The sequence below is a fragment of the Candoia aspera genome, chromosome 3 (assembly GCF_035149785.1).
Source record: "Candoia aspera isolate rCanAsp1 chromosome 3, rCanAsp1.hap2, whole genome shotgun sequence".
Lineage (NCBI taxonomy): Eukaryota > Metazoa > Chordata > Lepidosauria > Squamata > Boidae > Candoia > Candoia aspera.
The window spans coordinates 2,826,739-2,950,312 of record NC_086155.1 but is presented as its reverse complement, the minus strand read 5'-3'; the positions used below and the strand labels follow the sequence as shown (position 1 = coordinate 2,950,312).

At 49.0% G+C, this 123,574-nt stretch overlaps 6 protein-coding genes across 8 annotated transcripts; 1 reads left to right on the top strand and 5 right to left on the bottom strand.

Annotated features, from left to right (window-relative positions):
- Nucleotides 1-3,295: 3,295 nt before the first annotated feature.
- Nucleotides 3,296-23,909, bottom strand: NSFL1C (NSFL1 cofactor). The gene is made up of 9 exons (XM_063296820.1): nt 23,777-23,909; nt 17,772-17,869; nt 14,389-14,463; nt 12,535-12,700; nt 11,341-11,436; nt 8,643-8,752; nt 8,310-8,447; nt 4,868-5,032; nt 3,296-3,845 (listed from the first exon to the last, which is right to left on the bottom strand). Exons 1-9 carry the CDS (start codon nt 23,876-23,878, stop codon nt 3,683-3,685), a joined length of 1,113 nt encoding a protein of 370 aa, XP_063152890.1. The 5' UTR covers nt 23,879-23,909; the 3' UTR covers nt 3,296-3,682.
- An 863-nt stretch (nt 23,910-24,772) lies between these two features.
- TBC1D20 (TBC1 domain family member 20) lies at nt 24,773-44,315 on the top strand. Its single transcript, XM_063296819.1, has 8 exons — nt 24,773-24,915; nt 30,511-30,696; nt 31,454-31,534; nt 34,855-35,041; nt 36,088-36,189; nt 37,869-38,010; nt 39,102-39,286; nt 41,333-44,315. Exons 1-8 carry the CDS (start codon nt 24,870-24,872, stop codon nt 41,589-41,591), a joined length of 1,188 nt encoding a protein of 395 aa, XP_063152889.1. The 5' UTR covers nt 24,773-24,869; the 3' UTR covers nt 41,592-44,315.
- Nucleotides 44,316-45,555: 1,240 nt separating this feature from the next.
- Nucleotides 45,556-71,653, bottom strand: RBCK1 (RANBP2-type and C3HC4-type zinc finger containing 1). 3 transcript variants are annotated; one of them, XM_063296840.1, is made up of 13 exons: nt 64,026-64,159; nt 63,706-63,751; nt 62,101-62,245; nt 60,191-60,284; nt 57,204-57,402; nt 54,302-54,444; nt 53,779-53,952; nt 52,632-52,792; nt 51,920-52,031; nt 50,154-50,333; nt 49,360-49,458; nt 47,960-48,103; nt 45,556-47,121 (listed from the first exon to the last, which is right to left on the bottom strand). In XM_063296840.1, exons 1-13 carry the CDS (start codon nt 64,134-64,136, stop codon nt 47,041-47,043), a joined length of 1,689 nt encoding a protein of 562 aa, XP_063152910.1. In that variant the 5' UTR covers nt 64,137-64,159; the 3' UTR covers nt 45,556-47,040. The 3 variants fall into 3 exon arrangements, with proteins under 3 accessions (XP_063152910.1, XP_063152911.1, XP_063152909.1); XM_063296841.1 differs by lacking the exons at nt 45,556-47,121; nt 47,960-48,103 and adding exons at nt 64,381-64,419; nt 71,586-71,653 and having other exon boundaries at nt 48,545-49,458; nt 64,026-64,059; XM_063296839.1 differs by lacking the exons at nt 45,556-47,121; nt 47,960-48,103 and having other exon boundaries at nt 48,545-49,458; nt 64,026-64,166.
- A 3,421-nt stretch (nt 71,654-75,074) lies between these two features.
- Nucleotides 75,075-85,107, bottom strand: TRIB3 (tribbles pseudokinase 3). Its single transcript, XM_063296844.1, has 4 exons — nt 85,084-85,107; nt 80,818-81,105; nt 77,567-77,859; nt 75,075-76,329 (listed from the first exon to the last, which is right to left on the bottom strand). Exons 2-4 carry the CDS (start codon nt 81,103-81,105, stop codon nt 75,843-75,845), a joined length of 1,068 nt encoding a protein of 355 aa, XP_063152914.1. The 5' UTR covers nt 85,084-85,107; the 3' UTR covers nt 75,075-75,842.
- An 8,196-nt stretch (nt 85,108-93,303) lies between these two features.
- NRSN2 (neurensin 2) lies at nt 93,304-97,638 on the bottom strand. Its single transcript, XM_063296864.1, has 2 exons — nt 97,450-97,638; nt 93,304-93,880 (listed from the first exon to the last, which is right to left on the bottom strand). Exons 1-2 carry the CDS (start codon nt 97,636-97,638, stop codon nt 93,485-93,487), a joined length of 585 nt encoding a protein of 194 aa, XP_063152934.1. The 3' UTR covers nt 93,304-93,484.
- Nucleotides 97,639-116,518: 18,880 nt separating this feature from the next.
- On the bottom strand, nt 116,519-117,873 carry SOX12 (SRY-box transcription factor 12). The gene has a single exon (XM_063300024.1). The coding sequence runs from the start codon at nt 117,721-117,723 to the stop codon at nt 116,770-116,772; it is 954 nt and encodes a 317-aa protein (XP_063156094.1). The 5' UTR covers nt 117,724-117,873; the 3' UTR covers nt 116,519-116,769.
- Nucleotides 117,874-123,574: the final 5,701 nt, after the last annotated feature.

Here is a 123,574-nt window from a genome sequence, read left to right as displayed (position 1 = left end):
GAGTTCATTTGCTAAGCCTGGTCATACAGAAGATGAAGCGTTATGTGCAGGCCACTGGCGTTCTCAGAGAAGTCTAGCCACGTCCCCTGCGGGCACCTTGCCATGGCTGTCTGCAGGAGAAGGCATGGCAAGCAACACCACCTGCACTGTTTGCAAATAACACCACTTGCAAGTTATTATTTCTGAGCACAGAGAGGTTGAGCCTCTTGTACCCCCCTTGTCCAGGTTATTTTGTTGGCAACAATGCAAACGGTTTGGCCTACAGCCCTGCAATTTCCTGCTAGTGTCCTACCGAAGTACCAAACCAGTGTTTTTCAACCTTGGCGACTTTCAGGATGGGTGGACTTCAACTCCCAAAATTCCACAGCCAGCCAACACTGGTCTAGGCTCACTTAAACATCTCAGTGACCTCGGTGGCAGTAAGTGCCCTAAATACCACCCTTCCCTAAGCAACCCATCCAGAAAACACCCTTTCATGCTAGAGACCTGGTCAATCACCGAAATGATCCAGAGAAGTCCTGCGGCGTGAGCCACAATTGGCAAGAGTCCCCTTGGTGGGTTATTTGAGGACTGGTCTTCGTGGTGTGTCTCCTACACTGCTACAATACACTAATATTTCTTTTAGGTCTCTCTTCACCTTTAAAGTCCTGAACGAGCTGGCTACTGTTATTTTATTTTATTATTACATTTGTATGCCGCCTGACTCTCAACAACTCTGGATAGATACAGGTGATCCTCATTTAATGACCACTCGTTCAGCAACCATTTGAACTTACAACAGCGCCAAACGAGTGGGACTTACCACCAGTCCTTGTAATTACAGCCGTTGCTGCATCCTCACAGTCAAGCGATTGCAACCTTCTTTGCTGGCTTCCTACAAGCAAAGTCAGTGGGGCAGCCGGCAGGAGGTCACAAATGGTGACCATGTGAGGTCCTCACTTAATGACCTGTGATTCGCTTAACAACGGCAACTGGAAGTGCCGGGATTTCCATCGCTAAGCGGCGCGGTCCTGCGACGTCGCACTTTACAACTGTAAAGTGGAACATTACTTAAGATCTGGCTGTCCTTGGGCCAATAGGGTTAGGGCTGCCTGCAGAGAATCATCAGACCAGTGTTTCTCAATCTCAACAACTTTAAGATGTGTGGACTTCAACTCCTAGAATTCCCCAGCCAGAATTCCAGCATGGCTGGCTGGGGGAATTCTGGGAGTTGAAGTCCACACATCTTAAAAGTTGTTGAGGTTGAGAAACACTGCATTAGACAATTATACTCCTTGGTTTTATCTGCTGCTTTGGGCTATCTATAAACTTTCTGGAATCTAGGGAAATAAGCGAGCTGCAAAAGTGTATAATAAAATATATTCCCAAATTATTGTTTAAGGCTTTTTATTATAAACCACTTCAAGATGCCATTAATTAAACGGACCATTTTGGGAAATGGGTGTCTTGGAATCCCAATTCATGTCATTTGTGTCAAATTAAGCAATTTGCTAATGGAAATAAATGCCACTGCTTGCAGTAAAACTTTGATTTAATGAACACCAGTCCATTTATTAATTTGCCAATCTGTATGGTCATCCAACTCCTAAATTGCAGCCGTGGGTGGCTAATATAGGAATAAAACAGGGGAAAAAAATCCCACCAATAAAAAGGACAGAGAGCATAACACAACTGAGGCTGACCCAATCGTTTTCCCAACCATTACGAAGTGGGCTCATCCAGCACTCAAAAAAATTGGCCCATTATACTGAAAGTACACTAAATGGAGGTCAATTAAACTGGGGGTTTATTGCAATTAGTAAGAATAACTTAGACCATGAAGTGACAGGACAGACTGTAAGACCCAAGTTGCAGGTGGAAGAAATTATGGTTTTGAAGATTCCTCTATACTGGTGTTTCTCAACCTCGGCCGCTTCAAGCTGTGTGGACTTCAACTCCCAGAATTCTGGGAGTTGAAGTCCACACAGCTTGAAGCGGCCGAGGTTGAGAAACACCGCTCTATACAATTCGATTGGGACAATATAGAAAATGGGTTAATACATTGAATTAATATGCCCCTCAAGGGGGGGAAAAAACCCTAAATCAAGTCAGAACGTGCCAGCCAATCCATTTCTACTTGAATTATTCCTACCTACTGCAACAGTGTTAAAAAAAATAAACCCTCTAGAAAGGCATACAATCTATTTTCTCCGGCACTACCGTAACTCACACGAACCCAAATCTGAAAGGGCAGAGAGGTTCACCACCCAAATTTCCCCCTCCCTCTGCCAAGACCTGCTCAGGTGGCCCTCAAAGGAGAGGCCATGCAGCACTACGTCAGAAAGGGGCAGACACTGTTGTCCTAAGGTCATTTTGGATTTTTAATGCACGCACACTTATCACAATAATTTACAGAATTCACCGTCAACGGGCGGTGTGGACTCAATTAGCTGAGAAAAAAAAAGAACACCCTTTTCTGAACCATCCAGTGAGGGGCGGAAACAACCTGGCTGGATTGGACGTTCCTAGTTTGAAAGCGAGATACGCTGCCCATTGAGCAACACCCATTTCCTCCCCAGCACCCACACGACCCACAGAAGAGGAGCTGCGGGGAGACCAGGCCGAGGGGGAAAGGCCGCACACGCTCCCAGAAGAAGGCGTTTTCACATATGCTTTCTGCCAAGCAAGGAAAACATTTCTTCGAGAAGGGCTTTGCAAGGGCATTCAGTGAAAGCAGAGGAGGACTGACCAAGACCAGGTTGGGCAACTGCATCCAATTCTCAAAACAGGCAGATTCCAGTTAGATCATGGTTTCTCAACCTAGGCAACTTTAAGACGTGTGGACTCCAACTCCCAGAATTCCCCAGCCAGCAGTGGGGAATTCTGAGAGCTGGAGTCCACACGTCTTAAAGTTGCCTAGGTTGAGAAACAATGAGTTAGACAGACAGCCCACCCCTGTCCCCCCTCCATGAACTTCCTAAAGCCCCATCAAAGAAGAACCTGCTCTTGGCCATAATGTCTTGCCTTGCCATGCCAGACCTTTCACTTGCCCTAAAGGACAAAGGCCTGCTCCTAACTGCGGGAATTCTAATTCGGATTCCTCTGCATGTTGCGTGGACCCACAAAAATACAACCATGGAGCCCTGCAGGGCATCATAGATGCCCCAAAGCTTTGCCCGTTGCTGGGGCAAAGAAGATGGAAAGGAGAGGCCATGGAGGAGGGTGGAACAGATGCCAGGCTCTTGGAGAGGGGGAAAAGGGGACCATCCCAACATTCCCCCGACAGGATTTGGTTGGCAATGGAAAAGAGAGGCCCTAATTTGGGGTTCACTTTATTTAATCCACTGAAGAGAAGGAAGAATGCTGGGGCCCCTCCGGAAGAGGACCTACAGGAGACTCCAGCACCTTCGCCCTCCCCTTTCCGAGGGCCACACAGCCTCTTGCTCCGTCAGTTATTTGGCAGGGCTCCGGCAGGCACAACAGGGAACACAAAAGTCTCTGTTTGGTTTTGTTTCTTTCTTAAAGTCCATGGATCAGCGCAAAAAAATAAAAGAAATTAAAAAAAAACCCAAATATGGGAAACGCAACCCAAAAGGCCAATCCAGGAGCCTGAAACTAGCGCTGCGACCCGGCGGCGACATCGCATGGTGGGGCGGTGAACCACAAAGAGGGCGATACGAGGCGGGCCTGCGGGCAGGTCCCCTTATACGAACCGCTGGACGATGACGGCGTTCAGGAGGTTGGCTTCCTTGAGAGTCTGGTCCTCGTCCGAGAGCTCTTTGTTCGGAAAGGTGGTCATGAGGACAAAGCCAGTGGCGGCCATGGCCGGCCGGGCGTCCACGATGAAGAGCCGGATGTCGCGGATCCTGCCCGGAGGAAAGGGGACAGGGGTCGTGCTCATTGTCTTCTTTTAACAATGTTTATCTGTTAAACCAAGGTTTCTCAACCCTGGCAACTTTAAGATGTGTGGACTTCAACTCCCAGAATCCCCACACTGGCTGGGGAATTCTGGGAGTTGAAGTCCACACATCTTAAAGTTGCCAAGGTTGAGAATCCCTGTATTTCACTAAGCTATAATCCTTAATGGCTGCATTGGCTCTCAAAGAAACCCTAACCCTACTGTATTTAGCCTAGCACAAGGGGAGCGCCTAGCTTCTGACCACATTCACCTACCACGCTAGGCCTCGTTTGTGGGACACGCCAACGTGCTCAGCCCACTGTAAACAGGTGACTGTCCAGCGCAAACCAGCCTGGTCGGAATTAATTTAAGCACGTGAAATTGTATTTATTTATGGCCAGTGACCAGTGAAGCAGCCGCAACCATTAAACCAACGCACAAAAGCAGGCCCGGATACTTTTGCTCAACGAGAGCCATAAGGCCACCATACAGACCTGCCCCTTAAAATTTAAAAGGAGAAAAAGTAAACCATGCCATACAGATAAGATAAGATAAGATAGGACTTCCTTTTCCTACTAATTGCCCACCAGCTGTGGTCTTGGCCAAAAATTCCAGTTTAGGAAACAGGTAAGGGCGATGCATATGTTTGCTGAATGTTGATATGCTTAACAAGAGGCAACAGCAATACACACACACACACACAAAACAGTATCGCTCACTTCATTAAAACTGGACAAATATAGCCAAACTTATGCTCTGCACAAGACGACACTGACATTCCCTGGTTACGAACTGTTACGGACGTACAGCAGCATGCACTGGGGAAAAAACAACTTCAATTATTTCCTGTAACTCTGCTATCTCTGTAAAGATGGAAAGAACCCGGGCACCTCTGGAAGTCTGTACCCAGCAGCACCAGTTGCATGCTTTGGCCGGCCCGACCATTCCCACTTTGCCCTCCCCGCACCCCACGTTCCACTTCCCCCCTACCTGTGACTGTGGTTGAATTTCTGTACAAGCCGCCCACCATCCGCAAGCCGGATCTGGATGTTGGTGGTGGGCTCTGCCTCATCGATGGTGACCAAGGATCTGGCTTTGGCTTCGTTTTCTGCCTGCTGAGAGGGTGAGCTGGTGCCCATCACTTGGGGGGCAGTGCTGGGGGAAAGCAGAAAAAACTTGTTGTAAGTCTACCTTGCTGAATACTTTGGAGTCCATTACAGAAAATATAGATTGAAAACTGCAAAGCTCTCTAGCTGAGCTATGATGCCACAGCACAGCCACAGCTGAATTAAAGCACCTACGACCGACTGTGAGGAAAACTATTTCTCTTCTCATATTGATCATACACCATACTTTTCAACCTGTAAAATTAATCACTGCAATTTTATTGGGAGGATAGGTGCGGGTGGCCAGAATCAGCAAGCTTGAGCTAACCTAAACCAGCAGTACATCGAGGACAGCCAATTTGTTAGCATTTTGCAAAAAAGAATTCTCTTCTCCTGCCCACCCATTTCACCGGGGCAATGGACAGGAGAAGTGACTCCAAGTGACCCTAATTGTTGGTTGGAACCTAAAAATAAGGCTTGGCACACAGGTACCTGCAGAACCACCTTCACCCAGCTGAGTCAGTCCATCCAAGGTGTTCTTCCCAGGAAAAGCTTCTGATTGTACCCCACTTTTGTGAGGTTAAGAGAAATGAAGAAAGGAGGCATCATTTGTCAGTCAGCACTCCAGCCTTAGGTTAGAGCAGTGTTTCTCAACCTCAGCAACTAAGCTGGGTGGACTTCAACTCCCAGAATTCCCCAGCCAGCCAACTTCAATTCTGGGAGTTGAAGTCCACCCAGCTTAAAGTTGCTGAGGTTGAGAAATATTGTGGTAGAGCCTCCCCTTGAAATTAAGATTCACACCAAAATCAGATTCAGTTGCCACCCCTTAACCAAACCCCCATTTTTTAATGAGACGCGGTCCACTCCCTACTCATAGATCAGAACAACTATCACCAACAGAATGGCAAAGTTGCTATCTGCAGCAATTTTCAGATGAAGACAAAAAATCTCCTAACCTTGGAGTGGCATTTTGTGTTTCAATTTTATCCTATTTCCACTCTGTCTTATGTTTTATATTCTTTTGCTGTATTTTATTCAGTGACTTCCTTATGCTGGTTTTAAGTCTAAATTGTTTACGTTTTTTATGATTATTATACTGTCACTGTTGATGATTATCTGACCAAATGATTATTTGGTCACTGTTTTTGAATTCCTTTTATTTTTACTTTGCTGGTCAGTGATCATGCATAATAAAATTTGAATTTGACTCATATTATCCCACGTAACATTCTGGAAGTTGCTTATGACAAGACTCTTCCAAAAGGTATTTGGCTGTTGCCAATTTTTATAATTTCGATTTAACTGTCCTTCATTTTGGCCTTGAGTTTTGCTTGTGTTCTATCATCATAATCAGTCTTACTTCTTTACAATACAAATTTTAATTGGCTGCACATTGTTATAGAATAGCTGTAAATCACGAGTCTTTTCAACTTGGTTATATACACATAAAATAAATTTAAAAAATATGTTTTACAATGCAGCACAGAAGTGCCACTGAAAGCATATGGTCAGTTGACGCCACACTGAGGGGCCTGAAAACTAATCCGCACCGTTATCATTCAGCTATGTGGTTGTAAGCAAAGTAGGTTCAGGCACCACTTCATTTACTGGCTGTGCACACCATACCACAGGTAGACCTTTTACTTGACTGGGAAAGCAACAGTGAGTCTCCCCAAAGATACTGCCTTTCGAGTATTCCCATATTTGACAGGTAGTCCTCGACTTACGACCACAATTGGGACCAAAATTTCCACTGTGAGTCATTGCAGTCGTAAGTTGAATCACCATGTGACTGGACCCGATTTTACAACCATTTTTACAGCAGTCATTAAGCGAATCCAGCTTCCCCTATGGGCGATTTTTGCTGGAAAACAGCAAAAAAGTTGCCAAACACAATTATGTTACTGCGGAATGCTGCAACCAGTCGTAAATGTGAGTCAGTTGCCAAGCGCCCAAATTGCAATCATGTGACCAAGGGTGTGTATGATCCTTTGCAATGCTCAGAAGTCCTTTACAGGCCATAAAGCACCCATTTCGAGGGTGTCATAACTTCGGACCATCATTAAACGAACGGTCGTAAGTCGAGGACTACCTGTATAAAATTGAGAATAATCCTCAAGGGAGGAAGAGCAGGAGCAAGTGCGGGGGGTGTCTGCCCAACCAGTTCCAGAAAATCCTTCTCTAACCATCATCTCAGTAACGCACCTGAACATGGGATGAAACCTAAGACCTTATTTGTGCAGGGAAAATGTAACTAGTTCAGGTAGAATGATGGGTGCTGATTTTATTTGGAATTCTGTATGTGTGACTATCACCTTGTTTTTTTTCATATCCCCCATTCCCAATAAACTCCTTTTCTGCCTATAAATTTGGCTTCCCTGGTTGGAAAGGAGAATTTCTCACTAAATCCTTCTCCACCTGCAAGACCACAGGGTTGTCCGAGCCCCTTCTGCTTCAGGATGGGTATGACATTGTCTTCATGTTGTTGCTTCCTGGATTTAGGGAGGAACATCCAAAGAACCTTCTTTCCTATTTCCCAAGGACTGAACTGAAGGGAGAAGTCCCATTCAGAAGGGCTAAGAACTCCCTGCTGGACAGACCAGGTGTCAGTAGGTTCAGCCTGACTGGCCTCAGCCTATCGTAATTATTACACCAAGGAGCTCTTCAAAGATGGGGGTCAGCCAGGGAGGTTAAAATAACCCCCCGACCACTTGTAAGTGGGACAAAAAAAATATTATTATTAAATATTTAAAATAATGTTTGAATTATTACATACAATATAATTCATCATTAATAATTTAAATAACTTAATATGATACTAAACATAATAATATTGTTTAAAACGTTATATGCTGCCCAACTCCCAGTGACTCTGTGTGGTTTACAAATTGTTAAAGGCCTTTAAAAACAAGAAATACTATGGCAGAGAAAACAAACCCAGGTGGGAACAAGGAAAAGGAAGAAAGGGGCACCAACTGTCCTCGCCAAAGGCCTGGGTGAAGAGCTGGGTCTTCAGGGCCCTTCGAAACACCAGGAGGGAGGGGGCTGTTCAAATTTGGTGGGGGGCTCATTCCAGAGGGCAGAGAAGGTGCACTTCTGAGTCCTGCTCCGATGGGAGGAGATGGGTGGGGATAAATTAGATAAATAAATAAATTAAATATTTCCCTCCATCTTCCTATTTCTCTAGAATTTTTTTTAACAGACTCAAATGACACCCTCCTTAGATGTCACTGGTGGATCTTGGGATCCTCCTTCCTGCAGCAATGGAGGGGGGGAGGAAACGCCCTTGGGAGGGGGACAGATTCACAGGCATCCTGTCTACTTACCTGCCCAGCTTCTGCCCTTCTCCGGTGAAAGCCCTGAAGGCACCCCTGGGCTTCACGAATTCCTCATCGCGATGGTCCTCCAGATCCAAATTCACCTGCCCACCACGGGCCAAGCGACGGAGCTCGGCGGGGACTTCTCTGCAAGAAAGGAAAGGAAGGAATGCCGCTTGGGGGGGAAGCCCACTAACCACCCTTCCCCAGTGCAGGAAGAATCAGCCTGATTCACAAAAGATGCCATTACTAGGACACACAGACTCCCAGGAAGGCCAGGCCTGAGCAGCCGGTGTGGCCTGAGGCCAGCCGTTGCTCCGATTCCCCGTGCACCAGTATTACCCCCGACGGATGGACTCCAGGAATTGAGAATTGGATGGATCTTGATAGCTCCTCAGCTCTCCGCTGTCTAGGCTGAATCCGCTTTTCCACAGCTTTAAGACTATGTGGACCTACAAAAAACAGAATTAAGTCTACAGTGAGCAGAACCTCTCTGCCCGAACGGTACCATTGGCCAATTCGCAAGGCAGTCCCTAACGCTGCAGAGACCCTTAAGTCTTTTGGCCGGATATTCTTGACTAGCTGGCAGCGAAAGAAAGGCATTTAAAGCAAAGTATTTTGCTTCCTACAGCCTGGGTTACTTTCACTGTTTGGGATGTGCGCTAGGCCAGGGTTCCTCAACCTTGGCAACTCCAAGCTGTGCGGACTTCAACTCCCAGAATTCCCCAGCCAGCTGCTGGCTGAGGAATTCTGGGAGTTGAAGTCCGCACAGCTTGGAGTTGCCAAGGTTGAGGAACTCTGCACTAGGCCTAACGCAAAGACTTTTTAATTCATAAACACTTTCGGTTATTGCAAAAAGCATGTAGACATTGCCCTGGCAAAAACCAGGAAAAATGAAAAGAAAATCACCGTAAGAAGGAAACCTAAAGCCATTAAGTTCTTTGTCAATAGCTACTCAAGTGTGAAACAGACAGATCTTGCTGAGATGGATAAAACTAACTTCGAAGCAAATATCTGCAGCTCAGGGTTGAACTGTGGAGTCCCTGGTGCTCTCTGAGCCTTGTTGTTTTCTTCTTGCAGACGTTTCACGATGTCTCATGAAATGTCTGCAAGAAAACAACAAGGCTCAGAGAGCACCAGGGACTCCAAAACTAACTTCTTCTTTGATTAGAGCAAAGACACTCTTTACTGCATTTATTGGTGACGGGAAACCTCTTGCGGACTTTTTGCATAAAAATGGAAAAAAAAAAACTCACGATTTATGGTTTTGATGATTAGGCAGGATAGATTATAGAAAGAAGGACATTATGATGTAACTTTAGAGAGAGAGAGGTTAAAATATAATTATTCTTATAACTGCTGTGAAGAATATTGGAAGCCGCTTCATGTCTTTTTTCTTTCTTTTCTATTTTTCTTAACTTTTTTTTCTTTTCTTGTGTAATGTTTGCCTATTCTAAAACACCATCAGACTCATGAGCAGGATCACAAAGATATCTGATTTATTAAAGAACAGCATGCAGGATCACAGAGAAAGCTGAGAATGATAAAAGCACGCCACATGCAAACTAAAAACCCTCGGTGCAAATGAGATCCCTCCCCCTGTAGAATCTTCCCAAGTTCACAGTCCCAGGTGCTCCTAACGGCTTCTGATGGTCTGCGGGAAAAGGCCTTGAACAGAGAACATAACCCAAACACATTCCATTGTACTGATTTCACACACAGAGCTTGGTACAAGGTCTCCCAGCAGCTCCCTCCCAAACAGAAACGCACGTCAGCGCCACGGCATGGGAAACGTTACGATGTATAAACTATGTTGAACCAGGGAACATGGCACTTTTTCTTCTCTTTGCTTTCTTTTTCTCTTCTCTTCTTTACATTAGTTTTTAATCTTTTTTAAAAGTCTTAATAAAAATTATATATAAAAATATAGCTACTCACAAGTAAGGAACACACACAAGCCGACCCTTAGACCAGTGTTTCTCAACCTTGGCAACTTTAAGATGGGTGGACTTCAACTCCCAGAATCCCCCAGCCAGCATCTTAAAGTCACCAAGGTTGAGAAACACTTAGACAGTCCTAGCTCACAATTTTGGCTAACTCACTTAAATGTTCACCCACAGACATCTTGTGTTTGGCACCTGGGTAGCCGTTTGCAAGGCTCCCTTCAACATCCTCATCCCACTTTGTACAGACATGGCTCTAACACCAAGCCAAGCTCCCCTTCCTTCCCTCTTTTTTCTAACTCACCTGTCTGATAACGGTGATTGCCTGCTGGAAAGGCTTGCCCCCATGTCTGGGCATCAAGAACCACAGAAGCCCCAGCCAAAGAGGGAGGGACCGTCTTTCCAGACCTCCCAGCTCCCCCAGTGCTGGATAGATTTCAGGGGAGCCCGTGAACTTGGGTGGGACAAAATTTACAGCTTTATTTTCACTAACCTGTAACTGAAATTTAGCCTTTCATTCAATAAAATGTCTGTAGGCAACAAAGAAATTTATGAGCCTATGAGTCTCAAAGATGTTTGATAACTTTAATAAATCTCAGTATCTTGTTATTCTACCCTAAAAAAGGATATAATATACCCTACACAGCATTCTGATAGCTCTCCTAAAAAGGGTATTGTTATTGACTTAATAGATTAACAAAGGGGTACATATATATTTGTTACTTTTTAATACTTTGGTAGCTGTATTTGAGTATAATTGGTTTCCTTTGTAATGCAGTCTATATCTACGTATTTTATTTCATGCATTTAAATACAGTTTTCCGAGAAGGAGTCCACCAGGCTCTCGCAGCAGTCCAGAGCACAGAAAGATTAAGACCGCTTGGCCCAACTGCAGCCTTCTGGTACCCAGCCAGGCCATGGCCCTTCCCAGTCCAAAAACTCTCCCCAGGCCTGGACAGAGGCTGAACTTTTCCTAGCCAGGCCTTGCCCTGGAGGCACCACAAACTCCACAGACTGCCACCAGGTTCTAAGCTTGGGAGCCTCAGACCTAGAACCTGCTAGCGCCATGGATTCAGTTCAGGGCCAGAAATACTCACGTCCTGCGCAGCAGCGTTCTGCCTCATCTCCCCCGCAACGTAAGCAGACTCCTCCTCGGGTGCTGTTCCCAAGCGGTACCCGCCTCCCGCAAAGGGCTGCCAGAGAGAAAAGAACAGGAACCTTGGAACGACCAAGCAGCTGCCAAGCGGATCGGGTGGCCTCGCCTGGTTCTTCTCCATGAAGCCAGGACGCTGTTTAAAGTTATATTGTCCTTCCTTTAAAGTTACTCCGCTGTCTCAGAAAGCTTTTTATACGGGGCAAGGCAATGTTCTTCCAGATACTCTGGCCTCCAGCATTTAGCAACAAGAATGCCAAAATACCTGAGATTTTATTAATTTTTATTTTATTTATTAATCAAATTTATCACCACCCATCTCCCAAAAGGGAGATGTAAAAAAAGATTTTGTAAACCTTTTCTAGAAGTAGCTTGTTTTGCCTTTTCGGTCCTAACAGCATCCACAGGAAACAGATTATAGAAGATTAAGTACATTAGCTACAGGTAGTCATCGCTTAATGACAATTGGAATTTTAGTTGCTAAGCGAAGCAGTCATTAAGCAAATCTGACCCAATTTTATGACCGTTTTGTGTTGGTCATTAAGCAAATCACTGCAGGTGTTAAGCGAGCCATGTGGTCATTAAGCAAATCACACAGTTCCCCACTGATTTTGTTTGCCAGAAGCCAGACAGGAAGGTTGAAAATGGTGATTATGTGGCCACGGGACACTGCGATGGTCATAAATGCAAACCGGTTGCCAAGTGCCCAAATCATGGTCATGTGACCACAGGACACTGCAATGGTTATAGGTGTGAGGACCAGTCGTAAGTTGGTTTTTTCAGCACTGTTGTAAGTCTGAACCATCACTAAATGAATGGTTGTTAAGCGAGGACTACCTGTAGTGACCAATGCTTCACATTCTCGTAACTCTGGAGACGACACAATTCATCTTGGCACCTTGTCACACCATTTACCTAAAGCTCCTGATCGTTATTTCAACGTTTTACTCCCTTCCTGGCTTGCTTTATTATGCTCCACACTGTTCCTGCTTCTGTGTCTTCTCAGCCAGGCCACCCCTCTGTGCCAAGCCCAGCCCCGCTCAAGGCAGTCCTGGGGACCACCTGAAAGCAGATCGGCCCTCCATCCAAGCCCCCTCAAGAGCACAGATCAGACCTCTACCGACGCTCTCGGGCTCACCTTTGGCCTGCTGCCTTCCCCGGGGCTCTTAGCTGCTCGTTCGACAGCCACCGCTCCGTGCTCTTTGGCCCCCCGGAACAAATCCTCCACCAGCTCGTTTGGACTCTTCTTCCTCGGGGGACCAACAATCTGCTGCCCGCTTCGTTCTGACCCACCAGCATAAAATCTAAACAAAAGCGAACAGGGCTTGATGCTCCCATGAGCCTGCAGGAAAAGTCTGCATCAGAGGCCCTTTTTCAGAAGCAGAGCGCAATTTTCTGCAGCGCAGACCGAACTGCTAACCCAACTACGAGAAGGTCTCATGCGAAGCAAGTTCGCCCCCGTCAGTTTTGTCCTGTAACGCGCCCCTCCCCAACTATGGATTTGGGGGTGGGCACAGGAGCCGACTAAACGAGTACCCTACAACACGTTTCCACCTGACCTTCAGCAATGCTATTTGCCAGTATTTAAAGGAGTTGGGCGTATTGTTTTGACAAAGCGATTGAGGAGGATGTGCATCCAACATGACCCAAGTTTTTGGGAGCGTTTCTGGTTATAATTTCCCAGCCAGTTTATCTTCTTTTTCACTTTTTTTTTTATTATGCTCGTGATTTTTAATGGTGAGTTTAGATTATATGGCTTAATGTTGTATTCCCTTTCCTCTTTTAATGTGTTTGATATAATAACATGTTTTCCTTAAAAACATAGCCAACAGTGGAAAATTTAGAGGGTTATAATCTGAATGAATCTGGAGGCCACGCATCTGCTTGGAGAAAGCAGCCTTAAAACAAGCAGGCTTGTTGATTCTGCAGTGAGGTTACCCTGAATATTATGAGCTAGTTCTGAGTTCACGAATGCACACGTTTTATTTGTGTGTTAATTAACAAAATTGCTGCATGTACTTGATTTTGGACATACCCTAATATTCTATTTGACGCAGCGCATCTGTTCTGAAAGGTCTTTGGTGACGATTATAATGGCTCACTCCCATTCTCTTTCCCTGTTTTACTGTGAAATGTCGTAAGCGGTAATATTCCCAATATTTAATGCTCTCTTGCATGCAGGGGCTGTCATTCTATGAAACGGAGTACAGCCCTGTTTTTCAACTTGGCAACTTTAAGATGTGTCGACTTCAACTCCCAGAATTCCCCGGCCAGAATCCCAGCATGCTGGCTAGGGAGTTCTAGGAGTTGAAGTCCACACATCTTAAAGTTGCCAAGGTTGAAAAACACTGAAGTACAGAAAAAATTATTCTCAGCATCCTTAAGTGACACAGTTCAAAGGACTTTCCTTTCGCTTAGAACCAAAGAATCGAAGTTATATCCATGGCTGCCAACCCAAGATTTCACAAGAGCAAAGAAAAAAACACATCTGCTGTGACTCTGGACTTCACATTTAATTTCCTGAGAATTGCCATGCTCTTTCTCTGACTTTTGAAAAGTTTCGGGATGTATGAAGAATTATGCAAATACAGAGGACAGAACAAGGCAATGCATTAAAAAAAAAAAAGAACCATTTCAAAAACAGCCAGTCCAGACAGGCTGCAGAACCGATTCCTTTCTTGGTGCAGAATTCTCATTTATCTGTTAGCACCAGGCAAGTCATACAGCAGTGATACAATCCTGCCGACCCTAAAGAAAGCAGGACCGTTTGCTATGCAAATTCTGAATGCGCTGCAAACAATTGCAGGAAAGGTTGCAGCCCAGCAGAGCAACGCTTCAACAACTGACCAGCCAGAGGAAATCTGCTCTCCAATAACATTTTTATCACCCGGGAACATTTCCAGAGACAGGCTTCCCCATGCAGACCTTTGCAAATTCCTCATTCCCCCACCCTAAGGAAGGAGGAAGATCAGACATCTGACCAGCCACTAACCTTTGTCCTTCCTCCTCCTCCTCCTCCTCTTCCTGAGCATGAACAAGATCACGGAATGACGTCACCCTGTGGTCACTGGAGAAACAAAAGAAAGTATCAAATGAGATTGCGGCCTCCTCCAGTGTGGTTCCTCTCCTCCAAGGCTTTAATGGTCTGACCCTGAGCCGCTGTGCAGGATGAAAACAAAAAACGGTCACAGCACAATGCCTAAGTTGTACAAGTAGTGCTTAACAACCACAATTAGCACCAGAATTTCAGTTGCTAAGTGAAGCAGTCATTATGCATCATTATGCGAATCCAACCTGATTTTATGACCTTCTTTGCAGCAGTTGTTAAGCGAATAACCATGGGCATTAAGTGAATCACATGGTCATTAAGCGAATCAAGTGGTTCCCCGTTCATTTTCCTTGCCAGAAGCTGGCCAGGAAGGTTGAAAATGGCGATCACGTGACCACATGACACTGCAACGGTTATAAATGTGAACCAGTTGCCAAGTTCCCAAAGCGTGATCATGTGACTGGGGGAATGCTGCAACAGTCGTGAGGACCCATTGTAAATCAGGTTTTTCAGCACCGTCGTAAGTCCGAACTGTCACTAAACAAATGGTTGTTAAGCGAGGACTACCTGTAGCTGTAATTCAGGAAGTGTAGTTGCAACAGCAATCAAAGGGTTCTGAGATAGCATCACATGCAAAATGGGCTGCCAGTTGGGATCCAGTTCCAATTTAAGGTGCTGATTTTCACCTGTAAATCTTCTCATGGCACCCAGATTCCTGCAGCACCACCTTCTGCAGCCAGCTCTGGCCCGATCAGTCAGATCAGTGTTTTTCAACCTTGGCAACTTTAAGATGTGTGGGCTTCAACTCCCAGAATTCCCCAGCCAGCCACATCCACACATCTTAAAGTTGCCAAGTTTGAAAAACACTGATCTACTTGGGTAGAACCTGCTACAAATCCCAAATTTCTAGAAGGGTCCAGGGATTGAAACAAGATGTTGTTTCTTGGTGGTAGCACCAGCGTTGTGGAAGATCCTCTTTCTAGAGACCAGGCAGGGCTCCTCTTGGCTATTTTTCAAAAGCTTCCTAAAACCAAACTGTTTCGAAGAGCCTTCCCTCGGTTGGGTGTTGCCATCAGTATTTTATTTTTCTATGGCACTAATACTGTCTTTATCTGAATACTGTTTGTACTGCGCTGGTATCTGACTGTTGGGTTTTTACTTGTGTACCATGGATGTTTTAATTGTATCATTCTTTTTAAGCCACCAAGACTTTTTGACTGTACCGGGTTCAAAAAATGTTTAAAGGAACACCTTGGCTGTCTTTCCTCTTTGCCCTGATGCGGCTGAGCATGAGTTCACACAGAGCACAATAGTGAGATCCCTGTAACTGGAGATTAGGAGCTTGAAGCCGAGACCTGCCGCATGCGGACAATGTGCTGGGCTAAGCTGCGGCATACCTCATCTCCTATGGTGTCCAGAAAACCCCTGGCAAAACAGACTTGCAAGAAGAATTAAACCGTATAATGTGCTACTGATTCCTGTGCTTTAATACAAAAGCCACTGTCTTAATTAGTTTTTAAAGCTTGTACTCAGGACCAACTCTGTACAGGTATAAAAATGACATACAGGAAATCCTCACTTAAAGACTGTATGTTTAGCAACATACAGTTAGCAACAGTTCGGCAAAGGTGCTGGAAAAAACTTACGACTGGTCCTTGCACTTAAGACCGTCACAGCATCCCTGTGCTCACGTGATCACGATTTAGGCACTTGGCAACCGGTTTGCATTTATGACCATTGCAGCATCCCATGATCACGTGATCGCCATTTTTGACCTTCCCAGCCGGCTTCCAGCAAGCAAAATTAAGGGGGAACTGTGGAGTCCTTGGTGCTCCCTGAGCCTGGTTGTTTTCTTGCAGGCGTTTCATTGCCAGGCTAGGCAACATCTTCAGTGCGAAGAGGGAGTGGGCCTTGCTCTCAGTTTATATACTGTGGCTTGCCCTGCTTGTGTTGGTAGGGGTGTTGTTCTCTCCTTGGGAGTTCCTTGATTGGGCTGTTGTTTGCTGCTGGGTTGATTGCCTGAGTTAATTGTTCCTTGATTAGGTTATTGTGTACTGTTTGATTTCTTGTCTGGTCTTAATCTTTGTTAATCTTTGCATATCTGGGTGTTGATTGCTGGCAATCGAGTGTCCTGATCTTCTGGCTTTTCTCTTGTCTCTTCTGAATGGTATGTAGACGTTGTTTACCTCTATGTGTCTGTTGATGGCTGCTTGGTCTGAGTGCCAGGCTTCCAGGAATTCTCTGGCGTTTTTGGATTTGGCTTGGTTTCGGATGCTCACCGTTTCCCAGTTGAAACTAAGGCTGAGTCTGTCCACGTGTTGTGAGATTAAGGAGTTTGCATCATGTCTTCTGATTGCCAGTTGGTGTTCGTGGATGCGCTCTGCTAGTCTTCTGCCTGTCTGTCAGACATAGTGGCTGTCACAGTCTTTGCATTGTATGCTGTAAGTAACTCCTGTTTTTTCTTCTTGGGCTATTGGGTCTTTTGGGTTGCTTAATACGTTTTGAAGAGTTTTAGCTGGTCTATGTGCTACGGTGATGCCATGTGGTTGTAACAGTCTGTTGGTGGTTCCTGAGATGTTTCTGATGTGTGGCAGTGTTATCCTTTTCATGGTTTCCATCGGTTGGGTTGTAGTGGGTTGGGTGGTGAGGCCCTTTTTGATAAAGTTGAGCAGGTGTTCATTTTGCTGGAAGATGCTGTGCAGATGTTCTTTTTCTTTTTTCCACGGCATATAAACTGAGAGCAAGGCCCACTCCCTCTTCGCACTGAAGAGGCTGCCTAGTCTGGCAATGAAACGTCTGCAAGAAGAAAAGAAGGCTCAGAGAGCACCGAGGACTCCACAGTTCAACCCTGAGCTACAAATATTTGCTTCGATTGGCAAGGGGGAACTGCGTGATTCACTTAATGTTTGCTGCAAAAAAGGTCATAAAATGGGGTCAGATTCGCTTAATGACCACTTCACTTAGCAACCAAAATTCCAGTCCCAATTGTGATCATTAAGTGAGGACTACCTGTAAAAGCATGTTCCATACACCAGTGTTTCTCAATCTCAGCAACTTAAAGGTGTGTGGACTTCAACTCCCAGAATTCCCCAGGCAGTGTGTCGAAGTCCACACACCTTAAAGTTGCTGAGATTGAGAAACACTGTTCTATACCATCACATCCTCACCGAGCATCATTTCCCCAGAAGCCCATCATTTGGGAAATCCCACTCTTTGAATCCGAGAGATTCCTAGCAGACCCTTCTCTGCTCTCAAAGACACAATTTCAACATTTTCCAGCAGAGAAGGAAGCCTTGGTAGGCTAGTGTCTCTGGTCGTTAAGTCACCTGGGTGTGGTGCCTCTGGTAACAGAGCTAGAAGTTGGTTGTGGGAGTGTGATGATGTCTTCGTCACCGCCATCTTCATAGAAACTGGCCAGGGCAATCTGAAAAGAGGAACAGCATCACACTTTAAGAAATGACATCTTCCTACAGCACCTTCCAGGAGAGGGATCCAACCTTCTATTATCCATGTCAACTTCAGGACAGGGTGGAACAGTCCAGGAAAGTCCCTTTGAAAAATACTGGCCGGATAAAGCTTTGGTGGTGGTTGTGCCTGGGTTGTGGCCTAAATAAACTTGCTACCTCAAGACGAAACACTGGGGGATACCAAGGATGAGAACAGCATTAAGAACGCTGCCACCCATGGGGTGAGGATGCCTGTGCATGATGCGTCATTACATCGTGAAGCCAAATCTGCAAATTAGATACTGGTATCAGACACTGGGGAGCCTCCTGTGGCAGAGAGCGGTAGGCAGCAGTATTGCAACCGAAACTCTCCCCGTGACCTGAGTTCGATCCCAGCCAAAGCTGGATTCTCGGGTAGCCGGCTCAGGTCAGCTCAGCCTTCCATCCTTCCGAGGTCGGTAAAACGAGCGCCCAGCTTGCTGGGGAAGGTGACGGCCGGGGAAGGCAATGGCAAGCCACCCCGCTCTATAGTCTGCCAAGGAAACGTCACGAAAGCGGCATCCCCCCAAAGGGTCAGACGTGATTCGGTGCTTGCACAGGGGACCCTTCACGTCACCACATCAGACACCGGACACAAGTGTACAGTGTTGGGGTATACACCGTGACATTGCTGAGCAGGTGTCATCCCTCTGACACAATCTCCTCTTGCTGTGGAGGCTTGTGCTAAAAAAGCTTCCAGCTGATTGGCCCAATGCTGATGTCACACCTCAATAATGTGTCCTTAGCAAAACCTGGACTCCATAGCAAAAGAATCTGCATTCCTCAAAAAGTCTCAGCACCCCAGAGAGTTGACGGAATATACCCACAGCGTTCGGCAGCCTTCCCCAACCTGTTTCCCAATGTGCTTGCCTAAAATTCTCCATCTGGCAATCCTTCAGGCTGTGAAGTGAACCCACGCAAGCACCAACTTATCTATATTTGTGAAAATGTTTGAACTACGTATTGGTCGATAGCTGCCCCTGAGTAAACCGAAGAGGTTGTGCCCTGCAAACTAAACAGCTAAACACACAAAAACAAATCCAAAGGGACTTAAAAAGAAAAGGAACGTTTGCAACTCTTGGCTGAGGTAAACAGAGTACTGCTGCAGAGCAATGGCACTACTGGCAAAGGAAAGAGGGAAAAAATGAATTTTCCATACTTTAGTAAAGAAAGAGGCCTTGAGCGACTGTCAGAAAAGGAATGCGTGCACAAGGAGCCAAGAAGGGGCAGGAAAATTAGCAGAAGGGCTTAACCACAAGATTAATGGTGGATTAACAGGGGGAGAAAAAAATAAACACGTATAACCAACTGGCTGTGCAAATGACTTGCTTCTGAGGAAAAATGATGCAGTAAGTTTCACTGGGAGATGGACATAGCAAGCCATGTTGAAAATTGAGGTAAGACATTTAGGTCACAAGGATTATTCTCTATTTCCTTAGGAGTAGAAAGAACTAAGGTTGAATTGCCCCCACTCTGAAGGGAATGCACACAGAACCGCAGTCACAACTGGCTTTTGCACCCAACTGGTGGCTATTCATTCTTACACACACACAAAAATTGGCTATTTTCTAATATATGTTCTACTGTCCTGCATTGGAGTGGGGTGGGGGGAGAGCTGAATTCAGCGATAAAGCAATTTTTCTCCAGGCAAACAGGCCTCTCTTCTTTCTCAAACCAAATGGGGAGAGAGGTTTTTTTTTTTAAGAGGTTCTGTGGAATGAAAAGGTCACAAGCTAAAAAGAGGTACTGAATCTCTCACTTTGGAAAGATACAAAACAAGTGCTTTAAATGGTGTCTAGATTCTATTTTTGGCAGAACCACCCTCCTCGCCCTACAATATTAATGACTGAACGTGGCATACAGCCATATTTGGACCAGGAAAACAGCGGCTCTGCCATCAAAATCACCGGATGCGTTCATGCAAGATGCTTAACCAGGTCGGTAAAAGATCTAGTGCCTGCATTCACACAATGGGCTAGGCTTGAAGAGTTACACTTCTGGATTTGTGTGTTATGTGAAACCAGGCTGGATGGTTTGATTATGGTTTAGGGCAGTGTTTCTCAACCTTGGCAACTTGAAGATGGGTGGACTTCAACTCCCAGAATTCCCCAGCCAGCCATGCTGGCTGGAGAATTCTGGGAGTTGAAGTCCACCCATCTTCAAGTTGCCAAGGTTGAGAAACACTGGTTTAGGGTCTCTGTTGGCATAACCTGTAGTTAACTGAACCACATTTACTAGCCCAATTTTCTGGCTTCATACAACGCACTGAAACATCTAACCTTGTAAACTGGATCCTCCTAACATACCGAGACACAGTTTAGCAAACTACATTTTAGCCTCACATGTTGCACAAACCAGCCGGCATGTGTGAAACTAGAAAACTGGGTTAACTGAGTAAACAATGAAGCACTCTATAAGAATTGCTGTCTTGAATTCTGCCGAAGAAAGGCGACCTCCAATGTTATTTAAGCAATATTCTCCTTGTGTTCCTAAAATACACCTTTTATCTCAAGTGTGCGTCAGGACAGTGCATTCGCATCCTAGCTGATGAGAAGCACAGAGCAAGATGTTGGTTTGAAAGGTAGTTTCTATCTTACAGATCCCACCTTCCATCGAAGAGTATAAGCATACTTGGGGCAAAAGCAAATTTCGATCGCAGTTGTGACACAGTGTAAACCAAGTGCCCAAAGTGACCGGTCCTACTCTTACGGTTAGCAGGGAATGCTGCCCATGGCTGGTTGGACAGTCTATACCCAGGTTTTTCAAACTGTGTTCCACGGAAGCCGAGAGATCTCTGAGTTCCATGAGAAACTAAGGGCAAAAAATGCTTAGAGGTTCACTTGAGCACAGCCAGGGGCATCCACAGAAATTATTCTATGGGAAGGGCTTGTTCTCCTATGAGAAAACTCCATGGCTGCCCTCTTGCAGGTTAGGGATTCTGGGAATTTTAACTAACAGATTCCACAGCCTGAAAAAGTTTGAAAATTCTAAAAAGCACTCTGTGGAAGCCTCAGTTACCCACAATGGGCAGCATAAGGCATAATCTCTGAACCGTGGCACAGGGAAGATCGACACTGGGGACGTAAGAGGAGTAAATAGCAAACAGCGTGAATTAACGAATGGAATGAAAGAAGGAAAAATACATACCTGTAAGTCTCTGAAACTAAGAGAAAGGGGGATGATATAATAGAGCTAAATGATGGCCTAACCTTTTGATCAGAGTTTATGAATGCATGCAAGAAAGGTGCAGATTTAATTATGAATGAAAGGGTAATTAGTGGTTATGTGGGGGTCTCGTAAGTCAGAGATTTTCAAACTTTTTCAGACAAGAGCCCAAAAAAAATTCCCCAGACCCTCCTGATCAAGAGGTAAAGCTCTAACATTAGAAAAATGCCTGCATTCGACAGAACTCTTTTTCTTTTTCTTCTTCTTTTTTCTTAGTCTCCCACTGAACCCCATCAAGCTTTTGCGGAAGCTCCAGGCTCCCCAGACAGAGACTGAAAATGGGTGCTGAGTGAATGCAAACTGAATAAAAGAGTGAATAGGAAAGGAGGCATTGGGGTGGCTTGGTCACATACAGAGGATGAATGAAGGTCGAACTGCAGAGCAAATACATGGAGGAAGAAACACAGTGAAAGTGAGGGAGAGGAAGAGGAAGTTGTGGTTGGAGAGAACTGACAACATGCTCCAAAAGCAAGAGGTGAGAAGTTTAAAGAGTATAAAAAGCCGTGTACAAAGAACTGTAGGTATGTGGTGGAAGGAAGGATGGTTTGCCAGGGTAAAAAGTGTAGGAAAGTATAGTGAATGCTATCAGTCCAACCCAGCCTGTCTCAACCTTTTGACCCTGGACGAACCCTTGAAATATTTCTCAGGCCTCGGGGAACCCCTGCCCATTCAGGCTCAGATATAGCCCAGAAGCTACAAAATGATTACATTCGTTTCATGGGTAGCCCTGTATAGACGCATTAACGGTGCTCTTAATAAAGAATGAAACTGACCTCTTTCGTGTGAAGTTGCCCGAATTTGAAATAATTTTTTAAATAAATCGTGATCTCCCAGGGAACCCCTAGGGACCTCTCGCGGAACCTGAGGGTGCCACGGAGCCCTGGTTGAGAAACCCTGGTGTAAACTAAATTTAGCCATATTCGTTTTTTTTTAATCACATGCCCTTCTTTTTCTTACTATTTCTTGCCCTTTCTGTGCTTTGCATGATGTTCCTTATCTTGAAAGGGTTAGTGTGATGGGGATGTATTTATGTGTAGACCTACAATTTGGAAATAAGCACATGGAACTCTCAGTTCTCCCCAGCTCTTTTGAGGTTTATGCCCACACTGGGAGACATCTGTGTTTTTAAGGCCTGTTTCGACCATTGCAATGAGGTTCTTTCGGTATTGGCTTAGCAGCTTGCGTGACACCCAACCTACATTTTGCTCTTAGACTGGGTGCACACAATACACTTAGCCTGGTTACCAAATAAATCTTTTGTTTTGGATTCTCACAGTACACTGAACCATAAAGTAACTAAACAGCCTAGATTTACAGCACATGAAGCCACAAAAAAAGCTAACTGAGAGTAAATTAACCAAGATTAGTCTGGTGTTCAATTACAGCTAATGGACCTGATTAAGCAGGTTGTGCAACCCCTTGCCTTCAAGCATTGCAAAAGAGCAGAGGTTCTGTCAGGGATAGGTCCCTGATCGGCCTCAAAAGATTACAGTTTTGCTGGAAGGAACATCAGACACATATACATTCAGATATTTTTCCACAAGGCTATACTGTTCTAGAGGCTGGATCCCTAGCTATCGTCTTAGTACGTATGTTGGAAATGTGGAACCAAACATAGCATTTTTCAGAATATTTTAACGGCGTGCCAGCAGCTGGCCTGGAAGACTCCCTCACTCTGGGCAGGGGCATAACTGGAACAATCTCCAACTCCCTGGGAGCAGAACCACAGAAACCAAACCAGTTCTTCCTGAAATGCATGTTGCCAAACTGCAACTAGCTGCAACTGATGCCAAGATGATCCTCCAAGGGTTGCATCCGGCCCCAGCCAATGCCAGATTCCCTCTGATTCAAAGGTGGAGAAGCAAGCCTTTTTCAACTGTCAAACCTACTATGAAGATTTGCTTGTTTCTCAGGCATCTGCCGGGCGCAATAGTTTTTAACGCAGTTGGATCGGCTGTTTTGGGGCAGCACGACGAATCATTTTTAAGAAGCCCTGGAACCCGACCTGCGATTTTAAAGATGAGGCGACCCCCACGCCGCAAAAAACGGGAGGGGAGCAACCACGGCCCTTCCTCACCTCCCTCAGCCTTTTGCAAACCAAGCCCCCAAACAAGGCTGCCTTTGCGGGGGGAGGGGGGGAGGAAGAGGCCTTCCCAGTCACCTAAACTGTACTGCATATCCCATCCTCCACGACTGGCTGTGCTCAGACAGGGAAGGAGAGGGAGCGCGTCCACCTCTTCCCCTCCCCTGCAAAAACCTACCATCTTGTCCATCCCCTCGCCCGCCTGCCAGCAGAGGGCCCTGCAGGGAGGGGAGCGCCCTTCCCAGCGAAGCTCCCCCCCGCCTTCAATGCAGAATAGGGGGGGGCTTTGTCCAAGAGGGATGGGGGGGGGGAGTGGCACGGGCAGGACCCCTCCCGAGGCCCCCATTGGGAGGAGGGGGTGATGGGGTCGAGAAGGGAGGGGCATCTGGCTAGAAAAGGGGCCTCCCAGTGGGAAGGGTCCCGCCAGCCCCCTCCCAGCTCGGGAAGGGAAGAGAAAGGCGGGACCCCGACCTCCCCCCACTCCCCAGGGAAGGTGCGGAGACTCAAGGGACGCTTCTCCCCCTCCCGCCGAGGCTACCTGCAGGTCCCCGCCCGCCGACTCCAGGAAGAAGCGCGCCCGCTCCTCCTCGGCCCCGGTCACGTCCACGAACTCCCTCAACGCCTCCTCCCGGTCAGCCATCTTGCCCGGTGCAACCGCCAAAGCGCTCCGCCCTCGCCGCTCCAGCCGCCAAGCGCCGTTCGCCGCTTCCGCCCGCCCGTGAGCCACTTCCGCCCCCCGCGCCCTTCCTTGTGGCGCACCCAAGCCCCTCCGGGTCGAAACAAAAGCCCTGCATGGAGCTACCGGCCGGGGGGCTAAAGTGGAGGGTGGGGGATGGGGGAGGTAGATATGTCCGTACTCAGACTGGGCCGCCTTAATCTCTGCTGTCTTTTCTGGGAAGCCAAGGTGTTTTATTCCCTGCAGGTCTGGAAGGTGGCATCTTGCGAAGGACTGAGCTAGATATAAACTGTGCACCCACGGCTAAAAGAAGCATCATTTTTGGAATGAAGCGAGCATTTCTGTTCACGCCACCCACTAAATCACGAATGAAGGGGCTGGCTGGGTCAGCATGTTGTGCAATCACAATCACAGCCTAGATGTGCCCAGGACAATCCTCTCTTGCTGCATTCTCACATTCTGCTTTATGCGGCTTGCTTGGTTTGGATTTAGCAATTTGTGTTTAGTTTGTGCATGGTTTGTATCAGTTTATTCTTGATGGATGGATGGATTGACGATGTGCCATCAGGTTATTGTCAACTCTTAGCGAACCACATGGACAGATTTCCTCCAGAAGGTTCTCTCCCCGCCTGGTCCTTCAGATCTTCCACATGGCTATCTCTATGTTTTGCTTTCCATCCCTCAAGCTCGCCCTGCGCACCACTCTATCCTTTTCTGTCTTTCTAGGGAAGTCCCCTCTCCACCTCCTTCTTTAACCGGAAGAGCTGGGAGGGCCGGCGCATGCGCCCCAGGGGGGTGCGATCGGCTGTTTACTCCTCCGCAGCGTGTGCCGCAGGCGGTTGGTGGCGGCGGCGGTGACGCAAGTGGAAGGCGGGACCAAGTGGGTGGAAGGGGGAAAAGGAAGACGCGGAGTCCGGCAGGCCGTCGGGATGGTCCTCTGCGGTGGCCGGAGACCATGGCCCAGCCGAGGCCGCCACGGCTGCACGACAGCGGGGGGCGAGGTACGTAGGCCGCGCCTGGGGCCGGAGCGGGGCCGCCGCCGCTCGACGGTCTCGAGGGAGGGCGAGGCCTCCGCTGAGGTAACTTGATGCTGTGGCGGACAGAAAGGGGGCGTGGCCCCGGAGGCCCCGCCCCGCTTCCTCTTGACGGAGCTGCAGGAGCCAATCGCAAGAGGCGGCTCCGCGGAGAGGCGGGCAATGAGGGATTCCTTTGCCCCTCCTTTTCCCAAGACTCAGAGGCCGCCCCGGGGCGGGCGGGCAGGCAGGCAGAAGTTCAACCGGGCAAGCCTTTCGGCCGTTAAAACTTCTGCTTCCCGCGGGGCGTTGTTAGCAGAGGCTTCTCTCACGCTCCTTGTCGTTGGGCGGGGGAAGGAGACCCCGTTGGGGCCCCCGCGGCCCACCCGCCCGGATCCGAGCCCAGGACGTGGGAGGAAGGCGCCTCCCTCCCTCCCTCCGGTCCTTCGCACAGCGATGCAGCGGCCTCTGTGCAGCGCGGCGCGGGAGGTGCAACCGCGGCCTGCGGGCCTGGGGTGAAGAAACCGCAGGAGGCCTTCGGGAGCAGGGGCAGGCTGGACCGGGGGGCCTGGCCTGGGCTCGCCAGTGAGCCAGTCCTTCTGGGCGGAGGCAGCCCGCTTAGCCGTCTCCTGTCTGGTTGTGTGCGACCCGTGGGGCTAAAATACGGCCAGTTGCAAACCCAGTTCGGCCCATATATCGTATCTGACCCAGAGTATTCTCCTTAGAAAGAGGATAAAACCCATATTATATTATTATTATTATCATCAGCATCATCATCATCATCATCCCAATCGAAGCGAATATTTGTAGCTCAGGGCTGAACCGTGGAGTCCTGGGTGCCCTCTGAGCCTGGTGGTTTCCTTGCAGACGTTGCGTTGCCAGGCTAGGCAGCCTCTTCAGGGAGAAAGATGTTTCACACCGAAGACGTTGCCTAGCCTGGCAGTGAAACGTCTGCAAGGAAACCACCAGGCTCAGAGAGCACCCAGGACTCCACAGTATTATTATCCCACCCAGAGTCGCTCTCTGAGTGAGATGGGCGGGGAATAAATTTGATATATAAATACGTATATCAAACCATTATTTATGGTTGATCACACATTCAGCCAGATGTTTCGACTGGATCTGACATTCTTGCCTACCTCTCGTGTCCTTCCCAAGGATTATTAGTATTAGTATTAGTATATGGGTAATCTACAATTAGATTCACAGTCAAAGACTGGTGAAAACTTAATAATTCAAGTGCTGACCAAGGACCAAAGAATTAGTAGTAGTAGTATTTATCCCGCCTTTTCAATAGATATATATAACTCAAGGTGGGAACTATACTGCAGATACTGCTATTTCCCCTAATTTCTTATTCAATCTTTTACATATGTGACAAGTTATTTTTGCTGGCCCCGGTGTACTTCTGGGAAAGGAATAGAATCCACAGCTGTCCACCAAGGGAATGTGGGGGAGAGAAAGAGCATTGCCTCCTGCAAATGCCAGGAACAGGAGCGGGGGGGGGGGGGCTTCTGTTCTGCTCTACAGACCCTCCGGCAATTTAGCGGTAAAGGAAGGTGGGGAGACCAACACCGAATTCTGTAAATCGGTTCACGCTTCCTTGATAGAAGCTGAAATCAGCATACTGTCAAGAGGTTCGCATTTCGGCACGTTTTTTGCTCTGGTTGCATTTTTAGATGTTCAGCCTTTGTTTAAAACAGAGTATTGTTGTAAATTTCCAGGACTGGATGTCTGTGTGTGTGTGCTTAATGGCCATTTCAGTCACTGTAATTCTCAGAGAAAGAGCTGATGCTCGTAAGGCACTGGTTCCTTTGATGCTAAGGAAATATCCATATCCCCACTTCTTAGCAGAACAACTGGCCAGAGTTTTGTGGTGGCAGTGAGCTGTCAAGCTGACATAATAAGTGCAAAGGACCCTTGACCGTTCCAGGGTTCTGCCTCTTTCCTTCTCCTGGGGAAATACAAGGATCTGATGCTTCTCTTGGCTTCTGACCGTCCATGAACATTACCTTCATTTCATATTCTCATTCTTACCTCAATTGAGAAGAGACTGCAAACAGTAAGCGAGATGGGCGGTGTGTAAATTGGATTCAATAAATAATAAATAAGTGGTCATGCTCTTTGAGAACGGTGAGCAGCCGTTGAAGCGGGCGTACAGAGGGGGCCAGAAGGATCGTGGCCGTGATCATGCAATCAAAGCCACCCCCCTTTTTATTTTACATAGGTTGTGTGCATGATGGACCTTCAGAGGGGCTGGGGCTTCAATTAGACAGTTGCAGCTGCCATCTTGGGATTGTTGACCCCCCATCCCCAGCTGCCCTGCCCTGAAGAACGGTTGCCTATCAACTCCTGGTCAAGCTGAGAGCTGGCATCAAAAGCCTTAAGCAAGTGGGAATGAGGCCTGCTTCCTAGGCTGTTTTTCTTCTGTTTCAAGGGAACTATCTTCTAATAGGTCTTTTAGGCACGGGATAGAGGCTGATATTTTTCACCCACATCTGCCTTGAGTGAACGTTGGACCCTCCCCAACCTCTCCTTCCTTTTAAAATACATAAATTTCATGTTGACTGTTTTTAACTAGCCATCATTGTATTTGTTTCTATCTCACTTTGTCTTTTATTTTAACTAGATGTAGAGCCGGTGGGGCGTTGCAGTGCTGTGATGGGATACAGATGTTGTTCTGGGGTTTTGTGGGTTTCATTATTCTGATTTTAGGAAGGTCGTTGGGAGCCACCTAGGATTATCCTGTATAAGATAGGTGGCCATATAAGTTTCATAAATAAATACACACACTGCTTGGAGGTGTTTCCACAAACAAATGTGGGGCAGAAACATGTTCAGTAAATAAGGACCTACCTGACAACATCCCATAAGTGACCTTGGGGACAGCATCTTCCCTTTGATGCCAGAAACCAAAATAACTTGCCTCCCATTAGGAGGGCCCCAGAGAAGAACAGGCAGCGAGGACTGGCTGGTTCGACTGTGACTCTGCTGTGGCTGCTCCTTTCTCGGGGCTGATGAAGCTGCCGGTTCACTGCGTTGCTCTGCTAGCCAGGCAAATAAATCTGTAATTCTCTGGCCGAGATTTGAGAAGCCCAGAGCAAAGAATCAATTCAGAGAGTTGACAGAAGCGCCTGTTCCAGTTTGGTGGGCGTGCAGGAGAAAGAAGAGGGACGTGTCTGAACGCGGGTGTCAGAAAGAGAGAAGACGGATGGCCGGCTCCATTTCTGGCGCCAGGCCTGCTCTTTGTTCCGGCAATCCTGCGATCGTTGCTTCCAGCAAATGGTGGCTATTGACCTTAGGAGAGGCTTGCCAAGCCCTGTTACAAGATTGCTGAAGTCACGCCTGCAAAGCATTTTGAGCATCAGGACAAGAAACAGCCCCTGTTTTAGCATAATTTATTTGGGGCTCCGTTGGAATTGGTGGAGCAATTAGTGAAAGGCAGAACCTTTGAGTGAGAAATAAAAATGGAAGGTGCTTTAAGCAACCGTATGGGGCTGTCGTTGTTAGGAGATGGAGCTGAAGTTGTTCAGAGTTGTTCCAGAAAGCAGGATAAAAACAATGGGTTTAAATTACCAGGAAGTAATAATACTGAAGAAGAGCCGTTGAACTCCCTCCCTCCCTCCCTCCCTCCCATTTCCTTCCTTCCTTCCTTCCTTCCTTCCTTCCTTCCTTCCTTCCGTCCGTCCGTCCGTCCTTGGAAGAGTTTAAGTCTGTGTGTCTCAACCTTGGCCACTTTAAGACATGTGGACTTCAACTCCCAGAATTCCCCAGCCAGCACTGGTTTAAGCAGGGGCTGGATATCTACCTGTCAGGAATACAGTGATTCCTGTGCTGGGCCGAGGGTGGGTTAGTCTGGTCTCTGACTGTAATAAAGTTTGCTTTGGTTTGGCCAGATGATCCCTGAGGTTCCTTCCAACTCTTTCTGTATTTGTAACTTTTTTTTTTTTTAATTTGGCACTTGACACAATTAAAGAGAAAATCATTTATAAAGAAAAAGGAAGGTCTACTGCATGTGGTTCATAAAACTTTATAACTTCATATAACCGCCCAGAGTTGCTGGAAGTTGGGCAGCCTATAAATTTAATACATAAATAAATAAATCTGGTTCTGGGCATCACAGATTTTCAGCACTCCAGGTTTTCGATTCCCTTCCCCCCCCCCGCCGCCCCCTTTTGGATTCTTTAGATTCTTTTTTTTTTAAGTCTTTCGAGCATGTTTTTGCTGGCTGCATTGACAGCTGCATTGCCACAGCATGTTAAATCCTAACTGTGACTAAAGGTTTACTTTTTAAGTGATTTTGTATGTGGTGTGAACACAGAAAACGAGTTAATGCAGTGATCGGGATAAACGTATTATGCGAAAATGCAATCTTTGATGTGTATCTCCTCTTGTGTCCTGCTGTTTTTCTTGGGCATGCTACTTCTGATGTCATCCAATGTTGCCATGTAGCAGCTAGGGAAGACTGCACTCATCTTCCTGTTCTTTCAATTAGGGATGGCAGAAATGGACTACAGGGTTCAAGTTAGAAATCTCAATGATGGGATTTTCCTACAAAGAAAATTTCAGCACGGTGCTATAGAGTCATAAGCACATGGGTGAAGCTTAGCTAAAAAGAATTCCCCTGCTTTAGGCACCCTCCAAATTGCAAAGCAATTTTTAGAGTAACTACAGTCAGTGAAACAGCTGTTAACAGTTTCAGTATTCATCCTTTTACTATTTGTATTTGACCATTTTTCTGTTTGTTTGGCCTTCTTATTCTGACATGTATTTGTGTTGAGTATCCTGATATGTTTCAGTATTCTATTCTTTAGAACTTGTGAAATTCACACTGCCTTGCCACACTCAGCTGGACAGGCTGGACAGTTACATATTCCAGTTTTTAAGATGCTTTTGTAAATATCAAGGATTCAGATCATTTAGGTTAGTAGGTGTTCTAACAAATCCGAGCTAAATGACATTAATTTCGCTAGATTAAACCCTTCCAATCAGACTGTTTGAATACGAACTCTAAAACTGGACATTAGGGATGCAAGTAGGACAAAAGGGATGTTATGAAAGAGGCTTGAAATGCAAACAGCTTGTGCTGCTTTGTTCTGGACTCATTGAGGCTAACGAGTTATTTTTTCCAGTTGTTTCTTCCTTGTCCTGGTGATGATGAAGCATGTAAAATAAATAGGTGGTGGTTACCAACTTTTTCCGGGCTTTGATCAAGGGTGTAGCTGCAGTCATTGTTTAAATGCAAAATGTCTAGGAGCACTGGATGCTTTTCCCCACTCAGTAAGTATTGCTTTGCTGCTCTATATTGTTAAAAATAAATCTCTTTAAAAAAAAAAAAAAGTGGGTGCTGCTTTTCTAAAAATGCATTCCCCTGAAGTGGGAATATTTATTTTGCCAGTTGCCTTTATGGTTATGAGCAAGGATGTGATTGCATTCTGAAAACCCATGCTAGCTGGCTAGGCTGATGTCTGTTGGACTTCCTTCTGGCCCCCAGTGGGCCTTGATGCTGAGTTGAGGCCAGCGCCGGTTGTTGGGAGAAAGGGCACATGACTGGCTCACACTTGGGTTGTATGTCTCTTTCAGATTCTGACGCAAAGCAGAAGAGAAAAGTAGCCGAGATCTACCAAGTGCTAAACCATGAGCCTGTTGACATTGCTCCCCTCCGGCGCATGGCTATCAGCGAAGGGGGTCTCCTCATGGATGAGATCCGCTGCAGAGTATGGCCCAGACTGCTCAATGTGAACACCGATGACCTGCTGCCTCCACCAGGTGACGGCCCCCGGCACTTGCCACCTGCCGAGCCTTGGAGCGTAGGGGTGGGGCGTGAGCCCACCTACACCAAGAACGTCCCAGCAGATCTCTCTTCCGTTGACTTTGCTTCTGAAAAACTCAGGGCTGTTTTTTTTTACTTGGCCCTCCTGACATGTTTATGCTGTGAAAAGCAAATCCAGAAATCACTAGGATTTTAAAGAATTTAAAAAATCTGGAGTCCTTTAAGAGTTTTCATAGCTTTAGGCTGTGCAGATGGCAATGACTTCAGCAGTGTCTCTCAACCTTGGCCACTTCCAGATGCGTGGACTTCAACTCCCAGAATTCTGGGAGTTGAAGCCCATGCATCTGGAAGTGGCCAGGGTTGAGAGACACTGGACTGCAGAGTCCAAGTGTGTATGATGGATGGCATAAGTCATGATGCGTTTCCTTCAGTGAAGAGGAAGCTGCTTTGCAGAGATCGTAAGGAAAAGCAATTTTAGTCTCTGGTGACAAAAAATCAGGAGTCCGGCAGCACTTTTTCCAACTAACCAATTGTATTAAAAAGCAGAGGTTTTTGTGAGCTGCAGCGTAGGCCTTTTAATGAAACTGGTCAGTTGGAAAACCAGCCTCCTCATGATTTTCTGCGTTGCAGAGCTGTCGGACGACAAAGTGTGCCTGGCTAGAAATCTTTACCGTTTAATCGCATATTTTCTTGGCTTCCGAGCCTTTCTTTGTAACTATAATTAACTGTGGCGTCCTTTGCTGTCCCTCCTAGAGGAAGAACTTCGGGAGAAGAGCAAAGATTATCAGCAAGTATTGTTGGATGTGAGGCGATCCCTCCGACGTTTCCCTCCAGGTATTGTGAATCATTGGTCCTCTTTGTGGCCACGAAGCTCCTGCGCGTCCTGCAAAATTACTCGGGTTGCAACAGGCTCATTTGCTACAGCTTCCTCCAGAGAAGCCTGAGGACTGCAATTCTGCACCAGTCTGCTGCTTGCTTCATAGCTCTGCTGACTCCCTGTGTAGAGCCATCATTCCCAAAGTTCCTTGCTAGAAATCCAGGACAGGACAGGACACTTTATTGGCCAAGTATGATCAGACAGGCAAGGAATTTGACTTCGGTGCAAGAGCGCTCAATATATTTGCGTAACATCAAAAATAAACAATAGTAAAGTAATAATGTTATTTACTAAAACTATACAATCAAGAAAGAAAGAAAAATTGAAGGGAATAACACTGCGGCTATTAACTAACGCACACTCGTATTCAAAGGGAGAATTAAGGGACAGCACACTGCATCTGTTGTCTAACATATGTTCACATTTAACAGCATTACCGGTCACATCTTAGCAGTCATGTCATGAGAGTTGAAGGTTCTCATACTACAGGATCCTTCCCCAGCTTAACCTGGCGCTTGCGATATGGTGGCTATAGCAACACCCCAGTGGCCCAGAACAAGTCAGTCTTTAGAGAGGCCTTCCCCTGGTTTATCTGTCTTGTGTTTCCTCTCAGCCCATGGGGCATTGCTTCAGCAGTGCTGTACAGTATGGGTTGCTTGTAGCTACAGATTGCGACACACTGTGCTGCTCTTAAACCACAAGGTCTTATCATGCCATTACTTTGCTGACTCACACCCCGAGTAAGTCAGGCTTAAACTGCACTAAGATCTTTGGAACACCCCCTATAGGAAAAGGACCGGTTTCTTGCACTTGTTCCTCGCTGAACCGGGAACAGATCTGGCAGCCCAGGACATCTGGAGCTGAAACATTAGGAGCCTGTTTATAAAGTGTAATCGTGGACTATAATTCTTCCTGCTAGTAAAAATGTCTCCTGTTTGGATATGCAACAAATCACCTGAATACATCAACATACAAAGTGTTCATCTGCTCAGTCTGCCCTCACTCAGCAATGGGTGCAGCGTCACATTTCCCTGTCCTGCTGTTCTCAGAGCCCTTTGCAACCTGAGATGCTAGAGCAGTGTTTCTCAACCTCGGCAACTTTAAGATGGGTGGACTTCAACTCCCAGAATCCTGGGAGTTGAAGTCCACCCATCTTAATTGCCGAGGTTGAGAAACACTGTTAGAGCCAGGTATCTATCTATCTATCTATCTATCTATCTATCTATCTATCTATCTATCTATCTATCTGATTTCTTTATTTTATATTTATTTATTTATTTTTCAGATTTCTATTACTGTCCATCTCCCCCCAAAGAGAGGGACTCTGAGCGGTTTACAATAAAATTATCCCTTTAAAATCTCAACATATAAAATTACGAAGTCGGCATCCAAAATGCTAAAACGATAAAGAAATAGAAAATCCAAGTGGGAAAAAATTACATCCGGTAGGGAGAACTCTGCGCCACCAGCCACCCACAGGAAGAGCTGTTCTGTATCTGTAACCTTCTGCCTTTGCCGTTCCTTTTTCCATCTGGGCACCGGAGCCGCGTGGATGCTTCGTGAGGCCAAGGCTGCCTTTTGATTGGAAAAGAAATAAATTACATGGGCAGTGTGATCACAGGATGTCCGCTATCAGGCAGGGATGCTGGAAAACTCGCGATGGCTGACCAGACTATGTTGCAGCAGAATCAAGGACAAGAAGCCACGCTTTTAACATCAACAACACCACTATGGATTTCCCCACAAGAAGCTTTTGTAAGGCGAGAAACAATAGGTAACCGTAAGTGGCTAAAATATTGGGATTTAATAAAATTTGAAGGGACCAAATTTACAATGAAAACAAGAGAAGAACTGGAAAATGAAGGATATTCATGTCAATGGTTTACATATATTCAATTAAAAGAACAATTTAAAATAGATGCCAAAAGTTACAAATTTACAAAAAAAACTATCTTGGTGGGATGAACAAATCTATGCTAGTAATGATCACATGATCTCTAAAATATATAAAATGTTATTACAAATGAGAATACTAAATGTACAAATTAAGCAACGTATGAACAAATGGGAGAAAAATTTTGGATATAATATTGAATACGATGTTTGGGAAAGAATGTGGACTAAGGGATTAAAATTTACATTAAATTATAACTTAAAAGAAAATTTTTATAAAATGATGTACATGTGGTATATCACTCCTGAAAAATTATCGAAAATGTTTCGAAATACGTCAAAAGTTTGTTGGAAATGTAAAAAAAGAAATTGGAACTTTATACCATATGTGGTGGACCTGTAAAAAAGCGAAAAAAATTTGGTCATCTATACATAATATAATTTGTAAAATGTTGGCAGTTAACTGATAAATTACCGGAACTCTACTTATTGGGCTTTATGAACAAAGATTTGGAAAAAAAAACTATGGAAAACTTCTACTGTATTTGATTACTTCGGCCCGAATTATCTATGCTGCAAAGTGGAAAGAAGAATTAATCCCATCTGTGGAAGAATGGATATTTAAATCCCTAAACTTGGCACAAATGGCAAAACTAACGGACCAATTAAACGATAAAAATATGGAAGATTTTCAAAAGGACTGGACACCCTTTTTTAAATATGTGGAATGGACTCAAAAAGTTAATATGAATATATAGTATGTAAATAGCAAACTACTTTAATTGTTTAATCTCTTATTAGAATTAATGAAGGCAATTTAGAGAATTAAGGAAAAAAAATAACATGCTAGGATACTAAGCTGTACCATCTAGAAAGTTGGAAACCCTAATCTTTCTATTTATTTATTTTTCATTTTATCCCCCATTTATTTATTTATTTATTTATTTTTCTTTTCTTCTCTCTTCTTTTTTTCTTCTCTCTTCTCTTTTTTGTATTGTAAGATATTATTGTTTGTATGTGATTTTATGTTTATTTAAATACATTAATAAAGTTAACAGATAATAAATGTGAAGCTAAAAAAAAACAGCAGCAGCAGCCACGCTTTAAGCATACAGCGCCTTACTTTGCCTTCACAGTTCAGTCTTGCAGGTGTTGTGCACTGTGTTTTAAAGAAGATAACTGGAATGATGGCACCGTAAACCCAGGATTCTCCTGTTAATTTTACCTGCAGCTCTGTGGCACGAGCCCAGAAAGATAGCGGTAGATGCTCGGTCCTAGCGTGGCCGTTCCTATGTGGGGATGGGCTTTGGATCGGTGGGTGTCTCGGCTTCCTCCTCCTCGCCTTGCCCCTCCGTTGTCACTCATTCTCTTTCCCTCTCTCTAGACATGCCGGATGAGCAGAGGGAGGGGCTGCAGGAAGAGCTGATCGACTGCATCCTGCAAGTTCTGCAGCGCAACACCCAGCTGCATTATTACCAGGGCTACCACGACATCGTGGTCACGTTTCTTCTCGTTGTGGGGGAGAGATTGGCCGCCACCCTGGTGGAAAAGCTTTCAACCCATCACCTCAGGTACCCTTTTATCTGTCAGAATGTCTGTAGCTCGGTTTGCGGGTCTAGAAGTAGCCCCTGGCTTTCTGGTCAGCGTGAACATGTTATAGAACCCATAAGGCACTTCTGAGCATCGCAAAACATTGCACACACACCCCCGCAGTCACATGATCGCATTTTGGGCACTTGGCAACCGGCTCACATTTACGACTGGTTGCAGCATCCCGCAGTCACATGATTTCATTTTGCGACTTTTTTGCTGTTTTCTGGCAAAAAACGCCCGTTGGGGAAGCTGGATTCGTTTAACAACCATAGTGATTTTCTTAACAACCCATGTTTTGCTTAACGACCATGGTGATTCACTTAATGGCTGCCATAAAAATGGTTATAATGTTGGGTCTGGTCATGTGGTGACTCGACTTATGACCGTAACAACTTACAGTGGAAATTCCTGTCCCAATTGTAATCCTAACCCTAACCCAATTGGTCGTAAATTGAGGACTACCTGTAATGCAGTACAGGTATTATACAAAATTACTCTGGTTTTAAGCAACACACAACCGTGAAGAATAATATTAGTCCGTCTTTCCAATTAAAAGGCAGAGAGTAAACACATTACTGTACTCTTCATCCTGCATTTAAAGTCCAGAATAGCAGAATTTTTCCACCCTGACGCAACAGTCCCTTTTGCTACACCTCATGTATAACGCATCCAAACTTCTTCCTAAATCTTTACATAGCATATTTTTGGTGTCTAGTTCCAACACCATGTTCACCTCTTTAACCCTTAACTTCTCTTCCCAAAACCAAATGAACAAACTTCTGAACTTTGAATCAAAACAGGACAACTGTAGGACGCACTCAATGCCCGCCCCCCAGGATGTCACGCTAATAGCAAAAGGCCTTTCCTAAACATCCTTTGAGGAGTACAATAAGCCTCAGTGTGTTCTTGAAGGGCCCTTTGTGTCACTTGCACTCTGTCCTTCGTGTTGTTCCTTCTCGGGGCGGGGTGTGGCTGGCTTCACCATTGTTGCATTGTAACTTGGCTAATCCTGTGTTGGTTGCAGGGATTTTATGGACCCAACAATGGATAACACTAAGCACATCCTAAATTACCTGATGCCCATTATAGACCAAGTGAATCCAGATCTCCACGATTTCATGCAGAGGTACACTAAGTCCGGGGACTTCCTTTTCTTTCAAGTATCCAGCGGACCTGAGGCCCCGGAAAGCCCCTTGTCGCTGTAACCAGAACTGTGGTGGTGGCTCCCTTGCTGCTTCTCCTCGGAGGCTTCTGGTAGCAGAAGCAGAACTTGGTGAAAGCTGTGAATCTCTAGTGACTTCCAGACCTCCCCTGCTAATACGACCTGCTGGGTTCTGGTTCAACCTGGGCCGCCTTCGCAGAAGATGCCATGCACTCTTGTTCCTAAATTGCTCTTCAGATCAGGAACTCCTGTGTAATATTTAAGTCAGTTATCCTGTAAGCACATTAGAGGCTGCATGCCTTCAGTGGACAGAATAGTAAAAAATACTCCATTCTTTTCCCGTCCAATTTCAGTGTCTGCTGTTCCCAAGCATGGATGTTTTTGTTTAGTCCCGCTCCAAACGTATCATGCTGAGATGTGATTTGTAGTAACCATATTTTGTAAATTAAGTCAAAGTCACTGGATTCACAGATTCTGCAGAGCTCTCTGACCCGTTGCCTGAACCACAGTGGTTGGTTCACACTGTACACAAAGCCTGAGCAAACCACGTGTCACTTAACACAGAACGCAACTCCAGAAAATGAAAAATAGCCCTGCAGAATAACTTTTTCCACCAGGCTGATCAAAGCTACGCCAAAATACTTGTGGATTTGTTTACTCCTCCACTCCTGCTGCTTTGTAAAATGCCCTGAAAGGCAATTTAAAAAAAAAAAAATCATTTGTGTCCTTGGGAGCATTTTAACATGCCTATTTGAGCACAAATATACCCATCGTATACCATCAGTACCATAAACTTCACAATTCAGTGACATTTCTAATGAATTTTAAACCTCCCTATCATGAGAGTAGAAGAAAAACATTAACCCTTGGTTGAAAACACAGGTTTTAAAAATGCCTGTTGGGAAAGGGGAACGTTAGTTGCACCTAAAAGGCACGGTGACCTTCCAAAGAGAGGACCTTCTAGGATGTCAAGGCCCGTTTTGCAGAATGCATGCTACTTACGCACCAAAAGGTTTCACAGCGTGAGGACAGACTGGAACGGAGAACATGGGTCACCAAAGAACAGTGCAGTCTGTTTGTGGGAACTGCTGTCACTTGATAGAGCCCTTTCTGGGCCAGACACTTCATGGCCACCAGCGAGACTTCCTCTCTCAAGCATCAGTCGCTGGGATGGTGCCTGGGAACTTTTTCTGAAGCCAGGAATGTGGGGTTTGGTCTCTGAAGGGAGCTGATGCAGCTTGGCTGGCACGGCCGCCCCTCCCTGAGGCAGGGCTGGGATGTCAGCAGAGAGCCAGGCTGGATCGTTGGTCGTGGGGGTGGGGTGCTAATCAATTGGGGAGCTTTTGCTGCTTCTGAACATGTGTTTTTTTATAAGGAGGCATTTGATTTCTATTAGTGGCAATGTTCTGAACTGAGCAAGAAGTTCCTGTGACTCCTTATGAAGCCCTCCCCTCAAGAATTTAACCCCAAAATTCTTGGGGGGTGCCTTCTTTTTTGGGCTCCACTGGTGTTTCCCCTTACAGAAGAAGGATTTACCCTTGTTGCAGCTGTGTCTGTGCTCTGACGAAAGGAAAAAGAGCCAGATCTGTTTCCTGGGTGGCAGGCTTTTTGCATGGAACTTTTTCCCCCCTTTTCTTGCACAGGGCCGAAGTGGGAACCATCTTCGCCCTCAGCTGGCTGATCACTTGGTTTGGACACGTCTTGTCTGACTTCAGGCACGTGGTGCGGTTATACGACTTCTTCCTAGCCTGTCACCCGCTGATGCCCATCTACTTTGCAGCAGTGGTAGGTGTCAGCAGGGAAAACGAATTGGGCCAGGCATTGATTTTAGGAGGAGGAGGAGGAGGAGGAGGAGGAGAGCCATTCTGAATAGGACCAAAGTTTTATTGCTGTCTAGTCCTGTGATCCCAGAGGGGCCAACCAGGGGCCTTTCAGAAACCCAAAAGGAGGACATGAAGCATAACCGCATCTGACTCACGCTTTTCATCAGGGAACATCCCCTTCCTTTCCCCCATCTTTCTTCCCTCCTTTTCCTTCCCCTTCCCCTTCCCTCCTTCCATTTTCTTCCTCCCTCCCTCCCTCCCTCCCTCCCTCCCTTTTAAGACATGCCAGTTAGAACTACCTTGGAGTGGCAGACAATTTTCCCTGTCAGTCATGGCAAAAACATACAGGAGAAAATAGTATCATCATGTCAGATAATCAATGAAATCACCTATATAAGACCCAAAAACAATCAACCGCTCCAGGGGAACCACATCATTCAGACCCAGGGCCTGTTTGAGTAGTCAGGTCATATACAGTCGTCATGACTATACAGTCTTCATAACCTTATTTTCCACAAATTTGGCCTGTGCATTTTAAAGCCACCCCGGGTGATGAGAAGTGCTCCGGCTTATAGCAGCATATTGTACATGGGGGCACATAGTGGTTTCTTTTATCTCTTCTGAATCTTTCAACATTCAGCTTTAATTGATGGTATTCGGATGTTATTTCTGCCCAGCTGCTTCTTCCACACCCTAAACTTCAACACTCCCATCAGGTCCCTCCCCCTTTATACTTGCCCTTCCTTCTGGGCAAAAAAGCCCCTGCCTTGCACATCTGCTTCTCCTGAACTTCACTGAAGTTTTCTTAATGCCTTCTCCCCCATTCAGAGAAGAGGGATGCTGACATAAAAAGCTGATACGCCTCGTCCAGACACGATTCTGCCCCATCAAAAAGGGCAACGTAAGACACGTCCATTCCTCCTAAGACAAGGGAAGAGCCCTTGTGGGCTTGCAGAAGTCTCTGGACTCCTTGTCGTCATAAACCAGGGAGGGGGAAATGTTGGCACTGCCAGTTGGCCAAACTGAGTTCCTGGGTGCTGCTTCTCTTGGCAGATTGTGCTCCACCGGGCACCAGAAGTTCTGGCCTGCGACTGTGACATGGCTTCGGTCCACCATCTCTTATCCCAGATCCCCCAGGATCTTCCTTATGAGACGCTCATCAGCCGGGCTGGAGACCTCTTTGTTCAGTTTCCACCATCGAAGCTTGCCCAGGAAGCTGCTCAGCAGCAAGCTGAGAGGTGAGGAAAGGCCCCCTTCACGTGCGTTCCTTCCTTGGAGTTTTTGCCAGGCAGGGTCCAGCCACCATCCCTGAAGGAGCACCGAGAGGGCCCTTAGCGGCATCCAGTCCATGTATTTGCTACTTGCCCTTGGGGAGTATGGGGGGGGTTGGCATTCAGAACCCCCCAGCCTCCTCCTTCCCTCCTTCCCACTAAAAGCCCTGTGAGAGAGGTTGAGATGGGAGGGAGGAAGCTGTTCCCAGGGCTGAGGGTGGACCCAAACCAAGGCCTCCTTGGAACAGTAAACATATTTTAAAAAGTCATTATTAAAAAAAAATTAAATCACCTACATAAGAGCCAAAAACAATCAACTGCTCCAGGGGAAACCACATCATTCAGACCCAGGGCCTGTTTGAGTAGTCAGGTCATATACAGTCATCATGACTATATAGTCTTCATAACTTATTTTCCACGAATTTGGAATAAGAGAAAAAAGGTTAACCACAATAATGGAGCCACCTCAAGGGCTCATCAGCCCCCTGGGACCCTAGGTCTGATGACCCAGCCAGGTCTTGAGGGACTTCCAGAAGATCCACAGGGATGGAGCTATCCTTACTTCAGGGGGAAGAATGTTCCACAGGCGGGCACCACAGCAGAGAAGGCCCGCCTCCTGGGACCCGCCAAATGTAGTTCCCTGACAGACGGGACCCACCGCACACCTCTTCAGCCGGATCTGCTGGGATGGGCCGATATAATCGGGGAGAGGCGGTCCCTCAGATAACCCGGCCCCATGCCATGAAGGGCTTTAAAGGGTTAGGAGAAAGGTTGGGACGCTTTCTAAATTTCTGCACAATGAAGCGATTAGGAGAGCCAATGGAATGCAGCGATTAAGGTGTTTTCACTGGGACTGGGAAGACCCAAAATCAAGTGGTCACTCAGTCATGGAGCTCCCTGGGTGACCGAGCCAGTCATTCTCAGCCCATGATCAATGACATGGCCTGCCCTGTATACCAGCTTCCCCCTGGACAGAAAAAGCGCGCGTCCGTGTAATCACCATCAGTTGAGCTCAGCTCGAAGAATTCTTCATCCCCAGTTGGGTGGCCACATCCAGCTGGCATGATCTGAGCTCAGCAGTAAAGCATGTTCAGGCCCAATTAGGACTTGGATGGGAGGCCACCAAGGAATTTCAGGGCTGTAGGCCAATCTGGGAAGCTGAAAAAACATCCCGGAAAAAGGTAGCTCCATGCTGCTTTGAGGAACCCACGTGGACATTCCAGATCACCTGGAGCTGAGCTTGATCAAGAGGAGCTTTTTTGTTACTTCCTTCGCAACAACAAGCGTGTCCGGGAGCCATCTGCGTCTCCTTGCCATCGTCTGTGGTGGTCTAACCCTACTGAGGCGTCCCCGAAGGAAAATTAACATTGTGAAAGGGCCCAGTCTGGTAAAATGACTAAGTATCCGTTTCTGGAAGATAAAGCAAGAATCTGGACGCCTTCATGGGGGCATCTTATCCCCAGTATTAGATGGGGGAATTCCCTTGTCTTTCCTCCTCAGACTACAGGTAGTCCTTGCTTAACGACCATTCGTTTAACGATGGTTCGGAGATACGACAGGGCTAAAGAAAGTTACTTACGACCTGTCCTCGAAGTTACAACCACCACATCACCCCCGTGGTCACATGATTGCAATTTGGGCACTTGGCAACCATCTTGCATTTGTGACTGGTTGCAGCATCCTGTAGTCACGATTGCGATTTGCGACCTTCCCAGCCAGTTTCCAACAAGCCAAATCAATAGGGAACCATTGGTTTGCTTAACAACCACATGATTCACTTGACACCCACGGTAAAAGTGGTCATAAAATCAGGTCTGGTCATGTGGTACCTCGCTTAACGACTGCATCGCTTAGTGATCGGGATTGCAGTCGTTAAACGAGGACTACCTATACTCCTTATTATACAACAGAAGTCCATCGAGAAGTCCCCTCTTTTTCTTACCACAGGAAAGATCATCCCCTCTGAGGGTTTCCGGCGACATTCCTCACCTCCTTTCTCTTCTTCCCATTCAGGACGGCGGCCTCCACCTTCAAAGACTTCGAGCTGGCTTCCGCCCAGCAGCGGCCCGACACCGTCCTCCGGCAGCGCTTTCGAGAGCGACTCCGGGCCGAGGAGAGCGCCAAATCGCTCTTGGTGACCAAACCAAGGACCAACCGCTTTGTCAAGCTGGCAGTGATGGGGCTGACGGTGGCCCTGGGGGCAGCAGCTCTGGCTGTGGTAAAGAGCGCCCTCGAATGGGCACCCAAATTCGAACTGCAGATATTTCCCTAGTGCGGAGGGAAGGAAGGCCGGCCCTCCCTCCGTCATCTCCTGCTAGACGGTCCCCAGCGGGCAGCCATCTCTGCAGAAGGCAAGCTGGGTTTTCAGGCCACAACCTGTTCTCTTCCACGAGCGACCTTTGGAACGGGGGGGGAAAGTGCCTTGGGCTGCTGCAGGCTGGAGGGTCCCAATTTTGCTGGCGTTTCTGGCCAGCTGACCCCAGTTGCCACCTGGAGCATTTTGTACTCCACAAAGACCCCTTCTGTCCTCCGGCTTCCGCCTGATGCAAGAGAAGGAAGACATGGTGCGCACGTTCAGGGAAAGCAGTGTGGCGTTCCTGCAGTTTTAATAGAACGAGAGACACGGCCTAGATGAGCGTTGGGGATCTCAGTACCCTCTCCAAGCGATTCGGTTGTCTGTCTTACCAAAGTGGAAGAAGGCAGCTGGTTTCTGGGCAGCTGCGACAGCAGAACTAGGTTCCCACCGGCTCTCCTTTTGACGTCTGCTGTGTGAGCCAGAAAGGGAGCAGCAGGAAAGTGGGTCTTGTCATAGCGTGGAATGGATCTTCTTGGGACTTTCAAAAATGACCTGTTCCTATCAAAGCTGAAAATCCGTCACGATCACCTGAATCTAAGTGGGATATGCAGAAACTTTCCCTGACCGAAAATGGAGCTTCTCTTTGCCTGCATGAAGGATTCTCACAAAGATGGTTCACTTGATCCTGTGCGCTGTCGGTGATTCCTCACTCCCCCCTCTACTTCCTCTAGAAAGGCCTCACAAGTGTCCTTACCCAACCTTTGCTACTTTTGGCAAACAAGTTCTTGGCCATCTTCAAAGCCACCAGCCAAGACAAGCATCCCAAGGAGTAAGAGCCACCCTACCCCCCTCGATGCCCAAGCCTAGGATTGCCCGCCTTGCCAGGTTGGCACCAGCGAGGAATGCACTGAACAAAGAGGACGGCTGGACAGCTGGGCATTGAGGTTTACAGCAAGCTAGTCCTGCCGTGTTCTGCAGGCCGGAGGGTGAGCCCAAGCTGTCCTTCAGGAGCAGCAGCTTCCAGACGCCGTCGGATTCCACCCCATAGAAAGACCTACAGCTCAGCTTCGTGTGTGTTTCTTTACAACCGTTGCCCTGAATTCTGCTGTGTGCCGAGACTGGGTATACTGGGAGACAGGCAAGCAGGGCACCCACAGCAAGTTATCTTCCCCACGTGCTTGCTGGCCTTCTCTTCTGGACAAGCTCGGGACTGATGCTAGAAGGACCGTGCCTTCTCCAAGGGGTGGATTGTGCTTGTGGCTCTGAACACCACCTTAGCTAAGAAGCTGGCTGGACTTGAGCCTCTTCTTTGCCGCTGCAGTTGAAGTGCGGCCGTTCAGCTGCGTCTACGCAGATCTGCCATCTGTCTCCCGACTTCTTTGATGATGCATTTTGGACTCGACCATACCTCTGAAGCTGGAGGAGACCACTGGCATTCCTTCCCCAACAATTGGAGTCTCAGTACAGCGTCGCATCATGAGAAGGAACTGGGCACGGGGTGGTGCCATCAGAGCAGCAGCGGCAGAAAGGGATGGGGCAAGTCACGCCATGCTCCAAGGAGGCCTCTCAGAGAAGGGGGCATGTGAAGATGGCTGGGGAGTCCCTGAGCTCGTGTTCAGGAAACGCACTTTACAAAAACTAGCCCAAAAAGAAGTGCGAGGCCATGGCAGAGAATGGCCTTCTTAGGGAGAAATACCAAGGCAGGAAATGCTCCCTCGCATCCTTTGCGGTGTTCGACGGATTTCTGGTTTGTTAAAGCAGGGGCATCTCCTCCTCCTCCTGCATCTGTTATATTAACCAAGCAAAACTCCACAGTTTAGCCCTAACATTTGCTGTAACTGTTCTGTGTGTTGCCATTACAGTAACTACAGGAAACGAAACACGCAGCAATTGGAAAGAGAGATTCCGTTTGTGTTTCGTAAGAACTGCCTCAGGAATTCAGCTTTCGTCAGCAGAATCTAACAACGCTGGGTTTGGAGGAGGTTTTGTTAAGGCTTGAGTAATTTCCTCTCCCTTCTCCCTATCCACACCCGGAGTCCTACCCACAGAAAACTGGCGCATCAAGGTGCCCTTGGCAGGAGGGTCCTCTTTCTTCATAGGAACCGTTTGGCCTTTGCACTGCGGTTTAGAAAGTAGCTTTGCCCTTGGATTTTGCTGGCTGTTCACCCTTTTATTGGAACAGAGGAAAGGACAGTGACGTGCATCTGCTGAGGATCTGGCCGCCCTCCAGGGGTGAATTAACTGGGACACCGTTGCCAGGGTGAAGCTGGGAAGAGGGGCCTTGGAGGCTCCTCCACCTGTAGGGGCCCCTCTTCCCTTGCTGCTTCTCAGGCAGGGGGGTGACTCTCCCAGGAGCGTGGGGTCCTGGCCTGCCTGGTTACTGGTTTCTGAGGAAGCAGCCTGGCAGCAGTTGCGACCCTAGAAATCCACAGCTTGGCCCACGGCCGTTGCGTGCTCACCGCTCGAGCATCTTGCCCACCTGCTGCATACTTAACTTCACCCCATTGTGGGCAGGCAGGTAGCAAAGCCCAGAGGTTGAGTTAGCAGAGAAGAATGGAAATACCAACAGCCCTCCCATCGCGCATGGGAATTCCTGGACAGCGTAGCTATTTTGTATACTTTATGTACGTATGTAACATGCAGATTTGTACAGGGCTTGTAATTGTGTAAAATAAATAAATGCGGTATTAACTTATTAAAGCACAGGTGGGCCGTGGGCTGTTTTTCAGGACAACGCCACAGCATTTCCCTTGGGCTCATGAGATAACTACAGATAGTCTTCACTTAACAACCATTCGTTTAGTGGTGGTTCAAACTTAACGACAGTGCTGAAAAACCGACTTGCGACCGGCCCTCGCACTTCCGACCGCCACAGCATTTCCCCCCATCACGTGATCGTGATTTGGGCACTTGGGGAGCAGTTCACATTTACAGCCATCACAGCGTCCTGTGGCCACCTGGTTGCCATTTTTGACCTTCCCAGCCAGCTTCCAGCAAGCAAAATCAATGGGGAACTGCAGGATTCACTTAACAAGCACGTGGTTCACTTAATGGCTGTGGTGATTCACTTAATGGCCACCACAAAAAAGGTCATAAAATCAGATCAGATTCACTTAATGACCGCTTTGCTTAGCAACCAAAATTCCGGTCCCAGTTGTGGCCATTAAGCGAGGACTACCTGTAAGGCCAGCCAAGTGCTCCCAGGAAATCTTACTGCAGCAGGTTCTCTGGGCTCTGATCTCAAAATAAGCGATTAATTGGAAAGAGTCAAAAGCCCCTGCAAAAAACCAGAATGGAATCTGGAATGTTTTACGGATCTCTTGCCACCAAGGGACCCCTGTTGCATCAGTCATTGGTCCGCCTTCTGCTTTTAAGTTCCATATTTAAGTTGCATCAAACTTTCAGCAGCCAGCCTGGAACTTCATTCTCAACATGGAAGGAGGGGTCAAAAAAAGCAGGATGGTGGCTGCAATGGAAGCCCTGCCCTTCCTTTTTTTTTTTTTTACACCCAACGTGCACAAAAAGGGGGAAGGGCTTCAGTCGCACTGTTGTGATCGCCATCTGGACTTTTTGACACTCCACCACCACCACGCACACTCCGTGCAAGTAGAGTAAGGTCACATTTCTAACAGAGGGCATAAACTCTGTGCTTTGAACGGTTGGTCTGTATTCAGAAATCTCTTAAATGTAATGTTTTCAGGTAAGCCCCATTCACTCATTGGTTATGGGACTCATAAGTTGGCTTTTAATGTGGCTATAGCCATGGGGCAGGGTGGGTGGGTTACACAATGCCCTGAATTAATCCAAGAGGACTGCTGTTCACACAACACACCAAGCTGCAGAAATCTAACCAAGGTTTGCATAAATGCCATCGCTTAATCTTTCTGTGAATTCTGAAATATACCATCGAGGTTCCCTTTGCCGTTTACCTCCTGCAGAGTTGAAAATGCAAGTGATTTATCTTTTAATCGTTTTCAGAGGCAAACTTAACACTGGTTTTTTCGCAAAAGCACAAATACTGTACAGAATCAAACATGGCAGCATCAAAGTGTTGGATCAAAGGAGTCACATAATCACAGCGGTAATGAATTTCTACCCTAATGTTGAGGTTCTTCTGGTACCCTAGCTGCTTAGTAATCTTATTGGAGGCAAACAGAAAGGAAAGTGAGCTGCTGTTACGGGCAGCTAAAATGGCTTCTGCATAAATTTAATTTCACCTTCATGGACAGATAATTTGGGACACGTTTATCTTCCTTCCCAAATCAGAAATACCTGTCTTTCAAATAACGTTATCAATGTGCACACCTAAAAATACATTAAGTAGCATTAAGTCCAGTCTTCCCCGAGGGACATTGTGTGACCTATCTTCCTTGCACCTAACCTCTCTCATTTTCCGGGTATGTTGTCTAGGACACATATCCTAAATATAACATTCCAAATCTCTCTAGATTATCTCTGGTTCTCCAGGCTTCCCAGAAGTATTTGAAAAACTGTTGGCATCTCTTGGCATCCTCCCCATCGTTTTAACATCTCTTGGTACCATTTCAAGTAAATTCACATAATGGTACATTAAAAAAAAAGGCCTTTTTAGCAATTTCACAACAGTAATTCCCAGCCCTCCTTACGCTATTAGTTGCGGTCCTATCTCATCAGAAATCATGTTGAGGATCCCTTCTGCAGACTTCTCACTTTCTCTGGAAAGACTCTGCTATCCCTAAAATTCAATTTCAGAAACTAGATTTGGGTGACCGGAGAGGTGACCACAGACCCACAGAGCTCCATCTGACACTGACCCTGTCTCAAATAATTTCTATGTTGTGGCTGGGCGTCCTAAAGCAGCAGCAGCAGCTTCTTGGCCTATAAATATCCTTACGGTAAAGCGAGTAAACACGGAATGTACGCCAAGCCAGCATATTCGGTCATACAGCCGCAGCCCACAACTCTGTGGTTTTAATGCAGTGAGTGACAAGCATCCGTGGCTTCAGTGAGGCCACGCAGATCCGACCCTGAAACCTCGACAGACGCGCAACATAATGCTGTTTGTGCAGAAGGGCAAGAGAAGAAAACGGTGGCCACTCCGTACGAAAAAGGGAAGCAGAACATCTAGACCGAAACGAACCAACAAGCAAAGGCTCTGGGCGCAACCGATACAGGAGGGGGTGAAGAATATGCCCCGCTCGCCCAACCCAGAGGTAGAAGAGCGCCTTCCACTTGGCCCCATCACCTCATCAGTGGCGCAGGAGAGTCCTCTGAGATTGACCAGGCGGGAGCCAAGGGCCCCGATTCCAACAGTTCCTGGTCACGCTGCAGAAGACGTGCCCAATGGTCCAGAATTCACCTTGGCCGCCCTTCAGGCCCCCGTCCTCCCACGCACACGGACGGGTTCCCTGGAAAGTCCAACGTTCAGGATGGTTGGGCCTTTGGCTCAATGGCAGTTCTGACAATTCGGATGGCAGGGGATCCCATTTACCTTGCAACGGCAGCCCCCGCTGATGTCCCCCGAGCCCTGAGGTGAAAGAAGAACAGAGCGTGAAAGGGGGGCGCAGGATCGGCAAGTACAAGTCCCCCCCCCCAAAGAGGGAGTGTGTTTGTCACATGTCTGAATTCAGTGCCATCTTATGTTTGTTCTGGGGGTAAAAGATGTAGGTCACCCATGGGGCACATTTGGCACCTTGCTGTCTTCAGTGAAGAGTGTGTATGGGGGGGGGGAGTCTGGGAACCCCTGTTTATAACCAGACGGTCCCCTCAGGGACCCAAAGCCTTTACCGATCAACCACAGCATCACACAGTCCGTCCCAATCTCCCTTTCGGCCATCTGTGATGCAGGAATGTGTATAAAAGTGTTGGGGCTTCAATCACACAGTTGTGGCCACCATCTTGACCTTTTTGACTCCTCCCACCCACCCCCTTTACCTAGTGGGATGTCCTGAGTTGTCCCAAGGCCAACTGCCTTCAGTAGACATCACAGATGGGGAAACGGGCAGTAAATTACAGTAATTCAGGACTATCATATTGGGGTTGCCAAACTCCAGACAACCAGCAGGAGGCAGCAGTGCTGTTCTTTGCTATCTTGTGGACTTCACAGCCCAGATCCTGTAGAGCAGTGTTTCTCAACCTTGACAACTTTACGATGGGTGGACTTCAACTCCCAGAATGCCGTCTGGGGAATCCTGGGAGTTGAAGTCCACCCATCTTAAAGTTGTTGAGATTGAGAAACGCCGACCTGGTCCAACCCTCTGTGATATGTAGGAATATGGTGGGTCACGCGTAATATTATTCCAAGGGGCACAGTTGGGAAGACTGTGCCCTGCGCACCCTCGTTTCTACCCGCCGTCAACACATACCCCTGGTCCCCAGCGTGGGCCTTTGGTCACCCAGCAAATCTCCGTGTGGCAGACAGTGCAACGGATCCAGTCGCAGCCATCCTTCTTCTGGACGATGATTCTGCAGGTGGGGCAGTACATGGCCTCCCCATCGCTCACCAGCCTCTGAAAAGGGAGCAGAGCTGTCCAAACACCTACAGCTTGTGCCAGCCTCTTCCTAGTGGAACCGGTGGGGTGCGAGTGTGAGGAAAGGGGCCCAGCCTATAGCCAACCTATGCATGGAATCAAAAGGCACGATGCAGGTTTTGCTAGGAGTTAGCAAAAAAAAAAGGTGGTATGCCCAAATTCCCCCAAATTCCCTTTCTCAGAAATAAAAACATAAGGAGTTTGTCAGGGAACCAGGGTTTCAGATACTTGACCAGTGGCATATTTCTGTCTCCTGGTCACGTGACCATAAACAGCCACAGAAAATGTGAATGCGGTTGACTAATATAAGACCGTTACCAAAATTGTTCTTACGTAAAATCCTACGTGCTTGGCATCAGAAGCACAAAAGGCCTCGTTCCGTTGCACCATAAGATGTGTGTTATGGAGGGCAACCATCTGCAACGGGCTGACTCACATCACCAAGTTCCTATTTCATTTAAGTTATCCCTCCGCATTCTGACAGCCACCAAAGAACTGGGGTAGCAAGTATTTCCTGCCAGCATCATATAGCTTGAGGAAGGGGTAAGTGAATTCAAAATTGTGTTCTGACACTTCCTTTCCCCTGGAAATTGCTCGGGCTGCCTGATGAGGTCATCCCATATTTTTCTCACAGCTGGGCCCCACTAACAGGGTAAAACGTAAACTTGGTTAACTAGTATTCCAGGTCCCTTGTTTGTGGACATGCTACGCCCAAACAGATCAGCTGTAGAACGGCTTAATGCGATGGCCTGGTTGACACATAGCTAACACAGAGCGGGGTTCCCAAAACACTTTGAACGACAAATGACCCGACTTGTTTTAATCAGGTCTACCATGTTTCACAAGTCCAGATGATCCATCTGGCAACGGGATTGGGCTGCCCCAATGTCACCCAAAGGGCTTTCAGGACTGAACAGAGATTGAAAAGCAACTCTTCGCAAGCCAGGAGCTCACTTAGTACTCCAGCTACATCAACCAGACGTTCTCCAGTTGAGTAAGACACAAAGCCCATTGACGTGGGTGGTCCGATACTGTATATCTAGAGCACTCTGAAGGGGGGACATGCAAGTCCATAAGGATCTGGGGAGCTGCAAGTCAACTGGGATAAATATCTGAAATGGCTCTTGGTGACACTTGGTGGGTGAATCACACAAGACTGCTGACACTTGATGGGCTGCATCCTGGAGGGAAGGGCGGTTTCTGCAAGCTGTTCCCTGCAACCCTGCCTTTCTCACCAGCAACGCCTCAGTGGTCTGTTGTACAGTGAGGTCATTCTGCGCCCGTATTCGGAGATCATCCTGGTATTCCTTGCAGTTCATGTTTTCGTGAATAGCCTGTGGGCAAAACATAGTTGGATCCTGGTCCATCATGAAGCCAAAGTCAGCTTGTGTTGACCTTCCCTTAGGAGAGCCCTGCCAGTAATCCAGCCCGTAGGGGACAGATTCCAGACATTAATAGTGGGCAGGAAAGAGAGGAATCCTGTGTCCCCATGCCAAGAAGGGCACAGCTGAGACCTTTCCACCAAGAATTAATCTACATGGAAGGACAAGTTTTCCACCCGTAAAAAGAAAGGAATCAATGCTGGGAATCCCAGCACGAGGCCAACAGGAACTGGTGTGCCTCCGCCATTTTCCTTGTGGCCCCTCCAGGCTCATTTCAATTTTTTTTTACAAAGCAAACTGGGAAACTGATACATTCCAAAGCCTCACTGGGTATGCAACCAAGACATCAGCCCTAAACTCAGGGACAGGGCTGAAAAAGTTGAAATGGCGGCTGCAACAATGTGATCTAAACCCCGCCCCTTTTTATAGGGGTCGCACTGCAACACATGTAAAAGGAGAGGAGCCTCAATCACGCGGTTGCAGACACCCCCTTGACTTTTTTGTTCTCCCCCCCTGGGTGCCCCGTCGAAGCCAATCTGGAACAGGCAGGGAGAGATTTGCCATCTGCAAACAGAAGGGATGGATGGACCTGTCCTCCTGCAGCATCTCTTGCCCAATGTCCTCTCCAGAGGTGGGACTTTGCTCACCTGACACAGCAGGCAGTTCCGTTTGAGGCACACCGGGCAGGAGAATTCATTCACATCGTCTTCGTAGAAGCACCAACCCCGACAGTCCGTGGTTTTGCAGTGGTAACTGAACCGGCTGCGATTCTCAGCAATGGAGATGCCCAAATCCAGAAAGCGCTGATATTCAGCCTCCGTTAGAAGCTATGGATGAAACGGAGACGACTTTAGAGAAGATCTTTGTAAGAGCTCCAGTTCCAGTTCCTTGACAGCTGAGGAACCTGCTCCTGGGACAATCCTGCAATGACAGTTTAACCCAGTGTTTCTCAACCTTGGCCCCTGGAAGATGGGTGGACTTCAACTCCCAGAATTCCCCAGCCAGCCATGGTTGAGAAACACTGGCCTGGACAATTTACACTATCTTATAATCTTAAAGGGAATTTTTATAAAGTGATGTACCCTTGCTATGTCAGCAGAGAAATTGTCCAGGCCAGTGTTTCTCAACCTTGGCCCCTTGAAGATGAGTGGACCAACTCCCAGAATTCTCCAGCCAGCATGGCTGGCTGGGGAATTCTGGGAGTTGAAGTCCACCCATCTTCAAGGGGCCAAGGTTGAGAAACACTGGGTTAGCCTGTGGAACCCACCACAGGAGGATACTGCGAAAATGGCCGAGAATAAATATTAGACTTGAGCTAAAATGGAGAAAGTGTTAGCAGTATGGTGAACAAACACAACTGAAAACCAGAAGCAGGCATTGTAAGACAACAGCGAAAGGATGGGGGATTTATGGCTCTCCAGATCTGGAACACCCCATGAAATGCCCCACTAATGCAGGTAGTCCTCGCTTAGCAACGGTAATGGGGACCGGGAACTCCATTGCTAAGTGACGCGGTCGTAAGGCGCGACATCACACGGCCGCGCCAACTTACAACGGCAGTTCCCTCAGTCCCAGTTGCAGGCTTCAGGCGAATCCCGTGCGGTCGCAGCGTCCTGTGGTCACGTGACTGCCCTTTATGGCCTCCTGCTGGCTTCCCCATTGACTAAGGTTGCAAATGGCAGTCACATGACCACAGGACACTGCAGCATCATAATTGTGAGCCGGTCGCCGCGCACCCAAATTGTGATCACGTGACTGCAGGGGTGCTGTGACAGCCACAGCTACGAGGACCGGTCCTAAGGCCCCCTCGTTCAGCACCGTTGCAACTTTGAACAGTCACTAAACAAGTGGATGTTAAATGAGGACTGCCTGTACACTTATTTTATTTTATTTTATTTATTTATTACTCATATTTAGCCACCGCCCATCTCCCCCAGAAGAGGGACTCTGGGCAGTTTACAATAAAATTCCCCATAAAACATAAACATTAAAATCACATAAAACAATTATAATAAAACTGGGCACCAGATTGCTCCCAGTTTGTATTGCTTTAAATATATATACACGGTATCTTGATTTAGAAATGATCTGAGAGAGCAATTTGGCACACCGGTGTTTTCCATCCACCTACTGTGGTTATCTCTACTGTGTCTGCCATTTTGTGAGAGCACCCCCGATGTACTGTCAAAATTCCAAATACGTCCTCCAACCTTAGTGGCTGGACACCCTGCTCCAGATGTTGCTAACCTACAAAGCCCAGCATCCTTCACCATTTGGGTGTGGGTAGTGGCACAGGGTACCACCTGGAGAGCCACAGCTTCTCTCTTCTGGGTCAGTGGCAAGACACGTTAGGCGAGAAGTGGGGCGGAGACGCTGCTACTCAGCTGGTTCTGAGCTCTGCTTGGATACCCACCGCTTTGATCTCGCGGTCCAGCAGCTGCCAGGGACAAGAGTACTTGTCATCGATGTAGGGGCATTTGACCTCCGGTTCTGGGCTGTTGAGGATGGTCCCTCTCAAGCAGTCCCTGGGGAGAAAGGAAGATTCTTACAAAGCTGGACCACTCCTAGAACTTCCACGGACCTCTGAGGCGGCCTGAAGAACTTTGCAAACTTGGGCACCTCCTTGTCCCCAAGAACTCTGAACTTCGCTAGCAAAGTAGTTTCAGCTTCACAAATAGCTCTAGGAGTCCCTGTGGTTTTACTCTCACTTCTCCTCCCAATTCTTTGCTCCCCAAAAGAACTGCAGACCCCCAGAGTCCCCCTTCGGCCTTTCCTATTTATACCTCACTTTCCAATTTGTACCTCGCTTTGCCACTGCACAGTGCTCAGGCAGGGCCTGCATTTTATACTCGGCAATCCATTTCCTAATGGCTTCCTTAGTTCTTGATCCTTGAATCACCATCAGTGCAACTCCCAGTTTTGGTCCCATCCAAGAGAAATTTGAGAACAGAGGTAGGAGCTAGCAGTTCCCATGCTAGGGAGACCAGTTATATAAACCCACCTTAGCTGTCTCCTAGGACCGTCAAGAGATCATCCAAGGGTCCACCTCTGCCTTATGACCAGGACTTGGCAGCAAATCCTGAGCACGTTTTGGAGCCAAGGTACGGCCCTTCTGGGACACTCACTTGCAGAAGGAATGAAGGCACTCCCGCAGGGTCACCCCCTCTCCGGGCTCCAGGTTCACGAAGCAGATTGGGCACTCCATGGCTTCTTCAGAAGGCACCAAATTCTGGTTGTCCCACTGCAGGAGTTGCTGATAGTTCCTTTGCTTCTGCTGTTCGTTCACCTGCACCCAAAGAGAGGAGGGGAGTGGGGGGCTTCTTAGGCGCGTGGCTTTTACAGCCTAGACTGCGCACGAAGTCTGAGGAGGCCAGGCCCATTCTCTTCTCCAGCCAGTAGGGATCAGGTCGCATTCACACAGGGTGTAGAGGAACTCACTGAGACTGGATGTGTTTCAGAACATCACCAGATGGATGTTCCAATGGCAGGCATACGTGGGAAAAGAACGGTTAGCCCTTCAGTGTGTAGCGTGGGGGGAAAAAAGAAGTTCAAGCGATTCACAGAGACCAAGAGAAGAGAATCTCTGTAGCTCGGGGTTGAACTGAGGAGTCCTGGGTGCCCCCTGAGCTTGGCTGTTGGCTTGCAGACGTTTCACAACCCAACTAGGGAACATCATCAGTGCGAGGGATGTAGTGTTTGCTCCCTGTTTATATCCAGCAGCTTGCCCTGCCCTTGTGGGTGGGGTGCGGTTTTCTCCTTGGGGGTTCCTTGATTGGTTATAGACACATAGAAATAAACCACAGTTACACACCATTCAAAACAGACAATAAAAAAGCTAAGAAGGAAACAGAAAAAGAGCAGAACACATCCCCTCCGGCAGCCGACACCCAGATAAGCAGGGATTGACACCAGGCAAACAGTCAAGCAAGCAGCAAACAACACCAAGGACTCTTCAATTCACAGAGACTCTGCCTTAATGAATTAACTCATAACTGGGGGCGGGAACTTCGCTTATTTAGTTCCCAAGACTATATCCTGTGGAGCCCGGTAGAAATCCTCTGTTCCCACAATTCAGAAAGTTACCATTAGCCACAGCAGACGACACTCCAAAGTCAGGAAATCAATGGACAGGTTTCAAAACATGGAAGCATCTCGAGACCACCCCCAGCCTTCCCTTCTGCAGCTCATCTCCTCTGAAATGCTGCTCTGGATGCCTGGAACACCCAGGCCAACCTTCCACCCGGATGTGGCTGGCCAGGTCCTACCGCTCACCTGCTCATACTGGCGTGTTGCCTCTTCTTCCCTTTGAAGCCACTCCTGTTCCTCGGCATCCAGCTGATAGCCTTCTGGGATGATGTAATCCCGGGGCCGCTCGGTGCAGCACATTTCGCAGCCTGGACGGGCTGGCTTGTTGATGAACGTGCAACTCGGGCACTCCCAACCAACCTGGGAAGCCACCCACGCAGGAGAGAAAGCAAAGGACTGAGGGGCATTCAGGAGGCCAAAGGGCAATCCACGTTGCAACTGTCAGCCCCACCAGGTAGCCCAGACCAGGGAATCGACTCCACCAGAAGGTTAAACTATTTTTATTGAGATGGGCTGTAACAACAGAACTGTTCAATTATTCTGGACCGCCTCCCCCTTCTTATACTCCAGTGAATTAGGGGGTTGTCTGCCTGAGGCTCTTCTGAATGTTATCTTGCTGCTCTGGACTTAAAAAATGCTTCAGCCCGTTTTGCCTAGAGAACGGCTCTTGCGTATTTCCACCAAGGTCATCTTCTTGCGAATCTCTTACCTTTGGGGGCTCGACAGGGAGAGACAGTGCAAAGCCGCTCCCCTCCTCGTAGACGTCCAGTGTGATCGAGGGCTCCATTGGTGCTGGGGAGTCCGCTGTGGTCGTTCCCCGGGGCAGCAGGATCCCTTCTTTAATGCCTAACTCTGATGATGCCACACAAGGGAGAAAGGAAGGCAGTCGTTTAGGAGCCATCCAAGACCACAAAAGGGCACCTGGGCAGGCTAAAAACTGGGTAGGAAGCTCCCTTTTAACCGTTCAGTCCATCCAGCTCCAACCAACCACTCTGCTTTCTAGTACCCCTTGTGGATTTTTAAAAATTAATTTTATTTCATATTTTGAAAGAACATACGGAAAAGCTACAAGGAAGGAAGGAGGGAGGGAGGGAGGAATAATAACCCCACTGAACTTTAATTTGAACATACAGGTAGTCCTTGACTTACAACCATTCGTTTAACAACAGTCTGAAGTTACGACAGCCTCGGAATGGGTGGTTTACTGCCTGTAAAGCACTTTCGAGCATCACAAAACTTCGTACCCCCACCCCCACAGTCACATGATTGCATTTTGGGCGCTTGGCAACCAGCTTACATTTATGACCGGTTGTAGCACCCTACAGTCACATGATTGCATTTTGCAACTTTTTTGCCGTTTTCCAGCAAAAAATGCCCCTTGGGGAAGCTGGATTCCCTTAACGGCTCATGATTCGCTTAAGGACCACTGTAAAAATGGTTGTAAAATCAGGTCCAGTCATGCGGTGACTCGACTTACGACCACAACAACTTACAATGGAAATCCCGATCCCAATTGTGGTCGTAAGTCGAGGACTACCTGTACTGAGTTAACACAGTACAAATCATTAACAAAACAATAAATAGTAAACAATACATTAGATCAACACTGAAAGTTACAGATTAAATTAAGGTATGATTCTATAAATAAGAGGACCAGAGCTTTGGATGTGGCAAAAATCCTTATGTCACATTATAATCCAAGAATGGTTTCCAGATAGAATTAAATTCTGCATCAGATGCACTTTTTATATAGGACATCCAAGCCTATTTCCTCACGGCTTCAGACTTTCCTGGGAGCCTCTGCATGCCACTGACCCCTGAGCAGTCACTGAGCCTGCCTTCCCAGTTGATGAGAAGTGATCAGCCCAGGGTTCGGGGGTACAAGACCTACTATACGCAAAAGACCCCAGGCTCACTCACCAGGATCTGTGGCAGAACAAGCAGAACAGGTTGGGCCAGAGGGATATATCTGATCCAGCATAAAGCAACTGCCTATTTTCTGACAATGAGTTCCTATGTAAGCTCAAAAGTACAGGTAGTCCCTGATTAACGACCACAATTGGGACAGGAATCTCAGTTGTTAAGTGAATTTGTCATTAAGCGAGACACCCACATGACTGCTTCACTCAGCGACCACAATCCCAGCACTTCCGGTTGTGGTCGTTAAAAGAGCAGCCTGCCGAAGGATTTCCTTGGTGGGTCTGCAGGAACAAAGCAGAAATCTTCAGGATTTGAGCTCCATTCCTGCAGCCCCTCGAAAGGTTTCCCCTCCCCTCCATCCCCTCTGCTTGCGACCTTCCCTACTGGCTTCCCCACTGACATTCTGGGGAAGCCAGCAGAGAAGACTGCAAATGGCAATCACATGATCGCAGGGCACTTGGCAACTGGTCATAAGTGCGAGCCGGTGGCCGAGCGCCTGAAATGCAGTCACGTGACCGCAGGGGGCTGGCATGACGTTTCATGACAGCCAGAAGTGCTTTGCGGGCCGTAAAGCACCCTTTCTAAGGCTGTCATAACTTTGAACGGTCGTCAAGCTACCTGTAGACCATCTTTTTACGAAAATACAGAAGAAAAATGCTGACTTTTTTTTTAATGCAGGTGCCCTGTTGAAGGAGTAAACTAATCCAGAGACCAGCCTCTTAGCTTTGCAGAAAGGCCCTAGCAGCACATGCTGGAGCTGTAAAAGCAGGCCATTTTCCATAAACCAAGCATGTACAACCCCAGTCCTTGTTTTGTCATGAATAAGCCAAACCTATTAAAGTTTGCCTGTCAACCTAGCAAGAATGGGTTTGCAAGCACACTGGGGATCCCTTGTTTGGATTAGGGGCTGCAGGCCAATCTCCTGAAGATTCAGAAATGAAAACAAGGCTCCTAGACTGTGATTTAGCTTCAAAACCTGGCTCGTTTGCATGACCCGGGCATCCTCCAGGAGAGATTCACCAGGGTTACTCATGTGATCATCCCCTGCATGAGCTCCTCCTAAGAAGTTAGCAAAACTAAACAAACCATGTTAGGCCACTGTTGGCTGAAACAGGTCACCCTATTTCGCCACCCCGACCTGTGATGGTTTCGGGTTAGGAAAACAAAGGCACTGTGGTTTGTTAGCCACCTTTTCCTGTTCAGTGTGGCCTGTGAACACAACCAGCAACGCTACTCAGCTTTCAGGGTTGATGATGTTTTGGCCAACTATTTTTAAAACGTCTCGTTGTTTATTACATAGATTTAAAGAATGCCCGACTCCAACTGGGTCTGGGTGCTTTACACAAGAAAAAGTCAGAACGATAAAACAGAAAAAAAACATGGGGAAAAAAATACGAAACTACATAAAAATCTTACAAGGACTCACCCACCACCCTGCCTGGGAGAGTAACCCGATTTTCAAGGACTTTCAGAATGTCATCAGGATGGGAGCCATATGGGAACTCTGGGGAGATGGCTGTTCCAAGGGTTAGGGTACCACGCAGAAGGCACACTTCCTGGGTGCCAACAAAGGGCACCGCTTCATCGAGGGGGCCTGGAGACACTCCCTTTGCTGGATCCTAGCAGATGGGCAGAAGTGGTCGGAAACAGCTGGTCCCTCAAATCCCCAGGCCCTCTTCTGACCAGCTCACCTGCCAGCTGCCTGCGTTCATGGTCCAACTCCACCGTTTCCTTGTTCAGGTTTGCAGCCTTGGCAGAGAGCAAGAAGAGGTATGCCATGTCCCCGTCTCTCTGGATGCCATGATAGTGGAGGGTCTCATGGTCCTGTGGCAGCCTCTGTCCAACCAACCACTTCTGGATGCTGGGAGGAAAACCATAATGGAGAAACATCTGTCCGGGAAAGAAAGGGAGCTGCAGGAAAGCCAAAGGAGATGTGCCTCCACCTTTTGCCGCCCCGACCTCTCCTGAAGACACACATGATCCAGCATCTTCCAGCTTTTTCAGATGTCCACCAAACATAAAACGTCCCTTCTTGTTGTTTTATACATTCCAGACCAGTGTTTCTCAACCTTGGCCCCTTTAAGACAGGTGGACTTCAACTCCCAGAATTCCCCAGCCAGCCATGCTGGCTGGAGAATTCTGGGAGTTGGTCCACCCATCTTAAAGGGGCCAAGGTTGAGAAACACTGGCCTGGACAATTTCTCTGCTGACATAGCAAGGGTACATCACTTTATAAAAATTCCCTTTAAGATTATAAGATAGTGTAAATTTCAGCCCTTTCAGCCACATATTTTCCCACTGTTCCATCTGTACAGCAGGTCCTCGGTTTAAGAACGTCCCGGTTTACAGACGACTCCTAGTTAAGAACGGACTGCCATAAAGACTATTACATTAAAAATTCGAGATAAGTACAATACTTTGGGTTAAATATACAATCCTACTTTGTGTATTATTATGTTTAAGATGTTTTGGTGCATTTGGAACTGTTTAAGTGTTTTATATGCATAGAAAGGTAAAATATGCAGGTATGCTATATACTAAGACAAACATTTGACTAACTGATGCTAAATAAATGTTCCAACTTACATACAAATTCAACTAAGGGACAGACTTAGGAACTGGAGACCTGCTGTATATTATAACCAAAAATTTTAGCCCACTTTATCATGCACTCTTTCACTTGTTCTTCTTCTGCTTCAAATTCCAATAAAAGTTCATACATTTTAGCAATTACATGTTCATTATTTGTACACAATTCTATTTCAAACTCAGTCTTATAATGTTCAAAACCATAAACTCTTTTGTCTACTTTAAATCTTTCTAACAGCTGTAAATAAGAGAACCATTGGCAGCTATATTATTACTATTATTCAAATTTAATTACCGCCCATCTCCCCCAAGAGAGGGACTCTGGGCGGTTTACAATAAAATCAAACTACGATCATAAACGTTAAAAGCTCATAAAACCAGGCACATTACAATTATTATAAAATGCAATAAATAAATATATATATCCCTCTGCCACCAGTTCTTCTCTTGATTTTATTTTACATTCCCTTTGACAATATTCTAGTATCTCACAATAAGTTAGCCATTTGTGTTTGCCTATTATTTCGCGTCTATAAAATGCTTCTTGTGCTGAGAGCCCCAAAGGTGTTTTTGGGCACAACCTGGGTTTGTGTCTATTCCGTATTTTCAATATGGCACGTCCAAGATAATGATTTTTAAAATCCACGTTAACCTTGACTTTATCGTTCCAGAACTATCCATGCCACCCAAATCTCAGGTCGTGTCCTTCTCAGCAGCACCCACCCTTCCATCCAAACCAAACAGCAAGCTGCAAAATGCAATTTCAAATCAGGTAGACCCAGCCCTCCTCTTTCCTTTGCATCTTGTACCACCGTACATTTAACTCATGGTTTTTTCCCTTTCCGTACAAATTTAGTTATGTTCTTCTGCCACTGTTTAAACGGTGCTTCCCTTGTCAAAACAAGCATTGTCTGAAACAAAAACATCATTCTAGGCAAGACATTCATTTTTATCACAGAAATTCTCCCCAGCAATGGCAGTCGTAGTTTCTCCCATGTTAACATATTTTTTAACTTCATTCCATGTCTTAACAAAGTTATTTTGAAATAACATACAGTTCATATTTGCCACAGTGATACCCAGATATCTTACCTTCTTCTCAATCTTAAAACCAGTTTAATTCAACAATTCTGTTTGATCTTCTATTTTCATATTTTTTGTTAACATCTCCATCTTCCATTTATTAATCTCAAAACCTGCTAATGCCCCAAATTCTTTTAATCTGCCCATTAATGTTTCAATTCCCTTTAAAGGACCTTCCAGAATCAGCACCAAGTCATCTGCAAAAGCCCTTAACTCATGCGTTTCTTTTTTAACCTTTATTCCCACAATCCTCTCATCTTGTCTTATTATCTCTATTTTGGATTCAAATACATACACTGATTCAGAGGATTTTAAAGATCAATACACAATTGAGACCAGAAGTTTTTCTTTTGGGATTGATGGACAAACAATTGGAAAAAAGTCATGGAACTTTTGTTTTTGTACATGGTAACTGCAGCAAAATTATTGTGCACACAAAGATGGAAAGATTCAGCACTACCCACGATGGAGGAGTGGTTGGTGAAGATGATGGAACTTGCTGAGATGGCTAAAGTGACTTCTTTGATCAGAGAAAAAATATAAACATTTATTGCTAACTGGGAACCCCCTAAGGACTTTTTGCGTAAAACAGAAACAAATGAACTTATGAATTATGTTTTTGAGGATTAGACAGGACAGATTATAGAAAGAAGAGTTATGCTGTAACCATAGAGTAAAAAGTAAATTTATAATTGCACTTATAACTGCTGTAAAAAAGATTGGAAGCTACTTCCTTGTATCTTTTTTCTTTCTTTTCTATTTTTCCTTTACTTTTTTTCCCCTTCTTGCACTTGTAGCTTTTTCTTTGGTTTCTTTTTCTTTTCCTTACTTTATATTAGTTTGCATTAGTTTTTATCTTCCTTTTTAAAAATCTTTCATAAAAATTATATATAAAGGCACCCATGATGACACCTTCATAGACAGTGTCCCTCGCCAATGAATCCAAGAACACCCAGCTGTTTGCCCCAAATGTACGTGACTGGGCAGGATCTCTAGCAGTTCATACCATGTCTTTGAGGGAAGCCACGGTCATGGAAGGTTGGACCTTCAGGAAGATGGGAGTAGTGACCATCTGGGCATCTTCCACGCCCACCCACAGCCTAGAAGAAAGGAGAGGCATCAAGAGAAGGTAACTCACCAGGTCTGCCCCCAAGTTCATCCCCACTCCACAGTTCTGTTAGCCTCTGACTTGTTCACACTACCAAGGTCAGAGGTCATCATCTCAGGGTTCTCCTCCTGAGCCCTCTGCTGTTCCTGAATGTGCTTCCTCCCCCTTCTCCATCCCAGCTATGACGTTTTTGTAAGGTAGCCCTCTCTAACCTAGCATCCTCCAGCTATGATAGACTACAAGTCCAAGCATTATCAGCCAGGAGGATTTTTGCCATGGTGGCTAGGACCTCTGGGAGCTGTAGTCCAGGACATCTTTGAGGATACTAGACCAGAAATAAGGACCTTACCATGCAAGGTGATAAAATGGTAAAGTCTTCTTTACATCCAATTTGGCTCCCGATGGGCCCATCCATAAATTTTGGGGGGGCAACGGTACAGATGTGGTTCATTAGTGCCTTCCTCCTGGATATTCTTTTAACTTCCCAGTCTACCTACAGCCTTGAGATTTGCTGGTTGTCCCCCATCCAAATCCTAACCAGGCCTGATTCTGCTTAGCTTTCCAAGATCAGCCAAGGTCAATTACAAGCCACCACTTGCTCTAATTCCAAGCCCAAAGCCCTGCTGTTACTGCAGCAAGCCTACTGCTCTTTGCTAATTATTACAGGTAGTTCTCAACTTACAACCACAATAGGGAATTCACAATTCATTGTTAACCAGTACAGTCATTAAGCGAAGCATCACGTGACCGCACCCAATTTTACAACATTTTTTTGCAGCAGTTATTAAGCGAATCACATCATTAAGTGAATCTGGATTCCCCCACTGATTTTGCTTGTCGGAAGCTGGCTGGGGAGGTTGCAAATGGCGATCATGTGACCCCAGGATGCTGCGACCATTGTAAACACATGCCAGTTGCCAAGCGCCCTAATTTTGATCATGTGACTGCAGGGACGCCATGACTGTCGTAAGTGTGAGGACCAGCCGTAAGTCACTTTTTTCAGCGCCGTCATAACTTCAAATGGTCACTAAACAAATGATCATAAGTCAAGGACTACCTGTAGTGGTAGGAACGATTGGCTATTGGCCAAAGCACACACCAACGGTTGCCATTAGGGTTATCAGTACTACCCCCTTTATCCTGATGGGAAAGGATGGCAAGTTCTCCTCAACTCTCCTTTGAGCATTTTCAGTCACATCTCTGACATCTCAACCAGGGCTAAGCAGCTCCCTGGAGGTTGCAGGGAGTGAACTTCATGGCTTGGGGAAGGAGATGTCTTAGTAGGTAAAGAGATGGGCCAGGTCAACCTTATCTGGAAAGCCACGATTTTTCTGGGTTTTTGGCAAACCAGTTGGGTCTCTAACTAAAGGAATTTAGAGCCTGGGGAGGGTATGCGTGAGCCGTTAAGGAAGGGCTTGGAGAAGCGATGGCCCAGTCCAGAGGTGGAAGGGAAGGTGAGAAAGAAACTCAAGAAAACCCCGCCTTGATTTTGCTTAGCAGAAGATGGGGCAGAGAGAAACTTTGGCAGGCTTTCCAGATTCTGCTGTTACACCCTACAATGAAGCAGCATTCCTGGAATCCACGCTGTGTCTGCTTCTTGACCTGGCCTACCTCGAAGGGCTGGCAATAACACAGCAACATTTCTGTTCAAAACAATGGGAAACCAAAGGCTGAGGGTGCCCCAGGAGTAGACTCCAGGGGCTTGGAAACCACAGGATTCCCCCCACCCCAGCCTAAGCAGCTCAAAGTTTGAGAATCGGGCTGTCCAAAATCCACCTTCGGCACTGCTGCACCTCCTATGCCATCACCTAATGTCTCGCTGGGGGTAGGTGTCCGGTTCCAGCTGCACCGTGATGGGGACGTGTCGCTCAGCCAGCCAGACGGCACATTGCCGGGCCACCTCTTCCTCCCCGCCTCTGATCGCCTCCGCCAGCCTCAGGGCTTGCTGCTCAGCTGAGGGGGAGAGGAGCAATTCAGCTGCGGAACTCCTCGCCACAGGACCCTGCCCCACCCGTGACCCATTTTTTTATTTATATGCTGACATCTGCGTCTAAAGCTCCATAACATAAGGGAGATATCCAGGCATGGGCGTCCCCAGCAGGTTTAGCAAACGCCAACTTTAGGTCTGTTTTTTCATGCCCATTCTGGGTCTGGAGAGAGAAAGCCAGTTTGGGGTAGTGGCCAGGGGACTGTGGGTTCTAGTCCTCCCATTGGCACAGAAATTGGCTGGGTGACTTTGGGCCGGTCGCTCTCTCTCAGCCCAACCCACCTCACAGGGTTGCTGTTGTGGGGAAAAACAGGAGGAAGGAGCATTTGGGATGCTGTCCAGAGCTGCACAAAATAAAAGCAGGATAAATAGATAAATCTTGCTGCCCCCCACCCCCGTCCTCCGTGGATCCATATCAAATTAGAAGAGCTGAAGGCCCAGGTGGTGGTGCGGAAAAGTCCTTTCCAGCAACTGAAAATGACAAGGGAGCATCGATGGCCGAGAAGCAGAGCTAAATTCGGCATTCCCCAACCATCTTGGCGCATTTTTGAATACGGATAGAACACTGTATGAACTTCCAGGAGACCGTACCTTGCCTCAAGTGCCCTATTCACATAATATCAATATTGCTCCATGGCCAACAGCTATTTCAAAAGCTGCTTTGAAATAGCCTTTTTTTTAAAAGAGGCTAAATCTCCTTCAAATCAATTTTGACTCCTGGGGACTTCAGAGAGAGACCCCCAAGTTGCTGTCTTGTCAATCAAGCAGAAGCAGTCTGCCGCTGCCTCCTTCCTGGATGGTTTCTGACTTCCCAATTTACAGCCTTGGGATCTTCTGGTGGTCTCCCATCCAAAGACTACCTGGAGCCAACCCTGCTCAGCCTCTGAGATCACCCAGGATCAGTGAGGTGTGCCATGCAAGGGCAAGAATCTAAAGAAAATCCAGTTCTTCTTTCGTCCCCAACAGGATGGTGCATTTTTCTTAAGATTAAATTTAAGAGGGAGAGCCAGTTTGGGGTAGTGCTTAAAGGCATCGGCCTAGAAACCAGGAGACGGGGAGTTCTAGTCCACCTTGGGCACAAAACCAGCTGGGTGACTTTGGCTGATCCCTCTCTCTCAGCCCTAGGAAGAAGACCAGGGTGAACCACTTCTGAAATCTTGCCAAGAAAGCTGCAGGGACTTGTCCAGGCAGTCGCCAGGAGTCAAGACTGACTCGAACGCACCAAAAAAGGAAATTCTATTTGGGCCCTTTTAGAATATGTATGCCTTTTATGACACAGGGGGAAGAAACAACCATAGGAGACCTTATTTCTGCTCCATTTCAGCAAGGAGAGTCCAGAAACACAGCCCGCATTGGCCCTTTCGGTTTCCTTTGCACGCATCCCTCCACCCTGTTGCATACCCAGCCCCTTCACCTGCAGCCTCACCTTTCCTTGTTGCCTTCTCCATGAGCACGTTCAGCCACCCAGACTCCTGAAGCAAAGAGAACAAGGACCTGTGGGGTTGTGTACAATTCTTCCAACCTCAATCACACATAACAGGCCTCCCCAGCCCCAAGGGATTTCGGCACTGACTCCACAGGGCCACCAACCCTGAGATTGGAAAATGCAATGTAGGCCCCTGAATCCACCTTTCTCCTTGCAGCAGGAATCCAAATGAACGCATCTTCAAGGAATGGGCCTCTGCTTGAATGCCTCCGGCGAAAAAACCCTCACCTACTCCCTGGGTATCTCGTTCCACAGTTGACCTGAAGCGTTTCCTGACATTGAACCAGAATCGGCCTTCTTGCAACTTCAGTCTGTTTCTGAGCCCTGCACCCTGAAACGAGAGAAAATAGATCTTGACTTTGTTTAGACATCCTTCCAGGTACATTTATACTATAGTTTAATCCGTTCAATCATGTCCGATTCTCGGAGACTGCCTGGACAAGTCCCTGCAGTTTTCTTGGCACGGTTTTTCGGAAGTGGCTTGCCATTGCCTCCCTCCCAGGGCTGAGAGGGAGTGACTGGCCCAAGGTCCTGCAGCTGGCTTTGTGCCTCAGGCAGGACTAGAACTCAGGGTCTCTCCATTTCTAGCCTGGTGCCTTAACCACTACATCCAACTGGCTCTCAACTTCAATCTGTGTTTCTGAGTCCTGCGCTCTGCAATGAGAGAAAACAGACTGTGACTTTGTCTGGCCATTCTTCCAGGTACATAAAAGGTGCTATTTTATTCTCAAGTTCCACTGCTCAAGGCTAAACATGCTCAGTTGCTTCCATGTCTCTTCAGAGATCTTAGGATCAAATCCTCTGCTTCGTTTCCCTGCTCTTAACTGGTTCCAGTTTCTCTGAATCCTTCCTAAAAGCTGCTGCCCAAAACTGGACCCAGGACTTGAGGCAGAGTCTGCGCAAACCAGAAGTGAATAGAGCTTTGACTTCCCCAGTTTTGGAAATCCTACTTCTGCTGACTCAGCCTAGAAGTGCATTTTTTGCAGCTGCAGCACAGAATGACTCATACTCAGGTTGCAAGGCTTCAGATCTATAAAGCAATGAGAACTGGGGCCCATTCAGAGTCCCAGGCCTACCTGGGGGTGCCACTAATGAAACTTGCAAAGCCTGCAGGAGTATCCACAGGGGGCTCAAAAAAATCACGATGGTGGCCATGACGGTGTGATCAACACCATCATTGTGACTGTGTTGAATCCCTTCTGAGGATTGCCAACTTTTTTACCGATTGCTCGTTTATTCGTTTAGTCGCTTCCGACTCTTCGTGACTTCATGGACCAGCCCACGCCAGAGCTTCCTGTCGGTCGTCAACACCCCCAGCTCCCCCAGGGACGAGTCCGTCACCTCTAGAATATCATCCATCCACCTTGCCCTTGGTCGGCCCCTCTTCCTTTTGCCCTCCACTCTCCCCAGCATCAGCATCTTCTCCAGGCTGTCCTGTCTTCTCATTATGTGGCCAAAGTATTTCAGTTTTGCCTTTAATATCATTCCTTCAAGTGAGCAGTCTGGCTTTATTTCCTGGAGGATGGACTGGTTTGATCTTCTTGCAGTCCAAGGCACTCTCAGGATTTTCCTCCAACACCACAGTTCAAAAGCATCGATCTTCCTTCGCTCAGCCTTCCTTATGGTCCAGCTCTCGCAGCCATGTTACTACGGGGAACACCATTGCTTTAACTATGCGGGCCTTTGTTGTCAGTGTGATGTCTCTGCTCTTCACTATTTTATCGAGATTGGTCATTGCTCTTCTCCCAAGAATTAAGCATCTTCTGATTTCCTGACTGCAGTCAGCATCTGCAGTAATCTTCGCACCTAGAAATACAAAGTCTTTCACTGCTTCTACATTTTCTCCCTCTATTTGCCAGTTATCGATCAAGCTGGTTGCCATAATCTTGGTTTTTTTGAGGTTTAGCTGCAAGCCAGCTTTTGCACTTTCTTCTTTCACCATCATAAGGCTCCTCAGCTCCTCTTCGCTTTCAGCCATCAAAGTGGTATCATCTGCATCTCTGAGATTATTAATGTTTCCTCCAGCGATTTTAACTCCAGCCTTGGATTCCTCAAGCCCAGCATGTTGCATGATGTGTTCTGCGTACAAGTTGAATAGGTAGGGTGAGAGGATACAGCCCTGCCGTACTCCTTTCCCAATCTTAAACCAGTCCGTTGTTCCGTGGTCTGTTCTTACTGTTGCTACTTGGTCGTTATACAGATTCTTCAGGAGGCAGACAAGATGACTTGGTATCCCCATACTGCTAAGGACTTGCCACAATTTGTTGTGGTCCACACAGTCAAAGGCTTCAGAATAGTCAATAAAACAGAAATAGATGTTTTTCTGAAACTCCCTGGCTTTTTCCATTATCCAGCGGATATTGGCAATTAGGTCCCTCGTTCCTCTGCCTTTTCTAAACCCAGCTTGTACATCTGGCAATTCTCGCTCCATGAACTGCTGAAGTCTACCTTGCAGGATCTTGAGCATTACCTTACTGGCGTGTGAGATGAGTGCCACTGTTCGATAGTTTGAACACTCTTTAGTGTTTCCCTTTTTTGGTATGGGGATATAAGTTGATTTTTTCCAATAGGATGGGCATTCTTGTGTTTTCCAAATTTGCTGGCATATAGCATGCATTACCTTGACAGCATCATCTTGCAAAATGTTGAACAGTTCAGCTGGGATGCCGTCGTCTCCTGCTGCCTTGTTATTAGCAATGCTTCTTAAGGCCCACTCAACCTCACTCGTCAGGATGTCTGGCTCTAGCTCACTGACCACACCGTCAAAGCTATCCCCGATATTGTTATCCTTCCTATACAGGTCTTCCGTATATTCTTGCCACCTTTTCTTGATCTCTTCTTCTTCTGTTAGGTCCTTGCCATCTTTGTTTTTGACCATACCCATTTTTGCCTGGAATTTACCTCCAGTGTTTCTAATTTTCTGGAAGAGGTCTCTTGACCTTCCTATTCTATTGTCTTCTTCCACTTCCACGCATTGCTTGTTTAAAAATAATTTCTTATCTCTTCTGGCTAACCTCTGGAATTTTGCATTTAATTGGGCATATCTCCCCCTATCCCTGTTGCCTTTTGCTTTCCTTCTTTCTTGGGCTACTTCTAGTGTCTCAGCAGACAGCCATTTTGCCTTCTTGGTTTTCTCTTTCTTTGGGATGTATTTTGTTGCCGCCTCCTGGACAATGTTGCGAACTTCTGTCCAGAGTTCTTCCGGGACCCTATCTACTAAGTCCAGTCCCTTAAATCGATTCTTCACCTCCACTGCATATTCCTTAGGAATATGAGTGAGCTCATATCTAGCTGATCTGTGGGTCTTCCCTAATCTCTTTAGTCTGATCCTAAATTGTGCAAGAAGAAGTTCGTGATCGGAACTACAGTCAGCTCCAGGTCTTGTTTTTACCGACTGTACAGATGTCCGCCACCTTTGGCTGCAAAGGATGGAGTCAATCTGATTTCGGTGTTGTCCATCTGGGGAAGTCCATGTATAAAGCCGTCTCTTAGGTTGCTGGAAGTGTTTGTTATGCAGAGTGAGTTGTCTTGGCAAAATTCTATCAGCCTATGTCCTGCTTCGTTTTGTTCTCCCAGGCCATGCTTACCTGTAATTCCAGGTGTCATTTGACTGCCCACCTTAGCATTCCAGTCTCCCGTGATGAAAATAACATCTCTTTTAGGTGTGTTGTCCAGTAGGTGCTGCAGATCCTCATAGAACTGCTCTACTTCAGCTTCTTCAGCATCTGTGGTTGGGGCGTATATTTGAATCACTGTGATGTTAGATGGCTTGCCCTGAATTCGAATTGAGATCATTCTATCGTTTTTTGGATTGTATCCGAGCACTGCTTTAGCCACTTGACTATTAATGATGAAGGCTACTCCATTTCTTCTGTGGTCCTCTTGTCCAGAGTAGTAGATCTGGTGGTCATTTGATGTGAAGTGGCCCATTCCAGTCCATTTCAGTTCACTGACACCCAAAATGTCTATCTTTAATCTTGACATCTCACCAATAACCACATCCAATTTGCCCTGGCTCATAGATCTTACATTCCAGGTTCCGATGGTGTGTTGATCCTTAGAACATCGGATTCGCCGTTCACCACCAGCACCGTCGGCCGCTAGCCGTCCTTTCGGCTTTGAGCTAGCTGCGTCATCACGTCTGGGGCTAGTTGAGCTCATCCTCTGTTCCTCCCCAGTAGCATTTTGACCATCTTCCGACCGGGGGGTCTCATCTTCCGATGGTATACCGACATATCTCTGGTTGTACTGATCCATTGAGTTTTCACGGCAAGAATACTGGGGTGAGTTGCCATGACCTTCCCCAGGGATCGCATTTAGTCTGACCTCTCTGTCATGACCTTCCCGTCTTGGGTGGCCCTTCACGGTTTAGCTCATGGCATCACTGAGGTGCTCAAGCTCCAGCACCATGGCAAGGTAACGATCCTTTGCTGAAGTGCTGATTGCTACTCCTGTGCTTTTCAAACCAACCTGGATTTATTTCCATGGCCTGAAAATCTGTCTTGAATGGTCCAAGGCATTGCACCTCAAGCTTATTCTAGACCAGTGTTTCTCAACCTTGGTGACCTTAAGATGTGTGGACTTCAATTCCCAGAATTCCTCAGCCAGCATTAGCTGGCTGGGGAATTCTGGGAGTTGAAGTCCACACATCTTAAAGTCGCCATGGTTGAGAAACACTGGTCTACTGTTTGAGGGGCACATGCACTCCAACTGATCCTTCGTTATAGATGAATGAAAGGGAATATAATAAAATTGCTCCCAAAGAAATAACAGACATTGGGAATAATAATCCATTCATTGCAAGATGATCTTTTCAAGCCAACAGCTCTTTCGGGAAGCTTCTGGGTAATTTTCCAGCTAAAACTGAAACACACAAAACTCCGTACAGAAGTGTGCAAGTTAGACCAAGTAAGAGCTTGTATCATTTCTCGTTGTGCAAAAATAGAAAGCTCGGCTTCCCTGCCTTTTCTGTCAGTTTCATTTTTCAGTATCCAACATTAAAAAAAACATCCTTCCAGTTTACGACTGGCAGGTTTTCCACACTCCTTGTAAGTTCTTAGAAAAGAGTCACCAGTTATACCAGGAAAAAAAACGGGAAAAAAAACAAAACCACATGCTGGTTACCTCACTCAGATAAGAAAAAAAAAAGTAGTTTTCTTTCATAAGCCCTAAGTTTGGCAAGAAAATGCCATGTGAGTTCCCCATCAGGCGCAGAGAGGCCTGGAGTTCAATCTGAAGAGGATTTCCCAGATGTTTGTTCTGCCTTTTCATCAACTAACCATTTGATGCCTTTCAAACGGTAGACACCATTTGCACCCGACATCCTGGCTATCACAACATTCTTGTGCAAATTAGAACACTCACTTCATTTGCACAACAGTGCACGGGGCTTCACCCCGTTGCACTAGGGCCTGAGTGTGTCTGGTCCCACGCCAGTGTTCTGTTATACAAGGGAGTGACAGATAGAAACCAAGTATTCCCCAACCTTTGCCTTTGGCTTGGAACCACAAGCCCCATCATTCCAACCAGAATGACTATTTGTGGGTTGTAGTGCCAGCAATGAATGGGGAGGTGGGGAGAATTGCTAGACGAAAGCCTTTGGCAGAAAATGAAAGGAGTAATTTAGAGGCAGGTGTTATAAGAACTTTAAAGTCCATGTTATGATAGGGATCCCCAAGGTCACAGCTGAATGCTGTAATGCAGGGTTTCTCAACCTTGGCCACGTGAAGATGTGCGGACTTCAACTCCCATGCTAGCTGGGGAATTCTGGGAGTTGAAATCCACACATCTTCAAGTGGCCAAGGTTGAGAAACACTGCTTTAACTTATTTTTTGAGGGAGGGAGGGAGGGAAGGAAGGAAGCAAGGAATTCTCAAACAAGCTGGATTATTTTCCAGCCAACAATAAAGCCTGTTTTATGGTTTTATATTTTATGGTTTTTATAGTTCTAGGTTTTATTATTGTGGTGAGTCACCCAGAGTTGTGTTTTTAGAGAAGCAGCCATACAAATCTTGGAAGGAAGGAAGGAAGGAAGGAAGGAAGGAAGGAAGGAAGGAAGGAAGGAAGGAAGGAAGGAAGGAAGGGAGGGAGGGAGGGAGGGAGGGAGGGAGGGAGGGAGGGAGGGAGGGAGGGAGGGAAAGTTAGCAGAAAGTGTGCAGCTCCAACAGCCAAGCCCTTTCCTCCCTTCCCAGTGGGATAAGGGACAGCTGAAAGGAAGTGATCCTTCCCACCAAAATCACCCACTGGAGGGAAAAACTAGCCTCAAGCATCAAAACTTTAACATCTGGCAGGGCAGGGGAGTGAACGTAGGTGGGTACTTAGAAGAGTGGGTTTAGCCCCTGCCAAGTTGCCCAATTAACAGGCTGCAGGAGCACAGCGGGGAGAGGCCCCTCCTGCTTCACCCAATGCCCACAAATTGCCAGCCAGGTTATTCTCAGTCATGGGCTTAGCGTGCTTTCAAAAGAAGTTGCACCTCTGTTCAGAACTAGCCCAAGTGACTGGTCACAGGTGCAGGTGTCTGCCCCCAAGGAGCGCCGGGGACACCCCCTCCTGCTCACTCAGGGCTCCTCCAGACCTGCAGCCTGTCGGTCCGGCAACAGCTTTGGAAGGTGCGTGCAAAGGGAGGCAGGTGGAACAACTGACCATGCACCAGCCGTCCACTGCTAGTACCACAAAGGAGTGGGACCACTGGCAGGAGGAGGCTGTGGCCAGGAGCATCAGAAATCAAGCTGTTTGTTTCTTTGACTGACTGATAATGTGCCCTCAAGTCACCGCTGACTCTGCTGCAGAGTGGGCAAAAGAAATCACAACAGGAATAAAAGCTGCAAAAAGCCCAGCCACGTGAAATTCTTCGTTGACACAAGCAGCAGAAACCTTTTAATGCACGTCAGTGCTGACAACAGGGCTAGGAACACCAAGCTGGCAAAACTCAGCCCAAGACTAGCGGTCCCTCAGCAGAGCATTAAACCCGCATCTCCCAGGAGCCCGAATCACTTCGAAAAGTCTGGAATTAGGTCGGTCTGCAGATGTCAGATGCCAAGGTCAAGCCCAAATGGCCACCAGGACAGCCTCCAGCGGCAGGGGAGGGGGGAACGCACCCCCAGCTGTCTGAAGCCACCAAGCGGAGCTGGGCAAATCCCGCCCTTCAGGGGAAGAAGGAACAGGCTCCTTTAAAACTGGAACTGCCTCTCCTTGTTCCTGGTGATGAGATGGCGGCAACTTCATGAGGACCAGACGCGTGGAAGAAGTTCACAGGCCGGACGGTGCACAGGGAGGGAGTGTGCAACGGCCGGAGTGGCAACCGATCTGCTTAAGCGCGTGCGGGGAGCACAGCTGCAGACTTTGAAGTCCCCAGCGGGGCGGGGGATGACTCTCCCTCCCCCCCAGGACCGAACGTCATCGGCCCAGGCCCCCCCGCCCCGCTCCCGCGCGCAGGCAGTAAATCCTCGGAGGAGGGAAAGAGGCCCGGACGGGACTCCCCGCCTCGCCCGCCCGGCTGCCGGGGGGCGCCGGAAATGGAAGGGCAGCGCCCGGCCCCTGCAGCCAGTCCCGCGCCCTGCAAGTGCGGGGAGCGCGCGGGGCCGGGCAGCGGAGCCCCCTGGGGGGAGCGGGGGCCGAAGTGGGGGGAGCGGGGGCCCAGCCCCGCCCCCGCCCCCCGGGCGGCCAGGGCCTCCCGCTCGCCCGCGCAGCTCGCGAGCATGTGCGCCGCGCCCGGGGAGCCTCGCCAGCGGGGCAGCGCCGGCGCGCCGGACCCCCGCCCGGGCGGGCGATCGAAGGGCGCGGGTCGGGGACGGGGCGGGGTCCGCCCTGCGCGACACTGACCTCCAGGCGCCGCCGCGGCTCCGGCAAGTTGCAGGGAAGCGCCGCCGCCGCCGCCCGGAAACCGAAAGCGAAGCGGCGGGAGCGCAGGAGGAGGAGGAGCGGCGGGCCGGGCAGCGCCGGGCACGCGGCTTCCGCGTCCCCCCCCCGCGGGCAGAGGGAATCCCCGTGACGTCACTCACGGCTGCCGTTCCCCGAAGCCGCCTCCTCGGCGGAGGGCCCGCCCGAAAGCCCCGCGCCCGTCTCACCCCACCCCGCCGCCCGCCCTGCAAGGTCGGCCGGGGCGGCCTCTGGCCGACCGTGCCCCCGGAAGCAGAGTCGAGCCGGATTAGTAGGGAAGTGAGTTGCCACGACTGTCCCTTTTCCGGGGTGCTTTTTCCAATTCCCTAGCGGGGAGCTCTGGGATCACCTGGTGGTCCCCCATCCGGGTCCTGACCCAGCCCGGTCCTGCTTCACTCTTATTCTGTAGGCGAGGTGGGGGCTCCACTCTGGGGGAGTGCCCCTTTTCAGCCTGAAATGCCCCGATTTCCGGAAGTAGGGGATTGTCACAATCCGAAGAGAGTGGGAGAAACTGAGAATGCACATCACCGAATTCAGCATTTCTGCAGGCAGAATTGTGGAGGAAGCCTGAATGCGGGGCAGCAAAACTGGGGCTTTTTGCCAAGAGACTGTCCAGCCCCATGGAAAGATTAAAATTCTACGAAAAAATTGAGGGGTCATAAGTCATTGATATATTTCCAGCATAGTATCTCAACCCACGTAAGTAGAGTTAGGGGGAAAATATTTCATGTTGAAGATGTCAGTGTTAAGTTAGGTCCCCAAACTCTGGAATCTATTTTTGTGTAATTCATCTGTGTTTGAAAAAAGTTATGTACTGCTCCCAACCTGTTGATCTTTCACAAATTGCTGAAAACCTGATTGTTCTCCCAGGCCCCAGCGTAGGTTGGTGTTGAGCCCATTTTTTTGTTTTTTGTTTGCTTTAGATAGGGGGTTTTTTTGGATTTTTTGTTTTGGGTTTTTCATATTATGGGTTGGTCTTCTGGTCAGCTGTCTTCTTTTCTTTAATATATGTTATTTTTTAATTTTACTTCATTGTAACCTGCCCAGAGTCAGCAGCCTTGAAATTGGAATATTAAACTAAATTAAAAGGCTATTTTTTTAAATAAAAAATTTAATTTATTGGCTGCCCAACTCCAATGGACTCTGGGTGGTGTGCAAAACTAGAAAAAAACAGAAACAGCTAAAAACATTAAATCAGATGGACAGCCCAGACTAATTCTACTGATCAAAAAAATGAGAGTTTGTCTCTCTTTGGCACAGATTTCATATTTTACAACAATAAGTAGAATATAGAATATCATTGTTTTTTATATATATTTTAAAACATATATGTTCGATATGTCCAGATATCAAAGTTGCCAAGTTGGAAAAACTTTTTTTAGACCCAACTCAAACCTTAAGAAAACTGCAGGAAGAGGAGCCAGGCCCTTTGTTCCGACTCCCGAGTACTCAAAAGCGCACACAAACACACACAAAATGCTGCAAATGCCAATCAACTCATCTTTTATTTTCCAAAAGACAGAAAAATAAGCAAACTTGCTCTTAAAGAGAGAGAGAGACTGGGTTCACACAGCACACTAAACCCGAATTAGCTGTGTTCACACAATGTACAATGCCCAAGGAAATAAACTATAATCTGGCACAAGGTGATAGCCGGGGTCACACCCCGGGTGCATACAAGAGCTGGGATCTCACGCTGTGCACCACCATGAACCACCCACCCTAATTTTAGCCCTAGGTGTGTGTTGAATGAAGGCTGCAGATGCTTAATTTGATTATGGAATTAACCCATTTCCTGCTTTCCCACATCTGCTGAACTCTAAATTGTCCAAATGGGCGTGCACATATACTGAGCCACCCAAAATCCAAACCAAGGTTAATCCTAACCAAATTTAGCCTGTGTGCCACGAGCTTCTGCAGAGGGGAGGGGTGGAAAGTGACATCATGCAGTCATAGCATCATCACACAAATGATGTCAGTGGTGCAATCTGACACCGGGATGCGCGGGACTTTATGGTGGCTCCTACCAGACAAGTGGTATGGGCCCAACGGGGGTGTGGTGGCTTCCCATGGTGGTCTCCCTATTTGGTCAGTGAGGAAAAGGCATACTGGTGCTTGCTACCCACAGAAACATCTGGGTGGTGGGAGCAGCATCTGTCGAAAGGATTGGAGATGCAGCCATTGTAGAATCCTTGGGATCCACTGGGAATTCTCCCTGGACCAAATTTGCTTTTCCTTTCAAAGGAGCAGGTGAGTATGTGCCATTAAACCCACAGGCTATCTGCAATCCACACTTTAAAGGCTGGAGAGCACAGCATTTCGGTTTTGGCCCAACCAATCATCCCAAAAGCCAAGTGAGTCCAAGGTCCAACAGGTCGGTCACACGTGCACACGCAGGAAGCATAAAGCAGCTTGGAAGGTAGAGTGTGACATTTGTTCCCAAAGAATTCTGGGAGAGGTAGTTTGGGAAGCATGCTGGAAATTCTGCTGGCCAGAACCCACAATGGTTCTTGGGAGGAGAGGGCACGGCGCTTTCTCCTCCAGCCACTCTAGCACAGGGCTGCTTGAGGCCTCCCCTCTAGATGACGTTAACTGGCCTTGGGGCTCCCCATAAATCAGAGTTCTTCCCTTGGGGAAGACGTTCCACCATGGAGCGGAAGAGGCGGCAGATCTTGCGGGCAGAGCTGGCATGCCATGGTTTAGCTTGCCTAGAAAGGTGACCTTCGGGCACCCAATACCATTCCAGCCCCATTCTTGGAACTCATGGACGAACCAAGAATCAGCCCTGCAAAATGGGGGAGAGGGAGGAAGAGCTCAGATGCAACCATACCTTGCTCAGCAACGTCATCAATGCCTTCCTTGATGGCTGCTCTTCAGCCTAACCGAGACCTACGAAGGTTCTCTTCCTACAAGGAACTTCCATTTCAGGAGTTGGAGAAAGAAACTTGAGGGAGGGGGGTGTCCAGAGCTGTTATGGGGAGGGTCCTGAGGTCAGGAGGAAGGACCAGGTCTTGGCGACCCCGGATCTTGGCTTGGTCTTCAAACCCAACCAAGAACCACGGGGTCACATGACAGGACCTTGTTTTGCCACCCTCAAAATCACTGTCCCATCTTCGCAGGCCTGTGGTTAAAATCAGCACACACACGCACAAACCAAGATAATGCAATCCTGGGGTCCCAAATCTGTCAAGCACAGTGATGAAGTAGATTCGGGTAGAAATTGGGCAGAACTCACGGACCATCAACAGCGTTCTTTTAAGGCAGGGTTGGAATTAAAAGGATCGTGGCAAAAAGAAAGGAAAGGAAGGGTGGAAGGAATCTTGGTGGTCACCTAAGCCAGTGTTTTTCAACCTTGGCCACTTTAAGATGGGTGGACTTCAACTCCCAGAATTCCCCAGCCAGCCTGGGGAATTCTGGGAGTTGAAGTCCACCCATCTTAAACTGGCCAAGGTTGAAAAACACTGATTAATTCAACCCTCTCCTAGTGCAGGTATCTGTCCTAAGCATAGCGGGATGCAGGCAGTTTAGGGCTACCCCATTTTCTAGGAGGTGTCAGAAAAGACAGGAAAAGCCAATCCAAGGTGCCCACCCTGGACTCTTCCCTCTGAGGCTACCCCCTCCTCCCCACCAGAAAGCATCAGTCCCATCTTGCAAATCAGCCTTTTCTTTGGCACCAGGGAAAGTGATCTTCAGCTTTGCAAAGTGTGGGTCACTCGAAACTGGGCTCCAGGGGAAGGGGAGCAGTTTCTTTCAATCCCGCCCTTCCGCTGAAATTGTGGATCGTGAAATCCGGCCCTCGGATGCTGAAAAGGGTGGATCTGCCATCAGGCCCTCACCCCAGATCTCTTTCTCCAATCATTCCAGGGGTCTCTCCAGAGTCTTTCCCCAGATCAGCAATGCAGATCCCAAATTAAAGGTGCAAAACAGCCCTCCTTGAGAACAAGAGAGTTTGCTGGTGACGGGAAAGCTCTTTGGCACAGGATGCAACGCAAAGGGGAAAGGGGCAAGGGACCCTCCTCTCCCCACGTTTGGGGGCCCAGTGACATCTGCCCCACGGGAGGGCAAAGGTGAAGGGTGCTTCTCCACCAAAAGGCACTTCCGAGGCTGCTGAGATACGGAATCAAGGAGGCAAGGGAACTGTCCGTCTGCCTGCCACGCCAGATGCGTGCCTTCTTCTGCACTTTCCGCCCCCAAGGCCCCTCAGCTGGCCTCTTCTCGTGGGGTGTCCGAACTATTTCTCCAGCTCCCCGCTTCAGGAACCACTTGCTCCAGTCCCTGCACACCTGGGGGGCTGACCCACCAAGCCCTGGGGATTGGGCTAGAAGCCAGCCAAGGGTGGAGGAGGATCCCACTGGCGGTCAGCCTTTCGGCCGGATCCCTTCGCAAGAGACACCGGATAAGGCACCGGGCCTTGGGCGAGAGGTCGTCTGGAACAGTAAAGCGCCCACGATAGATCTTGCTGAAGAGGGAGGCTGGCTTGGTGTCCTGGAATGGGTAACAGCCCACCAGGAGGGTGTAGAGCGCCACGCCCAGGCTCCAGATATCAGCTGCCTTTCCTGAATAGGAACCCTTGAAGCTTAGGATCTCGGGGCCCACGTATGCCGGGCAGCCGTGCTTGTCCACCAAAGAGTCGTCGGGGCCGAGCATCACCTGTGCATCTTCCAGATTTTCCAGCAGCAACCTGGACCTGGGCAAAAGGGAGGGAAGAGTGCAGAGTCAAAGATCAGATCCTGAAAGGCCAAGCAGTAACTGATGGGAATCCCTGCCCCTAATTCTGCAGCCCAAAAAATCTGAACTCTGCAGCAAAATGCATTACGTCTTTTGAATCATTTTATACAGTGGGAGGAAAATCCATGCCCTTGTGGGTTTTTTTATTGCTTATTGTTATTTTTTATAGCGCTTTTTCTATTGAGTTTCGATTTCGTACAGCCCCTAGCGCAGTGTTTCTCAACCTTGGCCACTTTCATATGGGTAACGCCCAGAATTCCCCAGCCAGCTTTGTAGTCCTCACGTAACAGCCACAATTGGGACCAGAATTTTGGTTGCTAAGTGAAGCAGTCATTAAGCAAATCTGACACACTTTTATGCCCTTTTTGCGGTGGTTGTTAAGTGAATCACATGGTCCCCCATTGATTTTGCTTGCCAGAAGCCAGGTGGGAAGGTCGAAAATGGCAATCACAAGACCATGGTACGCTGCGATGGTCATAAATGCAAACCAGTTGCCAAGTGTCCAAACCATGATCACATGACCGTGGGGACGCTGCAACAGTCATAAGTGGGAGGACCGGTCATAAGTTGTTTTTTCAGCACTGTCGTAAGCTGAACCATCACTAAATAAATGGTTGTTAAGTGAGGACTACCTATAAGCAAAAGCCAGTTTGGTGTTGTGGTTAAGGCAATGTTTCTCACCCTTGACAACTTGAAGATGTGTGGACTTCAACTCCCATAATTCCCCAGCCAGCATGGCTGGCTGGGGAATTATGGGAGTTGAAGTCCACACATCTTCAAGTTGCCGAGGTTGGGAAACACTGGGTTAAGGCACCAGGCTAGAAACCGGGAGGCCATGAGTTCTAGTCCCGCCTTGGGCACAAAGCCAGCTGGGTGACCTTAGGCCAGTCACTTCCTCTCAGCCCCAGGAAGAAGGCAATGGCAAACCACTTCTGAAAAACCGTGGCAAGGAAACTGCAGGGACTCACCCAGGCAGTCTCCAAGAAGCAAACACGATTGAACAGATAAAGGAAGGAAGGAAGGAAGGAAGGAAGGAAGGAAGGAAGGAAGGAAGGAAGGAAGGAAGGAAGGAAGGAAGGAAGGAAGGAAGGAAGGAGGGCGGGCGGGCGGGCAGGCAGGCAGGCAGGCAGGCAGGCAGGCAGGCAGGCAGGCAGGCAGGCAGGCAGGGAAACTGAAACCGTTTTTCTCCGACTCACCATTCTCTGTCAGCAAAGACAAACTTCCTCAGCTTGATGTCCCGGAGGACGATGCCGTGCTGGTGGCAGTGGGCGACTGCTTCGGCCATCTGTCGGAAGAGGGCAACAGCCTCTGGCTCCGGCACCCGCTTGCGCCGTCTCACCAGGTCATGCATGTTGTCCCTCCCCAGCTCAAAAAAGAGGTAAACGTTCTGGTCTCCAACGATGACCTCCGCCACACGGGCGATGTTGGGGTGCACGGGGAGAGCAGCGTATGGAGCCACCACCTCTGGGTAGCTCTTAGCTGGATAAACCTAAAAGGGAAAAGAAAGACGTGAGAAAAAAAAAGATCAAACTGTAAGTTAGTTCAGTCCCTGGAGGTCTGTAGGACCCAGGGCATGAAGAAGACAACTCAACCAGGGTCTGGGATACACGACGTCAGCTCAAACTCTGCGTGAATGACTACATGGGCAGGATAAAAGGTCCGCCCCAGACCATGATCTCCTCCACGTGCATGAATTGTATCCAGAATGGGCAACTTGTGGTCCTCTAGATGTTCTTGGGCTCCGATTCCCATCAGCCCCGTATGCTGTGGCCATGGATCAGCAAGGAAGGAAGTCATGGCCCACCAATCCTCTCGAGGACTGCCAGCTGCCCGTTTCACCTGGTATTAGGAGGCACGTCATCGCCAACCCGAAGGTCTCATTGAGTCTTCAAAGAGTGTTTGATGTGCCTGTCCTCCATGCTCTTTTCTAGGACTTACCCCAGGAGAATTTTCATGCGGCCCAACTAGGGACTGACCAGGTTCCCACTTGTGGAACAGCTCAAACCAGAGTGAGGGCTGAGGGCCCCATTTCATGCTAAGCTACCCTGTGGATCATTTGGTTTGGACCTCAATGTGTTGTGTGAATCCAGCTGCTGTGGCTGGCAAACTCCTGTTTACGGCTAAATGCAATAGGTGAACCCAGCCCACTGTGGCTAATTCAACAGATCATGGTTTAAGACCAGAGTTCAATCAGTTTACGAGCTAGAGACAATTTCACACCGCCTGACAAGGGCCACACTTTCAAATGGGGAGGGGAAGGACTTGTTCACTGGATTCTTTCAAGAATTAATGAGTGTTTGAAGCCTCTGCCAAGGCTTGGTTTGCCCCGATCACCTTCAAAAACTGCATAGAAGGGCAAAAATGTTGATTCTACCTATTCTGGTCTCCAGAGTTTTCAAACGGAAGGTATCTGTGCAGATAGCAAAGAGCCCATGAGCTGTACTTTCTGTATCCATGGGTTAAAACAAGCCATGGCTTAGCAGCATGGGCAAAATATCTTAGGTCAGGCCAAGCTGCTGGAGATAAGAGTGGTACATGTGCTGGGAACCTCTCTGAGAAACTGTAAGAGCTGAAGGCAAAACACCAGGGGGAGTCTGCTAGCCCCTTTTCCAACTAACACTTTTTCCCCCAAAGGTTTTTTTTTTGCCAACAAAGACTAGCACAGTTCTTATCCTCCAGTGTAAAAGCTGAAAGCATATAAACACCTGCACACACCAGCCCCAAATTGATCCTCTCAAAATTACCATTTTAACTCAGTTTTGGGGGTGGGGGGGAGTTACTAACAAGGATGAGAACAGCTCATCTCCTGGTCTTGTGCTCCCCCCTTACCTCCCCCCAAACCAAAATGGGCCAGATACTTTTAGCCCTGCCTCACACACTTCCTGTACGAACCACAATCACACAAAAGGGACAATGTATGCATCATGACACCACCATGCAAAAGCCAGTCTTTCGTGCTTGCGTCCCATTGTTGAACGCACATCTGTACGTACCAGAGGTTGCGTTGCCGTGTCACAATGCCTCACCCACTTCCACTGACATCCCATCTCAGAAGGAAAGGTTGGGTGGTGAACTGCAGCCCTCAGCTGCCACACAGACCCACATCCACCGGATTATGGCATCAGTTTGGGGACAGGGATGAAGCTAATGCTTGGATGGGTAGATTTAGACCCTCAACAGTTTGCAAAACACCCTGGTTGGTGCCAGAACACACTCTTCACGGTGGCCACCCCAGAACAAAGGGAGACTAATTTCAACACTGAATAGCTGACCTAGTTTCCAGATGTGATCATCAGCTCATCAGCACAAGAACGTTGCTCCAGAACAGTGACATTCCACAGCTGTCTTGTGAATTATCAATAGGTAATTATATCTGGCTGCAACTCCTGTCCACCTCACCTGTCATTATTCCCTGTCTGTGCAATCAGAAGTGCATACGGGTAGTCCTCGACTTATGACCATAACAGGACCGCTAAACGAGGTGGTCGTTAAGTGAGTCACACCCAATTTTATGACCTTTTTGCCACAGTCATTAAGCAAATCACCATGTTGTTAAGTGAAACATGTGGTTGTTAAGTAAATCTGGCTTCCCCATTGACTTTGCTTGTTGGAAGGTGGCTGGGATGGTCACAAATAGTGATCACATGACCCCGGGATGCTGCAACTGTTGTAAATACATGCTGGTTGCGAAGCGCCTGGATTTTGATCATGTGACCGTGGGGCCACTGCAATGGTCATAAGTGCAAGGACCAGTCACAAGTCACTTTTTTTCAGCGCCCTCATAACTTTGAACAGTCGCTAAACAAATGGTCCTAAGTCAAGGACTACTTGAATAAACTGCCCTCTCTGGAGCTCCCTGTCAATTAATGATGTGAACCAGAAGTCTAGTGGTTAAGGAACAGGCTAGAAACCAGGAGGCTGCGAGTTCTAGTCCCGCCTTAGGCACGAAAGCCGGCTGGGTGACCGTGGGCCAGTCCCTCTCTCTCAGCCCAACCCACCTCACAGGGTTGTTGTGGTGGGGAAAATAGGAGGAGGAGGGAGTATTAGGTATGCTAATACTCCCTCCTCCTCCTATTTGGGATAAAAAATAAAAAATAAATAAAAAAAAACTAAAAAAAAAATGCTGAGGCCACAGCAAACCCCTTGGCTACAGGCTTTGTCAAATTCACTTTGGGGAATCGGGGAGCAGAAGTGAATTCCAACACGCTGACCTCCTTAGGCCCATCTAGAACCTGCTTAACCTGGTTTCTGAAATAGCCCAATTTGGGTGTTTGCTCAAGCATAAGTGAGCCGCACAGGCTGGGTTTCCACAATACAGTACGCAAAGGAATAATCCAGGGTAAAATTCAAATTAATGTCCTCAAGCATGTGGCATAAACCAAGCCAGAAGCCAACTCCGAAAAGGCAGTCCCCACCACGTGCACAGGCATTCCCAACCGTCCCCTACCTTACAGGTGAGCTCTTCCTCGGTGTGTCTGTTTACAGCCCTGTAGCAGCGCCCGCCTTCGGTGGGCTCCAGGAGGATGTAGGGGCCAATCTGAGCAGCGGTCAAGCCCTGGTCCGCGGCAGGCGGGCAGCGAGGTGGCAGTGGGCGGAGGCTGGGCGTTGGCCCCGGCAGCCTGTCCAGACGCGGGCGCTTGGGCGCTGGGCGGCCCACTTTGGAGGCTTTGTCGGAGTGCAGATGCCTTTTGGGCACGTGGGCCTCTGCGAGGGGCTTTTGCACCAGCAGGCTCATCTGGAAAGAGCGCAGGGAGAGGAAGGAACTGAGTTCGGTTCAAGGCGTTTCAAGGCAAAGGAAGTCACGGCTGGCAAGGGTTCCTAACCCGTTCATAGCTCTGCGCCTGGTCCTTGGGATAACGCATCCTTCCCGAGACATGGAGACCGTGAAACTGGGGCACCTCCGTCTCCTCCTTTCTCCAAGAATCATGCCCAGAATCAAACGGCTGGAAGGCACCTCAGAGACCATCTAGTCCACCCCTTCCCAGCCAGTGCTGCTAGGGCAGCCTGGTAGGTGTGATGTAGCCGTTGCTTAAAAGCCCCTCGCCTGAACCCTTCCTCCTTCCAGCCAGTCATTCGAATATTAACATGCTAAACCAAAGATGCTCACAGCAGAGAGGACCAAACGATTACGATGCCCCAAAAGCTCACCCAGAAAACACAGTGAGAAAAAAAACACAAGGGCGATGCAAAACGACAGCAGCGACCAACCCATGGAAAGGGCGGAAATGGGATATTCGCCTCTCCCATTCCAGCTTCCTCAAATGGGACTGGAAGCGGGTTCCGCTGCTGCGGCTCTGCCAAGGAAAGGACCTGGCGCCAGTCGCTCTAGAACCGCCTTTCCAAAGCTCAGTAACATTACAACATGTGGACTTCAACTCCCAGAATTCCCCTGCCAGTTTGCAAAGGAAGGGACAACAAAGGAAAAGCAAAGGAAAACTGAAATAAAATCGTAAGCATAGTTGCGGTCACGTGATTTTCACTTAATCACCGAGTTGCTGGTCTCGATCGCAGTCGCTAAACAAGGACTACCTGTAGTACCAGACAGAACAGTGCTCATCCTAAAAAGGGGAACTAGAGCAGAAAAAAAGTGGATCTTTGGGTTGCAAAACGAACTGGCCTTAAGAAGAAGAGCCTTGAAGCGTGGCGGCCATGTCTAGCAAAAACGTCTGAAGTCGGGGATGGGAGTGGTTACAGGAGATTTCTCCTGTAGGGGCGCCTCGTGGCTCCAAGCTCCGCATTGCTCCTTCTCTTGCGGCCCCGTTGGCACGGCTGGTGTCCACATGGAGGCTGGGCACGGCTGGCAGAGGCCCTTTTATTCTACAGCAGTGTTTCCCAACCTCAGCAACTTCAATTCCCAGAATTCCCTAGCCAGCACACTTTAAGATGTGTGGACAAATTCCCTAGCCAGCATGCTTTAAGATGTGTGGACTGGTCATTAAGTGAGGACTACCTGTATTTGGAACAGCGGACCCCAAGCAGAAGTTGTTTTTCCCATTATCCTTCAAGCAGGGACCAAGAGCCACATCAACCGCTTTGATCTACGCAAGCCAAGGGGTAACAAGCTTTGCTTTGTATTCCTGAGCAAATTGGGGGCCGGCCAGTTCTCAGCAGTCAGAAACCAGCTCATCCCAAGCGCAGGAGTCCACCTGCTTCCAATAAGCTCCAGGCCTCGGATGATGCCCGAAGATGTGCAACGCATGTTAAAATACACGGGAGGGTTCCGCAACGGGGGCTGTTAGCATCGCAGCAACGGCTGATGCAAAGACACAACATGTTCCTCCATTGTTGGACTCTGGAGACTGGGAGAGAGGGAGATCTCTCGCCTCATTTCCGGAGCCTGGTTTCCTGAGAAATAGTTGCACGCTTTCAAAGTTACAAGGGAAAACGCTCTGCCTGTGCTCAGAATCCCCCTTTTTCTTATTAATTCAGCAATGTTAAGGCTTTTATCTCCCTGCCCTCCCTGGCACTCAATTGCAAGCTTCTGCTGTATGTTCTGCTATAACAGCAAAATGCGATCCTGGATTTTCTCCAGGGCACACCATTCAGACCTCTTCCCTGGGCCAAAATCCACACTGAACATCTGGAATCTGTCTAACCCCTTCTCCTCAGTCCTGCTCATTCTTACAATGATCTCGTAAGGTAGGGTTTCGTTTGCAAAATAACATGCAGGAGGCCTCGTGGAGAGGCAGTCAGGCATAGTGGTTAAAGGCCCTGGACTGGGAGCTGAGAGACCATGACTAAAACACTGCTTCCGTCCAATTTCACTTAGGGTCTTCCTGGTTGAAAGCCACCTCCTGGGGCCAAGCTCACTCTTCACATCCTTGCCCATCCTGCTCCCCTCCCCCCCAGTAAAAGTCCTTCAAGTCGAGCTGGATGCTGGTGACTTCACAGAGACAGTCCTGTAATATTCTTAGCAACAATACAGAAGCGGTTTCCTCTGGCCTTCTTCCAGTTCAGTTTTTGGACTTCCCAGTTGACCCTACAGCCCTGGGGTTACCTGGTGGCCTCCCAACCAAGTACCAAATAGAGATAAAAAGAGAAAGGCACCCCTGTATCCAGTTTAATTCCTGGTGACTTCCATGGCCACGTCCGTGGATTTTTCTTGACAGTAATACAAAGACGGTCACCATTTTTCTGAGATGGCTTTTTGACTTCCCTGTCCACTGTGGGTTTTTGGCTAAGGGATGCCCCTCCCTTTTACCTGCCTAGTGGAGAAGAAGAATCTGTTTGCAGGCAGGTGTTTTGACCCTGAGAGATGCTGCCTTCCCCATTTGGCTACAGCACCTTCTGCCCCTCATTGGTGGGGCCTGAATTGCACGTGTGAATTGTGCTGTAGGCAGCTGCATCACAGGCTCCTAACAAGGATCAGCAGGTAGCTCTCAAAATAAGAGCCTTGGCGAAGGGGGAACCTCACAGCTTTTCCGGATTTCTTAAATCGCTCCTTCCAGGTTTCACATGAAGAGCCAAAACTCTGCCAAGATGGTTGGTTGAGGCCAATTTAGGTGACGGCCTCCTCGCATGGAAGTGGGATGAGTCATCCCGGCAATGTTGCAAGAGGCTGGCAAAGCACCATGCATTCGTCACCTGGGGCAAGTTCATTATTACCCCTAGGTGATCAGAAAGTCAAAAAGCAGTCACCAGTGGCATGTGCAAGGATTCCCCCCTGCCTTTTTTTTCTTTACAAAGTCAGTGACTAACACAGATATGCTAGCCAACAGTTTTATCAGCTAATCGTTTTATTGGGCTCAATTTGCAAAACAGTTTTAATCCCTCTCCACTGTGCTCTGAAAACGCAAGACCCAGCTTGGTCTGCCCTTTGCCCCTTCCCACTTGTCAAGTGCACTAGTCCAGGATGACTAGCCCCATGTGAAGCAAGCCTCCGAGTCAGCCTCGCCAGGCCAGGCTAGGCTTCTATATCAGCTCATGCGCAGGCAAGATTGCGCTCGGTGAAGGAAGTCCGCACATTCATCAGCAAGTCATTGGTGATGCGGTACTGAGCAATCCGCCTGGGCTGAATCAGCAGGTCCATCTGTCCCAGGAGATGGCTTAGCCCCATTTTCCCTACTCAGACCACCTCCTGGACCCCAAAGCCAGGCTGGCTGGGAGTTATGGGGTCTGCGGTTCAACCCATCTTTATTGATAATACACACACCTGTGGCACCTATACATTTCCATCTCAGAGGAAACACTCCAAGTGCAGGGAGAACACAAGGTGAGGATGGATTTTTGCATCTCTCGGAAACCAAGTCCCCTCCTGGGATCAGCCCTCTCCTCCCCTCTCAACACGCCCCCCCCCTCCAATTTCTAGTCCTCCCGTGCTCAACCTGTAAAGCTCACGTTTCCTGCTCTTGCAAAGGCTCCTACAGCATTACAGTGCTTCCATGGGAGGGAAGAGGCGGCTGGATGAAGAGGGTGCCTCTGAGCATAGACAGAGGGGAGTCGCTTTGGCTCCGCGTCGCGAAAGAGGCAGGGAGGGGGGAATCTCCGTGCCGGGCGCTAACAAGCCCGGGGCTCCGGAGCCCACAGGGAGGGGCGAAGCGGCCGGAGCGGGGCACCGGGGGCGGAGGGGGCAGAGGAAGGACCGGGAGAAACCACCACCCGCCCCGGGGGGCTCCCACGGCCGCCACGCGCCCGCGCCGCCCCGCCAGCCTCCCCGAGGCGGCGCCCAGTGGGTCCAGCCCGCTCCCGCCCGGCCCGGCTCGGCTCCCCGTACCTTTGCGCCGGAGGCAGCCCGCCGCCGGTCCCGGGGCCCGTGCGGGGCCGGAGCTTCTCCGCTGTCCCCCGCCGCCTTTCCCCCCCGCGCGGAGGAGCGATCCCGGGCGGCGCCGCGGAAGGTCCCGGCTCCGATCGCGGCGGCGGCGAGCGGCTTTGTCTGCGCCCCGCGGCCCCTGCCCGAGCCGCCGCGGATGATGTAACCCCGGCCGCGGCCGCAGCGCCGCCTCCTCCCCGCGCCGCCCCCGGCTCCGCCCCGCGGCCCCGGCCGGCTGATGCGGTCGGCGGCGCGGATTGCAGCAGCAGGGCCGCCCGGCCCCGCCCGCCCGGCGGATTGCAGCCCGGTTGCGCCAGGGGCTCCGCCGGCGCGGCTCTCGGGGCGGGGGCGGGGCGCCGGGGCGGCCCCCCCGCCCTGCAGGAGGGCGGGAGGCGTGGGCGGAGGGGGCTTCGCGCGGCCCCCGAATCCCGGCCCGGGCTGACCCGACGCCCCTCGCACGCCGGGGGAGGCAGGGTCCCGCATCTGGCGAGCGCCGGGCCGGGGGAGGCCGGCTCCGTTAAACCCAGAGGTGGGGGAGATGGCCGGCTGGGCTTGGGAAGGCGGGCGGGCGGGCGGAGGAAAAGCCCTCTGCCCATGCTCAGAGGCTCCCGGAGGTGGAAGTTCCTGAGCCTTCCCAGGGAAAGCCCGAGGCTTGTAAGGGAGCGACCCGGGAGCCAAACCCGGGAATTGTCTTAGGGATCGGATGAAGCTTGGCTGCGGGAGGGGCGGGAAGCATCGGCCGGCGAGGATGGCAAGCGAAAGCGAAAGCCCTGGAGGGCGCCGCGGCCGAGAAGCGCTTTCTCCCCGCGATCCCGGCTGGGGGCAGCTGATTGCTTTCGGGGTGGACGTGCGGCAGGTCCGAAGAGCCAGCAGTTTCCAACCCAAGGACCACGTGCCGCTCCCGAAGCTTTCATCTGCTGCCTAAGGAATTTTTTCTGAAATTGAGAAACTGCCATTTAAGGTCTCGGAGAGAGAGAAAGAGAAGGTTAAAAGATTTGTATACATTTCAGAACATCAGTTTTCATGGCTATTTGTTTGTTTGTTTATTTGTTTATTTTCTTTCTATCCCGCCTGTATTATTTTTATAAATCATTCAAGGCCGCGAACATAGCTAAGACTCCTTCCTCCTCCTATTTTCCCCACAACAACAACCCTGTGAGGTGGGCTGGGCTGAGAAAGAAGGACTATTTGCGGTAATGCTGAAACATCAGCACAGGCTCATTATGGGAACACGGCATTGCCCAGAACCCATTTCACCAATATTACCCATAAATCATTTCACCAACATCCCATAATGAAAGCCGGCTGGGTAACCTTGGGCCAGCCCCTCTCTCTCAGCCCAACCCACCTCACAGGGTTGTTGTTGTGGGGAAAATAAGAGCAGGAAGGAGTATTAGGTATGTTCCCCGCCTCAAGTTATTTATAAAAAAAATAAAGGGATAGAAAATAAATAAAATAAATATCATTTCACCATTATTACCCAAAAATCATTTCACCAATAACCCGTCTTACCCAGAAGTCATTTTGCCAGTATTTATATTCATGTTTTCTACCAAAGCCCAAGAGGGGACCAAGCACATTTTTTGCCCCGTGAAAGGTCACTCTGTCCTCCTTCAGATGTTCTTCCAGTACTGCCCACAGCAAACCACAAAAATGGTAAAGTGCCCAGTGGCATCATCCTGCAATGCCACTGTGTTTTCCTGGCATCGGGTGCAAGTATGGAAGCTGTGGCCTTCTTTCAATGATGTTGCCATGCCCATTTCATCTTTTATGCCCCTCTGGGTGCTGGGTCATCCCTGTTCTGACTGTCCACTTACTGCCAGCCAGAGTAAGACAGTGTTTCTCAACCTCGGCCACTTTAAGTTGTGTGGCTGGCTGGGGAATTCTGGGAGTTGAAGTCCACAAATGCTGGCTGGGGAACTCTGGGAGTTGAAGTCCACACTTCTTAAAGTGGCCAGGTTGGGAAACACTGAGACCTCTACTCTGTCTTAACACAGGAGATTTTATTGGCAGGTATCCACACCCCCAGCCTCAAATGTAAAGAGAGCCTCAAAGAATCTTTGCAGGAAATTCTGTGCTGGGGGGCACCAAATGCAGACTGATTCTTAGTTAGGACTGAGGTTGGAAAACCAAAGAGGGAAAGATCATAAACTCCTAAAATAGAAGCATTAGTAGGGACTGGAGATCATGGAGGCCAGCCCCCTACCCAAGGCAGAAATCCACGGCTGCAATATCCAGCCTCCGGCAGTCCCCCATCTCCCGATGCTGACCATTAGGAAATTATCCTTCCTGCTGAACCAAAACCCCACTTCCTTGCAACACAAACATCTGGTTTTATCTTCTGGAGCAGCTCTGAACATCTACCACAGCAGCCCAAGATCAATCTGCCTTCCTCTGGCACACTTACCATTCTCTCATTTTGCACAATATCTTTGCACAACCAAACTGGCTGGTCCCTATGAAGCTAAGCCACCCAGTTACAAGCAGCCACATTTAGGATGTGGTGTGAACGCAGCCCTTTGCTCTGGTGCCCTCGATGAAATGTATTCTGTGAACCAAGGCAAGGTGTGCCTGGCAACTAACCTCTAATTTTTGTCTAATCCAGTGTTTCTCAACCTGGGCAGCTTTAAGTTGTGAGGACTGCCAAGGTTGAGAAACACTCTTTAAGATTTTGTCTCATCTTCTGCTTGTGCCACACACGCACACACGTGTAGATTCCTCACTTCTTCAGGCCCTTTCTCCCACCCCCTTTTCAGCCAAGGTGCCCAGAACCTGGCTGGGGATGATGGGAGTCCTAATCCAACCCATGGAGGTCAGCTGCCTGGCTCTCTTAGCCCATTGGCACCGCTTGCTTCCCCAGACAGTCAGAAAATGCCCAGCGGACAAATCGACTTTCTGGGGCTGAGTCGGCAAAGGTATTTTTGCCCTTGTCAGGAAACTTTTGGAATGACTTCAGGGTTTCAGGGCCTTTGCCTTGGCGAAGGACACTTGCAAGATTCCCACCCCAAATTGCAAAACCTTCTCTGAGCTTAAACATGTCGCTTCTGGGGCAGCTTTGCCACTGCTGGAAGTGCAGAGCCGCAGCCAAGAAGCACGCTTGAATGCGTCCCCCGTTAAAATCAACTCTGCCCTCCCCAGCTCTCTCTTTAATTGGGTTTAAGTCATTAATTCCTCTGTTAAATCTGCAAGAAGCAAAACTTTACACATTCTTTCTCTTCATGGGTCTGCTTAGGGTTGCAAGAACCAGACATCTCCTAAAAGAGGCATTTTCTAGGAAAGGAATGGTTTTCCTCAAGCGTCTCCCCCCTGCATTTTTGGGGAATGGATATTTCTTAAAATAATACTGGTGGGGCTTCTGTAATCAGGAGGGCCTTCAGAGCCTCTCAGAAGATTTGACCAACGGAATCAATCAAGCGCTGCAAAATTTACAAAGCGACAGCATCATAACAGGAAGCAGGAAAGGCGGGGGGTGGTGGGGAAGATACATGTCTGCCTTAAAGAATTCATAGTCCAAACTTCTCCAGAACATGACAGATAATCTTCTGACTCTTTCCCTGCTTGCCCCCACCCAGGGTACAGACGTACCCTGCTGACCTCTTTTTTCCACTGTGTCCCCACATTGTTGCATTTGTCCTCCCCAATCCAGGCGTGAGACACTCTTAAGTCATTCTTAACTTTATTGGTGCTAAACTGGCGTTTCCCCTTCTGTGGTCCTCATCGAGGTGAATAAAATTCTAGGTGTTTCCTGGAGAGGAAGTCGGGGACCAGCAGTGACAGGCCACAGATAAAATGGTGACAGGAAAAGAATTGGCCACAGGGATAGCAAATGTCACGCCACTCTGGTTTTTTGCTGGCTCTCGGGTGGGTGGAGAGCGGTTTGGCTCTGGAGTGGGGCAGCCTTTTAGGATCCTGTGATCTAGTTTACTTTTTTTATTAGAATTCCCAAATCCACTGGCTGAAAAACCTGCTTTTAAAATTAAAACACTGGCCTTTCGGACATTTCTTTTGCATGCTGATATTTTTAATTTTATTTCTTTAAAAACTTATAGTCTGCCCATCTCAACCCGTGGCTCTGGGGGGCTAACAATTTAAAATGGGAACGCAAAGAGAGAACCCAACAGCCGCAGCAGATGCTATGCCTTGCTGCCACGGCTTGACTTGGAACACCCCCCCCCCCCCGCAACGTACAAACCCTCATACAAGCCAGGTTCACTGAACATCCTGGCCCAAGGTTTGGGGGAACAGACCAATCTTTATAGTTTTACAGAAGGCCCAAGAGTGGAAAAGGGTGCTTATGGTTCCTCCATATATAGGCTGACCATACGCCCTGTTTTGAATGGGACAGTCCCATTTTTTTAACATTTCCAGACCGTCCCGTCGTTTTAATATAAATGTCCATTTTGTCCCATTTTCTTAAAAACCTTACTTCAACATTTGAAAGTTCCTGCAAACCTGTCAGAAGGCAATCTGACTTTGAGTGGAAGGAGGGGAAGCTCAGCAGAAATGGTGGGGGAAAAGCCGCAGAGCTCAACCTGGCGGGAAACCTAAAAAGAGAAAAACAAGATCAGCTGATAGGCGGTGATCAAAGGGCGATCCGATTGGTTCCTGCCTTGAAAAGGCAGGAAGAAAATAAAATAAAAGCACAGCCAGAGGAGGATCGGCTTGTCAGGGACAACCATTCACTAGACTCTCCAGCCCAGCCTTGCCTCTCGCAAACGAAAGAATCCAAAGATTCCCAGCCCGAGAAAACCAGAGGAGTTCCTGCCTGCCGATCCAGCCCGTTGCCCAGCCCTGCCCTGTTTTGCCATCCCAGTGTCCCATTTTTGTCTCAAGGAAATATGGTCAGCCCATCCATATACGAATGCACAAAGGCTGAGTCCCAAGATGCTTAGCCAGTTTATTTAACGAATAAAGAGGTTGCATTTGCACATTAACTATAAATAAATAAAGAACACCATCCTATGTTTATCACTGAATGTGCCATGCCAACTCAGATTGCAATTCTTCTGTCACACAGTCACAGCCACCACCCTGAGGAATGCCAGCTGGGGCGTCCGCAAGGGATGCCAAAAACTCAAGGTGGCGGTTGCAACCGGACAATCCACACCACCCCTTTTGTACGTGCATTGAGCGTGCAATTACATGGATTCAGCCATCATCTGGACCTTTGGAGCCCTCCGCTGCAAACGCCCTTGCCGGCATCTCTCGCCACGGGTGACGCTGCCTTCCCAGGACCCAGACGTTCTATCTGTAAATCGCAGCTTCATTTCCTTCCATTTTCAGCAAAAAATGACACCGAGGGTTTCCAGTCACTAACAAATGCAGTTGAAGCAGATCCCCTTCTTGCTTCTGGGGGAGCAAGAAGCGTTTCCGTCCCCATGGCCAGGGGCTACATTGCTGACCTCTGGCCTGCGGGAAAACCAGAAGTCTTGTGCAGCTTTTCAGGAAATGTATGTCAGCCTGTGTGGGGAGCGGATGAACATCCTTTGATGGCCGAGGGCGCTGCGTTCCTGCTGCAATTGAGGCTTCAAGGGAATGCCCTGGGCTACATCCCAGGCCCAGGATCCCTGGTTGCCAAATGCAGTGCAGGAACAAGCTCCCATGCTTTTTATCAGCCACACAGAAGAGGGGGGGTCCAGAGAAGTTCAGATTGCCATTGGTTAAGCCTGGCCTCTGCAGAGGGTCTGCATCTCTGCACAGCAGCCTATGAAGCTGATGGAGGGCACAGAAGCAGGCCAGTCTCAGTTCCCCTGGTCTTTTGGTACCAGGGAGGCCCGATCCCAGAGGGAGCTGTGCCTCTTCTCTTCTGCTTCCTTTATTATAATGAGATTGTTATTCAAATGTCTAAGCTCTAAAGCAGCGTTTCTCAACCTTGGCAACTTTAAGACGTGTGGACTTCAACTCCCAGAATTCCTCAGCCAGCAAGGGTTAGGGTGGGGAATTCTGGGAGTTGAAGTCCACACGTCTTAAAGTTGCCAAGGTTGAGAAACACTGCTCTAAAGGCTGAGGTTGGGGGAAAAAAATAACCTAAAACAATCATCCATTAATATGTGCCAGAGTGCTTTAAAAGGAGATGGCCAATATTACCAGCTGTGATTAACAGGGTGATGGGCAAACTAGCCTGCCTGCCTGCTTGCCTTCCACTCTGAGTGAGCGGGAAGTCCCTGGGATGTTTGAAGCAACCATAAAGGTGAAGGTGTTCTTCTGAGCCAGGGCTGACTGTCTTTCTTCCATTAGGGCAAATATCTCAAGCCTGTCCAGTTGGTGTGATGTGCAGGCTGGCTTCCCTGAAGGAACTCTCTGTTTTAAAAAATGCAAGCCAACAAAAAGCCACGTGATGCTGTTCATTGACCAGGTTCCTCTTCTCTGTGGTCAGGGTTCCCCATGGCCTGGTGCCCAGTAGGGAGATAATGGTTGAGCAGCCCTTCCCTTCCCTTCCCAGAATTCTTGGCCAAGATGTCTAAACAGAAGCCACAAAGCAGGAATCAGAGACAGGAAGGGGATGCCATCGTTCTCAGATCCTCCTGGACCAGAAAGACTCTAGCAAGAGAAATGGATTTTTCCCCAAAGGAGAAGATAATATTTGTCCCGCTTGGACAGGATTTACTCCTTTCCCTTGTTGTCTTGGAGCTCCCTGCAGCAGGAAGGAAAGGAAGAGGAAGAAGAGTAAGATTCTGCCGCATCAAAGGGTTTTTCTTTCCAACCTGGCATCTATGGGAACAGGGAACTGGGGAGACAGGCTCAAGGTAGAACAGAAGGATTCAAGAAACCAGGGAAGTCTGTGGGCATCCAGGAGGAAGCGAATGATGTCAGAGGAGCCATGACATCATCACACCATGCCCACTCAATCACAAACTTATCAACCCCACAGCACCCACCTAAATCTGGCAACCATGACTTTTGAAGAACCGATGGAGGGACGGGGGGACTCCAGGAACAGCCAATAGCAGTAAAAAAAAACCTTGCAGATGAGACTCCTGGCTGGGTATGATGGTGGTTGTGGTACAACATCTCTGAGGTTGTGCAACACCAAGTGGAGAATGATTATTACGGTTTAATAGGATCACCTGGTTCACACGACGTGCTAAGACAATGCCTGAATTACCTCCAGACTTCCCGGCTGTATTTGAGGTTATTGTATGGAGAGGGCCTTGCAAGAGAAATTCAACAGCCATTACACAAACACCAGCAAGGCTGTGGGATTTGGAAAAGGGAGTGAGAAAGAAATCCAAGACTGCCCCGCCATCTGCAACCCGTTTTTCTGCACTGCTTTTAAAGAGGTTCACACACATTTCAGTGGGGAGAAATAATCCTGTTAGAACAGTATTTCTCAACTTGGCCGCTTTAAGATGGGTGGACTTCAACTCCCCAGAATTCCCCACCCTAACCCTTGCTGGCTGGGGAATTCTGGGAGTTGAAGTCCACCCATCTTAAAGCGGCCAAGTTGAGAAACACTGCCTTAGAACTACCTCTGAATCACAGAAACCTAAGTTTTAATTTTTTCTTAAAAAGTGCCCCCCAAAAGCCAAGATTAATCCAAGCAAATTCACTCTCTTCAACCTTTATTGATCCAAGCTGCGTTTCTCTTCACTTAAGCCGAGGACCATAGGGAGGCAGATGTTCTACAGAGGTTGCCCCCCCCCAACGTCTCTGATGGTCTTTCCCAGTTAAAGTGTTCTCCATCCCACCTGGAGTCAGAAAATGGCACAGTCCTAGTTGGCCGTCCCCACGGCCAATCCTCCTCCTGCTTGGATTGTGACTTTTCCAAGTCTCTGCTGAATGTCCTCTCCTGATTGGTGCACCTGTCCCTCGCTCCACACCAGGTGATTGGTTCTCTGCTGGCTTTGCTGCCCGCCTCCTTCCACTGACCACCAATCAGCACGGAGACATCCACCAATCAGGGCACTGAAGTAGGAACAGGGAGGGTCTATCTGCTTGCTTCCCCCCTCCCACTTGGGCATCTCCCAAGTCAAAACTAGGGGCAATCAATGAATGGAGGGGAAGATACCAAAGCAGAAATAGGTAGATAGACCCTGCCTTGTCCAAGAAGCAGTGTTTCTCAGCCATGGGAACTTGAAGACGTGTGGACTTCAACTCCCAGAATTCCCCAGCCAGCATATGCATATGCTAGCTGGGGAATTCTGGGAGTTGAAGTCCACACATCTTCAAGTTCCCAAAGTTGAGAAACAGTGAGTTAACAAAATGAGCTTTCAGAGAAACCACGATCATCAGAGGAAAAGCAGGGACAATGACAAGGGAATTCTGGGAGGTGAAGTCCACACATCTTCAAGTTGCCAAGGTTGAGAAACACTGCTCTAGGGAGTTCAGAGCTTTTGATGCTCTGGAGCCCAGCGGAAATCCAAATCTACATCTCTCTCTTTGGCTGGACGCTCTGTACCCAGGAGACTTGGAAGGGGGCAGGGGTCGCTGAGATGATGGTGCCCCGCTGGGGAGGCGGATTCTCCTGCAAGATGGGGGACAGCTGCTCCTCCTTGCCATCTTCGCCCCGATTGCCACCCAGGTTCATTCCGCAGAGCCCAGAGGACAGAATGCAGGCCACCAGGAGCACCCCAGCGACAGCGCACAGTGCCACCCCCGCAGCTCGGCAAATGCCCAGGGCACGGTTGTACTCTGCAGCTTGCTGGTCCAGCACCACAAACTCAGCTTCACCGATTCCTTCCAACTTGGCGGGGAGGAGGTACCCCGTGGCCAGTGCCACTGCTCCAGTGAGCAACAGCAGAGTCCCAGCTGAAAGCATCACCTTGGGAGGAAAACACAGAATGAGAGACTTCAGAAGAATGGTTTGCAATGCAAATCGGGAGGATTTACAGAACTTGGCATCTCCAACCCTATTTGGAGAACTGTTACAACTCCACCCCATCCTAGATTTTGTCAGTCATTTGAAGCGACCCTAATCCCACGTGACTCTCACAATTGAGTGCAAGGTGGTTCAGTTCACACAGTGTTTCTCAACCTTGGCAACTGGAAGACGTGTGGACTTCAACTCCCAGCATTCCCCAGCCAGCAAAGTTGAAGTCCACACGTCTTCAAGTCGCCAAGGTTGAGAAACATTGAGTTAACATGATGAACTTTCAGTGAAACCATGATCATCAGAGGAAAAACAGAGACAATGACTTGGGCAGAGATTTTCCAGTAAGAGAACCAACTTCTGCACATTGAGCTGGGAGTAGAAAGTCCATTTAAGCAGAACAGCAGTCGTGAGGGTAAGGGCAACAGAGGAACTGGGACTTGACTTGGGGATAAACAAGCAGAAGATTGCTGTATAAAATGGACCTTTTGTTAAGAAAAGCAACAGACAAATCAGGGGCATCCCCAGGGAGGTCAAAAAGGCCAACATGGCAGTGACACTGTCCAATTGACTTTGTTGACCCCTTGTGGATGCCTGTGAGTCAGATGATGGGGAGGCTGAGCATCTGGATTGTACTTAACCTGCAACAATTGTTCCCCATCAATTAATTCACCACCTACATGTATTTTCTTCTGGGTGATATTTACTAGATTTCAGCAGTACGACAAATTCATATATGAAGACAAAGAAAAATTTGAGGTATCATTAGGAGCACACATTGCAAAAGGCTTTCCTATCCATTCCTTTGTGTCCTATCAAGAGACAAAACTGTTCGTACACCAAGGTTAAGGGGAGAATGCTACCAATCTGGCTTCAGCCCATTTCTCAGGAACATAATTTGAAATTCCTTGTGGTCAATCATCCCAGTGCATTTTTTCCTACCTGTTCTCATTTGATTGGCTTCAGCCATTCTTCCAAGGGGAAGAAAATTTTGCTGAAATGCTGCTGGATACAGTGCAGTGTTTTTGCACTTAAAGGCTGAGCTTACACAAACTGGTTGCACAATCAACCCAGTTTGTGGTGGTGGTGGTGGTGATGATGATGATGATGATAGATTTATATTCTGCATGAATTTTGTGACTCAAGGAGGCCTACATAATGCTCCATCCTCCTATTTTCTCCACAACAACAACCCTGTGAGGTGGGTAGGGCTAAGAGGGACTGACTGGCCAAGATTCATCTAGCCAGCTTCCATGCTTAAGGAAGTACTAAAAATTATAGGCTCCTAGTTTCTAGCCAGCACCTTTACTGCTACACCATCCTGGCTCTTATAATATAATACAGGTAGTCCTCGCTTAACAACCACAACTTGGGACCATAATTTTGGTTGCTAAGTGAAGCAGTCATGAAGTGAATCATGCTGTTCCCCATTGATTTGCTTGCTAAAAGTTGGCTGGAAAGGTTGAAATTGGTGATCATGCGACTGCAGGACGCTGCAACAGCCATAAGTGCAAGGACCAGTCGTAAGTCTTTTTTTGCCAGCACCATCGTAAGTCTGAACCGTCACTAAACAAATGTTTGTTAAGCGAAGACTATCTGTAAGCTAGTTTACAAGCTGGGCTTGAACCTCAGGCTAAGCCAAAAACCAAACAAATCAAGGTTACCACTAACCAAGCCTAATATGTTGCATAAAGACAGCTATTAGCTCTTTCAGGGACCTGATTGAGTTGTGTGAACGCAACTGAAGGGCGACGGGGCAAGGGGTGTGTGTGAAGGACCCACCTTTCCATGCACCACCCTCTCTCCAGCAGTCTGAAGCCTTCTTGCCTTCCCACTTGGAAATCAGTCCCAAAGAAAAGCCCTTTTCCAGTCGGGTCACTCTTGTGCCCCCTAAGCAGAGGTCCTGCTCTTGAGAAGCCTTTGGCAAATCCCCCCCTCCCCTGGAGAAACGTGCAGAAATCTTCCATCCCTTCTCAATTTCCACAGCTCCAGTAGGGGATTCCAGAAGGCCTCGGGTGCCCAGCCTTCTGCCCACTGGCTGCGTCAATGCCACTTGTAACTTGTGGGAACCCAGCTTGGATGCCCAGCCTGGCTGGAGGGAGAAGGAACCTCTTCCTTGGGTGAATGAGTTAATCAATCTTGAGGATTCCAGAGGCCAGAACCCCTCAAAGAAGAAACAGATTGGAAAAGAGCCAGTTTGGTCTGGTGGTTAAGGCAATGGGCTAGAAACCAGGAGGCTGTGAATTCTAGTCCCACCTTAGGCATGAAAGCCAGCTGGGTGACCTTGGGCCAGTCCCTCTCTCTCAGCCCAACCCACCTCACAGGGTTGTTGTTGGGAAAATAGGAGGAGGAAGGAGTATGTGGTATGTTCACCGTCTTGAGTTATTTATAAAAATAATAAAGGCAGGATAGAAAATAAAGTAAAATAAATAAAAAGCCAGGATGTCAAGAATGATTCCCGATGGGCAGGGAGCATACCAAGAGCTGCACTGGCATCGTTCAGCTCCCCTGCATGAGTCCAAAACCCAAAGCCATGCCAGAGGATTGTTGCACTACTGGTCACCAAGCTGGGGAGCGCTCAAAGGGCATGACAGAAAGCTGAGGGGATGTGACCTCTGCAGCCTGGTGATCCTTCTGCGCAGCACCCAGAGACTCCACTCCTCGCCTGCAGGTGGCACCAGAGTCATCCCAGAGGCTAACCAAGGCTGCTCCAGATGTGTTGCAAGCAAAGTGACCAGAAAGGGGAGCAGGTTGCAAATCAGCTTTTGGATCCAGAGTTTTTCAGAGGCCCAGTGCAACCTCTACATCCAGGCATATATTTGCCTGCAACCCAGCATCTTTGCCAACTGAGCCAGATTTTTGCCCGCTTGGCCCCCTGACCTAGAGAATAGGATACAAAGCTAAGGGGAGGAGTGGGGGTAGAGGCAATGAAAACAAGGGACCCTTGTGGGTCCTCAGCCCTTGTTGCAGGCGGAGCAGACGGAGGGCAGGACACGAATGCCAAGCAACCTTTGACAGGTGAGTACGATGACACACCCAGCGTAAAGTGTTCTTGACCAAGATTTCCTTCCCAGCAAACCTGAGAAGATTGGAAGGGACCAGGTAGAGAGGCCAGGGGATCATGCTGCAATTCAGAAGGAGCTTCCTTCTAAAAGATACTCTGCACGTGCTCAGAAGCTCATTTTCTTTAAAAAAAATGCTCCTGATGGAGGAAGAGAAAATCAACATATGCTCAGAAGACCATTCTGAAGCCAGGGAAAGAACTCTATGCTTAACAAGGTTGTTTAAAACCTCATGGCTGCATCTTCACATTACCCTTGGTTAATCTTAACCTTGGTTTCATCCTTCCTGGGCCGAGCGTGTTGTGCAACCTCAGCTCTCTTGGCTGATGATCCAGTATTCCACAACTCCCTAAATGGGTTCCTTCTGCAAGCCGGGTAAATGTGCTGTGGGAAGGCAGTCTGAATGTGCTCAGAGAACATGCAGAAAAGTGGTGCCTGGCTCCTGGCTGAAGCTCTCACCTTCCAGAAGATGGGGGTCCAGCCACCCTTGGCTGGAGAGGTAGAGGTGTCCTCTGAATCTTCATCCATACGGGTGCCGGTGCAATCCTCATAGAAAAGGTGCAGGTACGAACGGACGCCATACCACTTCCCCTGCTCCATGTTTGGGCCCCGCTGGCAGCCGCACGTGGGCTCACTGGCTGTGGCCATGCGTCCTGCATGGAGCAAGGTGGGCAGGTCAGACTGGCCGCAGAAGAACCCCGAGGGGAAGGGAGCCCCTTGCCCTGTTGCTGGTGCTCATTGCTGAAGGAAAGATGTGGTACCTGCGAGGCTTCCCTTTCAGAAGTTCAGGGGCCTCATTAGGGCCCTGATTGGGGCCCTGATCTTTTAGGCACGTTGGGGAGAAATGTAGAAAGATGTTGGCACCATCACAACAGCTCTTGGCAGAAAATGTGGACTGGGAAAACCTTAAGCTGAGTCAAGAGTTACGCCCTAAAGACCTCTTTACACAAGATACATGCTTTGGGGTGCTTGTCAGACCCCCCCCCCCAAACAAAACAGTCATCTCTCCCTGGATTAGAAAGAATTGTGATGGCAAATGAAATAGCAACCAGCTTTCTCCCTTTCAAGAGTTTCCAAGTCAGCTATGCCTGATGCAGCAATATGGTGAATTGTACCCCACGCAGTGGAGTAGGCTTGGCACACTGTGAATTGCCCGAAGCCCAGTTAGACCATGAAGGCTGCCACCTCCAGCTTCTCAACCCTGATGGGCTGTGGGAATCAAGATTCCCCAGCCATGCTCTGTGGGCTCATCCATCAAGACTTGAACCCAGGTCCATCAGCCTGTAGAAGAGATGCTCGGCCCCTGAAAGAGGCAGGAGAGCCATGCAAAATGAGGCAGAGTGATGACCTGAAAGTTTTTTTCTGGAAGTTGGGGCTTCCTGGCTCCCCTTCCGAATCAGAAGCTGGAAGGGGTGCCAAAGGCTTCTGCATGTGCAGAGAGCTTGCATCCCCTCCCTGCAGGTGGCAAATCCCAGCGCATCCCACCCCCCAGCAGCCCCCTCCCCTTCGGCTTCCCACCACACCCATCAATGAAGCTGGCCTGCCTGCCTGCCTGGCCCTGGGCTGGCGGCATCCTCTTTTTCTGATTGGCCGTTGCCATGGGAACTGCCTCATACCGAGACGAGGCCGGATGGTGGCAAAATCAGCCGTTCTTGCCCCGCCCTGCCTGAGGACCGGTTGCAAGAAGAGGCTGAGCCATGAAAAGGCTGTGGCAGGAGGGAGGGAAAGGCTTGGGGGCTTGGAGGGGGCCTCCCTGTTTAGAAAGGGAGGGGGTGCGTTGCAGATGAAGGTCCTGGACCAATAATCAAGATAAGCAGCCTGCCCAGGGAGGGGAGGGGAGAAGGAAGGCAGGAAGGGGAAGGGAAATCTACACCTGGATGTCAATGCATTTGTGCACATTTTTCTTGGTTGAGCCAGACTCCCCCTCCCCTCCCCTCCCCCCCTCCCTTCCTTCCTATCATCTATCATCTATATCATCTCTCAGTGTTTCTCAATCTCAGCAACTTTAAGATGCGTGGACTTCAACCCCCAGAATTCCTCAGCCAGCCATGCTGGCTGGGGGATTCTGGGAGCTGAAGTCCACATATCTTTAAGTTGCTGAGGTTGAGAAACACTAATCTCTAGCTATCTATCATCTGTCTGTCTGTCTGTCTGTCTATCGTTAATTTTAAACATGGAGGCATGTGGCAAAGCAACGCCTGGTCTGCAGCATCATCTGTATCTCCAAAAATATCTGTGGACCTCCAATGAGAAACAAAAGGGACAAACGCACCTCTGGCTTTGTTGCCAGTCCAGAAAAGGGCAAAGATCGACGGGAGAGGGGTCCAGGTGGAGGTCTGTCTTTTGCCCCAGAATATGTCCTCCGTGGCAGCCATTTTAGGAGCCTGTAATCTCCTTCCCCGGCCACCATTTTGCAAGAGAGCCCCCCAGATGTCCTCGTGGAGAACATATTTCTGGAATCCCCCAAGGTTTTGGAAGTTTGGGGATCCCTGAAATAAGGCTCATCTGAGTGTCCGCTTTTGCATAGAGGGGCCCGCAAGCTGTTATTTGAGAGCTGGAAAGCCTCAGGCGTGTAGGAGCAGTGGGAAGACAGGACTGAGCAACCACCTCTGTGTGGATGACGCTGAAAGAGGCAAACAAGAAGACTTTGCCCCAAGAGGTGGTGTGCGGGGGGCACGTGAAGAAAAAGAAAGAGGAGGCTTCACAGCGGAAGCATTTTCAAAGGGAGCACTGTGGTCCTCAGGGCCAGGAGGGGGAGAGAAAGACCACAGATTCTTCAGGAAATGGAGACTTGGAGACATGGCAGTGGATGATGGAGCCCAAGGAACTGAGGCCAAGGCGTGACAACAACACGGGGGTGCTAGATAGGAAAGAGGGTCAACAGGGCAAAGAGTGGGCATTGAAACTAAGGGCAAAGAATTGGTGCTGGATGGGAATTGCATGAATGGGTTTTGCAACCGAACTAATTGGGGACGGAGAACTCAGGAAGGGCAACCGTCAGCCAAGGGGCCTGAACTGGCTCGAGATGTTTGTACATCGTTAGAGCTGCAGATCCTGGATGCCACCCGCCCCCGTGGCTGCAAGTCGCCTTCCCCGACTTCTCACCCATACTCTGCAGGGGGGCCAACATTTAGACTGCACCCTGAGCCAGAAAATAATTAACCACGATAAACACTAAACTGAACTGAGCATGCCATGGATATACAGGTTTTCCGCTGGCTTGAGTTAAGCATTTTGAAGCCAATGAAAAGTAAATGGGAGGGGGAAACCCTCCACTGCTGAACTGTGCCTTGGGATCAAATTTTAATGGATCGGCGTTATTGGCCGGGAAAAGGAATATATAAAAGGCAGGACAAGATGTGAGTTGTGAAGCTCTGCAGTGAACACAGAGTCCAGCAGTGAGAAGAAAGAGGGTGTTTTCCTCCACAGGGAGTGGACGGTCCAGGGAAAAAAGATAGAGGGGCCCCCATCCCTTAAAGGCAGTCCTCAACTTACGACCACAATTGGAACTGGAGCTTCCAAGCTAAGTGAGGCGGTTGTTAAGTGAGTCGTGCCTAATTTTATGACCTTTTTTGCCGCAGCCATTAAGCAAATCACTGTGGTCGTTAAGTGAATCCGACTTCCCCCACTGACTTTGCTTGTCAGAAGCCGGCTGCGAAAATTGCAAATGGCATCATAAGTGTGAGCTGATTGCCAAGCGCCGGAATTTTGATCATGTGACCGCAGGGACGTACGATCGTCGTAAGTGTGAGGACCGGTCGCAAGTCACTTTCTTCAGTGCTGTCGTAACTTTGAACAGTTGTTAAATGAATGGTTGTAAGTCGAGGACTACTTGTATAGGGAGATATAAAATAAGCCCCCTGGCCCAGAGTCCAGTGCTCTTGTGTCTCTCTTGAGTCTGGGTCAATCTAATGGGGTATGGTTTAAAAAAGAAACCCAGGACAACTAGAAACTTTTGGAGGCAAAAAATTGGGAATCTGGTATCCCTTTTTCCAATTAACAAATTTTACTCAAAGGCACAAGCTATAATGTCTACCAACTTTGGGAAGGACTGTTCCTGTGGGTGCCTTCACACAGCTAGCTTAACCTGGCTACTGAGTTAGTCCATTTCCTCAGGCACACAATATTTAGAATTGCATGCTCACCCAAGAAGCTGGGTTGGCACAAAATACTCTAACAAGCCCACCCCCCCCCCCCGGCTTAAATCGAGGTTAAAACTGTCCAAGCTTGTCTTGTCTTGTGAACCATCTGCGACTCGGCTCCTCGTGTTATGTGCATACGACATACAGATGGAGCTCGGCAACTGTCCCATCATCCTGCTCCAGACCCTGTTCCATCAACACCAACTCCTTTTTTGCAAGGGGAACCATTCCCCTCCCTGGGGAGACTCCACTCAGTAAAACCAGCCAGAAAAAAGAAATGCAGCCCAGGGACCTTTGGAGTCCAACCAGGCATGGGAAATCCATTTTCATCCCGTCCTCTGCAAACACCCTATCTTCCCCACATTTCCTTGTCCCCTTCGCTCCCCAGCCCAGTTGTTCACCCTTCCAGTGGAAGAGAAACTGCAGATAATCCAGACCCAGGAGGGCAAATCGCTTCTTTCTCCATTCCTTGTAGTGTTCATTTAACCAGATGCTGCAAAAAAACGAGCAGCTGCGTTTTCTAAACACACTAAACATCCTTTGTTTTTAATCTTGCTTAGTGTTTTGGATGTTCCAGCCATTGCGAGACCCCAGCCTGGTGGGTTAGCCTCTGCACTGCATGGTGTGAAGCCTCAAACTGGAATAACCCAGGAGCCAGGCTGAGCTTGCTGAACAAATGCTGCCTCTGGGCGCCCACTCCCTCTGGCCTTTCCGTGGCTAAACAGCTTTGGAAATCCATCCCTCCCCACGGTCACCCTGGATGTCAGAGCCAGGAGCCACCTCCCCCAGCGGAGCTCAGCCGGATCCGCTCTGCCGCGCTCCTTACCTGCATCAGGGCCCCTGCCAAGACTGGGCATAGCCCTCAGCTTCTCATCAGCGGGGATGTCCAGAACGTGTCCTTGGCACCAGTTGTGCTGGCAGAGCCCGGTGCAGCCGCCGGATGGCAAACGTTGCTAGCTGTCATCAGCACCAGGCGGGGAGAAAGCAAGCAGTTCCTTCTCCACCCGTGACCAGGTGGGGAGACCAGGGTGCTGGGATGATCATCTGCATGGCAGAGGTGAGCAGTTCTCCACCTGCTGCAGGAAACGCTGGAGCCCAGCAGTGGGATGCAGGCTGCCAGCCCAGCAAGGGAGCCCAGGCGGCTCTCTCTGAGTCACCGTCAGAAACCAGCCTCTGAGCATTGGCTTCCCTGCCTGCTTGCTGCGCTTCGGTGGGGAGCCGCCTTCCTCCCCCTGCCTGAGTCATGGAGACGAGCTCCCCACCTCTGGCAGTCGCCAAGGAATCTGTGTTTAGCAGGCAGCAAGGCAGAAACCCCTTTCTCCTGGGGATCTGTGGGTCCTGCTCAAATCCGGCTAGCTGGTTGCCCCCTGGGCACACAATGCCCTGCTTTTGACTGGTCCAGTACAAAAAGCCTCCCCCATGGCTGAGAGCTGTGGCGGAGGCTCCTTGCACATGAGTGCCAACGCCCAAGCCTTGCTTTGGAGGGAGCTGGCCCCTTCCCATAGACACAGCATGAAGATCCCAGCCTGGGAAGACATTAAAGTAACTTGTCTGTTTTAATGCTCCAAATGCCCTGCGGCTCCTTTACGCCACAGGCTCCAACACAGCGTCCTTTCCTGCCTCTTTTGGTGTCAGAAAGCATCCCACCCGAAACGGCTTGTTGTCAATGCTCTGAATAGCTTAGCCTCCTTACCCTGACGGGGGTTCCAACGTTTGGCACATGTACCAAATTGCCCTGGAGTTTTTTCTTCTGTTCTGCTGCATTGCAAAACCGTGAGTTGTCTTCTCAGAATACCGGATAGACCAGAATGGTATTGATACAGGAACAAAACCTGCCCTTTTCTCTGCACATGGGACCTGCATGTTCGCCTGCCTCTCACTGTGTGTGGGATCAATGTCCCTAATTAGTCTCATGCCTTGCCCCGCCTACCAAGTGCTCCTCCCCTCTCCTGCACATGGTACTCGAGAAGGTGGGGCATAAAGCCAAGGTGGCATCCGCAGCTGCACGATTGAAGCCCTGCCCCTTTCAAAAGGCGCAGGGTTTTGACCATGCAGTCGCAACCACTATCTGGATTTCTTTTTACCCCCAACTCTGCAGACACTTCTGCAGAAGGCTAGTTTAGGGAAGCCCATGTTCTACTGGGGAGGACAACCATCTCAGATTTCCATCCAAATCCCTGTTCACAACTCAAAGGCCCTCCCTCCGTTTTAAAAAAAAGTCCTGGAGGCTAGAAACTTATTCTGCTTTAATACTCCTTCTCATCTGCTTCAGAAAAGTCTCACAAAATCTGGACTAGAGGAATGGGCCGACAGAGAAAGGAGTTCCCTTAAATTTCCCCAAACAAGGGTTTGTTCTCCGGGTCATGGAATTGCGTCCTAGATTTCCGCCTCATCGCTGATCTCTCCCAGACCCCAGAAAAGGGGACACTCCCTCATCCCAATGTTCTGGCTGCAAGGAAGGGTGACCCAAGGATGGGACACCTCCTGAAATATTTCTTTTGGCGGAGGATATTGCAACCAACCCCTGGAATACCAGCAGGTGGCAACATCTGAGCAACATCTGGGCTTGGAAACGATAGCCAGGCCTGGTTGATACTTGGATGGGGCTTTGGGCTACACCAGGGAGTTCAAGCTGGCCAAGCATATCTGTACCGATGTTCAGAAAATGGTGTGGTTGTGTCATAGGAGTCATTTTACTGCTCTAGGAGGTGTTGTCTTGTAATAAACACACCCTTTTGTATGTAGGTATATTACAGTGCCTTCTATCTCATCTATCTCCTTCACAAAGCTATTTCAAGCGCACATCACACTTTGCCTGAGTTCACACCATGCCCAGCGAGTTGCAACAGTTTGTGGTTCAGCATCCTGGGGGAAGATAGCCTAACTGGGAAGGTGGCTTCCTTTGGTCCAGCGTGTGGTGTGAACACAGCCATTATGTATTCTTAACCTGGGTTTAGGGGGAAGCATCTGATGTGAACCAGCCTGTAAAGGTGGGTGTGGTTCACCTCTCATCTGCAGGAGAAGATGAGCCCAGCCCCGGCTCTTGGAAAATGTTGGAATTGGGAGTTTGTTACCCAAACTCAAGGAGCTGAGAAACCATCTGGAGAAGATCCAGAGACAGAGACAGAAACATCAGCATCCTGGCAGAGTTTCTGGGCGATTGTGAACTGACCCGTGTCTCATCTGGAAGGGAAAGATTGGGCAGGGTCAGCCAATCCAGACAGCAAGAAAACAGTGGGGTTGGGAGACCAGCTCTTGGTTGCTAGGAGAGCGGGGGGGAATGATGCACTGTTCCTGGGAGGCTGATCCCACTGGGTGGGGGCGGGGGGGGGAGAAAGAGGCTGGCTCCCTGTTGCCAGGATACTCCTGTTGTCGGGAGAAAGGAAGGGTGGGGCTTGTTGCTACGGTGCCGTAGTGAAGCTTTGGGATGACAGTCCTAGCAACAGAGGATGAGCCCCTGACCACTCCCTGGTACCCTTGCCAATTCCTCTACAGTCCATGTGATTGGTCCAGGGCGCATCACCAAGCAACCATTGCCATTAGATTCCAGACACGGCAACAATGGCAACGGATCAGTCATCTTCTGAACGCCGGATTCCTAACCTCCCCGGTGCCTTTGCCAAGGCGCCCTACAACCGGGCAGGATAAAAAGAGCAGGGCCCAGCCACGGGGAGGCATCCCTTAAAGGAGCAAGTCTTTTAGTTCAGCTTCTCCAAGCTGGTGCCTGCCCACTCTGAAGCCGCTGCAAATCTTAGAATTCCCTGCCCGCATGGCCGATCTCTTCAGAGCCTAATGGAGTGGTGGGATTCTGGTACAGGTCTGGTTGGACCAAGCAGAGAGTGAAAGAGGCAGGTTGGAGAACAACTAAGAGATGGTATAAAGTGGGGGGCAGGGGGAGAGGTTGAGGGGGGCTTGGAGAGGAGCGGGGGGATTGAAGCTCCCATCAGATCAGCAGGGGATCCTCAGCAATGGCTGGGATGATGGGTGGTGGATGGGTCGCCTATGGTGGGCATTGGGTTAAGGATGCTCAGAGCCAAAGAGAAATTGATGGTCTTGAACACCAGAGGTGATAAGAATTGCAATCATGCAACAAGTTTAATTCATTTATTGGATTAACACGTATTCTGGGTCCGCACAGTACCATAAACCAGTGTTTCTCAACCTTGGCCACTTGAAAATGGATGGACCTCAACTCCCAGAAGTGGCCAAGGTTGAGAAACACTGCCATAAGGTAACCATCTGGTGTGTTCACACAATAAGGACCACATGCACACGGACACACGCACACTATCTAACCATGGTTAAAACTGACCAAGCCTTTCATGTACTGAGTAAATGCAGCTCTTAGGTCTTTAACTACCCTGGTGAAGCAGGTGCGTGAGGAGGCTAACTTATTTTGAAATGGTCTGTTAGGAATGAATCCTCCAGGGTGGGAAGCCAAAGATCTTGAGAGCTCGGCTTGGAGGCCATGCCTTGGACCATTAACTTCTCCCTCACATGAGAAAGTGATCCAAAACAGAATGGCTTTGGCTGAAGATGTGGTCTCTATTTTTGGGAGTCTTCCCCTTGCGCTTTGAAGGGGGGAAGATTTGCCTAGTGGTGATGCCCTGGATCTTGCCCATTCAAGCTGGGTACAGCAGTGGGACAAGGCATGGCAATGCAGGGGCCTTGGGTATGCTTGGGGCAAATTCCCACTCAGGCTTGGCTACCCCTAGCCAAAAGACAGGGTGCTTCCTTCCCCCCAGAGCCCCCTAGCTGCTCCCCTGTTGGGTCCACAATAGCTCTGTTGCCACCAGTCACTTGGGTGATGCCAGTGCCCTGTTGCCTTGGAGACCACTTCCTCTCAGGGATGCTGATGTCATCACTGGGATGCTGCTGGCGAGGGCATTTTCGAAGGATGCTTTCAGAATGGGGGACTGAAACAGGCTGGCTGAGGGATTTCTCCCCCTAATTTTAAAGATTTATGGGGCAAATAAAAATACGAGTTCATTAGGCATGATGGGTTCTTAATTATGATCCACTCCTTTGTGAATGTGTTTATGGATCTCTTTGATCTCTGAGGCTCAGCCCAGACAGCCAATCTAATAAAGCTAAATGCTACTACGATTCTGTCTGTTTCTACATACAGCTATAAGCAGTTTAGACCTATAAAGGGTTTCATTTGACCAGCCAAAAGAAGAGCAACAAAGGGCCAAGAATCCAGAAGGGATTTCTTATGAACTGCCTCATTTCTGAACCATCTTTTGTTTTATTCTGTTTTCACCCGTTCAGTTCATTGTTTGGGGAAAACAGCCTTGGGCAATTGACACGTTGATGCTCCCTAAGCTAAGATTCCCCAGTTTAATTCCTGAAGAGCCACAGAAATAGGTGCCATTCTAAAAATAAAATCCAAATAGAGAATCAGAAAGGAGAGAACGAAGGGAAAAGTATGAGAAGAGGGCAGCGTTCCCTCCCCCCCCACCCTTCCATCATTCGGTAAGAAAAACCCAAGGATGCAGAAAATAGAAGCGGATGTGAGGGGGATGAAGGTCCTCTGCATTTTCCTTTTATGATCCTGAATCATTTTGTATGCCTAAGGAGATTGATTAGCTACAGACGCATGGTATTATCCCTGGTGCATCTTCAGGCAGGAAAAGACATCTGCAAGAAGATGCTCTCTCTGGTTATTCCTGGGTGGAGAGGCCAAGGTCTGCATTTCCCATCCTGGTTATCTGTGACCAATTTCTACTTCCATCCGCAAACTTGGGTAAGCTGGGTTCTCAAAGCCTAGCCTACCTCACAGGCTTGTGCGCTCCTCTGCAGCTTTGAAGGACCAAGGCACAGGGCAGACTGAAGGGCTTGATCTGAACCTTAATCCTTCATGCTGGAAAATCGCATGCATGGGATGAACTGGGGGCAGCAGGTCTTGGAGGTGAAATTGGTGGTTTGTGAAAACTGGAGCAGAAAGAGGAGAAGCCCAAAAGCAGATGAAGAAGGAAAGATTATTTATCGCAAACCAGGTCTGCATGTCCCGGGTTAAATGGGGATGCAACCTTGGGACCTGGTTTGCAATAAAGGGTATGTACCCCAAGTTTTCTTCTCCTGCTGCTTGCAGGAGAAATCACTGTTTGGGGAGGTGGGGCACAGCTCCCCCCCCCCAATACTTTGCCATAGAACTCAATATAGATAAACTGTGGCTATTATTCTCCCCAAAGCAATAGCTGTTTGATACATAAAACTGCTCTGTTTTTACTGCAACGTCCCATAAGACGCAACACTCCGACCCAGTTTCAAAAAGGGCAAATTCTGTGTTCACACAACTTGCAGCCCTCAGAGACCCTCTCAGAATTTAACGTCATGGTCTGGTTCACACAGCAGGTCAAGTCAACAGCTGGGGTCCCGCCATATGACGGACCCCCAATGGCCCATCCCCCTTTTCTCCTAGTCTGCTGTGCAAATCCAGCCTTCAATTCGCTCTCCGTTCATTAGTGCATTAATCTAGGAAACTAGCATACAGCCTTTGTTATTTTAAACTGGGCCAGTTGGTGAACAAGCAAGCCAGGCATGGATTTGGAGTCTGGATTTACAGAAACTTTAGAGCGACTGCTCCTTGTCGCATCCAGAAATCTACACCTTTTCTTCAGGTGTTCTTTCCCAAAGGGTTCGGCTTGTGTTTTTGCATCCAAAACTGGCTGGGGGTTATTGGAGTTGGAATCCAGGGGGGGAGAGGACTGGCGTTGGTCTAGCAGTGTTTCCCAACCTTGGCCGCTTGAAGAGGGGTGGACTTCAACTCCCAGAATTCCCCAGCCAGCATGCTGACTGGAGAATTCTGGGAGTTGAAGTCCACCCCTCTTCAAGCGGGGAATTCTGGGAGTTGAAGTCCACCCCTCTTCAAGCGGCCAAGGTTGAGAAACACTGAATTAGAGGTAAAAGACAGCGGGCTGGGGATAAAAATCCAGGAATGCTGAACATCCAGCCCTCGTCAGGAAAGGCCGCATCCCTGAAACCGTCAGCGACAAAACGCACACAGACTCGGGTTCCAGACCAAGAACACACTTTATTCCAGGGTTACAACCACCATTTCACCATTTCCCAAGCTAGTCACAGAATCACACGGATGGATCAAGTGCCGTTAACTTTCCCTTTTTTTTTCTACAAGCCTATTTTCTCTCAAGACGACGGTCACGACTAACACAACATTTACCAATAAGGAAACCCAGAATGGTATTATTATTATTATTATATTATTTCATTCATTTCTGATTACTGCTCTTGGCACCAGTGGAAAATCTGTTGCGCACTGAAGAGGTTTGAAGGAGGGGTGGGACCGCGGCCCCCAGCCCCGTGCTGGCCGGTCTGTGGAGTTGGTACCTGAGAAAGAGTTATTCCCCCCCACCCCAATTATTATAGTATTTTTTCATCTTCAACACATCGCACACCCACCCACCCACGCACACACCTCTGGAAGCTGGGTACGGGTGGGAAGGATGCAGAGGAGAGGGTATTCACAGCGGGGGGCAGCCGAAATGGGAAGGGTGTACCAAGTCACTCTAAAGCACTAGCATCGCACACATTTTCCCCATGTAAATCCACCACAGAGCACCACGGGTTCTTCTTTGTATTTTCTCCCCTTACAGACACAGCCCACCCCCAACCCACCCCACCCACCCCAAATTAACTGCTCCAAGGAGAGAAAGGCAGGGCAAAGAGGAAGCGTTGGCAAAGGTTGTGCTTAGAAGTCAGAAGGAAGGAGACGCGGCTGACCGCCTCGTCTCCGCGGTTGTGATCAGACCGAGGCAAGCCCGGTCCTGGGTCCTGAGGAAGATTTTTGCCTGATCGTTTGAAAACTCAGAATAGCACTTGAGGCTTGACTGGTCCCCGCAGGCGCGGGGAGAAGGGTGGCCCCTTCGGGCAAGGCGAGAAACACACCAGTCCCGGATCAGGACTGAGCAGGAAAGAAAGAAATGAAGGAGAAGGGGCACCCCAGCGCTGGCTCGGCGCTTGGGGCATGTCGGGGGGTGGGTGGGCCCGGGTGGCATTGCCGGTGCCCACTTGGGACCCTGACCCATCCTTGCTGCTTTCTGCCAGGGTTCCTAAAACCTGAAGCCTTCCCTGCCTTCCGTTTTATGGCCTGAGATTGGAGAAATGTTATTGTAGGCAAGGGTACCATTAAGCACATGCAGAGGGCTTTCTCCAGGGAGCAGGAGGTCGGAGCTTCTGGAAGCGGACCCAAGGCAGGCTGCACACCACTGCCTCCCCTTTAGGGCGACCCCCACACAACCCCATGCCATTTCTTAGCAATGCCTCTGTCCTCCACGCTGCAACGTTTTCTGGGGTGATGCTGTACAAACACAAGGAGATGCTTTCGACCCACTCAAAACATTTGCCTTGACTTCTCTGCCCGGGATCTCCTAAAGCAGTGTTTCTCGACCGTGGCCACTTTAAGACGTGTGGACTTCAACTCCCAGAATTCCCCAGCCAGCAAGGGTTAGGGTGGGGAATTCTGGGAGTTGAAGTCCACACGTCTTAAAGTGGCCACGGTCGAGAAACACTGCCCTAATGAGATCTCTCCCATCATCATGCCACCCCTATTTTTTTTTTTTTTAAAGGTGAGGGTGCTGCTGATTCCACCGGGGAACTCTTGAGAGAAAAATGCAGGCCCTTCTATATAGCTGGGACGCCCTCCAGCATTGAGGCTCCCTGGGTGGCACCAGCCCCCACCCCTGTAAGGCCCCACCCAAAAGGGGCCGCTCAACCCCGTTATCTCCAGCCCAGCATAGCCATTTGCAGGACAAGAGAATGGGAGAACACCCCTTGCTTCTGATCCAAAACTTGCAGGCCTGTTTTACAAGGAGGTGCCCGCCCTTCCCCAGCATCCTTCGGCCATGCCAAAGCAGGATGGCATGAAATCCAAGTGCTCCCTGCCAGCTTTGAGGACCTACCAACATCTCTCTTGCCTCAGTCCTTTGCTTGCACTCACACCATACCCAGCCAGATTTCCAACCCGACGGGATACCGTCTCCTGCAAACATCTACACACCTGAGTTTGTCCAGCTGTTGCTTGCTCGAGAGTAGAACTCCCAGAATTCCAGCACAGCTGGCTAAAGGAATTCTGGGAAATGCAGTCAGACTTTGCCCTTAGGGAAGCAATTTTAGGAAGGCTGGATTGAAGAGTCAGACATGAGTGGAGGAAGCTAAACTGGGTGATCCTGGGTCAGACCCTCTTTCTTACCTAGCCTACCACACAGGGCGGTTGGTAGGCAAAATACTGTCAGAATAATAAGAATGGCAACGCACCTGAGCTTTTTTACAGAGAGACCTCAGCTGTTGGGCCATAAGGAAGCTGTCTACAGCAGTGTTTCTCAACCTTGGCAACTTTAAGAGGTATGGACTTCAATTCCCAGAATTCCCCAGCCAGACTTGCTGGCTGGGGAATTCTGGGAGTCGAAGTCCACCCATCTTAAAGTTGCCAAGGTTGAGAAACACTGGTCTACAGGCTGAATCTCCAGCTTTCTTCTAACTGGGGCAACTTTTCAGAGAAGACCCTCCTGTGCCAACCAAAGCTCATATTCTACAATTGCAGCAAATTATTCCATTAGATTTTAGACAATTCCTGATAGTCTTGCCTTGGCTGTTAGCGTGATCTGTAAGAATTTACCACTAATAAAATCCCTGCCATCAGGAATTCTAAGATTAACCTGCTTTTAAAAATAGAGCTAAGAAGGGGGAGGAAACAATTTAGTAAACCAGCATGCAAATAAAACCACCTTGTTTGGGCATTCATGCTTATAATCATTTGCCCAGTTTATTCTGCACAATTCAAACACGGGCACAAGATCTGTACGGAGCATTTTAAATCCCTCTGCCTGATGGCTCTTGGGCTTTTGAATGTCCTTAAGCCCTTTCCAGGGTCAAGATAAGGAGCTGTAAAGGTCAGAATGCAGTCTGGGGGGGGGGGGAAACCCTGGCAAAACGCTTCATCCGCAAGCCGCCATACCTTCATCTAAATTTTAAGATGTGTGGACTTCAGCTCCCAGAATTCAAATCCCAGCATGCTGGCTGCGAGATTCTGGGAGTTGAAGCCCACACATCTTAAAATTGCTGAGGTTGAGAAACACTGATCTAAACAACCTGAGATTTTATGCAAAACAAGAAGCCACGTTTGCAACAGGCCTAGTCCCAAGATCAGGTGGGAGTGTGGGAGACCTAGAAAAGCAGCAGGGTTTCTAAGATTAGGATATATAATTAGCAAAATCACCATGGCCAAAATAAACTTGGAATGGAGAAAACTCTTGGGAAGGGATCAAAAAAGAAGAAACTGGAGCTCTGTTTAATTTCAGCCTGGATCTGTTTTTAGTGACAGACTTCTGACCTGCAGTGGAAGCAATAATGTAAATACTAAATATACTGTTGTCAAACCGAGCACTACAGAGTGCCTTTCTCTATTTTTCTCCTCACCCCCACCTGCTCTAAGATGGACTCCCACATAGGTCAAAGGGCTGCTGTTGCACTTTTAAATTGTGCAAAAATGATCTGCCAGGGTCCCACTCAAAATCAACGTGTAACTGGGCTGTGTTTGCACAACAGGCTTAACCAAGTCAGGAAAAAAAAGTGCCTGCATTTGCACAAATTTGAGCTCTAGAACATAAGTGTTGGGAGCGACCTTAGAGATCATCTAGTCCAACCCCTTGCCCAGCTTGGGTGGTTTGTTTTTATTGTCGTTTTAATGTTTTGCAAAGCCAACCTATCTGTTCACTGAGAGTTGACCGTATTGTGCAAACACAGAAAACCGCCTGGACTCGGTAAGTAATTTGAGTGCACTCTGTGCACGCTCCAAGATTAAGCTGCGAAGATTCTAAATTGGGAGGGCCCAAATTTCCTGACAGGTTGCCAATTTTGTATGCTGGCTTTGCTCCCATTCCTTTAACAAAAACTTAAAAATGTGGGCCAGAAAAAAAGCAATAATTCTGTGTACCCCATTCAAATTCAGGATTTATAGGTAGTTCTTGTTTAGCGACCACAATTAGGACTGGCAACTTGGTCATTAAGTGAAGCGGTCGCTAAGTGAAACATCACACTTTTGCAATCTGACTTCAGCTTTCCTTTGCTTTACAGACCTGCGAAGGTCATCAATGCAAGATTGGTTGCAAAGTGACTTTTTCCTCACCATTGTAACTATGAATGGTTGCTAAATGAGGCAGTCGCTAAATGAGGACTACCTGTATGATGTGTGAGAAGTGATGGGAAATCATTTTTCTCCCCTCTACCTCCCCTGTTTTATACTCCTTTTGATGTTTTCTTGTCCAATGCAGCCTTTTCCACACTGGCACTGCTCTAACACATGGGACTACAAAGGCCATGCTCAGCACCCAACTCATCTCAAGTGCCCCCAATTGGGGAATGCTCCCCAGAGATGGAGCTGTAATAGATATGGGCTGGTCCTATCCTGATTCTGAGCCCCATTAATCGTGGAAGACAAGAGAGATGACCTTCAGGAAAAATGATTAAAATGACGAATGGGAACAGTATCAAAGCAATTTCTAATCACTGGAAAGAAGCCTGAGCACCGACAGAACATCCAGGGAGTCCTGCCCCCTACCAGCTGGCATCAATGGGTGATATGGGTGCCACCTGGACTTCCTACAGCTGTCGTGGACGGGGTGCTATGAAAAAATGACCAATCCCAAGCAGTGATTCTATGGCCCGCACATAATGCAAAGATGGAAGTTTTTTTCCTTAAAAAAACAAAAACAAAATCATAAGTTTCTAAAACTTCTTGCTCTAGGAATTCTTTAAAAATAGCCTGCCACTTCCCCTCCGTGGCCCTCTCCTCTCCCTAAAAATGCAATGCCAGAAACATTGGTGACCTTGATGAAGCTCTGTCTTCGGTGGCTGCGTTTCCCAACATTTTGCAGCTTAATTTAAAAGGAATACACGCTCAGGGAGTCCTTTAAACTCCAGCAGCCACCCCTCTCAGGGATCGCTGGTAACTTCCTGGGTTCAACTGAGAAAATGGAATGTAAAATATAAGGCAGTTTTCCTGACCTGGGGCCTTCCAGAGGGGTGGGGACTATAATTCCCAGAATTCCTCAGTCAGCCATGGGGAATTCTGGGAACTGCAGGCCAAAAACATCTGCAGGGTGGCAGACTGGGGATGGCTAAGGTAAGGCATCTTCGTGGAAGCAAATCGCTAAGCAGAGGTATGCTGAAGCACGCTGATTAACGAGCCAACCGCAACTGTCCCAGCTCCTCCTTTGCCAGATCCATACCATCGCTGACCCCAACCCCTTCCCAGCTAGAAAGCACCATCCCCAAGCACTGCATCTACCTGGATCACCGGTCTCCAACTTGGAGCCCACCAGCTGTTCTTGCCTTCCTCTGCCTCCAGCTCTGCTTGATGGGGCCAGCAAAGAGGGATGAGCAACATCACCCTGGAGAGCCACGCTAGATGCTTGGAAACTGAGCTCCCTTTCCTAAGCCTTGGCAGGGGAAAACCGGGACCCTGATGGGATGCTCTTAGCATGGAGCTTGGATGACCTGTTAACTGGGTGCCACGCCTCATCCATACTGTGGAAATGTACCTTATACAGAAGAATGTTGCTCCAATCCAGTGTTTCTCAACCTCCGCAACTTTAAGCTGGGTGGACTTCAACTCCCAGAATTCCCCAGCCAGCTGGGGAATTCTGGGAGTTGAAGTCCACCCAGCTTAAAGTTGCGGAGGTTGAGAAACACTGCTCTAATCCATTTTTCCCAATCCTATTCCTATGCTTAGAGAGCAAGGGGGGAGCTTCCTCCTGCTACCCCCCCCCCCGCCCATATCTAACACTGACCTCTGATGGCTTTTTCCAAAGCATTTGCTCAGATGCACAAAGCCAAGCCATTCCTTGATTCCCACCACAAATGTCTGGCATCCTCCTGTTTCCATCCTGGGTTGCTAATGAAAAGGCAGCGTGGCTGGGAAATAAGACAGGTCATCTCTCCTTCTGAAAATAAAGGCCTTCCTTCCAGATTCTGTGTGAAGCCCACAGCACCACGCGGGCGTCCATCGCAAGGAAACACCGCCGGCCGTTTGAGTGTCTCTGCTCCCTTTCCCAGCCCAGTGAATTATTTGTTGAGAAAAATAAAGAGGGGTGGAAGGGAGAATTAGCCAGAAATGGATGAACAGCCCCGGGGGGGAAAAATCACAGCCGTGGATTCAGATGACCCTTAAAGTTCCTTGGAGAGGAATCACAACCCAGGATGAAACATGGTTAGATTCCAGGGATGAGGAGCAAGTGGGGCCCATGCAAACAGCTTTTGGGCAGGTCTGTCCTCCGGGCCCCAACCGAGCTCAGACCTTTCCTCGTGTCAACCTGGGGTGAATCTTGGCACCACCTCCAAGAACAGCTGATTGGGTGAAACTGCCTGCAGCATCAATGTGCCCGCGGAGAACATGGAGGGGGGCAAACGTCACCCAACCAGATTCCCTGCCCGTTTCCATTTTCTTTGCAGCGTGCTGGCACCCTTGGCCTACAATCGCAAAACTCGGCATTTAAAAAAAAAACTCCAAAGAGGATTAAGATTCATACATGAAAATGAATCCTTTTCAGTGCCAATGGGGCCCTCCTGAGCTGCCTGAGAGTGCAGTTTGGGAAGGGCAAGAGGAAGCCCGCAGAAAAGCTACAAGTCACAGGTTTCTTGCAGGACGACAGCTCTTCCCGTTTCCATGACCTTAAACTTGCAGCACAGGCGTGCCCGTATCTGGGAGAGGGGAACAAAGGCTGTGGGAGGCTGCCCCGCATTTTGGTTCAAGGGCGATCTGGGCTCTGTTCTGGGCGCGGGGGACTAGGGCTGAGCGGCTGTGGCTTCCCCAGGCAGTGCAGTCCTGCTACATGCCAGGGCAGGCTCGAGCGGAAAGTCGCAAGCATCACAATGGTCTCCAACGGCAGCTGGTTCGATGTCAGCGGCTTTCTTCCCAGCCGCTCCAGAGAGACAGCTGCTCGTTCAAGAATCAGGTCGCTGTGTGTCATCCAAAGATGCTCTAAGGGAAGTCCCGAGAGATGCCAGTTCCTGGGAAAAGAAACCGGCTCTCCTCCATCGTGGGCAAGCCCAGGGTGGACTCGCCCCCCTCCCTTTCCCTTGGCCAATTTCCACAAAGAGGGATGGTGAATGGGAGTGGGGAGGGCTTCCACCTTTCCCTGCCTGGGGTGGCCACTTCAGGGCACATCTGCTCTGGCCATGCTCCCACAGGTGCCCAGCAGAGCCTCTGCGTCGCTCCCTCCCCGTCACAACCCTGCCAGGCCTAGAGAGGCACGCCCACTGGTGCAACGTGGAGCCAAAGGAACCGGGGGCAGAGCCCAAACAGAGCAGCCGAACCCAACCCAGGCACCCTCTTCCTGGGACTCTCAGCCCTGCCACCCCAGCAGAATACTGCTGCAAAATCTTTTCTGGAGGAAGTGTGGGTGGGTGGGGGGGCTGGATTGACCTTCAGTGAAAGTCACAGCCCACCAAGAAGGACAGAGGTAGCATTCAGCCATTCCCAGATGGGCCTTCAAGGGGGACCCCCGTTCTGGAGACCCAAAGAGGGCTCCGGTCGCAGCAGGCAACGTCCAGGGCTAGCCGGCTGGGGCAAGGGAGGTGTGTGAGACGTGGCATCGGAGGGAGTGGCAGAGAGCATGCCAACGATACTGTGATCAATCATCTGACTTAATGGAACATGCAAGGGAGGAGGCAGTGCCCTGCTCTGCCTGCAGCATACCTCTGGCAAAAAAAGAAGGTGGGGGAGCTTTTTGGGGGAGACAAAATCGCCACACACAAGCGTGCTTGCATTGTGGGTCCACGTGTTTACCACGTGCCCGCCACTTTGCTTTCTCCCCAAGCGAAGGCTTCCCACCCCAGTACAGGGATGGGTTTCATGCGCTTGCGACACGAAAGTCTCGTCAAGTGAGGAAGCCGGAGCACGCCCGATCCCAGGCACCGGAGCCCGACAAGCCACCCCGTCTTCCCCAACGCTGAGAAACGCGATGCCCTCGGATGGAACCTCTTCCCTGGCAGCCATTGCAAGAGGGAACAACAAGGAGGATGGGAGCGTCCACGGCCACGTCTCCTGCCACCACCGGCATCGAAACGGCCCCGGAATCGATGCCGAGCGAAGCCCTGGAACCCCTCCAGGCGGGGGCAGGACAGGAAGGTGTGACAAGGGGGATGCCGAGCGAGGGAGCGTGGGCACCCGAGGACGGCGGCGTGCAAACAGAGAGGGAAAGGGAGCGTGTCAGCCATGGACGGCATCAGAGCCGGGAAGCAGCTGCGGGGTGGGGGGGGAGTGCCAGGAATGAACGGCTGGAGAGGATCACAATGCAAAACCTGATTAGACAGTCAAATGTCATGGGTAAATAAACACGGTGCCAAGCCAGGACTTCTCGGTGGCTTGTGCGGTGGGGAGGGGGGTGAGAGGTGATGGGGAGCCTCCCAGAGCAAGCCACCAGAGGCTGGCCAAGTGGGTGTGTGCCAGGGGGATGGGCTGACGGAGGGCTCGCCTTTGAATGAAGCCAAGGCAAGACATGGAGATACCTGATTCTGCATGTAAACAGCTGGGTTTCTTCTTCTTCTCCTCTCTCTCTCTCTCTCTCTTTTTCTGGAACCACCTGATTGTTGAGAAGTGAGAGTTACCTGGTAGGACTCAGTAGGTAAAGACCAAGTCCGAAATACTGGACATCAGCCAGTCCCCGGCTATCATCTCAGTCACTTCCGGGGTACAGTAATCGGGGAACTCAAAGTGAGACGAGGCGCCCAAAGGAAAGAGGTCGAGGTCTTTATCGAAGAGGGACCAGTCCGGGCTCCCGCAGGGCGTGTTTGGCTGGATCCGACTGGGCGAGACGTTCCAAACATCCTCTTCCAGCTCTTCGTCCGAGGAGGCAAAGGAAGAAGGAGGGGACCTCGTGGAAGCTGGGGAAGAGGCCTCAGAGGACCACGGTTTGGCCAGTGTGGCGGCTTCGGGGTCTTTGGCCTGGCCGGGGCTGGCCCCCCACGCGCCTTTCTCGCCGGCCGCAGGAAGCGCATGCCAGAACTCCTTGCTGGGTGTTTTGGGGCACTCGTCAAAAGACACCTCCAGGATGCGGGCCTCGAGGGGGTCATCGGCGTCCGGCTTCGGGGAGCAGCGTCCCGCCTGGCCCCCGGCGTCTGGCTTCGGCGCCTGCCTTCTAGGGGAGGCCGCCCGCCCAAGAACGGAGGGCTTGATCTTCACGGGGACCCTCGGGCGGGACTTGGCACTGCCCATCTTCCCTTTCTTCCTGGGCCGGTACTTGTAGTCGGGATAGTCGGCCATGTGTTTCAGGCGCAGCCGCTCAGCCTCCTTGACAAAAGGAATCTTCTCCGAGTCCTGCAGGAGCTGCCAGCGCCGTCCGAGGCGCTTGGAGATCTCGGCGTTGTGCATGTCGGGCCACTGGTCCATGATCTTGCGCCGCTCGTTCTGGGACCAGACCATGAAGGCGTTCATGGGGCGCTTGATGTGCCCGCTGGGGGTCTTGCACCAGCCGGGCTCCCCTGTGGCATCTTTCAAGAGCAAGCTTTCTTTGGAACACGCCTCCCTCTTGGCTTCCACGCCCCGGTTCCTCATGCTCCGTTGCTGGACCATGCTGCTGTGCCAGCCACCCTGGTGCGCCGACACTCCGAACCCTCCAGATGCTCAGCCCAAGCCGGGGTTATTTTTTCATCGTCTGGTGGGTGGAAGCGCCGTGGTCGGTCCGGCGGGTGGGCAGGCGAGCCTCTCTGGCAGCCGGCGAGATCGTCTCCCGTCCACGCCCCCCTCTTAACTCAGTCTCTGAAGCAGCTGGCTGGCAAACTGACAGGAGGTATTGGCGGCACCTGAGCTGGGCCTCCGGGAGATGCCGGGCGGGGGCTGAGAGCTGGGAAGGAATCGGAAATCTTTGGCAAAAACAGCTGGAGAGGAGCAGGCAGGGTCGGGAGGGGAGGCCGTCAGCTCCCGGCGGGGGGCCCCAGGGGGCACAGCATCCCCCAGGAACAACGGACGGAGGAGTCACGCCTTCTCCCAGCCCTCGGCGTGGAGCGGGCAAAGACCTGGGTGGTGGAAAGAGGCAGAGGCGCCGGCGAGAGAGCCCAGCCTTTTGGTGCCCCCCAGGCCCCTCGGATCAGCTCCGGCTTGCTTTGCAAACACAGCCTGCTCACGCCCACCCTTCGCTCTCCTCCTCGCTGCCTTCTCTTATAGCCCATCCTTGCTGACAGCCCCCTCCTCCTCCTCCTCCTCCCCGCCCCCCCTCCCCGACAGGCTCGGCCCCTCCCCTCCAGTACAGTCTAGGGCTGCTGCACACATTGCTGCGAAGAGTAAACACCAAGGTGCTTCTTCTGTCAATGGGATGCTCCTCCCCCCCAGCACGTCATTGGTTGCGGGGCAGGAATGGGGCATTTGCATCCCCCAATCAGGTCACGCCGTAAAAAAGGACGGCTGGAGGGAATGTCAAAAACTTTCTCCCCAGCCAAGCACGCCCCCCTCCCCCTCACAGCCCACCCGGCTACAGGCTGGCCCCCCCGGGCTCCCCCCAGCACCAACCCGGGTAGATGGATTGGGTGGGGGTGGGGAGGGTCCACAAGCAAGCCCCAGCAAGCCCAGATTTGTGCCCCTGGAGAGACCCATCACCAAGTCCTCGTGCCAAAGGAACTGTGCCAGGGTAGAAGGAAAGAGCCCCAGAATTCCAGGAGCCGGCAAGAAGCGGACATGGCACCTGGAAAGGATGGGAAAAATGCTTCCAGTTCCTAAAGAAGTGGGGGAAAGTAGGTTTCCGCAGCGGCGGAGATGGTACTCAATCAACTGGGGGCTAGCAGAACTTCCAACGTTCCAGCCCACCATCCCGGCTTTTACGATCAGTTCCTTTCTGCCGATATAAGGCACGTTACCTCCATCCTATGAATTAATTCAAGGCACAATTGGAAAAGACGGTTGGAAAACCAGCAACAAGCATTTCAGAAATTCCTTGCCAGCTGACCACGTAGGACCCCAAAGCCAGACCCAAGGTCTGTCGCCGCAAAGACGTCGACAAACCGCATTCAGCTTGATGGTACTGAACAGGTGGAAGGGCAAGGAAGGGCAACATTCATCTAGCCCAGAGTTTTTCAACCTTAGCAACTTTAAGTTGGGTGGACTTCAACTCTCAGAATCCTCCAGCCAGCATGGCTGGGGGATTCTGGGAGTTGTCCACCCAGCTTAAAGCTGCCAAGGTTGAGAAACACTGATCTAGCCCACCCTTCCTGTCCCCATCTCCCCCTACTCTGAAATTTGAAATACTTTGTATTTTTGAAAGGGGCAATTTGAAAAATAGCTGAACGAGGCTTTTTGACTTGCATTAAGAGGTACATTTAGGCTGAACTGGAAAGTAAAGAACACATCCAAGGAGAAGCAAGGGGGAAAATCACCTCCAAATTGCTGCCACAAAAGTTACAGGGACATACCCATAACATCACCAGGGAACCTGCATTGTTTTACCTGGCATAGTTCGTGGATGGGAGGCCACCAGGAAACCTTGGGCTGTAGGGTAGACTGGGAAGTCCAAAAAAATCCTGGAAGAAGGCTGTACTGCTACCCCCAAAACTATCTGGCTGTGCCTGTGAAGTCTCCCAAGGTCCAGCTCAACCTGAAGAAGGGTTCACCTTACCTTACCTGGCTGGGAATGATGGAAGCTGTAGTCCCAGCACACACAGAGGCCATCAGTGGAAAGGCTGTTTTGGCACATTCAAAGCTCATTCTCTTTAAACTTTACAACAACCCTGTAAAGTAGGCCGGCATTATTTTCTCTGTATTTTAGACAGTGACTCCTCGAAGATTCTAAGTGAATATTGATTGGAGGAAAGATTTTTTTAAAAAGAATTTTATTAAGTTTCAAGACAAAGATAAAAGCTACAAAAAAAACTGCAAAAAAGAAAAAAGAACTAAAAGGTGTGAAAACACAAGAGAAATTTTTTTTCAGCATTACAGAAAGATATGACCACCGACTTTTAACAGTAAGGATATACAAATATTTCCATGATCAATCTCTTACTCTGTATTAAACCAAAACCACATCATTTCTATAAATCATTCCACTTTGGCACATTATAAAAATCACTAAGCACCCTTATATTAAAATAAAGAAAAACAAATTCATATGGGCCTCCTAAACGAGTTCCCCCCCATAAAAGATAACTTGTTTAATTATTCCTTCCTACTACTATTCTATACATTTCTGTCTACTATAATAAGAATCAAACTAAAAACCACATGAATTGTGTGCCACTATACAACAGCTAAAGCACAGCAACTAGTCTAGGCTGGGAGAAGCCTTTAAAAATTGGCTTTAAGAATTTTAATCCTGTGGACAGGGACATGTGGGAGGTCAAAAAAGTCAAGATGGCAGCCACAACTGTGCCACTAAAGACTTGCCCCCTCCCTTTTTTACACGTGTCGCATTACATGTAAAAGCACCAGAGCTTTGATTGCATGGGTGAGGCCACCATTTTGACTTTTTTGACCGTCCCCAGATGTTTCACAATTTGCTCTATATGTCCTCCAACTAGTTAACAATGTGTTTAGCAGTCAGTGCTGGGGAAATGTTACTCAAGAATCAAACTGCAATAAAAATCAGATAAAACTGCTGAAAAATGGCTGTCTCACCAAGGGATGGCTAGAAATTCTCTGCTTCCTGAAAGGACAGCTAATGTATGAAATGGGGGAAATCTTATTTTTTATAAGGCCAGTCCATAAAAGTCACAGATCATCTGGCCATGCCACAGGGGGGGAAATGGATTCTTCCTTTTAGCCGCAAAGAACTTGCAGAATTATCCTTAGGCCGCCCATCCCTCTCTTGATCAAGTCTACTGCAGGTATCTCTGTCTTTTCCAAAAAGACCAAGCTCTTTTTAATCAAAAGTGTGATTTCCTTGTCCTTGATCTCATGTAAAAATCTCTGGTTAATTCTAATTAATAATGAAACATAGATATTAAACTTCCATTCTTTGATGTAGCTTTCTGAATCTTGTCTTAATTTATTCGTTTAGGGTTAATTTCTACAATTCAAGGTGTTGTATGTAATGCTTCCTTCTCCTATTTTCCCCACAACAACATCCCTGTGAGGTGGGTTGGGCTGAGAGAGAGGGACTGTCCCAAAGTCACCCAGCCGGCTTTCATGCCTAAGGCGGGACTAGAACTCACAGCCTTCTGGATTCTAGCCTGGTGCCTTCGCCACCACACTTTGAGCCTTCGACATTCGGCCAGTTCACCTGAACAGGTTGTCCCTTGCTTGTACTCAAGAGAAAAAACCAAAAGGCTGGAAATGAGGGGCTGGTGCTGAGTTGTTTCCTCCAGAATCCTACTTTTCTCTCATTTTTGTTGCCATTTGTCTGGTGCTGGAGACAGATCTCAGGAGCCCAAAATGGGCAGTGCCGGTGTTTCTCATCCTGTGCAACTTTAAGCTGGGTGGACTTCAACTGCCAGAATTCCCTAGGGGAAGTTGAAGTCCACACATGCTGCCTGGGGAATTCTGGGAGTTGAAGTCCACCCAGCTGGAAGTTGCAGAGGACGAGAAACACTGATCTAAGCCACCCCTCTCCAACGTGCAGGAAAACAAATGACACCATTCTTGAGGGGGGGCTGTCCAGCTTCTTCTTAAAATCCCCCAGAGGTGGAAACCCACAACCTCCAAAGGAAGTTTTTCTCACCATCAGGAAGCTTTTTAAAAATATGTAAACAAACTCTTAGGTAGTCACAACCTATATCCATTATCAGTTTTGCGGCCATGGAAAAGAGCGCCTGACCATCTTCTCCGTAGCTTCCCTTTAATGCATCTGAATCCACACACGCAAGAGAATGCTTGGAAAAATACGCCCCACTGATCAAACCTGGGATTCTATTCCAAGGGAACTAATGCTGGTTATGAAATATGTAACTTTCTGCTAGGTAAGGTGTTTCAGGATTGATCTCTGCGGTACCTTCAAATATGTTGAGCTAGACTTCCGCATTCCCCGGCCAGCATGGCTGTTGGGAACACCACGCACTGACACACAGGGCATTGATTTGGAGACAAATTCATGAAAGGCAACCCTAAGGTTGGGGAGAAGAACCTCCATGTTTCAGGGCAGTATGCCCTAAATTCCAAATTTGCAGGATCAGCAAAGCCAGATGGCCAGTCCTGAGGAGCCCAAGGAGAACTGGGTTCTCCGCATCTGGACAGACCTGCAGAAAGTTTAACTGCATCATTAAGGGTTTCTTTCTTCCTTTTGCACCAGCTTTATGTTCTCACCGTTATTATTAAGTTCTGTTCAATAAAGCAAGAACAGCAATACAAAAGCACACTTAAATGCCAGGGGAGAGACTTGCTCTAACCCAGCCAGGCAATTTTTATGCTCTTAGTCCTCTGAGACTGCAGGGCCAGGAAGAAGCAGAGAAAGAGAGGCTGGGGCTGGCAAGGGGCTCTGCAGGTTATGGTCGAAAAAGTCAAGATGGCCACCACAACAGTATGGTAGAAGCTCCACCCTTTTAGGTACAGGCACCACTGTGGCTACCATCTTGACTTTTCTGACCCACTGGGGGTCCCAACATGACCTGCCTTTGGCTTCGGAAGTTCTATTAACCAGGCAACGGTGGGGCTAAAATAAGATCGATGGGTTAATGCAGTCTGTGACTCCAGCTAACCACGGCTGATGCGATAAACCATAGTTAAAAACCATGGCTTAGTGCAATGCCATGCCGGTCTTTGGGGACAAAGGGGGAGAACGAGAACAAGGCTGCAGGGCCCCCATCAGAACCCCCTGCCAGAAAGCCTGCGGGGAGGCGCAGCTGCAGCCCCGTGAACCGCCGGCGGCCAGCCGGTCCATCTGCCCCGGGACTTCACAAACTGACCAGGTCCCTGCGCCGGGCTGGGCCACGCGGAGTCTTCCAGGGTCTTGGACTACAACACCCATCATCCCTCCAGCACGCCCGGCCCCTGGCCAGCTTGGCGAGGAACTCCGCCACTCACCCTCCTGCGCGTCCGGGCGCGCCCCGGTCTTGCCCCACCGTCCGCGCTCGGGACGGCTCCGTGGCTGGGCGCCGCCCGTCCTCCCGACAGATGCTGCTGAGCGCGCTGGAGGGTCTCGGCCGGGCTCCTCCTGGCCCCCCGGGGCCCTTTCCCTTCTTTTCCCTTCCCTTCCCAGGAGCCCCTCGGAGCGCGCATCCGCCGGGCCTCCTCCCCCCCCCCGAAATCTCCACCCCCTGCCCCACGGCTTAACCCTTGAGGGACCTTGGCCTGGGCATCTCGGCCAAGCAGCCAGGGCTGAGCTTTGGGCCCCTTGGCAGTCAGCCCAGGAGGGGTGGGGAGAAGCAGCGACATGGCTTGTCTGAACTTGGCTGAAGGAGGGTTGTCTGAACCTAGTATGAAGGCTTAGGCTGCAGGGTTTCTCAACCTTAGCAGTTTTAAGATGGGTGGACTTCAACTCCCAGAATCCCCTGGGGGATTCTGGGAG

Bases quoted from the DNA above. Each gene is read 5' to 3' on its own strand.
- TBC1D20 (XM_063296819.1), top strand. From the start codon at position 24,870: ATGGCCCAGCCGAGGCCGCCACGGCTGCACGACAGCGGGGGGCGAG. The intron at 30,697-31,453 runs GTGACGGCCCCC...TGTCCCTCCTAG, and splicing joins TGACCTGCTGCCTCCACCAG to AGGAAGAACTTCGGGAGAAG. The intron at 38,011-39,101 runs GTAGGTGTCAGC...TTCTCTTGGCAG, and splicing joins CCATCTACTTTGCAGCAGTG to ATTGTGCTCCACCGGGCACC.
- NRSN2 (XM_063296864.1), bottom strand. From the start codon at position 97,638: ATGGCCACAGCCAGTGAGCCCACGTGCGGCTGCCAGCGGGGCCCAAAC. The intron at 93,881-97,449 runs GTGAGAGCTTCA...TTTCCTCCCAAG, and splicing joins GGACCCCCATCTTCTGGAAG to GTGATGCTTTCAGCTGGGAC.
- TRIB3 (XM_063296844.1), bottom strand. From the start codon at position 81,105: ATGAGCCTGCTGGTGCAAAAGCCCCTCGCAGAGGCCCACGTGCCCAAA. The intron at 77,860-80,817 runs GTAGGGGACGGT...TTTCCCTTTTAG, and splicing joins AGGAAGAGCTCACCTGTAAG to GTTTATCCAGCTAAGAGCTA. The intron at 76,330-77,566 runs GTGAGTCGGAGA...CCTTTTGCCCAG, and splicing joins GTCTTTGCTGACAGAGAATG to GTCCAGGTTGCTGCTGGAAA.
- SOX12 (XM_063300024.1), bottom strand. From the start codon at position 117,723: ATGGTCCAGCAACGGAGCATGAGGAACCGGGGCGTGGAAGCCAAGAGG.
- RBCK1 (XM_063296839.1), bottom strand. From the start codon at position 64,136: ATGTCTAAACAAAGTCAAGATCTATTTTCTCTCGTTTCAGGGTGCAGG. The intron at 54,445-57,203 runs GTGAGCTGGTCA...TGGCATCATCAG, and splicing joins TGAACGCAGGCAGCTGGCAG to AGTTAGGCATTAAAGAAGGG. The intron at 50,334-51,919 runs GTGGGTATCCAA...TTTCATCCATAG, and splicing joins TGGACCGCGAGATCAAAGCG to CTTCTAACGGAGGCTGAATA.
- NSFL1C (XM_063296820.1), bottom strand. From the start codon at position 23,878: ATGGCTGACCGGGAGGAGGCGTTGAGGGAGTTCGTGGACGTGACCGGG. The intron at 17,870-23,776 runs GTAGCCTCGGCG...TCCTCTTTTCAG, and splicing joins CGGCGGGCGGGGACCTGCAG to ATTGCCCTGGCCAGTTTCTA. The intron at 8,753-11,340 runs GTGAGTATTTCT...TGTTTTTTGTAG, and splicing joins AGAACGCTGCTGCGCAGGAC to GTCCACATAGTCTTAAAGCT.